Source organism: Cydia splendana, chromosome 4 (genome assembly GCF_910591565.1).
Source record: "Cydia splendana chromosome 4, ilCydSple1.2, whole genome shotgun sequence".
Classification (NCBI taxonomy): Eukaryota; Metazoa; Arthropoda; class Insecta; order Lepidoptera; family Tortricidae; genus Cydia; species Cydia splendana.
In genome coordinates, this window is record NC_085963.1 from 3,968,770 (window position 1) to 4,112,948 (window position 144,179).

At 38.6% G+C, this 144,179-nt stretch overlaps 2 protein-coding genes and 1 non-coding gene across 3 annotated transcripts; 1 reads left to right on the top strand and 2 right to left on the bottom strand.

Moving 5' to 3' along the window:
* The first annotated feature begins 20,128 nt into the window (after positions 1 to 20,128).
* Positions 20,129 to 62,076, top strand: LOC134789692 (armadillo repeat-containing protein 3-like). Its single transcript, XM_063760298.1, has 16 exons — positions 20,129 to 20,286; positions 20,554 to 20,778; positions 21,093 to 21,293; positions 21,702 to 21,861; positions 22,153 to 22,302; positions 22,977 to 23,104; positions 23,235 to 23,336; positions 24,182 to 24,303; positions 24,744 to 24,873; positions 27,327 to 27,489; positions 27,952 to 28,069; positions 33,898 to 33,948; positions 49,371 to 49,518; positions 59,604 to 59,681; positions 59,994 to 60,086; positions 60,773 to 62,076. Exons 1-16 carry the CDS (start codon positions 20,242 to 20,244, stop codon positions 60,968 to 60,970), a joined length of 2,112 nt encoding a protein of 703 aa, XP_063616368.1. The 5' UTR covers positions 20,129 to 20,241; the 3' UTR covers positions 60,971 to 62,076.
* Positions 62,077 to 65,615: 3,539 nt separating this feature from the next.
* On the bottom strand, positions 65,616 to 93,877 carry LOC134789730 (cholinesterase). The gene is made up of 15 exons (XM_063760363.1): positions 93,145 to 93,877; positions 92,067 to 92,216; positions 90,717 to 90,854; positions 90,007 to 90,153; positions 84,314 to 84,470; positions 83,844 to 83,933; positions 83,352 to 83,473; positions 82,736 to 82,906; positions 82,109 to 82,310; positions 76,698 to 76,885; positions 73,417 to 73,709; positions 72,728 to 72,923; positions 71,180 to 71,295; positions 70,110 to 70,263; positions 65,616 to 65,816 (listed from the first exon to the last, which is right to left on the bottom strand). The coding sequence occupies exons 1-15, from the start codon at positions 93,448 to 93,450 to the stop codon at positions 65,631 to 65,633; spliced, it is 2,616 nt and encodes an 871-aa protein (XP_063616433.1). The 5' UTR covers positions 93,451 to 93,877; the 3' UTR covers positions 65,616 to 65,630.
* Positions 71,343 to 71,414, bottom strand: Trnat-agu (transfer RNA threonine (anticodon AGU)). Its single transcript has one exon. It is a non-coding gene; the product is annotated as a tRNA-Thr (tRNA).
* Positions 93,878 to 144,179: the final 50,302 nt, after the last annotated feature.

The window sequence follows — 144,179 nt, forward strand, 5'->3', positions numbered from 1 at the left end:
AACACTGTATCTGCTCTGCTTTTATCAGTAGCAAATTACAAACTAGCCTGTTATAACACTAGGAAAGGTAAACGCAGGGGAGGCACTCTCATACTGTCATTAGATAATATAAATAATGAAGAATTAATAATTTGTAAAAAAAATTACAAAATGAACTATTTTGAAATAAGTGGTGTAAGGGACACTTCTACTAATATAAATATAATTTGTTAATACAGACACCCTGAGAGTGGAAAATTTACAAATTTCATGGAACAACTAGAATTGTTATTAGATCATTTTTTCAATAAGAAGTGCGTTATCTGCGGAGATTTCAACATAAATCTTAAGATAGCTGACATTAGGACCAACGCCTTACTGACATTGTTAAAATGTTATAACTTCAGGAGCATAGTTCACGAATGTACATTTAAAAGGAACGATAGCGAGTCCTGTATAGATAATTTTATCACTAATCTACCAGAGCACAATGTTCTCAGACATAGTGTAGATCACAATGGATTAGCAGACCGGCACGCGGGTCTGTTATGTGAATTGGCTATTAAAGGTAATTTGATTTGTAAGAATATGGTAGATACTGCGACTATAGAACAAAGATATTTTAATGACGAAAATAATGCATATTTCAGGGAAACATTTTCAAAAATAACTTGGAAAGGGCTCGGTATAAACTACTTCATTAACTTACTAGGAGATATATTTAAACGAAGTTTCAGGAAACGGAAAAGGAAAATTAAATTAGTAATCAATTTAAAGGCAACGTGGATAACAAAGGGCATTAAAGTATCGAGCAAAATGAAAAGATTCCTAAAAACAGGCCATTCGAATAATGACCACACTATCGCAAGTTACAGTGCACGATACATAAATATTTACAGGAAAGTAATCAGATGTGCTAAAAGGCTAGCAATACAGAATGAAATCTCGAAAGCTGGCGATTCAACAAAATCCATTTGGCAAGTAGTAAATATAGTAAATATATATAGAAACAAAAGCAGTAACAATGATAAAATCAATACAATTAAACTAAAAATAGACAATAAAATTGTTCATAACTCCTCTGAAATTGCCGATATCTTCTCAAATGTGTTTGACCACAGCAGAAAGATAACAACCGGTAATTTCAACAAGTCCATGGAGTTCCTAACGCAGAGTATCAAGTGGGTAAAACATGATATGAAATGGGATCCAATTACTTCTATGGAAATTGTTAAAATTGTTAAGTCAATGTCTAACAAAAAGTCATGTGGAGTTGATGAAATGCCTGTATCTTCCTTAAAGAGGAACATAGATTTATTAGCTTGCCCACTAGCATATCTGTTTAATAAGTGTCATGAAACAGGATTTTTTCCAGATCAATTCAAAATAGCCTCTATTGTGTACCAATTTATAAAAAAGGTGAAAAGACTGATCCCAATTACATAAATTACAGGCCAATTGCCTTACTGCCTGTTCTATCCAAATTACTGGAAAAAATAATGAAATCTAGACTAACCCCTCATTTAAACGCAAATAACTTACTGAACTCTCGACAATTTGGGTATAGACAAAATGTAGGGACAACTGACGCCATTGAAGCTCTGGTGGATGATGTGGGGACAGGTCTAAACAATAAAAAGAAAGTCGCCGGGTTGTTTTTGGACTGAGTTTGATACTGTTGATCACAATATTCTTGTAAATAAACTGTGTCATTACGGTATAAGAAATAAGGAATTGTCTCTCTTCAAAAGCTACCTACAAAACAGAAAACAAATCATAGAACTCAAAGTAATTGAAGACGGTGTCAAGCGATGGGTCAGTTCTAAAGAGGTAGATATTACAAGAGGGGTACCACAAGGCTCTGGGTCAATTTCACCAAACGAGCATTTTTATCTAATTCCCATGGAATTTTGAAATACCAACATTACCCAAAAAAAAATATGCTGATAATTTGATAAAAAATATAATAAACTTTAATTTTCTTATTGGGTAAAAATATTCATAAAACTATAAAAGTTATTTCAATTTAAAATTTTGGTCAGGGCACGGGAATTAGTGTGTCCATGGGAATTAGATTTTACTAGCACGGAAATTAGAACATGGCCCAGGAATTGTTTTCTTAACTTATTTTGGTAGTTAAAACTATTATTTATGTATATTGTAATCTACAATAAAATACTGCAACCATACTGAAGCGGCATCGAACATATTTACCTTCTTTAATTTTAGTTTCGGACGACAAATCTACGAAAGTATGATACACTAAAAACTACGTATTTGACTAATCGTTTCCTTTATTTTAATGGCAATTAATCTCTCTTTCTTAGTAAAATGTACATATTTCAAAACAATACTTTGAGTAGTTGCGTAAACTTGTCCGCCTTACATACAAAACTATTCATTAAAAAGTGTCATTATGTATCTGCATGTAGATAGGTACAAGGTGTATGATCTGGTATATGACCGTATAGGAAATGATACTAAGAAATAAATAGGGGCACAGTGAGAAGAAGTTATTGTGTAAGTTAATCTGAAGAAATCGAATATGCTGCCTTCATAAATTCATTACACAAAAAATTGTTTGACCACATTCATATGTGGTCAAACAATTTTTTGTGTAACCGCTGAACCAATATCATCTTGACCCCACCTTACCATGAGGTAAGGTGGGGTAAACTATCTCCATGCCAAATATCATCAAGATGATATTGGTTCAGCGGTTTAAGCGTGACAAGATAACAGACAGACAGACAGAGATACTTTCGCATTTATAATATAGTAAGAATAGGATATATTTAATTATTCTTGTATTAGGAAAGCTAATTTATAACAACTATGAGGAACTATGAGGGTTTTCTGGGGTGAAAAATCGATCTAGCTAGGTGTTATCTCTGGGAAAACGCGCATTTTTAGTTTTTAGGTAGGTATATGTTTTCCGAGCAAAGCTCGGTCTTCCAGATGTTCAAACTTTATACGGCATGCGCTGTCAGCTGTCTAATTTACAAAAAATAACATTGCAAATTTGATTCATTTTGTTTTATGTAACCTTAGGTACAGGTATTATAATATGTAATAATTCCAAAAATAGTTTTATGTTTATATAATATTTTAATTTTATAATATGATCAATGAATAAGGTAAGGTGGGACAAGACTAACAGTACGAGGATTCCATACAAGTGAGTCTTACCCCGGTGTCGTCTTACCCCACCTTACCTTACGTATTAAAATTGCCCGGGTTATTCGGGTCCACCCTGTATGTACTATAGTACTTATACTAAAAACCGTTCACAGATTTTTGTGCATTCTTTAAGATTTTCTTAAATGTAAAATACAAAGATATACGTCATTTTGTTATTACATATAATATATATTCAATGCCAATATACATATATATATAATAATAATATGACGTAAACATTGCCAATTAACTTACAGTGCCCCCAATAAAAGATTTGTTGACAATATATGTAATACTTCCTAATTCCCGTGCCACTTAATCAGCTGTTTTAGGTAAATATTCCATGGGAATTAGGGCACGGAAATTAGAATTCGTAATAAAAAAATTCGCCAAAAATTTAAATCGTGTTTGACCAAACTGTTATGTTATCGCTAACATAAATATACATAAAGGGCTCCTAAATATGACAATTGTTATTGAAAAGCTATGTGGGAAATAAAATTTATAAGGGGCATCGAAATTAGAAAAAAATTGTCGCCCACCCGGATTCCGAAATAATTACGCGATTTGCTCGAACACGCCGCGGCTTGACGTACATCCGCTTGCTTTGAGAGACAGCCGAATACTGCCAGTACAGGTGAGGCGGGACACGAGGCGGTTCAAATACAGACGTCGGCTGTCAGAGCCCTTTGAGTTTTGCCGACGAAATTGTACTCGCGCGCTCGGACAAAATTTAAACATCGATCACGAGCTATTTACCACAATGAAGTTAATAGTGTATGTGCTCAGTGATAGTAAATATCATCTAGTTTAAGTATTTGATACTAAATTAGTGATACTAATGTACAATTTTTCGTAGGATTTTTCAATATGCTCAAAAGTAGATTCCGGACAGGGCACGGGAGTAGTAATTTGAGCCTTTATGTATTTTTAAGTGTACTCTAAAAACCAATTAATCAGTGAATTCATATGGAACTCGGTGTGAAAGTGTGACTTCTTTATGTAAAAAAAAATGGTAAGTATTATCTGATGCTAACCCCCGATTTTCATCACGGACAGAAAAAAATTCGTGTTCAGAAATTGACCCCTCTATACTCGGGCCACTTCTCTTTGTAATATTTACAAATGACCTAATTAACTGGATACATAGTGTGACCTCCGACTGCAAAATTGTTATGTTTGCGGATGATACTAATGTGGTGTGTAACTTCAGATAACATAAATGAACTTAAATTAAAACTGGAAAACGCATTGGCTAACTTCCATGAATGGTTTCTTGCCAATAGTCTTATATTAAATGCTGAAAAAACTAGCATTATCATATTCAAAACCAAAAACAATAACGACCTATTACCTGAGATAGTATTCAATAACTCTGGAGTTAATACAACAGAAGTAGTAAAATTTCTTGGAGTTTACATAGATGCTTTGCTAAATTGGAAAATAGAATTAGACGCAATTGAAAGTGTAGTAGGCTCAGTACCAGTACCAGTAGTTATCATGTAGAGAGCACTTCATCCGATTGGGTATTCTAACCGTACCTAGCCTCTAAATTTTGGTTTTGCTTTCGGATCTTGTAAAAAATCTGTCAAAGTATGAAACTAAAGAAGGAAGGGAAATCCGTCTGTGTTCAAGGAAAAAGAACCTTAAAACAACCATTAGTCCTAATCTTAAAGTAGTCCAGCGGGCTTAGCAAGGTTATATCATATTGCGCGTGGAATCTACTGTCGTCTTTTAACGATAGTCGTGTTTTTATCGTTTTGCTGAACATGGTTACGGGCTACGATAAGAATACCACGTCGATATCGTATATAGTTATCCACTATCATTCGTAAGTGACCACGATTGTCGATGCCTAGAGTTTATGAAAAATCCATTTAATGCCTGGCTTTATTAAAATGTCGGACGAGTGTCGGACGATGTTTGAAAACGAATAGTTAGTTTTATTACTACACTTCCAAATTGAAAAATGTTTAAATGAGTGATAGCTTTATACAAATTGACTTACATTATAACATGCACGGATAATCGTGTTTTCTCAACTGACAATTCACTTGACATTGACAAGCATCGCGTACGCGCATGATTCAGTGAATTTAGTGAAAATACAAACCAAGTCGAAGAAAAATACTGATTTGCTGTGTAAACTAAAGGAAATGCCACCCAAAATGTAAGTTTCTCTAATTTATTTATAGAAAAAGTTATAGTTCGTTTGATCATTAACTGGTTTTGTCATGAATATGTTTAATTTCAGTCGATGCTTCGGCGCACAAGAAAATGCTAGCCAAATATATAACTCAGCATCCCCTGTTCGCCTACACCTACAGGGAGATTCATGAGCCTCTCGGAACCCAGAGATACAAAATGAAATGCTGCACAGTGCACACAAGTTCTAAGATCTAGAAGAAAGGATTGAAGATGTAAGTACACCTTTCTTAAACTAAAATCATGAAAAGTTTCTGGTGCCTTTTAATATTATTGACACTTAATATCTATTTCTTCTCATTCTATCTATTATGTTCTACTAAGTGACAAAAGTTTGTTAAAAACCTGTTCTATCACTACTATAATTGCAGGAAGTTGATTTGACAACAATGATGTGTAAAAGTTACACTACAACACTACCTATGCATACATTTATTCACACTGCATAAAAAGTGCATACTTAAGGGTTCTAACAAATATTAAAATCTTTGAAACCCGTAGACCTCACTTTAAAAACTTATATATTTTTTTACTCTGTTTGTATATTCTAGAAGCTGGTTTTGTAGCAAGAATAAAAGTTTATTGAAAAAGAAAAAGACACACTTTATGCCATAAATCTAAGACATAAAGATAAAATATTATTAATAAGTATTTAGTTTTTATGCCCGTTCCGGATGTCCCGCTCACTTAAACTTTAAGTCCTTCCTCTTCATAACCGTTTTATGTATGATTGTTTTGCCATTCAGGCAACCTATCATGGAATGCACTCCCTCTACCTGTAAGACAAGCCCCAAGAAAATTTGTTTTTTGAGTAGTCATGCTCGGTAGTTATCTGCTAAATGTCTCGTCCAGTGTCTATCATCCCATATACATATTAGTACATTTATTTTTATAACATATATGTATGTTTATGTTAGTATGTATATCTAAGATATACCTACTGCATTTGCTTTTTGATTGGTTTTTGCACCAACCTTTAGTGTTTATATGTGACGTCCCACGGGTAAAGGTACCTTATGGCGGTTGGCGCTTACGCTATTAACTATTAACGCCGCTCCAATATTATTGCGGCGCTATGCGACGTAAGCGCCAGCCGCCATAAGGTACCTTTTGCCGTGGAACGTCACATATTTGTTTCTATGGTTGACTAGTAGGTGACAGATAATGCCTTTTGGCATTAAGTTCGCCATTTTTACGTAATTCTATATTTTTGTGCAATAAAGTTTATAAATTAAATAAATAAAGTAGCCATACCCACAAGTAACTTACAAATTCCCTGCAAGAGTTAGGCCGGCACCCCACTGCTGCGCACGCTATGTACACGACCCACGTTCCTATACAAAATTTCGTGGGCTTGCCCACGGTTTGTATTAAAACGTGGGCCGTGGATGTAGCGTGCGAAGCAGTGGGGCGCCGGCCTTATTCAATACAAATAAATTGTATTAGTACCTATTCTACTAAGATTATAAAATAATATAATACCTACTCGTACAATATTCTTACTTATAACATGTAGGTAATATAGGAATACTAGGAACAGTTATGTTAGCACTAAAGCTGGCCATATACATTTGACAGCTAAGTTTGACCCACTTCCCGATTTCCGATTGAGCTGAAATTTTGCATACATAACAATATGTAAATCGGATGACAATTGCAATATTATGATGACATGGAGCTGATCTGATGATGGAGACATGAGGTGGCCATGGGAACACTGTGATAAAACAACGCAAACTAATTGTGCTTGGTGTTGTTAGAATGGACTCATGGAGTATTAGTTGCCTGTTGAAAGAAAAGTACAGTCAGCGATAAAAGCTTGTACCAAAAATTATATTTTTGCCAAAAACTTATTTATATTGTTAGGGCTTGGGAGTAGAAGCTGGTTTCTTTACTGCTGGCAGCTGGAATATTTTTTTTGTGTTTGGTAAAGTGGTCTATTGTACCTATACCTGACTATGGGAATGATTTTAGCAGCCTATGTATGTGTGTGGGTATGTTTGTGTCGTATATTACCCTAGCATAGAATATCTGACATACATTTTGATAAATAAGGTGTTCGTTGGTTTGTTTTTATGACGCAAGTGGTACAGAACTACACTTGATACATAATACAACTTTAATAACGGATAAATAATTACTAGAACAAAATTCAATTTATTTTCAATCGATAATTTGGACAACTGTAACAAAAAAATCCCCCTGGCTTAAAAACGAGAGCTTTCTAAAAGTAACATTAATTTCACATAATTTGCCAATGAACCGCTGTAAGTACTAGCCCGCGCCTGACCTCATCTAATATAATTTGTTTCTGTTTCAGTCATAACATATTGGAGGCTTGAAAGTGCACATACCCATAGATTGGACGTTAAGCTCAACGAGACCATGCGATGCATCTCAGGCACTATCCGATCTACAACCGCCACTGGCTGCCGGCATTGAGTCACATTGCCCCTCCTCACATCCGACGACTCAAGGCGTTGAAGAGGGAGGCTGAGAATATCACGAATAACCCCACAATGCCTGTCCACGAGGAATTCTGCCGCCCGACTGCCCGCCGACCCTGTGCTACAGCTGGGAGCCTGAGCAGCTTTAATATTTCGGATAGGTGGATAGCGGAATGGTCAGCTTCGGCAGCTCGGAGTTGCTGTATATCTGACCCAACTAAAAAACCAAAAGGGTTTGACCTTCCTCGGAAAATCTGGTGCCGCCTGAGAACCGGACATGGCCGCTGCAATTCAGCCACACAAATGGAGATAGACGGCTTTCCCACTTTGCGAATGCAGAATGCAGACCACTTAGCATATCTTCCAACGCTGCCCACTCCACTCCTCCTCCACTCCTGGGCCTGTTGAGGACCTGAAGACCGTGACACCTGACTTGGTTGCTTGGCTTGGCAACCTCAAGGCTACACTCTGAATGCCCTCATCAGTTTATGATATGAAATGAAATCACTTTATTGGAGCATTCCACGAGCTGTCCCGTACAAACGCATTTTATTTCCTGTGTTGCGACTTTTTTTTTCGCCATTTAAAACAAGTGATTAATTTTCCGTGCATGTTTGACCATTTGTCATAGAAAAGGAAACTCTTATACCTGCAAATCTCCAGAAAATCTGCATTTCTACGGGACAAACGGTAGACAATTGCATGGAATGCTCCATTGCCAAAACATGATAAGTTGATGGTAGAAAAAATATTAGGAATACAAACCATATACCTACATATAAATTCTATGTTAAGTATGTACTAAGTTATTCTAGGTTAAGTACTAACGTATTGTCTACTCTATACATAGGTAATTACATTTAGCAAGACATGTTGGCCGTGGGTACCTCTCCGCCTTGCCAAAGGCAGCAGGGAAACTTTTGTCAGTCGTATTTACCACCACTGTGAAGTGTGAAATGCGGATGGTAATCTGGCCCACAGCGCAAAAGAGAAAGACGATCTTTTAGGAACTCTTTTTGCATCGAACTCGACCTTGAAAGACGACGGTAGCGCCCTACCGCCCACCATCCCGTAGTGTGAATACTCTATGCCAGAAACTTCTATCAAGCAGAGGGATATTCGGCGGGAGTTGCTATGCTTTCGTTTTATAAGGCGAGCGGGCCAAGTGCTTCAGAGTTGTGTCCAGTGTTAGCGCGTCTTACGTTAGGGGTCTCCTGTCGAAGTTACCATCTTATGGACTGTCCAATAGACTACCTATTATGCAAGTGGATCGCTAGCCCTTTGTCCGGCAGGCGCATATGAGCCGTAGTTGACGGAACCTGCTTCAATAGCTGCTGCTGCATATCTGTGACATGTTGTCTATCGACGACATTCATCGATATGTGGACTACTGAGGCTTCCTATACACTATACAGGATGGCTAAAAAATAACTACATTCCCGTTGCCAGGGAGGTTTTGGGATTATACTGAGTAACTTTTGCTACGGGACCAACCTCGAAATCGCGAAAAAAATAGTTTACCCTCCCATAGAAATTGGACCAGCCAAAATGTATGAAACAGCCAAATTTTTTTTCGCGACTTAGGGGTTGGTCCCATTTCGTTTCGGAGAGGGGGGGGGGGAGGCGCAAATTTGGTGCCTGCCCCGGGCGCCATATGACGTTCCTGGTACAAAAGCTGTTCATACTTCATAGTAATCCAGCGATAAAGCTGCTGGCATGATGGGCACTTTCACACCGGGTACGGCAGCCAATGATTTGTTTGTACACCTACATTTAATGTGTAAATAAACTTTGTTGAATTTTTTGGCAATAGTTGTTTTATTTACCCATTTATAATATTCTCTCTAGCACAGAGCCGAAATTGTTAACTTATCTATAGAGTTTAGTAAACAAAAAAGACTTGACAACACCACAAGTGACGAGAATTGTCATTCTTGTATCTACCTAAATGGAATTTAACATAGTTTTTAATATTCAACATTAGTTATTGGCGTCAGACTTAATGTCTGACCGCAGTTCTAGTCACTAAAGTAGACTTATTAGCATAATAGAGCATTTAGGAATATTCTTATTTGACCTTTTCACCGCCAGACTCACTAGACGCGTCTTTTCATACAAACGTAGTCCACATTTTTCTCTCTGGATAATAACATTAAATATTTTGATACAATTTGTTGTATATCATATCAACATCAACTACAGCCATGCCCCTACGTTTGTTCTTTTTTTTTAATTTTTAATTATTATAATAGAAATAGAAATAGTTTATTCGTGGCATAAAAAATTGGTAACAGACAAACGAGAAAAAAAGAAGAACGAAAATTAAAATTTACACTTATCCCATTCATGGCCACGAACCGCTGAGCGTACACAATACGCCGGGCCACCATACAAACCGTTTTTAGCTAAAACGTATGACTCAGCTTATGGGTCTCGAGCCTGGCGCGCACGGTAAATAAATCGCCGCTTATGAAGCCGGCCAGTTGAACAGCATTATGCAACATTTTTACTAACCACCGTTTTTCTGTGCCTATCAAAAAAAACTAATTACTTATTGCAGTTTGGTTAGGCGGGTTCAAATTCCGGTAATCCATAGCCATGATCACAAAATACGAAATCACAACAGCACAGGAGGAGTATAAAGTCGCCCACGAATAAATCGTGACTAAATAATATTTATTTCCCATGTTACTCCAAAATACATCTCTAATAGGGGGGATGGGATGAATCACTTCTTGAACTCTTGTGACAAATACGTCAAATACCACATGAAAAATAATACCGCCGCCGCCACTCGGATGCATTCCTTGTTTATTGTCCAAGTGTGTCCGATAAGCTTACACCTGGTCGGTCATTTATCTTTGTTTTGGTAAACGCCATTATATTAGTAACAATAGAGAACTTAAAATGTATTATAGTACTTACTTTCTAATCTGCCGTAGAAACCACGACGTTTTAAAGAACTTGTAAATATTTGTCACAAACTATTTGTAATACAATACATATTAGTTAGTGATGACTGTTTCAACCGCCTTGTTTTATATTGAAACGAAAAAAAAATTAACCTTAACATCATTGTTAGTAGGTAATTGCCTAAGATACAATACAACGATCACCAAATATTATGACATAAAAGTACAGTGGGAGAAAATCCTAGTTGCCTTACCCCTTATACAAAACAAAATATTATTATACTACGGTTTGGTTCCTACAAAATGTGGCTTACCATCATCCAAACAGTAATCGGTTGTAAAATGGTACAATATCAAATAGCTTCAACATGAAATAAGCTTTAAAACAAGCCAATAAAGTTTATTTTAGCCTGCTACGGAAACATTAGTAGTTTTTACAAGTAGCGCCAGGCCACGGTCACCCATACCTTGAGCCATGTCAATAACTTCTGAAATATATATATTTTTTGTATTTTTTAAATATGGATTTTTCTGTTTGCTTGCATCGCATATGTATCTAGAATTTCAGTATATTTACTATATTGCACTGATAGTAAACCAAACTTGAATATTCTAGACCCTGTTTTCATTAAAAAATACGTGTTTATAATTTTTTAACCTAATATACCTTGTAGAAATGGTTGTTAGCGTATATGATACTTACGTTATTACATCAAATTACGTTTCGTTTAAGTTTAAATCAGAATTTATTCAAGACTCACATGTGAGTCACTGGCCCTGCGGAACTGTTTGAACATGACCCATACGCTGAGTCGCTGGCCCTGAATGGGTTAACATTACAACACATATCATTACATAACAGAACAAGTAAATAGCCACGAAATGATCCGAAATGGTGATAAGAGTTAGAAGCATTTAAAAATTTGTATGTAATCTGTCTTCCGCTCCAAATTTTTACAATAATCAAAAATTCGAACGTAGGGGCATAGCTATATGGTTAATATACATTAAATTATGTAAAAATATTTTCCATAATGTCAATATCCAGAGAGGAAAATGAGGACTACGTTTGTATGGAGAAGCGGAAGCGGCCATCTCCCTTTCCTCTTAAGTAAGAACGTGCCTAAAATGTTTTTATTACCTATGCTTTCATTGTACTATACTGCATATGAGTCGGATTTTACATTTAGAAGCTATAATATCACAAATTTTGTACGCATAAGGCTAAAATGAAAAATAAGAATAAGTGACACCTACATTGAAGCATGCCCGGGAATGGTGTTCTGTGTGAAGATTATCCGTCTTGAATGTTTACTAGTCTCTACTTGTATAGAAATATAGGTAAATTAGGTAGGTATTTGTGTGATAGTAAAACATAGTAATAGGCGAAATATGTATTTATTAAGCTTATTAAGAGCCGGTTTTGTGCATGCTTGCATGCTTAGGAAGTTTTTTAGGAGTGTCTTCTCTAATTTTTCCCTTGATCCACGAGAAGTTTTCTGGAAGAAAAAGAAGGAAATAAGTAAAAGTAGGTTCATGTGGCAGCGATGGAGTAAGTATTTTCACATGAGTGCAGTCTAGTGCACTCAAGATATATACTAAACAATCGCCAGGAATAATATCCATTAAACAAGGCAGCACATTAGAACTAGGTGCCTTAGTTAAACCTAATAAGTATTGCATTCCCAGATTATATATCCCAGAGATAACTACTTATCATACATAACTATCAAACAATGGGTAGGTACATATCTCAATGCATAATACAGCCGCACTCATACTTATTCAAAAAAGGAAAAGTTACTAAGACAGTCCTTGTGGAAAGTCACAGTTTTTTATGTCTAATACTTAATTCAGTGCTCAAAAGAACTTACCTTCTGTTTACAGCATCTACAAACTGCTCGAGGTTCAGGCTTACAGTAGTGTGGCCAATCCAGTCAGTAGTGCTCCAATGGACAAGCCATGATCTTGACTAGTCCCACGTTGGTAGTTAATTGCCATCAGCTAGCAGGTGTAACTGTTACACACCAGCAGCTGCTGCTGCTGCTGCTGGTGTAGGTGTGCTGCTGGTGTGGTGTATACTGTTAGAACCTAAAACAAATAAGTACCTAATTATACAGTACCGGCCAATAATATATCACCTCCATGCTTTTACGGTATAACTTTTTTTTATATTTGTGAGTGACTTCCACAGCTTTAGGTAGTTTAGTAGTATTCCTTGTCCAGCGATGAGAAAAATTGGTCTATGTAATGATTTTTTCATAGAGGTTTTTTGTTTTAATGTATGGTCAACTTCATTATTTTTAAAGAGCTTTTTTAGTAATATGCTGAGTCTCTTATTGTAGTTCACAGTATTTCAGTATTCATAATATCTTATACCTTTAAACGAGCAATTCTTGTATATTTATTTATTTATATGTATATATATTTCGGGGATATCGGAAACGGCTCCAACGATTTCGATGAAATTTGCTATATGGGGGTTTTCGGGGGCGAAAAATCAATCTAGCTAGGTCTCATCTCTGGAAAAACATGCATATTTATATAAAATGACTAGTAAAATATGAAATCTACAAACTAACCTACTACAAGTTCATACAAAAACACACAAAGGTGATATGTTATTGACCGGTACTGTAAATCTAATTTTGTCAAGTAGATTTTCCCCCTGGAGGTTAGGATATGAATGTTGAAGTAAATAGTAGCTTAAGTAACCTCTGTTAGTAGGTTAGTAGCATAAGTAAGAGATTGTACAACAGATATCTTAACATACTAACTTTTACATATAATAATGAGGCCGGTACCTAGTATTGAAGAGTTTAGTAGCATTGTCATTAAGACGTCTGTTTTACATAGAATCAATGATTTCAAATATAATAGGGTCTATGCATAGAATACATATTAACTTTATAAGAAACACTGCAATTTTATAGCTTTACCTTTGAGATGTTTTGGTAGGTAACCCATCACAGTTTTGAAGCTCGGCGTTAAATTCGGCACATAAGTAAATGCACTGCACACTCCTTACGCACTCTGTAAATATGCCGAAACTCTTCGTCCGTCATATCAAATGGGCTGCAAGTGTTTCTTAAAGCTGTTTACGATATTTTTCTTCAACAGCAGCCGCGAGTAGGAATAACAAAATTTGACTTCCCTGCGAAGAAAATATTGACAATATTATATACAGCGGAACATTGTAACTAATAACTCTCAATATAATCATAGAAAAACTGATATTTACCTGTAATTTATACCTTAAAATATGATTATTCACTACTTTTGCTTTCACGACAAGGCTTATCGTCATCTAAGAAGCACGTAGTTAAAATTAACTAAGTTGAACTGTCAAAATGGGACAATCTGTCAAATTATCCACATCTTATCCAACGACCATGTTATGCAAATTGTCTTCTATCATCTACCGCTGTCAAATGTGGATAACTCCATATATCGTCTGCAACCATAGTATGGATGATAAAACCGACGATAACGGCCGTTTTATCCACACCTATTGCGTGATAACTACCTTGTCGTACAACCTTGCTAAGCCCGCAGCACTCTACGCAATATCAGGCTATTAAGGCATATAACAAACTTCCAGTTCACCTAAAAATTATTAAAATTATTACATCACACGCGGAATTTAAAACTAAATTAAGAAGGTTGCTGTTAGAAGGCTGATTTATAGTATTAATGAGATATTTCAAGGACATAGTTCATAAACCTGTAATATTTATATACATTTATATTTTATTTTTATAATTTGATTTGCGATTATCTTTGGATTATAGATATTATGTAATTGACATCGTACATGCCATGATTTTTTTTAAATTGTTTTCCTAATTCATGTATTTCTTAAGATTCTGAGTCGTATAATTCTATATTTCTTGACATTGTATCTCACTTTTTGACATTTTTAGTGATGGCGGTAATTTTTTGTGTGTAGCTTTTTTGACAATTTAGTGACGTTTGTATTTTTTTTTAGTGTATGTTCCTAATATAATATATTATACTGTACTGTATGACTACGTAATGTAAGTTAGCATGTAAAAACATTTTTCAAACACAATACCTACTGTATTGTTCATGAAATAAAGAATTGAATTGAGTTACTAAATGCTCTACGATTCTATCTATTCAAGTATTTAATATCTGGGAGACCGAGCTTTGCTCAAAAATTTGCGTTTTCCCAGATATTAAATAAACAAGAATTGCTCGATCGTTTAAAGGTATTAGTTAGATACATATTTAATATAATTATATACTCGTAGGTATATCGTTGTATAAGTACGCCTTTTTGAGATTAGTGTGGGATTTAGTCAATTTGTCCTGTATAATATTTGTTTTATAATTATTTTAACATACACACACACAGACACACACACACACACACACACACACACACACACACACACACACACACACACACACACACACACACACACACACACACACACACACATATTATTTTATTATTTCATTGAGACGTTCATTTTATTCTAATTAATATTGTAACAAATTGTTGTTGTTTAATTCAATTACTGACTAAGGAAGAGCGGTGCCTCTTAATACAGGTATTGGATACTTAAAAAGAGGTAGGTACCAACTTTGTACAATGTAAACGAATGCTTAAAATGAATAAACATTTTTTTTATTATTATTATTTGCCTCAGGTTCGCGCTAAAAGCTTTAGCGCAGCTCTGTCAACTGCCGCGCGGCCCGGAACAAGTGCTGGTAGACCCGCAGAACTTGAAGAAGATCGCGCTCATGCTGGTGAAGGTAACTCACAACAAATAAGCCACATTCTCAGCATGATCCAAAAGAATTTCACGATATGCCTGATCTTACGATCGGCCGCCGACATTTACACTCGTACCGATATTTGTTTCGTTTCACGCAGACGCGCTTACCAACGAAGAAGAAACATATCTCGTCATCACGTCATGGTATATGTATATTCAAAAACGGAGGCGCTAAAGCTTTTATGGAGTTAAGCAGGCGCTTGAGGGAGAAGAGCAGTGATTCTCGCTCTGGGTTTTGACTGGTCCATTAAGTTTCCATTATTATTCAGCTTGGTAATGCCGCCCGTATATACGGATATAGGAACTTTGAATCGGGTGTGGGTGGGCTAGAGTAAAAATTACTTTAATGGTAGGCACTTGGTCATTTTGGTCAAAAGGTTGTTTTTGTTTAGGGAAAATAGGCTAGGTGACAAATTTTCATTTATGGTATCAATCAATCAGGTTTGTTTTTAGGATAAATGTCTATATGGGACCCATTGCATTAAAGCAATACAAAAGTCAGAAATGATAGTCAAAGTCCGACAGTCATACTTCACTCGCGAAACGCCCCGAACAAAACGATAAGTGACCGTGACGTCAAGGTCACTGAGAGTCCATCTTGAAGTATGAACTGTATGAATAAAACAAGAAAATTGCGTTTTTGTCGGTGAAATATTGCGTTTATGTATATAGTAACAGCACCAGTCATGAGACATTTAAGAGGAAATTTGGAGTATTTATGATATTTCCCTTGTACATGTAAATGGTCTTCCGCTTAGCGTGTTAAAAGATGAAAGTCCTATCCGCCTTTCATGTTTTAGGCGTGTTGTATCAAAGATACTGCAATGAGTTTCCACATAATTAACAAATTAAAACTATGCTTTTTTTCTCCAGTCATGGACACCAAAGCTCCAGTAATGGGCCCCCGGTAATGGACGTGGATCCAGTAATGGGCCCCCTATAATAGACATTGCTCTATCAGTATAAAATTTTGAAATGGGGAATAAGTTATGGCAAAAAAATCAATTTTTGGTATAAGCTTTTATCGCTGAATGTATTTTTCTTTCCACAGCCAATTATTATTGTATTAGATTCATCGAGACAATTCTAATATACCCAAACACAATTAGTTAGGGTTTATTGCGATAAAGTTCCCATGGCCACCTCCTGTCTCCATCATCAGATCAAGTCCATGTTATCATAATATTGCATTATCATCCGATTTGCATACTTAATTACGTACTTACACAAAATTTCAACTGAATCGGAAATCGAAAAGTGGGTCAAATTCAGCTACCAAGATTTGACCCACACTAACTAACAAGCCAAGTTAAATAAAAGTTTGGAAAAACGATATTAATTTATCCTAAATCCGAGAATACCTCCTGGTTGACATATTTCGTAACTACATTTTACTTCTGTATTGTTTAAAACATGAAATTATGGCATGGCAAGCATCATTATGTCAATTGTCCCATCATAGGAGGTATGCAGTTTTACAGCTCCTATAATGGGATTGGGCCAAATACCACTATTTTTTTACATCTGTGCAGTCACAACATAGTGTGTTGTATACCTTATCTCATGGTAAATGCAATTAACAAAACACATTCTAGTTTTCATCAAGTATTAATTAATTAAAATTTAATAAATTAACTCACCTCTCTTAGCGAAGTTGTTAAGAATTTTTAGTGATATTTTTTTTCAGTGGCACGACAACTTTTGGGTTGACGCACATTTCTTAAAAAATAACCGAATTTAATAAAAATTCAAACATAATCAGCTCTAGGACTCTTATTTATGATAAAAATATATCCAGTGTTTATAAACTACTTTTATATACTTATTTTAGAGGAATTGTGTTTTTTTGTCCCATTGCTGGTTCCGTGTCCATTATAGGGTATACTACTATATAGTTGACCTTCGGTGCCTGACTTCAGTGCCAAATTTTTTTTTTAACTTATTTGATATGCTACTTTATTACTATGAAGTATTTGAACAAATTAAATTATTTTTCAGAAAATATTTTAATTTGTTTTTATCAAGTAGAAACACTACTATATAAATTATAAACTGAAATAAATGTCATATACTAAGAAAAAGTGACCAAGGCCTCCAGTGCCCCAGGCTGGAATCGAACCAGCGTCCTCTGCTATCGCGGCAGGTGCCTGAGCCACTCGGCCACCGGGCCACAGCGACATTAGTCAAATTTTCCAAGTATAGTATTTGGAGGCCTTGGTCACTTTTTCTTAGTATATGACATTTATTTCAGTTTATGCTACTTTATTTCCTAAAATCTAGCCTTAAAATAAAAAATATTGGTAGTGGAGGCCTCCATTAGAACCTTATAGTTTTTAAGATATTTGAGATTTAAAAAAACACCGAAATCATGTGCAGGCACTGAAATCAATTGGCGTCACCGAATTCAATAATGCATACACAAAAATCACATTTCAATTTTATATCTCAATCATATTACATTTTAATCATATTTTTCATTCTTATTTGATTATAAGCGATGTAATAAGGCTAATGATCTCGAAAGCTTACATAAATTTAATAGATATAGACCCAAGATTTTAAAATAACCTAATTACGGCTTGTAAAACAACATCTCTAGAAGATATCCCACACTATTTGACTGTCCTCTCATATAATAGGGTGGTGGGCGATGTATGGTCCTGGAACGAGTTTCAGACATGTCGACCACAAATTCGCACATTAGTGCCATAAAGGAGAAGATGTTTGTTTCACACAATCCGACCGCACACGCATCAAAAAGAAACTTATGTTACCTACACTCGATAAACAAGAAACTTTTGAGTGGTGTTCAATGCTCAAAAAATATTTAATGCACTTAGCAATGTGATGCAATACAGAAAACAAGTATTTTTGAATAACAGAGTTTTAAAGCGTGAACTCCATCAATTTAAAACTATTTGAAGTGGTCGACTAATGCTTGAAGATCTAATAACCTGTTAATTATTTGAGGGTGCTGGAGATCTCCAGCATTCTGAAGCACTTGAGCTAATTTGTAACTCCTATATTTAGACATAAAGACGTAAGACATTGAGGATTGTTAAAACATTTGCTATGTTCAATTTGTGTCTATGACTATCCTTTAGAAATATCGATCAGTAAGGTACGCTCAGTGCCTTTGAAGCGAGCTCGACATTAGAAGGCCACTTTATTTTTAATTCCTTGTTCTGAACATCCCGTCCCTTGGGTGCATAATACTTACATACACAAGTTATTGTAAAAGAAGTGGGATCTGCATTCATTTAACATGGCTGACACGTTTAAAGTTATCGAGGTGTAGGGCCTCAGGTGATACAGAGGACAATTAACATAATTTACTTCATTGGTTTGAAGAGAACATCAAGACAGAGAAAGAAACATTGGGTCTACAAGTTTCAACACACGTCTGGTTTAAAAAACTACTCATAGTAAACTAGTGATTTTTTGTACCTATTATGACTTAATTTACTTACAAACATAATTTTACGTTTATACAACGTATCTTGCACTTTTTAGGTGTGATAAATTAGTACAACAAGCTAGTTTACAAAGCAGGATTTGAATTCAGTGATCACTTTTTTGATATCGGTGGTCAAAAAATCCACCGAATCCAAGGAAATCAACACCAGTGATGTCAAAATTAATCGCTTTTTAGCAATTACAGAAATAGCATGAGTGATACAGAGGAGATGTAATAATGATGGATTTACGTACTTTCGTGGATTTCTTAAGCACTTGCATAACGATAAATGCACTGAAACTTTCGGAGTAAATTGCACCACCGATCTCAAAAAAACATAGAACCAAACCCACCGAAGGACGGTGAAACCTTTAAAAAATCACTTTAATATACTGTGACTGTACCTCTACTCTATTCAACGGTTAAGGCACAACTAAAGCATACTATGTTTGAGACACTGAGTTCCTGGTTTACAACTTTGAAGGAGTACCGACATGTTTTGCAAATTACACCGAAATCAGGCACTAGCCCGGGACACATCGTAAATTTGGTTTTATTCAATGAGTTGAGCAAACACATTATTGTGATATAAAGAATATGATAAGTTAACTAATACCTTATGCGTGAATACCCATAATAACTGCGATCTAATACCCCATCTTGAGTAATAATTTTTTGTTTCATAAAATCTGGGTGCGGGACACTCCCACCGAACATCATTTTTGGCATTTGAATTTTTTTTTCTTGTATTATATAAATAATAAATAAATAATTTGATAGTGTCCCAGACAGAACATAGGCTGCAGATCATGTCTAAATTAATTCAGATTTATTGAACAGTAAATTCAATCATTTATTGCCCCGGACACGTAAAAATGGCCCTCCTGAGAAATGCAGCGATACAATCTTTTTTTGGATAAAATGTGAGGAATCGAATGGTATCCTTACTTATTTCGTTTTTGGAAGTTAAAAAAAAACTTAAATTTTGAAACATTTTTGTATTATTTCCATATATTTTTGTAATATCCACAATATGTGATAAATTGCTCATTTGCTATCTATTTTACTAGATTTTGTTATAAAATTCAACATGTGTCATCATCCCTATTGAGACCGCTTATTTTTAACTCAACTTACAGATTGAAGATGTATTCGTCCTAGAATTTGCATCACTAGTTCTATCAGAGCTTACCAGAGAACCGCTCGGTTGCGAACAACTGGTGTCTGCCAATATCCTAAACAGCCTTTTCTCGAGGATGAAGAACAGTCTTGACCCTGATGTGCAGAAGAATTGCCTGCAGGTACGTAAGCAGTGCTGTGTAATTAATATTATTAATATTAACTTTCGAATATTAAACAGCGATCTAGCGAACTGCTTAGTTTCCGTCAATTTTTCTAAGCTACATTGAAGGGATTTTTAACTTTTTATAACGCTTTTGCTATTTTGGATTGCTTGATTTTAGCTTGATTACTGTAGTCGCGTCTCCTTCGAGGTACTAATGCAGATTCAATCGTTATGATCATGTATGGTTTGTTGACTAATTAGTTAATTACTTACTTTTTCGTAGGCCCTCAGCAACCTACTAGACGACCCGCTCTGTGCTTCAGAAGTAACCACGAACAAGCAATTCAGTTGGCCCTCACTCCTAGCACTGATAAAAAGCAAATACCTGGCCATACAACATGCAGCATTTAGGACGGTGGATCAGCTGATATGTCGGTACAATGATGAGATAGTGCAGAAGACTTTTAGATCTTCCACGGGGGTGTTGGATCTTTGTGATATTTTAGAGGTCAGTAAACTGAAAATAAATTGAATATTTCCCTTGAACTTGTTAATAATTTGTTTCAACAGTTATTGTACGAATTTACGCCTACTACCTACAGATTGTGGCAAATTTCCTAAAAGGTGGAAATGTTCTCACAAATGTTTTTTAAGTAGTAAAATTTCATAGAAAATTTTATTTCGGAACGGAAAAGTTTCAATCTCCACATAAAAACATAAGAAGCTTCCGAAATTTACCTTTGTAGAAATTTCGCAACCTTAGAAACTTTCCAGTGGCACATTAAGAACTGTAACTAACCTTAAAAATTATAATTTGAATAGTCGTACGAGTTCCACGACGTTCACGCGGTGGTGTTAAACATTCTCAAAAACTACGTCGAAACCGAAGAGAACGCGTCTCATATATACGAGTCCGGGTGTATTCTGCGGCTGCATGCATACTTGGAGATGGCGCTGCCGTCGATGAAGCCCTACTGCTTGGCTGTGCTCACCAAGATATCCTTCTCTTCTAGCGGCAGAGACGTATGTAGCGTGCTTTATAAAATACGCGTATCTAAGGAAACTGATGAGATTATAACCTGAACCACAAAATTTTCATCTAAGCTAAGAACGAAACGTAGATATTATGAACCTATCAGTGTCATTTGAGGTTAATAATTCTTGTAGGTAGACCCCGAAGGCCTATACCTATGTATCATCAAATTCATGAAATCTTATTAATGTCAGCTGCTCCTGCCAACAGGAGTTGGTGAGGAACGGTGTTGGTCAAGTAAGTTTGAAACCCCTACATATTATACAATACTTTATCATCCGATTGTGGAACCAGTTTAGAATTAGGAGTTCTAGGCTAGATAAAAAAAGTGCGCGTACCTAAATCGTGGCTGGTCTAGTAGCGCGTCAACTTAATTGAGTGCTGCTGTATATCTCTAGGCTCTATACCAGACGGGAACAGACCTGGTCTTCTGCCACCAACTCCTCGGATCCAACGTGGGTCTGCTGGCTGATGCGGCGATGGGAGTCGCCAACATGACCAAGCTGTTGCCTTCAGCAGTGCGCATGTCGGACACAAACGTTATCGAGGCCCTTTGTGGTAAAACATGAATTTCCTAATATTCGAGTAACATCTTTGTTTGTCTTCTTAGGTATCTACTTTAAATATGATAAAAATCTAAGTTCCGACAAACTCATTGGAACGAGCCAGGATTTCAACCCTCGACCTCCGAACCGATAGTCGGACGTCAGATCCAGTCGGAAACCACCGCTTCCAATTTATTACTATCGAGTTTAATTATGAAATGTTCAATTTACTCGTAGAAGCTGGTATTGTGCGTAATAAATATAACAAGTTTCCAATGACCATATTGACTTTTGGCCTCAACAGCGATACTAAGCGACGTCTCAGCGGTGGCGTTCTACATCCGGATGAACACGCTGCGGGCTCTGGCCGCCCTCTGTCTGAAGATCCCGAAGGCGGCATACAGTCTCGTGGAGCCGAAGACGTTTGCAGCTCTGAGGAATATTAACAAAAAGTGTAAGTTCAAAGACTGCCCCAAACCCAATGCAATGCATGGGACATAGAGGTACAATAATATAGAGATGAAACGGGGGAGGGGCCAAACGACCGAACCAGATGCACTTATGGAACTTTCAGTAGGAGTAGCAGAGAAAGCGGTATTATTGCTTGTCCTTGTCACAGTCTCACTTTTTGTTTGTTCCCCACCTTTTTATTAGTATGGATTATGGTGAGCAACAAATGAATTCGACCAATCACAGTGCCGCATTTGCGTATGTTTTATCCCTCACGGAGGCACGCGTATACCACTTCTATACGATCCTACCTTCTATGGCATGGGACAATAGCAAGCGAGTGACGCGAATGAATACGTACTTTATTCCTTCGGGCAAATGGCTTAAAAGATTGGCGTCGGTTTTGGATAGACATACCTAGGTACTGCACATGATCCGGCAGACAGAGTCTAAAATTGCGAAAATATCCAAAAGAATATATTATATATATTAAGTCAAAACTTATTTTCACTTCACAAAAACAGAAATAATTAGGGGATATAGATAACTAGGTATTCAATTTTTGGAAATTTTTGCAACTTGCGCGTCTGTTCATAATACCTACATGGGATGAAAAAGGATTACCTACCTACAAAAATAATTGTATATAGCTCAAAACTCAATATTCTGGTATTTCAGTTAAAGACAACCCAATAGAAGCACAGCGTCTGGCGGTGCAGTGCTACATTAATCTCCAGACTTACCACGTGAGCACGAAGGCCATGCTCAATGTCGACTTCGTTCAAGAGATGATCAACATCTTGCAGGTACACCGTTGATTCCATGTCGAATCCTCACATCTGAGAGTCATGAGTATTGGTTAAGATTCCAGCCCTTTGTACCCGATCCGAGGAATGGGTTTTAATGAAGACCCGTTAAACCATTTTATCCTTTCAGCGCATTGACATCAATTTGAAGAAGATGGCTTGCAACGTGCTAACCGGTCTCATGGTCGAGCCAGTCGCAAAAGACTTGTTCACCCGCTGCAAGGGCGAGGAGGTACAGTAGACTGAGTAGACGCATTGACATTATAGGCAGCATACAATATTAGGGACGTTGCGCGTTGAAGAGCCATCACCTTGTGGTCTAAATCGAAAAATTTTACTTGATACCAAATCTTCATGTCAAATCAGGTGCTGCCTTCTGCAGCTCACAGGCGCTCCCTTGCGCGTTGGATAGTTTGCATAGTTAAACTTTACATTGATAATTCACCCCGATAAATAAGGACTTCTACAGTTTATTTATCACCCCGGCTCGTACCAATGAGTGTATCGGAAGTTAATGTACGAAATATCATTTGATGTTTACCAGTTGCTTTTCGGTGAAGGAAAACATCGTGAGGAAACCGGACTAATTCCAATAAGGCCTAATAGTTTCCCCTCTGGGTTGGAAGGTCAGATGGCAGTCGCTTCCGCAAAAACTAGTGCCTACGTCAATTCTTGGGATTAGTTGTGTTGTGCCGCAAAATGCCATGATAACGCGAGGAAGAAAAAGAAGACAGTTCTTATCTTATTTATTGAATGTGAAATTTCTTTACACAACCTTTACTTGTGCCCCCTCCACCCTCCAATAAATATAGCAACGGAAATACCTAAGTAGAACTCGCTAGTCTCACTACCTACCATTGAATCTTGGCGGACTCCGTACTATCAACATCTTCAGCTTTTCCTGTAGATTCATTGTTGAGATACGATGAATGTGTCAAAATGTATGCAATCATAAGTTTGTTATATTCATTTGCGTATTTTTTGGAGCATTGCAGGTAAAATTACGCACGTAACCTATGTACAGTCAGCAGCAGAGATAAATGCTGACTGTACGTATTCTAATACTCTTACATATAGGTGGTGTCAACGAATCTGCACATCAAACACGTCGGGTTTAACACGGCGTTGTGCACGCTCATCACGGCCAGCGTGACGGATGAAGGAGCAGATGTGTATCTACAACTCGGCACTGTGCATTTGTAAGTTGCCCAATAGAAACTTTTGTGATACAATTTAGTCGATTTGTATGGAACAGTTATTTTTATTGACTACGGGACTTGACTTGGATCCTAACTAAAAGTTGTTCTAAATACTTTCATCTGGCTGAAATTCTTTGACTAAACGTAGATAGCAAATCTGTACGAATAGATTTGTAGTCAAAATTAGAAATGTGTCAGTTTTAGTTTCTAATAAACTTTATGAAAATCGATCTTACACGACTGATCCTATAAAATAATGATTTTGTTATTGCTTTTACATGGAAAAAACCTCGAATATGGGGTTGACTTGTGAAACGGCCAAAGCGACTTTTGAACCTAATAAATGATATATCGACCTACAGTTACAAATTTCAACGCACTTCTCAATTATCAGGGTCGTTCCAGGATTACATGGAAAAGCATTTCTGTTTACTTTACAGTATGGTTGAAAACCGTTTAACAAGAAACGTGGTGAGCGCCTGGGAGCCCGCCTTAGAGGCGATCTTCCGGCACCATCCCTCAGCTAAGCTGGCCTATACTGGACGGCTGGATTTAAACGACTTTACTCGGGTCTGTATATATCACTGGTATTTCCATCATCATCATCATCATCATCATCAGCCTACTCTCGTCCACTGCTGGACATAGGCCTCTCCTATTGCACGCCATTGAGCACGATTTGCGGCAACTCTGATCCAGCTCTTGCCAGCCGCCTTGCGAAAGTCATCGCTCCATCTAGTCTGAGGGCGTCCTACGCTACGTTTGCCGATGCGCGGTCTCCACTCGAGAACTCGTCTACCCTAACGGTTATCGGTTCTACGGATGATATGACCGGCCCACTGCCACTTCAGCTTGCTAATCCGGTGGGCTATGTCGACGACTTTAGTTCTCTGACGGATGAATTCATTTCGAATACGATCCCTTAGAGAGACTCCGAGCATAGCCCTTTCCATAGCGCGCTGAGCGACTTTGAATTTATGGACCAGTCCTATCGTGAGTGTCCACGTTTCGGCTCCGTATGTCATCACGGGTAGGAGGCACTGATTGAAGACTTTTGTCTTCAGACTCTGTGGGATTGATGACGTGAAGACTCGACGCAGCTTCCCATATGCTGCCCAGCCCAGCTGTATGCAGTATTTGCCCGAGGTAGACGTATTTCCTGAACAACCTCGAGAACAGCCCCTTGTACTGCAATAGGTCCCGGAGCAACACGTTCGTTGAACATAACTTTCGTTTTGTCCAAATTCATCCGGAGACCTATGCGTTGAGAAGAATCAGCTAGCCCGGTCAGCATATGCTCTAAATCCTGCAACGTCTCAGCCATGATGACGATGTCGTCCGCAAATCGCAAGTGTGAGATGTATGCGCCATTAATGTTAATACCATGTTCCTTCCAGTCGAGCGTTTTAAACATATCCTCCAATGCATTTGTGAACAATTTGGGGGATATCACATCCCCTTGTCTCACACCACGATGCATGGGGATAGGCTTAGTCTGCTGGTTTTGGACTTGGACGGCCATGGTAGCTGCGTTGTACAGACATCTCAACACTTGGATATATCGCCAGTCGACTTGGCATCGCTGCAGGGAATCCAGAACAGCCCAAATTTCAATGGAGTCAAAGGCTTTCTCATAGTCCACAAATGCTAAGCACAGGGGCCGATTATACTCTTCAGTCTTCTGTATAATCTGCCGCACTGTGAAGATGTGGTCTATGGTGCCGTATCCTCCTCGAAATCCGGCCTGCTCCGGTGGCTGAAATTCGTCGAGTCTTCTTGCTAGGCGGTTCGTGATGACCCTCGCAAACAGCTTGTAGATGTGGCTTAGGAGCGAAATGGGTCGGTAGTTCGTCAATAGGGCCTTATTTCCCTTTTTGAAGAACAGCACGACAACACTCCTACTCCACACCTCTGGAGTTCTCCCATCGAAGAGAACGGCGTTAAAGATGTTCTGGAGCTCCTTCAGTGCAGGTTTGCCTCCCGCTTTCAGAAGCTCAGTTGTAACGCCGTCCTCGCCTGGGGCTCTTCCATTTTTAAGCTGTCTGAGGGCCATCTCGATTTCGTCAGTGCTGATTTCTGGCAAGTCTTCGGTAAAGTGGCGGATTAATGTGGCTCTCGAATCCTCATTTTCGGGATCTGGTTGAGATGCATGCGAAGCGTATAGCTGGCCATAGAAGGATTCGATTTCAGAGAGAATCCCCGACCGGGACGATACAACAGCCCCACCACTTGTGGTCAGCTTCGTCAGGTGGCTTCTTCCAAGGGACTGGACAAAAACTTTTGACCCCCGATTCTGCTCAATCGCTTGCTCAATGAAGCGTGTATTAGCGCACCGGAGGTCATGTCGTACTAGTTTGCCAATCCTCGTGTTTAGAGCCCGTCGCTGTGACGAAGTGACAGGTGGGTCTTCCCGTCGTACCTTCATGAGCCTGAGGGTTTCCTCCGAAAGCTTCGACCTCCCGGCTTTACGCTGTGCTTCGCAAAATCTTGTACCTTCATCCCTGACGATTCCAAACACATTTTTGAGGGTCTGGTTTATGTCAACGGCATTTGTACTTTCCACGGCAGCGAATCGGTTCTCCAGGTTTGACTGGAAAGCTTCAGATCCTACCATGGTTTGGAGCAGGCTAGGTCGGAGCCTGGACTTCATCAAACGGACACGTTCGAGCTTATAGTATATATTTCCATAGTACCATACAACTTCCTTGTTGCTTTGTATATAAGTAAGGGTTCGTTTTGTACCATTTTGGTACGGAACCCTGAAAATTGGGGTTTTTTCGATAAATCTCTTTGTTTTTGGAGAGTGGTAAAATATGTAGAATCGATTTTCATTCATTAAAATCGGCCGACTACTTTTGACAATACGATTGAACACAAGTCATCGGCAAGATGTTCAAAATGACCTGGAGACCGTATAATAGGTACTATATTTTGAACATAAACCCCTTAGGTATTTCTACTGCTGTACATATATAGACTAGCTAGCGATGATCACAAAAAACACCGTCCATATATAATTGCAGGACGGTTTCTACGTCCAAAAGCGACAGTCCACTCCGTTCCCCACCATCCAGCAGTTGATGGACAAACCCCCGCCTCACGAGGACCCCGTGTTCATATCCCTGTTCCAACCCCCAGTCTCCGAACCCGGGGTCGCTTCTGGCATCGATTTCGGACAACATCAGTGTAAGTGCAAACTTGAGTAAACGATGGAAAGATAAACATTTATTTATAAAGAACATAATGCAGACATAAAAACCTGGGCGCTAAAATATTTGGGATCTCCTCTCTGCATAATGCCGCGGCAATCCGTTCATAGTGAGTGATACCTACCATATTTATTTTTTTCCTTTTGAGGTACCGTCATGAGTAACTGGGGACACGAGGGACAACATTAGACAAACGAAATATTGCTCAATTATACAATTGTACTTTTTACAATCCTTGAATCAAGACTTACCAGTCTTAGGGTAAAATTTTCAACTAGCTTGATTAGTTCACAGTCAAAAATATCTAAAGTTAACCCTCTGTCCCCAGTTAGCCCACTTGACGGTATCTACTAGACATGGATCGACCTATGCCTTATAGTTATGACTGATAATTTTTTTTTTGTTGTTGATAAGTCGTATACTTACCCCGTTGTTTCAGTCCGCGGTAAATCGTCGTCGATTATGACGGCCTCCTCGATGAGGACGAGGCCGCCGCTCCCCGATGATATCAACTTACGAGGATATATTCTGCAGCAGCGGCTGTGGTTTGGCGACCCGTGAGTTAAAATTGAAATTATTGTCTCCGTCTCTATTAATCAAATACAGTAAGATAGAAATAGACGATCGTCGATGATGACTTCCTCGATGAGAATGTGGCAGCGGCTCCCCGATGACACCAACTTGCGCGGATACGTGCTGCAGCAGCGGGGCTCTGGTTTGGCGAACGGTGAATTCCGAAACCGAAATCAGTAATTGTATCAAAATATTTTCAATAATATTAATATCCAGACGAAAATGAGGATTACGTTTGTATGAGAAGGCGATTTCGCGCGGGTCCTCTACTTTCGTCTTAATTTTAAAATCTGCAATATCGCTAGCAGACGTCTCTACCTACTTAGAACAAAAATTCAAAATAAGTCTATACGTCTCTGGTAGTCCAATACAGTAAGATTAGGTACAGGTAGACGATCTTCGAACTAGGATTTTAGTTTCTCTATATAACGGCCTACAGCAAGGACTGTAATATTGCGATCTGTAAGTACCACGTAATTACAGTCGCCATCAGATATATCGGAGCGGCCAAGTTGCTCATATTATCTGAACACGCACTCTAACGCCTTGACAATAGAGGCGTAATTATATATCTAGGATCTATATTTTTCAGCTTAGGTAAAGCCTGACAACAGTTTATTTAACCCTGAGATAGTGTCGCTGCAAACAGCTTACGTATGGCAATAATGTGCGTACGTCATGTATAGTCGGGGTAGTGGGCATTGGCTTCATGTTGATACTCGTATGATGTCAAAACATTGCTTCCAGAGAATTCGGTTCTTTCAATTTACCTATTCGTCAAAATCTGATTCTAAATATTCAATATTTATATATTCTTCGTTTTCTGACTCTGACGAAGTCTCATTTTCATCAGATGTTGTGTCGCTTTCAGGACCACCAACCTCGATTATAAAACGTACAGTCTCCAATTCGATTATAGGATTTTTATCGTCGATCTACATAATAGTGTAGTAAATAAAGGTGGTGGACCCCGCAGTAATTCCTCAGCCAGAAAAAAATTTACAGTATGATAAAGTATCAATTAATAAAAAGTATTGTATAAATTTCCAAAGAATAATAATAATAGAAATAATAACGCAGGGCAGCTTGTGGCGAGCTGTTGGGGATTAGCGACCTCACGTACCCGAGTGCTCCTGGAGAGTTCTGTTACCCGCAAGGAGGGTGGGTGGGACAGGATTCTCTGCCTCTGGCTTGCCTTAGCCGGCCGGCCAGAGTGGAGTCGTTAGAGCTATAAGCTCCAGGGGTGGAAGTGAAATATGCATAAGACGCGAGTTGGCACAGTGGCTGTTAACAGCCACTGGGTAGAAAGCGGCGCACACCTCTCGACACCCCTGAGCCGCTCACACCGGTGTTGCCCTTGAGCCATCATAGATGTCGCTTTTTGTGGGGGCCCATCTTGTGAGGGCGAGTCACCGTCTGCCGGAAATAAAATTGCATACCGTTTTATTAGGCAGGCGTCCGGTTTTTTACCCCATAGCTCAGTTCTTAGTCCATCGCTTTCACCCAATAACCTAGTTCATTTTAGATTCCATCAACTCTCAATAGTCCTTACACCCTGGCGGGTGCTGCCTCTGCGTGCGTCCCATGACACGGGCAAGGGCAGCCTCCGCTCGGTGTACCCCTTACATTTCATTAAAGTGTCAAAAGGGCCTCTACGTGTTGGCTTCGGCTCCGCGCACGCCTCCCAAAGGTCCGGAACACCATTGTTCCGTAATGGGAAAGACATAGAAATAAAGTAAATACCTAAAGTCTTAAATCGTTAATATCTTTTTACGGAAAAATGCTCCGTTCAAACTTTCTTCACCAGACATATTCATGTAACGTATTGCAACAATATATGAAATATCAAAAAAATATCCCAGCAGAAATACCAGTATTAATAAAATAAAATTTTTTGGCGTGTCTTGGACCGGAAAATTGCTCAGTCTAATTTTTTCACTGGAATGCCATTTTATTGCTGTTTTATACCTACAAAATGAAAATCTAAAAATTTTCCACTCTCAGTTTTTAATAGTTCTATAATACATACATTTCGATACGCATTTTTTTTGGATTTTTTTACCCACTGCGCCAAATTATATTCTAAGATCATATAAGAAGAAAAAAATGACAGAGCAATTTTCCGATGAAAATGAGCGTCAAAAAAAGGAAGTATCATAAAAAAATATTCTCATGTTTGACAAAACTTTTAGATTTTTTTCTAGTATCACATACTGATACAAATAACTTATTTTGTAAAATAATTTTGGACTGAGGAATTACTCGGTTCAATATATAATCATATTTGTGTTTTTACCTAACTATGGAGTGTTTTTTTTTTTGGATATTTATAATGTTAGGTTCGGCTCATACTATACAATAACCAAGCTAAATTTCATCGACTGAGAAATTAATGCATGGGTCTCCATACAACAACTTGCTTCATTTACTACACTAATAAACCTTAAATGAAATATTAAAGTTTAAACCAAACAACTAACCAGTTCAATAAAACCGCACTATAAACTGTCAATACCGGTCATGTCAACAACCAACTTTAAAACATTGTTTATAATTGTCATGTTTTGTCTATGTAATCCTTCGTCTTTTTTAAGCTGTAAGTATTTGGTTGCATTCACTACAATTTTTTTCGCATCTTTGGGATTTTTTTTTGGCATTTTTGTAATAAAACCGTTTATATTTGAATATATTCGTAGATATTTTCCGTTTGTTTACATCGGTGACATTCGATGACATCCAACGTTCGTTGTCAAAGAGTATTTGTTGCCAGTAAAAGAAATTAGTACCATTGAAAATCCGCAAAATGGCGAGGGTCAAATAAACTGTTGTCAGGCTTTACATGCGCAATTAGGAGCCTAGCCAAGATGACAATTAATCGTACAACGCCAAACGAGAAGAAACATTGCATAGTCATGATGATGAGAGATACTACGAAAAGTAACGTGACTATTTCCATACATCATTTAAGTTTCCATTGACAGTTTCTATCAACGATTGTCATCACGCCATCAGATATATCGGAAGTATCGGAACGGCCAAGGTGCTCACAAATATCTGAACACGCGCTCTAACGCCTTGACAATAGAGGCGTGTTCAGATATTTGTGAGCACCTAATATTTAATATTTAATATTTCATTTAAGGTTTATGTAGATCGACGATAAAAATCCTATAATCGAATTGGAGACTGTACGTTTTATAATCGAGGTTGGTGGTCCTGAAAGCGACACAACATCTGATGAAAATGAGACTTCGTCAGAGTCAGAAAACGAAGAATATATAAATATTGAATATTTAGAATCAGATTTTGACGAATAGGTAAATTGAAAGAACCGAATTCTCTGTAAGCAATGTTTTGACATCATACGAGTATCAACATGAAGCCAATGCCCACTACCCCGACTATACATGACGTACGCACATTATTGCCATACGTAAGCTGTTTGCAGCGACACTATCTCAGGGTTAAATCCCAACAAAAACATAAATGTGAAATGAGAGCCAAGTTCAATATTAAGAATATGTGTTGTTGTTGACTCGCTGACAAAAGAATTGAGATCTATATGGGTGCCAAGTTCTGTGCTGTGTAGAAAATCCTGAAATTATAAAGGATTTGTCTTGGCTAGTTTTTACGTATAGGTTATTTATTATATTTGACTAGGTACGTTACTTTTCTAAAATTTGGTTTGTTGGTAAAAACTAGCCAAGACAAATCCTTTATAATTTCAGGATTTTCTACACAGCACAGAACTTGGCACCCATATAGATCTCAATTCTTTTGTCAGCGAGTCAACAACAACACATATTCTTAATATTGAACTTGGCTCTCATTTCACATTTATGTTTTTGTTGGGATATCATTACTTTTTGTACAGAAATTACTATAGTAAGTTTTCTATTCATCATGAAAGCAGTTTGCCTAAGCTGAAAAGGAGACCCTCGCTAACGCGCGGTCAGTTGTCAAAAAGTTTCAGTTTTCAGATTTTTTCTTTTGTATGCGCCTAATAATCTACCTTGATGCCAAATATCAAGTTTCTAAGTCATCTAGAAGTGGGTTAGGTTTTTGGTCTATAAGTATTAATTTTTTTTTCTATCGAAATATCAATAATTTCGAGTTTTCAGATTTTTCCCTTTATATACACCTAATAGTCTACCTTGATACCAAATATCAAGTTTCTAAGTCATCTAGAAGTGGGTTAGGTTTTTGGTCTATAAGTATTGATTATTTTTTTTCCATCGAAATATCAATAATTTCCAGTTTTCAGATTTTTTCCTTTATACACACCTAATAGTCTACCTTGATACCAAATATCAAGTTTCTAAGTCATCTAGAAGTGGGTTAGGTTTTTGGTCTATAAGTATTAATTATTATTTTTTCCATCGAAATATCAATAATTTCCAGTTTTCAGATTTTTCCCTTTACATACACCTAACAGTCTACCTTGATGCCAAATATCAAGTTTCTAAGTCATCTAGAAGTGGGTTAGGTTTTTGGTCTATAAGTATTAATTATTTTTTTTCCATCGAAATATCAATAATTTCCAGTTTTCAGATTTTTCCTTTATATACACCTAATAGTCTACCTTGATACCAAATATCAAATTTCTAAGTCATCTAGAAGTGGGTTAGGTTTTTGGTCTATAAGTATTAATTATAATTTTTTCCATCGAAATATCAATAATTTCCAGTTTTCAGATTTTTCCCTTTACATACACCTAACAGTCTACCTTGATGCCAAATATCAAGTTTCTAAGTCATCTAGAAGTGGGTTAGGTTTTTGGTCTATAAGTATTAATTATTTTTTTTCCATCGAAATATCAATAATTTCCTGTTTTCAGATTTTTCCCTTTATATACACCTAATAGTCTACCTTCATGCCAAATATCAAGTTTCTAAGTAATCTAGAAGTGGGTTAGGATTTTGGTCTATAAGTATTAATAATTTTTTTTCCATCGAAATATCAATAATTTCCAGTTTTCAGATTTTTCCCTCTATATACACCTAATAGTCTACCTTGATGGCAAATTTCAAGTTTCTAGGTCACCTGGAAGTGGGTTAGGTTTGTGATCTATATGTCAGTCAGTCACAAAAATGCCGGTTTTTACACGTTGATTTATCAATAACTGTATGAGCTATTTTTATGAAATTTTGTATTTTGGACAAGCTAAGGGGCTTGAATACATGTGCCAAATTTCATTTGTGTAGGTTAAGTAGGTTTCAAGTTGTGAAGGGGTCAAAAGTAGCTCGAAATGGTTCGTGTAATATTACACACGGTTGCTGCGTCGCCAGTTCCTTTTTCTTTGAACTTGGCTGGACACGCTACCGCGTGTCTAGATAAACTGTTGTCAGGCTTTACCTAAGCTGAATAATATAGATCCTAGATATATAATTAAATTATACACACCAACTTTGTCAGTAGAAAAAGGCGCGAATTTCAAATTGTCTATGAGAGGTCAACTATAGATACTACTGACAGAGTGGGTGGGCCAGAGTAGGTATAATAATAATAATATAATAAAGAGAATATTATAATAATATATATTTAACACCATTGTTCCGTGATGGGAAAGACTATACAATATATTTTTATTCAAGCAACATGGCTCAAGGCTGTGAAACATAAAAATTTAAAATTACAATTAAAATTAAAATACAATATTGCTTAATTTAAGATATTACCTACTAAAAGAGGGAAACATGTCAAAAAATAAAATAATAAAAATAATATCAATTAGAATATAATAGGTATATATCCGCCACATCTTTAAATAGCAGGTACATATAATGCGCATATTGTTTCCATTTAATTTCAGAACAAAATCTCTACGATATATCGAGATGGAAGACGCGCACTATGAAGTGAGGTATAAAGCTTGTTTTGCCGTTAGGGGTCATCCATTAATTACGTCACACGAATTTGTAGGTTTTTTGACCCCCCCCTTTGTCACATTTGGCAAACCCCTCCCCCCTAGTGTGACGTCACATTTTTTCTACGAAATCGCCAAATCGAATTAAGTAAGTACCTAAGTATTAAGTATTAATATTTTATCAAAATTGTTTTGACGATATAAATATTAGTAATTTTATAACCCAAAACTGCTTAGGAAAGAAAATTAAAAGAATAAAAACGATTATCGTTTTAAAAACTTGTTATTTAAATGTACAGCGAATAAAATAATAAAAAAAAAATTCGGTTACTGATGAAGTTAAAGTGACGTCACAAAGTTTGTGTCTCCCCTCCCCCATGTCACAATATGTCACATTTTCGTGACCCCCTCCCTCCCCCTAAACGTGTGACGTAATTAATGGATGACCCCTTAAATCAAGTAGGTACCTACCTAAATATAGCATTTTAATAGTGTAGCACTATTAGCACTATAGGTATGTATAAATTAACCTGTTGTCAAAGTGTCTCAATTAATGTACCTTTAGCAATCTTTTCCAGACAATTCAGGGTATGAACAACTGTAGATACTTAAATATTTAGAAAACACAAACAAGCACCAATAATGAATCTATTTACATACCTGTTGGATGAGTCTGGCGACGGCGGCTACCTTTACGCTAGATTTTTCTCGTACTTTAAGTGTGTGTGCATGTGTGTGGGCCCGGTCGAAGTAGTTAAATCTCGGATTATAGAAGTTTTCTCGGTGCATAAAACTAGAATCTATACATATAATAAAGCTGAAGAGGGTCGAAAGCCTGTACATGGAAGATATTCGAAAAAAAGTTGGCTGGGGATACTTAGAATCAATAATAGAACACGTTCCAACAGTTTTTAGAATTTTTGTCTGTTTGTCTGTTTATCTGTTTGTCTGTTTATTTGAACGCGCATCACGTGAAAACGGCTGAACGGATTTTGATGCAAACTGTACTAATCTGTCGAGAACATCCCCGGCCAGGCTATAACAATTCAACCCCATAAATGGGGGAGGGGGGTAGCCACAACACTCGATTGACTTAAGTTTGCCCCTGAATCTTATGGCGCTACTTAGGAAGGAGGGGCAAACTTTTTTCAAATATGTGCTACCACTATAGAGTACCCTGGTAAACTAACAGATGGCGCTGAATTTAATACGTGTTGACATGAATAAGCCACCGAGGAAGGATTTTGCCAAATTAACTCTAAGTTTAGAAGAGAGGGTACGGATATCAACAAATTTAATTGAATAATTATGTTGATTTAATAAAACAACAAAATTAAACGACAGCAAATTAATTGCCCCTCATTGCACAGTGTCATCTTTTGGGGACTGAGTAAACATTAAGTAATCAAGAAAACTAAAAATGAGTTTACATAGTTACGTAGTGGTAAAATAAACACACATATCAACACGCGTATAATTGCATAATTATTTAAAATTATTAATTTTCTCCGTCATGAATTATACCTAATCGTAATTATATCGCATCCATATCAAATCCATATTCATACGTATACAGCACTTAACATGGTATAATATTATTAGACCATGGCACTTAATAATGGCCACGAAGGTGGGTACTTTGAAAAAAAAAAACATTGACCTCGGTCATTTGCAGTGCCGGATTAACCCTTTTAAGCAAAATAAGCACTTGCTTAGGGCACCACGTCTAGGGGGCACCAAAACCGTAGGCAAAAAAACGCGCAGGCTGCATCAGCATTGAGTCGTGGAGTAGGTAGGTAGGTAGGTCTCGCTGAGATCCTTAAATATCGAGCCCTATGCGAAGCTAGGCTGATAAAAAACTGTCCCATCCCTTCTCTGTATGAAATCCTGGATTCGCGCCTGGTTGGTAGAATGTATTAAATGAAACACAATGGCGTTCATGCAAGACTGTTTTATTATAGATAGTGTGGGTGGGTAGATATAGTAATTTTTATACCTACCTACATAAGTACATACATCACATTCCTCCTCTCAGAAAAATATACGAAACAAAGCATGTAACAGTTTAACAAACCAAATAGAGACTTATGGTTATGCGCCGTAAGGTACATTTATAAATAATTGATTTCTGACTACGACAAGTGCTTGTTACTTGTTACTATCCAGTTACATACAAACATCAGTCGGCACCTTATGTGTTAAGTAATACAAGATTTACCAAACTATGATTAGTACATAACTCTTATCTACATATAACTATACACAGTAACACGTATTTCTCTTGACAGGTGTGAGGTAGAATAAACTACTTAATTAAACGTTAAAAAACTAGGTACTTACTAAAATAAACACAACTTTAGTTATAAGTTCTAAGTGAATAGGTTTGGGCATTGTGGTAAATTTCTATTAGGTATTTGCAGCCTTAATTAATTTTGTACGTGTTTACAGATTTATGAAATATAATATACATATATCTAATGTCTCTGTGTCTTACGAGTATTACTAATTAGACGTATTTATACATATTCTCATTAATTTATTTTGCTTCACTATTAATAATAAGTTTACATACGGACAGAGACAAAAGGCAGTTTTTTTTTGTATATACAACGTGTTTTTATTGAATTCCGTTAACTTCGGGGTATGGTTAAGTACGTTTAAGAGAACTAAATGGCATAGTTAATTTTCAAAAAAAATATTTTATTTTTTGCTTTTGTGAAAAAAAAGAATTAAGTTAAAAAAGTAATTAAATGTAGCATATAGCGTTGTTGTAACACGGGCATTAGATTTAACTCAACCAAACAATTGAAATCTGTGACATATTAATGTCATTTTGAACATCGATCGACCGAGATTGTACTTAAGTTTAGTAGCAAATGCATGAACTCATTCTAAACACTAATCAATATGTAAACCGGCCCTAAGGCAAGTGTACACGCTTGTAGAGGCCTTATAGGAAAAAAATAAATTATTGATTATCTCCGAAATGGAGTTAATTAGAATATCGGTGTCTTTGACAACGTTACTTGATTTAAGCTCAGGAATGCACCCCTGAAATTAACGGAAATCAAAAAAAACACGGTGTATATTTTTTTATGAATGCTGTTATCGTGCGTTTAATTACCTTACCTACTCGTGCTTACCTAAATTTTATAATTGATTTTAGCACGCGGGCGCAGCGCCCTCGCCTGCTCCGTGCTCGCTACCGGCTCGCGGGCCGGCGTGCCCGGCGGGGGCAGTAGAGCCCTATTCGACTCATCCTTTTCCAATGATGCTTCTGCATCTTTAAATTCTGGGGACTCTGGCCAGGCCCCAATTTCACCACGGTGACAGGTGCGACAATTGTAAAATCACTGTTGCTGACGTCACAGGCATCTATGGGCTACGGTTACTACTTACCATCGGGCGGGCCGTATTCCTGTTTGCCACCATAATTGTATTATTTAAAAAATCTTTATTATATCGGAAAAAAACAGATATTTCTTTTGCGAAGTTTCTGACAATTGTCAAGATTTAGAAGAATTGTAGGTAATTCTTGACAGGTAATGAGTTATATGTCGGAATTTCGTGACAATTGTAGTGTTTCTTGTGACAATTGTCATAAACTTAGCAAGAGAAATATCTGTTTTTTCCGATATAATAAAGTTTTTTTTAATAAAACAATGATGGTGGCAAACAGGAATACGGCCCGCCCGATGGTAAGCGGTAACCGTAGCCCATGGATGCCTGTGACGTCAGCAACAGTGATATTTTACAATTGTCGCACCTGTCACCGTGGTGAAATTGGAGCCTGGAGAGAATTTCATTTTGCTGGCTCTGTGAAGGCAGGGGAATATCGGGTTCAGAAGATAAATTATCACTGGGTAATGAGTAACGTACTACTTTTCTTTTCATAAGTTGGTCTATGTGTCTGCTCCCGTCTTGTCCGCCAACCTTCACATTATATGTTACAGCGCCAGTGCGCTCTGTTACTGAGCCCTCTGTCCACTTTGGACCATTTTTAGAATAATTTCTAACCAATACCTGGTCCCGTTGGCGTAGCTCGCGCGTGGTCCCGCCGGCGTGGCGCAGCTGTGCACTCTGCGCCGCCTGCACGCGGGCGGCGGGCGCGGCCCTGCCGGCGCGCAGCAAGTCAAGGCGCGTGCGCAGCCGCCGCCCATGCATCGCCACGGCGGGCTCGCGCGCCGTGCTGCTATGCGGGCTACTGCGATACTGCAGTAAAATTTTTAAAAGGGCGGTCTCTACGTTCTCACCTTCGGTTATGGCCTTTTTGAGTACCTTTTTAACAGTTTTGACTGCGTTTTCTGCGGCTCCATTACTTGACGGGTGGTATGGAGCTGTGACAACGTGGAAGACGCCATTTTTTTGTAAGAACATCTCGAAGTCGTGCGACGTAAATGGTGGGCCGCCGTCAGTGACGAGTTGTATGAGTGGTGGGAAAGTTTCTTCCACAAAGTGTAGATATGCCGCGTCGTCTTCGTCATTTTTCCTCGACCCTGCAGGGAGCGGTAGACGGGAAAGACCGTCCGCATTACCGTTTTTGTCCGTCGATACGAATTCTATAGTGAAGTCGTATGCTGCCAGTCGCACTGCGTACCTCTGTAAGCGGCTCGCGGCCGTCTGAGGTATGCCATGCTTCGGACCAAAAATGTATGTGAGCGCTTTGTGATCGCTTCGAAGGGTAAACTTACGGCCAATAGGTATTGGTGGTGCTTATTGACTCCGTATTGGCCAACGCCTCCTTGTCTATCTGGCTGTAGCGTCGCTCGGTCTCGCTAAGCGTGCGCGACGCGCAGCACACGAGGCGCTCGGTCCCGTCAGGATACCGCTGAGCCAGCACAGCGCCCAGTCCATAGGCACTGCTGTCCACCAGAGCACCAACGGCAGCGACGGCTCGTAATGTGCCAGCGCTGGACTGTTTAGCAACTCACCTTTGACTTGTTTGAAAGCCTGATCACACAAATGTGTCCACTGCCACCGGTTTCCCTTGGCAAGTAGAGCATACAGTGGGTGTAAAATAGTACTGATATTTGGTATAAATCGTGAATAATAGTTGACAAGACGCAATGCGGCTCTGAGCTGTGAGATATTTTGTGGCACAGGTAAATTTTCAATGGCGGCTATTTTATCTTTGTCCGTATGAAGGCCATTTTTATTTATCCTATAACCGAGGTAACAAACCTCGACTTTAAAGAACTCACATTTTTCGAATTTAATACGCAACCCTGCTTCCCTCAGTCGAGTTAAAACCGCTTTCAAATTTTTCATATGATGGTCTTTGTTTCTACCAGTAACACAAATGTCATCGATGAAGGCCACTACGCCCTCTAACCCGCTAAGCGTCTCTTCAATTAGTTTTTGAAATATTTCAGGCAAACACTTTATTCCGAATGGAGCCCGTCGGTACAAGAAAGTACCTACATGTGTTGTTATAGCGGTTAGAGGCTGTGAGTCATCATCGAGAACGAGTTGTAAATATGCGTTCTTTAAATCTAATTTAGTGAACTTTTCCCCTCCACTTAAAGCAGCAAATAGTTGTTCAATGCGGGGCAAGGGGTAGTGAAACTCTTTTAAACACTTATTTACAGTGACCTTGTAATCACCGCATATGCGAATCGAACCGTCGCGCTTGATTACGGGAACAATGGGCGTCCCGTATTCTGAGGTGTCGACTTTATAAATCACATTTTCTGATTGCAACCTCTCAAGCTCACGTTCGACTGGCATACGCAGCGCTAATGGCAACGGCCGGGCTTTACAGAATATCGGAGAACTATCTTTCAAATGCAAGTGTATTTTTGTTTTAAAAGTACCTAATCTGTCATCAAAGACCTCTGGGAACTATTTTTTTAGTCGGAACACCAGTGGATCATTGCTGTCAGATATACTGTTTATTTTAATCGAAGCCAGATTTAATTTTCGCAACCAAGATCGGCCTAACAAGGGCGCGCCTCCGTTCTCAATAACAAACAACGGTAAATCAGCTGACTCGCTCCCGCTCGTAACATGCACACTGATGTACCCCAGTGGGATTATGGGTACTCTCGTATATGAATGGAACCTATCGTCATTCGTTTGCAAATTTAAATATGAAAAATGTTTATCGTAGAATTGTTTTGATATCGCCGATATTCTACTGCCCGTGTCAATTTCAAATAAAATATTACAATTGTCAACCTTAAGCTCACAATGATAAGGTCCATCTTTTATCTTACTTTTTACTGATAGAATCTTGTACATACCATCGCTCATATCGTCGTCCAAACTATCACCATCAATGTAGTTCTGATACTTGGACCTGCCGGCACTTTCACTTTTCTTGCACACTTTAGACAAATGTCCTTTGTCCTTGCACAGGTTGCAAGTATATGTCTTGTAGCGACACTTGTTAGGCGCGTGTCCGTCCCGGCCACAGCGCCAGCAAGCGGGCCGCCGCTTGGCCGCCGCGGGCGCCTGGCCCACGCGGTGCAGGCCGGCCGCGCCCTGCCCGTGTCCTGCCGCCGGCGCCCCGCCGCCGCCGCCGCCGCCGGTCGCCGCTGTCTCGGCGTGCCGCTCGGCCGCTTCCAATGCGAGCGCCAACTCCACCGCCTTTTTGTAATCCAATGTGGGTTCCGCGAACAAGCGCGACCTCATCTCTTTACTTCTGAGGGCCGAAACGAATTGGTCGCATATATTTTCCTCCAGCTTAGTACCAAAGTTGCAATATGTCGCAAGATGTTTTAAATTTTGAAGGAAAACTCCAATCGCTTCGCCTTCCGCTTGCCGCCGCTGTAGAAAAATATGCCTCTCGGCTATTTCTGACCTTTTAGGATCCAAATGGTTTTTTACAAGCTCCACTAGGCTTTTGAAGTCAGGTCACTGTGGGCAAGTCCGTCTACAAGGCAAGTCCGTCAACACGTTATAACTTTTGAATTTGAAGGCGTATGCGACTTTGGAGTCCAGTCGAGTAACCAGTTTTTCACGCTAGTTCCGTCACTGTAAAACAGATGGCGCTGTGACAACCAACTTCAGAGCAATCCGCCTCAACAAGTCATTTCGTGTTTTGAACTCGAAGTCATAGTGCGACAACCGTTCGAATTTTTTTTTTTTAATAGTTTTTGAAAAGATTGTGCATCAGAAAGTAACTACGTAGGTAGCATAAGAACCAGTTGTCTTTATTCTATTTTTAAAATATCAGAAATTAGCTTAGTTTTGTAATTATACGTTCCACAATTTATCATATGAAAATTTGACTAAGTTGGAAAGTCCGTCTATTATGTTCAAGGCAAGTCCGTCATATGCCGGACTTTCGATAAATCAGAGATTACCAACTGTTTGTGCGACTTTAATATTATAACCATTTGATAAGGTATCAAAAAATCCTCCTGACTTTGCACATGATGTTACTTTATTAAATTTTGATCTCAGTAAATTAAAAGAAACGATTAAAATTCATTTTAAAATTACTATTGATCTTTTATTTCAGAAATCAAAAAAATAATTATGTTTAAATATTTTCCAAAAAAGGTTTACCACCCCATCTTGGTAGTATATGCCGGACTTGCCTTTGTTTTAGAAAAATGGTGTTTATTTCGAATCTGAACCGTATATTGACAAGTTTAAAATACACTTTTCATTGTCTTGATCCGTTCTTTTAGGAATTTGACTACGAACATATACACACCCATAGATTGGCTGATATCATAACTAGACGGACTTCCCTTAAACTCCACGGGAAGTCCGTCTACTCGCCGAATTTTTAAAAATGTCATTGTTTTTGCTTAATTTGTGCTTGAAATGATCTGTCACTAAGGCTAAACTATTAATTATTAAATTCTTCATCGTATGCGATTACAAGCAGTAACATAGGTGAATAATTAACGGAACTAGATCACTCCAAAGTCAAAAAAAAATAAAGTATGCCGGACTTCGCCACAGTGACCTTCCTTCGTTTCTGGATGATCAGGTGCACACAGATCACACATCAATTCGTAGGTCGCAGAGCCGACGTGCGTTACTAACGTGGCCACGCGGAACTCGTCTTTTATTTCATTCAATAAAATATACTGTTCCACAAGCCGTACGTACGCGTCCCAATTCCCTCGACCATGTAGATCGAATTCGTGTACCTTTCCGTAAGGCATGATCACTTATTTCGACTAAAATTCACCGATTCGTCGCCAGTTAGAATGTATTAAATGAAACACAATGGCGTTCATGCAAGACTGTTTTATCCTTATATATATTACGCGAAGCCGATTTTTGTACATCCCATCAGATCTACAGTTATGATCCGATTTTGATAAATGATATGTCATTAGATTCGTCTCATGCTGGAGAGTTGCATAAAACTTTTACTTTTTTAATTTTTGGACGAAAAAGTGCTAAAAAATGAATTTTAAACAACTACTGTGCACTATCCGACCAAACCAAATCAACGTGACCTGTGAATCGTGTTTTGACTCAAGGTGTCAAAATAAAAAAACCATGAATAGAACCCAAACCTGTAGAAAGTTTTTAAGCATGATTAAATATTACGTTTTGAGTCGGCAACATATAATTCGCAACACTTTAACATGTACGAAAATACAAAAATAATTCTGCTTTTTGTTTACCTATAATGATTGACAATCATAATATTATTGTGTCAACGTGACAACTTCTAATTTCTTTTTTATTCGTGACTATCATATCAGTAGTATTTTGTTAGGTTATATTCTATTAAGTATCTTATAAAAATATTGATATGAAAACTTTTTCGTGCATATTAAATTTTGCGGAAAAAAAGGCGATGAAGTGCGATTTGGATTTGTACAAGGAAGGTTCCGTGCCACTACAACGTCATATGCATATTGACAAAATTGCATAAAAATAAAAATAAATTAACCACAATGTCTTTTTAGGGTTCCGTAACCAAAATGGCAAAAACGGAGCGGAACTGTAGTTTCGTTATGTCCGTCCGTCCGTCCGTACCTATGTCACAGTCGATTTACTCGGAAACTATAAGCACTACAATAATAAAACTTGGTAGAGAGGTGTAATCTATAGTACCCTATACTGAGCATGGTCTGACATGCTCTTGGCCGGTTTTTATTAGACTAGAAGATGCCGAACTTCTTGCGGGCAAAATAGTCATAACCATAATAGTAAAAACCGGACAAGTGCGAGTCGGACTCGCCCACCGAGGGTTCCGTACTTTTTAGTTCCGTACGTTATAGCGGCAACAGAAATACATCATCTGTGAAAATTTCAACTGTCTAGCTATCACGGTTCGTGAGTACAACCTGGCTCCAATTTCACCACGGTGACAGGTGCGACAATTGTAAAATATCACTGTTGCTGACGTCACAGGCATCCATGGGCTACGGTTACCGCTTACCATCGGGCGGGCCGTATTCCTGTTTGCCACCATCATTGTTTTATTAAAAAAAACTTTATTATATCGGAAAAAAACAGATATTTCTCTTGCTAAGTTTATGACAATTGTCACAAGAAACACTACAATTGTCACGAAATTCCGACATATAACTCATTACCTGTCAAGAATTACCTACAATTCTTCTAAATCTTGACAATTGTCAGAAACTTCGCAAAAGAAATATCTGTTTTTTTCCGATATAATAAAGTTTTTTTTAAATAATACAATGATGGTGGCAAACAGGAATACGGCCCGCCCGATGGTAAGTGGTAACCGTAGCCCATAGATGCCTGTGACGTCAGCAACAGTGATTTTACAATTGTCGCACCTGTCACCGTGGTGAAATTGGGGCCTGGTGACAAACGGACGGACGGACAGCGGAGTCTTAGTAATAGGGTCCCGTTTTACCCTTTGGGTACGGAACCCTAAAAAGTATTTGTGGGTTCCCATGCTACCCTATTATTGGAATCTGTCCAGCCGTTTTGGCATCACAGACACGCATACACATAAATACCTACAGGTGACCTACAGTGACGTTTAAATCACCCATTTCAGATACTTTTAAGGGTTTTGGATTTGGACTTCTTCTTTTATTTTAAGACTTTGTTGCTTCTTTGCATAACTTTATGATTCTATGTCAACGGGAAATAGGTACCTTCCGTGTAGATTTTTTAAGTAAGTATTAAAATGTAAGTAGGCTTTTTTCGTGACCTAACAACAATTTGACAGTGTCGAATTCCAAGATTTTTTGATCAACTGGAATGACCTGGAACTTTAATATTTTAATACCTTACCCGCATTGTAACATCAAGTTGATCTCCCAATCCGTTCCTGAGAAAAAGCTTTATGCTCATCTCTGACGATAAATCGATCTTATATTAAGCTTCCGTTATTACCTCCTGAGATAAGGAACCCCAAAATTAGGTTCAAATAGCAAAGAACTGGATACATGGATTGCTTCTCTCTCATTCTGTTGTCCAACACCATTTGAATGACAGGGAACCCACAAAAGTTTGAATTTTGAGTTCGGGTATAGACTTTCGGTTCCAAATTCAAATTATGAATCTTCAGTTATTTTACGCTTCTTCAATTATTTTTAACCGACTTCCAAATCTAAAAGGAGGAGGTTATCAATTCGGTTGTATGTCCTTTTTTTTTATTTTATGTTTGTTACTCCATATCTCCGTCATTACTGGACCGATTTTGAAAATTCTTTTTCTGATTGTACCTATATGCATACATATTAGTCCCGTTTTTGTCAAAACCCAGTTCTGATGATGGAATCCATGAGGAATTGAGGGAACTCCTCAAATCTTAAAGGAATACATATAGTGATTTTTGTATTTTTATCAACAAATCAAGCATATACATTAAAAAAGTGACATTTGATGAAGTAGAACTGCTGATGATGATCAGAACGGAACTCTTCAACGACGCATAGTTCACGTTTGGCGATTTGTCCTCTTCGTTATGTTTGTTAAGCAAGTTAAGTTTTTAAGCCACATTTTTATCGAGCTCGAGTTCTGATGATGGGATCCATGAAGAATCGAGGGAACTCCTCAAATCTTAAAGGCATGCGCATAGAGATTTTTGTATTTTCATCAGAAAATCAAGCATTTATATTAAAAATCGTCGCATTTGATGAAATGGAACTGCTGATGATGATCAGAACAGAACTCTTCAACGACGCATAGTACACGTTTGGCGATTTCGACTTGGACTGGGACTGGGGCTGGGACCCGGACTCGGACTTGCACCCGGACCTGGACTCGGACCCGAAGCTGGCCTTGGATCAGACCTGGACCTGGAACAGGACCTAGACCTTACCTGGTCCTGGACTCGGAACTGGACCCGAACCCGGACTCGGACTCAGATCCGGGAAAACCACTATGATACCTAAACTAAATAAACCACTATAATTACCTACCATAAAATGTAGGTATAAAGTATAATGATGCCAAACTCACTAGCCCCTCCCGCTCAAACCCCCGTACACCGCACCGTATGCGCCGTTAAGTGGGTTAGGTTAGGTTTGAACTGCGATCCTCACAGAACCGAACAAAAGTGGGTTAGGTTAGAACTGCGAGCCTTACAGAAACGAAATGCTACTAGAAAAGTGGGTGGTTTTACCTCCTTTTCTACATAGTGCACCATCTATTTACATAGGAGTCCTCTAATAGTCAGCAATGGATAGTTAAAGTTCGGTATTCTTACTGACCGCTGAATACGCTACATACCAATAGCTATTATCGATAAAGTGGCTTCATTTTCAACCGACTTCAAAAAAGGAGGAGGTTCTCAATTCGGCTGTCTTTTTTTTAATATTTGCTCGCGCAGAACCCCTTTGTTAACCGACTTCAATTTCATAGAAGGAGGAGGTTCTGTATTCGCTTGTGGCTATTTTTTTTATGAATCGATTTAAAAAAAAATCAAATCGGTTCAGTAATTTTTAAGAAAATTAACAAACAAGTGGTTTTTACCGAGTCTTGCGTTTCAATCTGTATTGAAGTCGGTTTTTATTTTTTCAAAAGTTTTCTAAGTACTCATTTCACTATTGGAATTCCTGTATTCTAGCGGCGTTTCGACGCCGCAACGCAACGGGTCTCTAGTTATAGATAGTGTGGGTGGGTAGATATAGTAATTTTTATACCTACCTACATAAGTACATACATCACAGTTGGGACTAAAAGTAAAAATGTGTACAACTGTCTATCAAATTGCGTTTTTTATACTTATCGAAAAATTTCCGCGCTCGCTTCGCTCGCGTTTTCAATAACTTTCTAAGATATGATAAAGGTGACATTCGGGTGGCGACCACAGCAGCATTATTCTGTTGCAACGTTACTGCTGCAGCACTGTCAATTTTCGTGATAAAATGATGTGACTGATTTCAATACTAAAAATAAAAATGTACAACTGTCTATCAAATTGCGTTTTTTATATCGAAAAATTTATAGTAAAAGTAAAAATGTAAGTACAACTGTCTATCAAATTGCGTTTTTTATATCAAAAAATTTTCGCGCTCGCTTCACTCGCGTTTTCATTTACTTTCTAAGATATGACAAAGGTGACATTCGGGTGGCGACTGCAGCAGCATTACTCTGTTGCTACGTTACTGCTGCAGCACTGTCAATTTACGTGATAAAATTATGTGACTGATTTCCATACTAAAAGTAAACATGTACCTACAACTGTCTATCAAATTGCGTTTTTATATCGAAAAATTTTCGCGCTCGCTTCGCTCGCGTTTTCAATCACTTTCTAAGATATGATAAAGGTAACATTCAGGTGGCGACTGCAGCAGCATATTATTACTCTGTTGCAACGTTCTGCTGCAGCATTGTCAATTTTCGTGATAAAATGATGTAACTGATTTCCTTACTAAATGTAAAAATGTACAACTGTCTTTGAAATTGCGTTTTTTATATCGATAAATTTTCACGCTCGCTTCTAGGGATTGCAGAACCGGTACTATTTAAAAGAACCAGGATTTTCGGTACCAGGCAAAAATGGAACCGGGATTTCCCGGTATTTTCGGTACTTTCGGGACTGCCTTCAAAAATCAGTTTTTACCTAATTTTTCGGTAAAAAAAACATAATACGATCATGAATCTTTCTCTAAACATTAGTACAGTATAAAAAGTACCATAGTGAAGGTACACACTTTTATTTTTTACGATAATGTGTCCTCAAGCCACACAATCATTGCCTACATTAACTGAGATATGGACTGCCTCTGCTTACTATACTACTAAATAATATAATTTGGTTTAATCCTAAATTACATTTGATATTTTTACAATCTTTGTTGAAAAACATCGGCAAAAACTGACTTGTAGCTCAGGTAATATCATCATTTATTTTAAATGTGTAAGCCGTATCGTGAAATTTATTTAACAATTTTCGCCACTGTTCTGTGGCATTGATATTCTACCTACTAATAATAGAACTATCAATACGAAGAATCAAGAAGTTTTTGCAGCCAGAATTAAGAATTTACCAAGGAGAGGGCATGTCACTGTAATATTTTAATACATTCTAAAATGTCATTATCAATGAGAGTTTCTTATACCGCGCATTCGAACTAAAATGAAAATTTTATTAATTACACAATTATCTCTAGGTTTTGCTCGTATTTAGTATACAAATAACTAATTATTCGTATAAAATGATTTATCGTAGAATCACTTATGCTCGTATAGTTTCAAAATACGCAATTTTATATTGTGGGCATTGTCAAACCCATTGACTATTTTGGTTTTGATTTTAATATGTGGTCAGCCGTAAAAGTATTAGCGTCAGCCTTAGATTGATACTATATAATTCTTTAATAAACATGATTTTTCATGCTAAGTAACAGAAAACAGTCAAATATTGTACCGGAAATATTAGTCCCGAAAATCCCGAAAGTACCGGGAATTTAATTTTGAAATCCCGGTTCTTTGCTTGGCTCTAAATCCCGGGAATTCCCGGTACTTTCGGTTCCGGTATTTCCCGGGAGCAAACCCTACTCGCTTCGCTTGCGTTGTCAATTACTTTCTAAGATGTGACAAAGGTGACATTCGGGTGGCGACTGCAGCAGCATTACTCTGTTGCTACGTTACTGCTGCAACACTGTCAATTTTCGTGATAAAATTATGTGACTGATTTCCATACTAAAAGTAAAAATGTACAACTGTCTATCAAATTGCGTTTTTATATCGAAAAATTTTCGCGCTCGCTTCGCTCGCGTGTTCAATAACATTCTAAGATATGGCGACTGCAGCAGCATTAGGTACTCTGTTGCAACGTTACTGCTGCGGCACTGTCAATTTTCGTGATAAAATGATGTGACTGATTTACATTCTCAGCTGTAATGCGGCAATGAACGTCACTCAATTTACTTACCAAAAAAAATCAATGTAATCTTGATGACCCTAGGGAGAGGGGGCACCATGGTCTAGAAATGCTTAGGGCATCAAAATATCTTAATCCGGCACTGGTCGTTTGCGGAGTCAAACGATTTGGGACTCGCATTTTATACGCATTTCCATGTCTTCCCCAAAAAAATAGAATCATTCGCGAAAGTCTCGCAACGCATTGAGGTTACAAACGGCACGCGGTCTTCCTCAGGAGTCTGAAGAAGACCACGGTGAGTGGCGCCCTAGCCAGGCAGGCCGCTTCGCTTTCGCTCGGGCGCGTATACCTTACTTTGACCTTCCTGTATCGTCCGATATACACCTACTACTCTGTCGTTAAAATCACGTGTAAAATTTTAATAAGGGCGAAAACCACTATTGATTTTGGAGTGTAGTTTTATTTAGTGGTACCTAACTGTAAAATATTTTATCTGGACTGGACTACAGTACTCTAGCATATTCATCTGTCAACTTTACTTCAAGTTTCGCCTCCAGGGGAGAGGGAGAGAAATTAGGATTAGAAATTAGCCGCTTACTGACACAGACCGAATTCCACGCGGGCGGAGCCGCGGGCACAGCTAGTTTATAGTAAAATAGTGTGAGAAGTGGACTCATTTTAACATAAAAACTTTAAGTAAATGACTTATGTTACAAATCTTTTGTAGTTTTATTCACCGAGAAAACTTCTATAATCCGACATTTTTACAAATGAAAACAGACTGACGTGATTGGTCGATTTGAAAGCTTGCTCTTTGCGCGACTGCAGTGCAAATTTTGGTGTTGCCATGCTATGACACAGGCATTGGAAATGGAATTCAAAATTGAGAGAATGAATCATGCTTGCACATTTGGAGTACCTAATTATAGAAAAAGGCGCGAAATTCAAATTTTCTATCGGACGATATCTTTTTTTAATTTGTCGCCTTTTTCTACTGACAAGATTTGCTTGACCAACTATACCTACTTTTTTATGGAAATGCAATAATGCTAACATGAAGCTGATCTGATGAGGATGTTGCAGTCGAAAGTTCTTTAGAATAAAGGTCTCGAGAGGTACTTGATAGCAATAAAAGTGTAGGTATGTCACAAAAATTCTTTGACGGTACCTATCTCGTTATATACAGATATCGAGACAAATGCGACGAAGTTTCCACGTCCCTAAAGGAAAGAGCGCAGTTGCTAGCCGAATTTGTGGTGGAGCAGATGAGTGGAACAAGCCAGGAGAAGGATTGTACCATGCCCTCTGTGGCCCTGCACCTGTCGGACTTAATGGTAGGTTGCAAAGACAATATTTGTAGTGTAGTACATGCGTGGAACAAGGAAGAAACCAGAAGGACTGTTACATGCCCTCCGTGGCCCTACACCTGTCGGACTTAATGGTAGGTGGCAAAGACGATATTTGTAGTGTAGTACATGCGTGGAACAAAAGAACAAGCCAGAAGGACTGTTCCATGCCCTCCGTGGCCCTACACCTGTCGGACATAATGGTAGGTTGCAAAGACGATATTTGTAGTGGAGTACATGCGTGGAATAAGGAACAAGCCAGAAGGACTGTTCCATGCCCTCCGTAGCCCTACACCTGTCGGACTTAATGGTAGGTGGCAAAGACGATATTTGTAGTGTAGTACATGCGTGGAACAAAAGAACAAGCCAGAAGGACTGTTCCATGCCCTCCGTGGCCCTACACCTGTCGGACTTAATGGTAGGTTGCAAAGACGATATTTGTAGTGGAGTACATGCGTGGAACAAGGAACAAGCCAGAAGGACTGTACCATGCCCTCCGTGGGCCTGCACCTGTCAAACTTAATGGTAGGTGCCAAAGACGATATTTGCAGTGGAACATGTGCGTGGAATAAGGAACAAGCCAGAAGGACTGTCATAGGGCCTGTTTATACATTGATTAGTGTCATGTGCGAGTTCATACATTTTTTTACTTGCCTTTAGTAGCAAATGCGTATTGCACCGTGGCCTTGAACCTGTTGGATGTATATCTGAATCCCTAAAGTATTTCCTCCTATCTTTGCAGTCCCTAATATTGTTTGTCATAATGATCAATTGTCCTAACACTCGTATACCCTAATTTTGGTTTCCCTACTATCGAATGGCCGATTTTTTTTGTCCTAATATGTTTTTCCCTAATGGCACTTTCCATATTGAGTATTTATCCTAATGTTATGTAGCATAATTATTTTTTTGCCTAATTATTGTTAGGCCTAAAAATTATATATCCTAACCATCATGTTACCTAAAGTTACTTAGCCTATTATCGTTGCTTGACCTAACACTCGTATGCCCTAATTTTGATTTCCCTATTTCGTTTCGTTTTTACAATGGTCGCAGTTCTAACCTAACCTAACCCACTTTTGTGGCAACAGTTCGTTTTTGCGAGGATCATAGTTCTAACCTAACCCACTTTTGTGGCAACAGTTCGTTTTTGCAAAGGTCGCAGTTCTAACCTAACCTAACCCACTTTTGTGGCAGCAGTTCATTTTTGCGAGGATCACATATGAACGACCAACTACTAGGCACCGGAACAAAGGAAAACTCCAAACGGTTAGATAAGGAATGTTTATTTCAACGACTTGATTACATTCACTTGTTTAATACTCTAGACGCTTAAACTCAACATCCATTCACTTTATTACTCTAGACACTTAAACTCAACATTCGTTTACACATCAATTAATTAACTTAGCTAGCTAGCAAGCCTAGGCAACCTAGGTTACCCACAGCCGTGAGCACGTCACTCCGAATAAGCTACCTATTTCCACGAACGCTCCAAACAGAATGCACGAGTTTGATCAACTCCCGACCAAGAACCGTTGCCAATATGGCGGGAAAATAGAGCCTCGCGATTGGTGGACGACATCGCGTGATATCGATGACGTCAACCAATCGTTGAACGATATTATTCGCCCGCCACGACATCAACCAATCACGTTATAGCGATGTTGCCAGAAATAAACCACCAGGTGGTAACCCAAGCAACCTAACAATCTGCTATCTTGACTATTTAAAACAAACTTATTCAACAAATTAGTCTAAATTATGCTTAACATTTTAATTATTCATTTATAACTTTTACATTACAATGCAAATGCAGACATTGATCTATCAAGTAATATTTAACATACAACATGTAAAATAATAATAGTTATTTTGTCAGTAAATTTTAACACTAGTCTAGTGATTATAGTTAACCCAAATTATATTTAATCATAAACTGCAAAATTACGAAGCTATCATGTACCAAAATAAACTATAAGCTACATACATAATCCAAGTAATCAATCAATCAATCAGTCAAATTTATTTCAGGCAAAAAAAAAAATACCCATACAAAATATTAAAATTAAAATTATTAAGATTAAAATATTATCATATAAAAATTAAAATTAACAATAAACTTAAAAACATGTCAACAAAAATTACAATAAACAAAAATTACATTAAAATTAGATTAAAATCTACATATATATTTACATTATATTATACACTATGCCTCTGGATCCCATATGTAGGTCATTCCAGTGCCTCCAGAGTGTACCAGCAGGATCTCCAGGAATGAGCTAAAGCAGACTGTTGGAACTGTCACGTACTCGGCGCATGAGGGAGGCAGTGCGTTTACGGATTATCGGAATAAGTATAAGATTTTAATTTAAATAACAAATTCTATGAACAATCGATTGAATATCGAATCTAGTGAACCCAAACGATCGATTGATTGGGCCATGGGAACATCAAAATGAAGTCACAATCGATCGATTATGTCGTGAAATACATTATTTACATCAAACGAGTATTCTGAACGATCGATTATTCAGAATACCTATATCCCCTGAACGATCGATTAATCAGGGTTCCCTAACCTCCTGAACGATCGATTCTTTCAGGATGCCTATCGACGCCCGTCCGAGCCGATCGATTAATGCTCGTAATGGCAGTCGAAGGACTTTATTCGACACTTATTGCACCAAGCCGCGAACCGATCGATTCTCGCGTACTTGATCTGTAACAACGAAAAAAACATTCTGTAGCAAATCAATCTGGATAAAATATCCTAACAAATATGATATCCATAATAATATCCATGTTCTAACTCGAATCGTTTCCATCATCACTCTCAAGATCATCATTAGGCTCTTTTTCATTAACTTCTAGAGCGGTCACGTGTATCCACGGCTTCATGCGGTCAGCAGCTACGGTCGTTGACCGCCTATTTTCTGTATCGACTAATCCAGGTATTGGAGCTACAAGTCAACATAGCGGTCATTGCCTAAGACCTTACTCACACGGTATGGCCCTATAAAAGAAGGCATTAATTTCTTGCTCTGTCCGTTATTATTGAAACAAGTTTTTGTTATTTTAACGATATCTCCCTCTTTATATATACGTGAAGGTGTCCTTCCCAAATCATACCTCTCTTTTTGTTTAGCCTGCTCCTGATCTATCCTAGCCTTAACACTGTCACGTATTTCACACAAATCATCATTTTCACGGCTATCTAAAACGACATCATTGAGCATGGGGTTAATTTCGCTATTCATAAGAGTTCCGAGCATCACTTCCGACGGCTTCCTACCTATAGTTTTCTGAATGGTGTTATTCAGACCCCACTGAATGCGTCCCAAATGCGTATCCCAACTTTTCTCGCCATGTTTAACGCTTCGTGCCTTGAGAGAGTCTAAAACTGTGCGGTTATACCGCTCAACTTGGCCATTAGACCTGGGGCTAGCGACCGCATTTAAAACATGTTTTATTCCTTTATCTAAGCAAAACCGTTTGAACGCGTGCGAGGTAAAACAACTACCTCTGTCACTAACGAGCCGGTCAGGGTTTCTAGTTCTAGTTTTAGAGCAATGATTTATTATGACTTTAAAAGTGGATTAACACAACAACAATGTGGAGACCGATTGACTATTGCTTTTAGTAGTGAAGCACCTTCGAAGACGACAATATACAGGTGGTATTCGGAATTTCAACGTGGCCGTGTGTCTCTTGCGGATGACGTACGTGAGGGTCGACCGAAAACTGCCGTTACCGATCAAAACATCGATGTTGTTCGCCAACTGATAAAAGAAGATAGGCATGTTACATATCGGGAAATTCAGGAGACTTTAGGCATTGGAATGAGTCAGGTACAAGTTATTTTACAGCAAGAGTTGGGCGTGCGGAAGTTGTTTTCCCGGTGGATTCCTCACTTGTTATCTGACGACCAGAAAACGGTCCGTGTCAATTGGTGCCACAAAACCCTAAAAAGATTTAATGGAGGAAGCTCAACTGCCGTTTTTAGTATTGTGTCAGGTGACGAGTCATGGATTTACGCATATGAGCCTGAATCCAAAAACCAATCTCGAGTATGGGTTTACGAAGACGAGCCGAAGCCAACAAAAGTTGTTCGTTCTCGCAGCACGATCAAAAAAATGGTAGCCACGTTTGTCTCCAAATCGGGTCACGTGGCGACTATTGCTCTTGAAGATCGAAGAACTGTCAATGCCGATTGGTATATAGGCGTTTGTTTACCGATTGTTTTTGCTGAACTGCGAAAAAATAACCCTAACCGCCGTATTATACTACACCATGATAATGCCAGCCCTCATACTGCTCAGAAAACAAACGACTATCTGAAGGGCGAAAAAGTCGAATTACTGGACCATCCTCCGTACAGCCCCGACCTAAGTCCCAACGATTTTTTTACTTTCCCGAAAATAAAGAATCGGTTGCGTGGTCAGCGTTTTCAGACCGCGGAAGAAGCAGTCCACGCTTATAAAATGGCCATTTCGTCAACCCCCAGTTCAGAGTTCAATAACTGTTTTGAAAACTGGTTTCAGAGAATGAAAAAGTGCATTAAACACAAAGGAGAATACTTTGAAAAACAATAAAAGTACTTTTATTTCATTTAAACGCGTATTTTTTCCAATTCCCGAAACTTTCAGGGCAACCTACGTACCACCGGAAACTGATCCTCGAGACATTCTGACGGCTCAACCGGATTTCGAGATAACGCGTCAACGTGACTCATTTTTACTCCAGCCCTATACTCGACAGTACAATCAAATTCCTGAAGGGTTAGCCACCAGCGTGCTATCCTTGGTATCAGATCACGCTTTGAAAATGTGAAGCGCAATGCACTGCAGTTGGTTATAATATTAAGTTCCTTCCCAAGTAAATAGACTCTAAACTTACGAAGGGAACACACTACCGCTAGTGTTTCCAACTCGTAAGAGTGGAAGTTTTTCTCCTCGGGAGAAGTTTGCCGACTAAAATGCCACTGGGTGAAAGTTCTCATTACCTTGCGTTCGTTACAGAAAGATCGTAAATAGCAAGAACCAGCCTATTAACCAAAATCGACTTTAGACTAAAATGCTCGTTCCTGTTCGTCACTCCACTGCCAGACTGCATCCTTTTTCAATAGCTTGCTAAGAGGAGACGAAATTTGAGCAAAATTCTCTATAAATTTGCGAAAGTAACTGTCTAGGCCTAGGAACAGTCTCACATTATGAACATTCTGGGGACGAGGGAAATTGACTACGGTCAAAATCTTCTTTTCACCAGGCCGGATACCACTAGCGCTAATTTCGTAGCCAAGATAATCAACCTTGTCACACAAAAACTCGTATTTCGACAGATTCAATGTCAGATTCGCCTGTTCAAACATTTGCAGCACCTCTTCAAGGCGTTCTAGACACTGAGCAAAGTCCTTTCCAAAAATAAGTACATCATCAATGTACGCGGTCGCCTTACTAAATCGCGCCGGACCAAGTATCGTGTTTATCATCCGTTGAAAAACTGCCGGAGCATTCGCTAGGCCGAACGGCACACGATTGAATTCGTATTGGCCGTCCGGCGTAACTAATGACGTCAGATGTTTGCTCTGCTCAGAGATCGGCACCTGGTAATAGCCAGACGCGAGATCAAGAATTATGAAACAAGATTGACCAGCGAGACGCGCTATTTCATCCTCAATAATGGGCATTGGGTACCGCTCTTTAATGGTTACTGAATTAAGCATACGGTAGTCAACGCACATCCTTGAGGAACCATCCTTTTTACGCACAAGTAGAATAGGACTCGCGTAATCTGAAGTCGATTCTCGAATCACACAGGCGTCTAACATATCTCCAACCATCGACCGCACCTCCCGTTCGTGGTGTGACCACCTGTATGGACGATAAACTACTGGACGCTGACTATTAAGTTCTATACTCATTTCAGTGATGCCTGTACAGCCTGGGTCTCTCAAGGAAGTAGCAAAACAATGCTGATATTTCGCCAACAGCTCCATCAGGTTCCGTCTTACGTCAGCTGGTACACCTCTGCCCACGTTCACCTGACTTTCATCTAGCGCCTGCCGAATACGAGTCTCACCCTGCGGAACATCCACTACCCGCTTCACAACGTTGACAATTTCTGCACGACAGAAGATAAGCTTAGCCGGGATGCGACAAGATTCTGAACATGGCACGACAAGTACATTAATGTATCCATTTATCGCTCGATGAAACCCGCCGCTAATGAAATACTGCTCGTTCGGCTTTCCTGCTACACAATTTTTCAAAAGAACCTCGTCGTTGAAAGCCGGCTTAGCTTGTACCATGACAGAAGCAGCTCCATAAATTTCAATTGTCCTAGCTGGGTAAAACATCAACAATGCATCGCTATTATCAACAAGCTCTGAAGTAGGCAGCTCCTTCCCTACATCAAAGAATTGCAATTTATTACTTTATTTTTGCAATTAATTTATTTATTTTATTTATTTATTTATTTAATGATCACTCACAACCTTGAAAGGTACTTTAGCTTCTACCCCATCGACGTTCATATCGAGACTTAGATTCCCTAGCGATTGGACTAAACCATTACCAAATCCCTTCAAGATCTGAGGAATATTATGTAACAGACCTAATCTACTAGCAGTTGTTTCCCTTATGAGCGTAGCGTCGCTTTCGAAATCTATGAACGCCCTCAACTCAGCACTGTCGACTTTGATATCTGTATAATATTTAGAGCCTGGAGAGTCCACCATGTCTATGCTGTCCTTAATTCGCATAGTTTTCTGCACTGTACCGCTAGTATTTGCTTGCACTTTCTCATCTGACTTAGAGAAACATTTCTCCACAGTGTGGCCGATTTTATTACATCGCGATTTAAGCAGCGGCTTAGGGCAGTGCAGGAAACTATGACCCCTTTCTTTGCAGTTGTAACACCCTGTACCGTTGGTTGATCTATTGCTATCTATCAGATTTAGGATTTGCTGTGTTTTGACTAACTGATGTAACATCCTATATATACCCTATCTTTCGCAAATAAATAACTTATGACTTAGTCATATTCCTAACATTCGATCGATCAGATTGGTTGGTTTGATTATAATCCCTATTACTGATCAAATACTGTAAGAGCTGGTCGGGATGGGTACAACGTAGTGCCAAAGCCCCGGACTTAAAAGTGTCTTGTCCGTAATACCATGTATTATGCACTCAGCTGCGCGGGCATCTACTATCTCGCATCGATTCACCAGACTCAACTTCTCATAATAGTACACCTCTATGGACTCATTGTACCTACTCTTCCTCCTAATCATATCCTCCATCCTATCCTATCTTGCCACTCGGCCCATGGAAACAAAATACTATTCAGACTCTCATACCATGTTTTGGCCAAACCTTGAAGTTTCTGCATAGCAAAATGCGTAGTTGTTCTTTCATCCCACCCGTACACCGAGGCGCACTCGTTCACCTTCTTCAACCATGAGTCCACCATCCTCTCCATCCATCCTCTGATTTTTTGATGAAGGATCAAAACTTGGCAATATATTGTTATGATCGATTTTCTGTAATGGTTGGGGTGCGCCTTGGTTCACGGGCAACGATGCTAGACCGTCTCGCAGATTTTTAAATATATCGAGTAAATCATTCTTTGAAAAGGAAGGGCTACGTGACCTGTTAATCCGTTCTTCGGTGTCAGGCTGTCGTGATCCGCGCTCAGCTCGACGCTCCTCATCCTGGCCCCTCGCTGACACGGGGATGCTTCGATGACGGCTGGCCGCTTGAGGTGAGCTGGCGCGCCGCGATGATTCTCGTAGGTCTTCGGCAGCACGTACGCGATTGCGCTCACGCCGTACTTCTTCCTCCAGCATCCGTAGTCGCTCGCGTCCCAGATCCACGTCCCGATCCGGCCGGTGTCGACTGTTGCTTCGGCTTCGCAGGCAACTACGGCTCCGGGTCGCGTTCGAGTGTGCATCTCTTCGTCTCGGAGCCACGAGCCTTCGTCGGTCTGGCGGCTCTGACATAGTCTGAAATCTCACGTCAGAGGATTTTAGAATCTTATAGACATAAAGAAGCAAACTACTAAGTTTAAGGTAAAATATCCCATTAATTAAGGAAACGAATGATCAAAGCAATAACGGTTCATATAAATAAATCACAACACTACTTACTTGAAATATCATTACGTTACACAAGTTCTTTGCTCCAACAATGCTATTAAATATAGAAAGGCGTTAACGTTCACTGGATTACAATTTAATCTGTTCCATTGTTGTCCGGGATTCGAACCCGATTGATGTATTAACTACTGTAACTTCAGCTATATAAATAAGGTATAGTATCACTAGGCTTAATTTCAATCGATAAAATAAGTAATCGAACGAAAATACTACCCACTTTCTATCGTAAAATGATATGAACACTAAATAGCATTAACAAAGAAATTGTTTGTTAAATTTAAACTGTTAACAGTATATTATAGCAATAACCACTGTTGAGATTTTAAAATAACATCACTAGGTAATACTTAAACTTTATCGTTAACTTTTAAATAAATAACGTTCACTTGAAATCACTTCGCACAAAAATAGCTTACTATTGGGGCGTGTACTTACGTTTTAACTGTTCTTGTCACTTCTGAAATATGAACGACCAACTACTAGGCACCGGAACAAAGGAAAACTCCAAACGGTTAGATTAGCAATGTTTATTTCAACTACTTGATTACATTCACTTGTTTAATACTCTAGACGCTTAAACTCAACATCCATTTAATTTATTACTCTAGACACTTAAACTCAACATTCGTTTACACATCAATTAATTAACTTAGCTAGCTAGCAAGCCTAGGCAACCTAGGTTACCCACAGCCGTGAGCACGTCACTCCTAATAAGCTACCTATTTCCACGAACGCTCCAAACAGAATGCACGAGTTTGATCAACTCCCGACCAAGAACCGTTGCCAATATGGCGGGAAAATAGAGCCTCGCGATTGGTGGACGACATCGCGTGATATCGATGACGTCAACCAATCGTTGAACGATATTATTCGCCCGCCAAGACATCAACCAATCACGTTATAGCGATGTTGCCAGAAATAAACCATAAATGTTACTAGTGTAAACCATAAATAATTAACTAAATAAGACTATTGAAAATAAATAATTGGTAAAATTGATAAATATAAACGTTAAAAATAACGTAACCTAACACACAGTTCTAACCTAACCTAACCCACTTTTGTGACAGCAGTTCGTTTTTGCGAGGATCATAATTCTAACCTAACCTAACCCACATTTGTGGCAACAGTTCTTTTTTGCAAGGATCGCAGTTCTAACCTAACCTAACCCACTTTTGTGGCAGCAGTTCGTTTTTGCGAGGGTCACAGTTCTAACCTAACCTAACCCACTTTTGCGGCAACAGTTCGTTTATGTACGTTTATTCATTATGGAAAGTAATTGTTATGATAATTGATCAATAGGAAAAGATCAACTGCTATAACAATTGAGCATTAGGGCAATAGCCATTAGGTCAAAACAGAGCATGTTATTTTATGCCAAACATTGTTAGGGATTTCGAAGAATATGGTAAAAAACATTAAGGATCTTGATAGTTATGGTACAAATGCTTAGAACAAATGAGTCTTAGGCTAAACATTACATTATGGAAAATAATCATTATGACAATTGATCGTTAGGGCATGTGCCCATTAGGACAAACCAGTTAGGGCAAGTGACTTTAGGACAAACGTTGTTAGGGATTCAGAAGGACACCCGTAGGTATTGTAGTGTTGTGATCTAGCTGTTCTCAGAGCTCCAAACCCGCATCTGAATAAAAACTATTTATTTGTTTTTTTCAGGGTATTTCAAATATATTATATTATAAAATAATAATAAAATTATCCGGTTAAATCGACTTTTAAGTATTTTATTTAACCTTTTTGCATGCGCGCTCGGTCACCATTCAAATATTTCAAATCGTTCTTACCGTTCCTATCGCACCTCTTGCCGTCCTTCTCTCTCGCGTACGTTCCGTTCACTCATAAATAAAATCTATTGACTTTGTTCTAAGGCCGTTTTATGTTTCAGAATGACCTGGATTCTTGTGTGATAGGCCTGGGATGGGTCCGCTGCGGTGGCGCGTTGGAGAGAGCAGTTTTATACAAGGTAGGTGCATCCACACTGCCCTGCTAAGCTAAAAAGCAGTATTTTAAAATTAAAATTCAATGGAAATAATTATGTCCCTACTTCAAAATCTTAAAATGAAAGTACCATTTTCAAGTTCATTTGTTTCTGAGTTACCGAATTACCCGAAAATGGCCTACGGTTTGACGGGTGCAATTTGGTTTGATGGTCAAAAGGTGAGAGGACAAGTAATTTTCAATTTAAGTGCCATAAAACCAGGATATACAGAGTGACACAGGCAACCGTAACCATGACACCGAGTGACAAAAGTTGTAAACCCAAGTGCTATTTCAGGTGTTGGCTGACCGTATCGGCTTGCCGTGTGCGCTACACAGGCGAAGCAGCGCGCATGCGTGGTGCGAAGTCGCCGTTCCTGAGCTGGATCCGGTAATATGAACAGAAAAGAAAATCGTAGTATTACTTTAATTAAAAAAAAACACACACACACACACACATTATGGCTGCGATGCCGGGTAACCGTAGAACCGTACCTTTTAGCCAAACAAAAAACTCCTAAGCGAAGGTGTGTAGACGTTCAGTCGGAATGCTCAGCACAAAAGGGTTAAGCCTTCATAAGGCAGAGAGAATATATTTCCCATCTGATTTTGAACTTTATTTCAAAGTAATAGGGTTTAATTTTGCATAATTTCTGAAACCCTTATGCCTCATAAAGGGTTAAAATACCACGAATCCAGACTTGACTTCGTACCGTCCACGTGGAATGATGATTTACGTCTAAATTCATATCAATAAATAAATAAATGTATTATATAAATATAATATTAATTGTCCGAATAACGCAAGAATTATTCATATAACAAATGAACATGTGAGTCTGCATTGTCTGCATGCACATATTATACGGGAATACCGCAAGGAGGTATATCAGGTCCTCTGGAGTTCCTTCAATACATTAACTACCCGATGCTGCGAACTGCAACTACAGTTAAATGTACAGTTAGCTGCAGAGATAACTCACACACCATGCATAGAAATATGTTTGCAGGGGGGGTCAACTAAGCTATCTGCAGCTGACTGTACAATTACCCAGAGCTAACAAGTAAATGTTTCAGGACAACAATATGAAACAAGAGAACTACCCTGCAGGCTTACTGCGCGCCAACTACGTGGTGGACCTGATGGTGAAACAGGGGCGGCTATTGCCGCGAGGGGGGGTGGACGCGAGACGTGTGTGCGGGTGTGATCCTTCGCAGCCCCTTTATACGTCGCACGCGGCTATGCCATGCTTCTGCAAGCCGGAGACTCGATAGATAATCTTATAAATGAGAATGTTACCCAAAAACATCTCGAAATGTTGACCCTTCGCAACCCAGTTTTAATTTATAAAGCGCGCGCGGTAACGGGATGCTTACCTACTCTGTCAGCCGGAGAGTCGCTAAATAATCTTCGAAACGAAAATGTTAACGGAAAACGACTGTCATTTTATTGTAAAAACGAAATTAGAGTTAGATCAAGAAAAGTCTGCATAGATTTTGATAGCCCACGCAGTCCAAGTGTTATTTGAAACGTCAAACTTTTATAAAATTATAACGTATAAATAACACTTGCACTGCGTGGGCTATCAAAATCGCTGCAGACTTCTCTTGGTCTAACTATAATGAATGTCCCGGAAGGACGATTCCCTACAACCGATAACATCCTCATACAGATTAATTGGGATGACACAAATGTTGAATTTTATAACAAAATCTAGTTAGTAAATGAGCAATTTATCACAATAAATTGTGCGCTAAAAATATAATACGGAAATGATAATATACCTATTCTAAAAACCAACCGGATCGACTGATATCATTGATCAAAGTATTAGGTCTTATCGAATTTATTCGAAATTTTGTATTAATCATATTTGATTAATTTCTTAATTTTCATTCTTTTATTTTTGACGTCTCCTTTAAATTGATTAATATCTTAGTACTTAATACAATATCAATTTTAAGTTTCTATTTTAATTTTTGTATGTTTCAAAGCTTTTATAAGCCGATGCTCGATTTAAATAAATACAATTAAAAAAATTATTCATTTTATACTTCTTTCGTTTATATTTATATTTAAGTTTCGTTTTTAATTAGTTTTATGTTGTTTGTTTTATTTTAATTATGAAATAAATTTGTATTCCCTATTACAAAATTACAATTGATAAAAACTTGTCATCTAGCTCATTATTGCATGTTTCATTGTTGCTCGTTATCAAGAAGAAAAATGTGGTCAAATAAAAAAAGTGGAAAGTATATTATTTGACAGTATAGTAAAACATCCTCTAAGAACAAATTAAATAACTTTCCTATGAAAATATTTTACATTGTGTTTTTTTTTACAACTAGTCACAACTATTTAAACTATAAACCATCCTTCCTTCCCTGGGTTTTTTTTGTATATAACATTCATTTCGTTTATAGTTTATTTCGTTTAAATAATAAAACATAACACATATCATCATTCTTTTAATTTCGTGTAAAGTACTTACCTAACTGGATGGTGTTTAGCAAAAATGAGTCATCCCACATCCATTTTGCAATAAAATGTCAACTTTAAGCGTCAATTTTTTGAGTTGACATCTTATTGAAAAATTAATGTGGGTTGACACATTATTGCTTATCAGCATCCAACTATACAAGATAGATTGATAATAAATAACTAAATACCTACCTACCTTTCAAGGCACATTACAAATAACACACGATTGCACAAAATGGACGGACAGACGATCACAAACATTAAACCTTAATTATATTATAAAAAAATGTCTTTTCATATTTAAATAACACAGGAAAAGTCGCTAAAAGGTTGTGACATAGCAAGCCGATTTCGCACGCACACATACACACTTTTTAGGATTGAGTCATTCTTCTCGATTTAAGAATGTGTGCGTGTCGTGTGTGTAGTGATTTTTTTGGCTTAACCGCATAATCTGTTACACAAAAATAATTGTTTCTTTTATGCAGCGGTTACTACTAATACTGACTCCGTCATAAATCATAATGTGGCCGACCGACCGTTCTACGTCACCCAAACGTGTTATCTCCGAATGAGCTGTTACATAAATGTAAACCTTAATACTATCACGATACGAGTACAGTTGCTTTTTAAACGACATTGTTGCTTTCCGCACGTGCCGAAGACGGGAACTGACTGCTATGCATAAAAGAAACAAAAAGTTTTGTTAACAAATTAAGGTTTAAGCATAAAAATCACCTCAGAAAATTTCGACTATAAACACTACAAAATAAGCTCGTAATGAAATCAGTGTACTAATTGTATACTCTGTATCTTTAGGTATTTTAATAAAAGTAATCAGTCTACCCTCAAATGGCTCCTTAAGATGAAACATTACACGATCAAATAATGTAGGTTCTGTGTAGGTTAAGTGAGGTCGTTGAGTAAATTATCTAGGCGGTTTTGTAATTGGTCGGTTAACCAATAAATGTTATAACTACCCGAAAATGTGCAAATTGTTTGTTTACTTTTATTTAAATACCTAAACATACAGACTATATTCTTAGCGACGCTACCTCTGCCTATTGTTCTGTGTGGCTAATACTATTATTACTATTTAATACGTGAAAAATAAGTAGTAAGCTGCATATTGCAAATGTAAGTTTATCATAATAAAGTTCTTATGGCTAACTTTACCTTTAAGGTAACATGTTAAATACTTAGTAAAATTTAACTTATAATTATAAACATATTTCTTTACGCATAGTATATAGTCCAACTAATCCAAGGCACTAAATTAGATTATGTTATTTCTCATCATTTTAAAAGAGACGTTACGTTATGGAGTATTTTGTGATATGGTGTTTACGCTAATTGCTCTGTAATTTAGTATAAAATGTAACGAAACTCACAAGTAAGTTTATATTTATTTTGAATTTTGAGTAAGTAAGGCAATTTTACTGTATACATAGTGTCCCTACCAGTGATAAAATTGGACTGACAGAGCATTTTAAGCTATCAAAATAGTTATTTACGATACAAGTGCGGAAAAGAGGAATTACCTATTGGCACGTGTATCGTACATTTTACAGTACATATGGCCTTTAAACTTTTGACATACGCACGAAAAGTGCTATTTTACGCACTAGTGCGGGAAAATAGGACCATATGTACTGAAAAAGCAATTTCGACAACTATCTTATGTAACTCGTATTTTGAATTTCGTATGCATTATTATGTTATAAGTTTTATCAGTCATCGTTTTACGTAAAACAGTCATATTGATTATCAAATCCAATATAATAACTCAGCATGCTTAAATAGTACATTTAAATTTTCGACATAGTTACGTAATGTGCTAATTATCGCACTAGTGCGGTAAATTAGTACCATATGTACTGTAAAATAATAACTGTGAATTGCGATATGGAATGCTGGTTAATACTGTCATAAATATTGTTAAGGTACAAACTGGCTCATAATGATGCTTAAACTATTAACGGTGGTATTACAAAAACAAAACAAGCAAGAAAAACAAATAATAGAAATAGTGTAGTAAATAAAGGTAGTGGACCCCGCAGTAATTCCTCAGCCAGAAAAAACTTTACAGTATGATAAAGTATCAATAAATAAAAAGTATTGTATAAATTTCTAAAGAATAATAATAATAGAATTAAAGTAAATACCTAAAGTCTTAAATCGTTAATATCTTTTTACGGAAAAATGCTCCGTTGAAACTTTCTTCACCAGACATATTCATGTTACGTATTGCAACAATATATGAAATATCAAAAAAAATATCCCAGCAGAAATACCAGTATTAATAAAATATAATTTTTTGGCGTGTCCTGGACCGGAAAAGTGCTCAGCCTAATTTTTACACTGGAATGCCATTTAATTGCCGTTTTATACCTACAAAATGAAAATCTAAAAAATTCCACTCTCAGTTTTTAATAGTTCTATAATACATACATTTGGGTACGCATTTTTTTTTTGATTTCTTTACCCACTGCGCTAAATTATATTCTAAGATCATATAAGAAGAAAAAAATGACAGAGCAATTTTCCGATGAAAATGAGCGTCAAAAAAGGGAATTCTCATAAAAAAATATTCTCATGTTTGACAAAAGTTTTAGATTTTTTTCTAGTATCACATACTGATACAAATAACTTATTTTGTAAAATTATTTTGGACTGAGGAATTACTCGGTTCAATATATAATCAGATTTGTGTTTTTACCTAACTTAGGAGTGTTTTTTTTTTGGATATTTATATGTTAGTCTCGTCTCATACTATACAATAACCAAGCTAAATTTCATCGACTGAGAAATTAATGCATGGGTCTCCATACAACAACTTGCTTCATTTACTACACTAAAAAGCAAGAAAATTATAACTTATCGTAAAATATTAATGAGTACAGGAAATATTAAGAGTTTGAGATAAATACAATCATGGCTTGAAGATAAAACTTGAAAATATAAAAAAAACTCTTCTATCTAACAAAATTTAACTAAAAGGAAATAATTGCTTTAATTTCAAACAATTGGTTTTTCGGTGCAATTTTGACACATTCACACAACGAGGGCAGAGCGGTGTGTGGCTCATAGCCGATGTAATTTGTGTGTGCACGAAATATAGACAGTGCGTGTTGGAGGGGCTGCCATCTCGTGACTTGAATCGAAAGCGAAAACAATTCACGCTTCTAAGCTTTCCTCTACGCCCATCTAGTGTCTAGGTCTGCCATCTAGTGGCTTGAATCTAAAAATGCAAATTCGACATAATGCTTCGCGCCAATGAATAGGGGGCTTCCGTGCTGCCGTCTACAGTTCATGCACGCTCCCTACCGGCTCGTTACGAAGTCAGTCCGTTATATTATATCAAACAACTTTGTCATCAGAAAAAGGCGCGAAATTCTAATTTTCTATGGACGATAACCTTTTGCGCCTGAATTTTTTTAATTTTCCGCTGGTTTAAACGGTGGTTTGCGGCACTCCCTTCACGATCTGCGTCCTGGAGCGCGCTCGGGGCAGCGGCGGCGCGGGCGCGGGCGCGGGCGAGCTGGAGACGAGGCCCTCCTTCAGGGACAGGGCGGAGCCTGTGGACGCGGCTGACGGCGGCCTAGTCGATAACGTGGCCAGCGTCGCCGGCTGGGACGTCTGTGGATAAAAAAAAAGTGTTAAAGACTCAGTTTTATTGGTCGATACGATACAGCGGTACGACTGGGGAAATTCGTAATAGCATGCCTTATAAAAATAACCCGTACCCCGCATGCGGGCCCCGTTGACCAATAAACATGGTTCCCCGAATGCGAACCATATAACTTACGTTATGGAAATCTCTCGTACCCCGCATGCGGGCCTGTCGACCGATTAAACTGAGCCAACGAAATCGCAATTTTCTGAAATAATGGAAAGTTTCGCCTCGGTGAATTCAACGCTCTGAAACACCGGACAGTCATTTCTTGTTATATATTTGTTACTGATATAATCTGTACGCTTCTCCGCAGTGACTTATATGGGTGGAGAAATGAGGTAGCAAAATGTTTTAAGCATTTAGGCGAGCCGTATGCTTGCCACCGACAAGGTGAGAGTCAGGATCGCGGGTGTACCTAAATAAAAATAAACAAAAAGCATACCATATTTTAGTACCTAATTTGTACTATTTGGTACCTCCTTTACAAAAATTAGTACCTCACGGTATTAAAAGTTATTACCAAAAAACATTACACCCGCCATTCTGACAGTCAGAATGGCGGGTGTATTTTATTACGCAATGATCCCGCGATTATTGATAAATTCTATAAAAGCCAAATTTTAGTACCTTTTTAGTACTTTCATATTCAATTATAAATTGAGCCATTTTATTTGTGGTTTCCGAGTTTTACTCATTTTACACTTTACATTGCTATTACAATTTTGCAGGCGCTGTAATTTTCCACCGTATCGATTTCGTTTTTAAGAAAAAACGCTACGCTACAACTATTGTTATTACGCCAGGATTTAGTACCTTTTACGTTTAATTTGTTACCTTTTCACGATTAATCTGTTAAGTTCAATTAACTATGAAAATTACGTCTTATACAAATGGCCAGGCGCCATATCATAGAATTCTTCATATGAAAAAATTCTGCTCTTCATTGTGCTTGTAATTGTGTACCTAATACCTAGTAAAAGTAGGTACTTTTAAGTATATGGTGATTAATGAAATAAAACCCGCAAATTATGTCTGTTTGTCGGTATATGACTTCTCGTCCCGTTGATGTCCTTTTTAGGGTTCCGTACCAAAAAAGTACAAAAGGAACCCTCATGGTGCGACTCTGTCCGTCTGTCCGTCCGTATGTCACATCGCTAAATATATCGAGAACTACGGAAGCTATCGATTTAAAATTTGGAATGATTATTTGTTTATGAATTTTTAATAATTATGGAAAATGCCCAATATAAAGAGAGGGCAAAATTTACAAGTCTATAGTTACTAGGTCGAGTAGGATATCATTTGAAAGCGCTCGAATTGAACATTACAAAACATTTCTTTTTCACACTGAAAAATAAATTTATATTTGAAGGAAAAATGTGAAAAACAAAACTATTAAGGTCAATGTGGCCAAATCCGTCAGAGGAGTAAATCCGTCCAACAACATTTGCGACTATTCTAACAACAGTATACACTTGCTGACTCGATCGCTAAAGCAGAGAGCATATTTAATACCAGTAGTCAAAAACAGATCACAACAGTAGTCAGAAACAGCGCTCAGTCGCCAGTAAATGAAAAAAAAAAATAACGCTATTAAAGTTCAGGTGCGCTCCGAACTTGACATCGAGCTAAGTGTGCTGCTCTGTTTTGTGAAGTTGGGATGAGACGATGTAAGTTAGGCCTTAATAATGGCTTATTTAGAATTTTAGACGATGCGAGAACTCGCATGCGAGTTTCATTACACTGCGGTTTTTGATCGGTCGGTTGAATTGGACGTAACCAACAGTCCGCAATGTAACTAAAATGCATGCGAGTTCGCGCGCAGCCTAAATCAGCCCTTAGTATGTTTATTATTGTTCGATATGCATGTTTATCGGTCTTTTTATCCATTTTACATTATAATCTCTTGGTGAGAAACCATGGGTGGTTAAAATTTGTGTTTACAAAACTATCGAGCTGACAAATCCGTCAATTACGAAACGGGAAAAATCGTCATGTGCCGGAATTTCCCTATTTCATATATTGCCAACCTTTTTTGATTTGACTCACTTAGGTAAGTATAACTCATATCATACTCATGCAGTGATGCGAGATTTTTACTGAATTGTCAAATTCCTCATATAAATTCGTGGTAGCTTTCGTATATCAATCTAAGATATCTGTGCTGTATTATTTAAAATTAAAAAGTAGATTTTATTTTTAAACTTTTTTTAAAGGTTTAATTTAAAAATAGGACGGATTTGCCCCAAGAATATATTTGGGAATAAAATCTAAATTTAACCTTAAATTGAGTTCACTTAGGTTTAGTTTCGATTAAGGGTATAGTGGTATTTATGTTCACTTGACGTAAGTACCTACATGACATGTTTGTAATACGTCACGATACAAGAAAAATCGTTGGTTGACAGAAATGCCCCAAACCCTAGGGAAAATCCGTCAACTGACATGTCTTTAAAAAAAAACATATTTAAATAACCAGCAGTACTAGGAGTTTAATATGAGTACCTTTATATAAATAAATAAAATATATAAATAATTAATATTGGGGACATCTTACACAGATCAACCTAGCTCCAAACTAAGCAAAGCTTGTACTATGGGTGCTAGGCGACGATATACATACTTATATAGATAAATACATACTTATATACATAGAAAACACCCATGACTCAGGAACAAATATTAGTGTTCATCACACAAATAAATGCCCTTACTGGGATTCGAACCCAGGACCATCGGCTTCGCAGGCAGGGTCACTACCCACTAGGCCAGACTGGTCGTCTATATCTCTTAGGTTAAATAAATGCTTAATCTATTACAGTGATAAGGTTTATTAAAAAGTTAATATCATCATAGTTATGACCGGCCAAAGTGAACTTAAACTATGACGGAAATGCCCTCATTGACCTTAAATCCCCCCCCCCCCACACCCCCTAAGTATCCCCGAAAAACCAACATACATACAGTGAGTATTTTAGTTACTAAACGTGTCTGAACACCAAAAATTTAGTCGAGAAGACTAGTAAGAGTGGTGGAGTGAGGCCACGGGGAGGCTCACTCGCCAGAAAAAATAGAACAAAATGGATCCATTCGACTAATTTACTGACTAATCTACTCGACTAAATTGTTGGTGTTCAGACACGTAATACTCGCAACTCGCCACTCGACTATGTAGTCCGAACTAGGCTAGACATTGATACTCAAGGCGGTTTGTGTACAAGTGGCTTAACCGCGAAACGCAAAAATCGAAACTTCGTTATCTGCCTCTCTATCGATCGAATATGCAAGAGTGATAGAGAGGCAGAAACCGAACTTTTGATTTTCGTGTTTCGCGGTAGGCCCTGTGTTGGTGCTAGTGACGCCCTCTACGCAGAGTTTTGCGTAATATTCCCTGTGGGGTCGCTTTCCGTGCCATATTCATACTCAGACACAGCGACCTTGTCAGAAGAAAAACTGTACCAAGACGATAGAAAAACATCATGTAATAGTTAAATGAAATAATTGCTTGTATTTCTAAAAGGTATGTATTTCAATCGTATGTCTTCTTAGCAAAATCAACGGGATCCCACAAAGAAGTATATTCATCACACTAATATACCGACAAACAGACATAATTTGCGGGTTTTATTTGATTAATCAGTAATCACGATATACTTAAGAGTAGGTATAGGTACACGGTACGCGGAATTTTTTCATAGGAAGAATTCTTTGACATCGCGCCTGGCCATTTGTAAGAGGTAATTTTCATAGTTAATTGAACTTAACAGATTAAACGTGAAAAGGTAACAAATTAAACGTAAAAGGTACTAAATCCTGGCGTAATAACAATAGTTGTAGCGTAGCGTTTTTTCTTAAAAACGAAATCGATACGGTGAAAAATCGAAGCGCCTGTAAAATTGTAATAGCAATGTAAAGTGTAAAATGAGTAAAACTCGGAAACCACAAATAATGTGGCTCAATTTATAAATGAATATGAAAGTACTAAAAAGGTACTAAAATTTGTCTTTTATAGAATTTATCAATAATCGCGGGATCATTGCGTAATAAAATACACCCGCCATTCTGACTGTCACAATGGCGGGTGTAACGTTTTTTGGTGATAACTTTTAATACCGTGAGGTACTAATTTTTTTAAAGGAGGTACCAAATAGTACAAATTAGGTACTAAAATATGGTATGCTTTTTGTTTATTTTTATCTAGGTACACCCGCCATCCTGACTCTCACCCGACAAGATATAAGTAAATAAAAACTCACAGCGCGGCTGAGGGTGGGCGGAGTGTGAGGTTTCTTGACGGGCACGTCGCGGTACTCGTAGATATTGTCGCGCGACCGCGTCGCGTTGTCGATGCCACTTTCGTCTAATTCGGGAACCATGAAAATGTCGCCGTCGTAGAAGCGGTCAGATTCTCTGTAATAACAGAATTTTGTTAACATAGAAACTATTTCAATTGATTGACCTAAACACTGTAGTAAAAGAAATAGTCTACGAAAAATCGTGTTGCTAATTATGGCGCTTTATACAGTAAATCTGCACATATTGCGCCATCTACTTCACGTGTCTATATCGCAGCACAATTTTTGTAGGTACTGGTTTCTTGACATTAAAAGCATGGGTATAAAAAATGCTCACTCATTACAAAATGGCAAAAAATATAAAAATAAACCAAATTAAGTGTTCAAATTCATCAAATTTACATGCACAAACCAAATTGCAAACATAAAGGGGCCCACTGATTAACAGTCCGCCGGACGGTATCGGCCTGTCAGTTGTTCGTAATTGTTAAAATTTTGTTCTAATTGACAGGCCGATACCGTCCGGTGGACTGTTAATCAGTGGGCCCCTTTACACGAGCAAACTTGACAGATTGAAATGATACAAATAGAAACTTTATAAAAAGCTCGTAAAAAACGAGTGAAACACATCATTTTGTAATACTTTACACCTACATTGCCGGTAGTAATTTCCATTTTGGAGGTAAAGCCCTGTGTGAAATATAAAATGTATTAGAAATTTGTATACAGATTACAAGTTGCATCTATGCATTGTGCGTGGTGCAACCCGCACCTAATGTTGTTTCCTTGGAGGCCCTAATATTTTTAACAGACTATATACCTATTCAAAAGTACCTCTTAGCACTTTTTTATTATTTGTCCTAACATTTCGAACGTGATAATACGTTCTTGGTCGCAGGCAGACTGGCAAGAAATTTTATCAACATTTCTAGCTACAAATCCTGTCCCCTGTCTCCTGTTTTAATTTAAGTAATAACAATTATGATTTTAATAATAATGAAAGGAGATAGTGTTCATTTAAATCAATTTACCTTTTAGCATTCCGCCACAACATACAGCATACGACAACCAACACGATGAGCAGGAGACACGCTACCGACACAGTCCAAAAGGCAATTTGGAGCGGTTGCTTCGGCTCCCACCAATACTGAAAACAAAACAAAGCTTAGAAATAAATGAAAAGCGGAACAATTCAGTCTCGGGCGAGAGTCGAACTCGCGACTCTGGATCACTAGCCCATCGCGCTGCCAACTGAGCTACCGAGACTTCACTAGATGACAGCGGATATTTCCACCATATCACTCATGCGCCTTAGGGTGGTATTCTATCTGTCCAATATTTTGGTCCAATATCATTGCGTCTCACTCTCTAATTAAGCAAAATGTGAGATAAAATACACATTGGCCAGGTGGAATACCCTAGGGAGGCGTCACTAGCGACATCTACCGTAAGTGCATTGAGCATTACACTTCTTAAACGGCTACCGTAGTTCCGTCATATTGGAAATTCACCGGTAACGATGCGTTTCTGATGCAGACGTTTTTGCTAAATACCTACAGTATTAATTTAGTGTTGTGTTACGCGTTGAATTTTATTTCTCGATACACATATTAGAATAAAGAATTAGGTAATAGCAATAGGTATGGCTGTTTCATTATTCTAACGTAACGTATAATTTAAACTTGGAGAACGTTTATTTTTATTTTACTACAACAATACGATAATGGGTAGTAAATTGGCCAATCGAAATGTCACTGCCAACACAGCTGTACTGTTCTCTGATAGATACTGACCTCAGTAATAGGAGGGTAGATCGGCACGAACCGGCCCACTACCGTTGGTAAATACATCGTCCAGAATGCCAGTTCGGTCTGTCGGTAGTCGAGCCGTATGGTGGAGTTGTATGGTGTATTTGCTTGTCTACGGATTGTTACCTCAGTGATCGGGGGGTAGGTTGGCACAAACCGGCCTACTACCGTTGGTAGATACATTGTCCAGAAGGCCAGTTCAGTCTGTCGGTAGTTGAGCTGGATGGTTGAGTTGTATGTGGTGTTGAGTTGAGGTAAAGGTGTGTTTACTTGTCTACGGATAGTTACCTCAGTGATCGGAGGGTAGGTTGGCACAAACCGGCCTACTACCGTTGGTAGATACATTGTCCAGAAGGCCAGTTCGGTCTGTCGGTAGTTGAGCTGGATGGTAGAGTTGTATGTGGTGTTGAGGTTGAGGTAACGGTATTTGCTTGTCTACGGATAGTTACCTCAGTGATCGGAGGGTAGGTTGGCACAAACCGGCCTACTACCGTTGGTAAATACATTGTCCAGAAGGCCAGTTCGGTCTGTCGGTAGTTGAGCTGGATGGTTGAGTTGTATGTGGTGTTGAGGTTGAGGTAACGGTATTTGCTTGTCTACGGATAGTTACCTCAGTGATCGGAGGGTAGGTTGGCACGAACCGGACCACTACCGTTGGTAGATACATCGTCCAGAAGGCCAGTTCGGTCTGTCGGTAGTTGAGCTGGATGGTTGAGTTGTATGTGGTGCTGAGGTTGAGGTAACGGTATTTGCTTGTCTACGGATAGTTACCTCAGTGATCGGAGGGTAGGTTGGCACGAACCGGCCCACTACCATTGGTAGATACATCGTCCAGAAGGCCAGTTCGGTCTGTCGGTAGTTGAGCTGGATGGTCGAGTTGTACGTGGTGTTGAGGTTGAGGTAGCGGAGTTGACCTTCTGTCGCTTGTTCGAAGTGCACGCCGAGAATTCTTGTGCGGGTTGGGTTGCTGAAAGATTATAATTATTAACTTATTTTGACTGATCACCGGTGGACCTTGTAAAATGATAATTAAATTTGTGTGCATTTTAGTCTGTAAGGGTGGTATTCCAACTGTCAAATTTTTAGGGTTCCGTACCCAAAGGGTAAAAACGGGACCCTATTACTATGACTCCGCTGTCCGTCCGTCCGTCCGTCCGTTACCAGGCTGTATCTCATGAACCGTGATAGCTAGGCAGTTGAAATTTTCACAGATCATGTATTTCTGTTGCCGCTATAACAACAAATACTAAAAAGTACGGAGCCCTCGGTCTCGCACTTGTCCGGTTTTTTTGTCCAATGTGTATTTTGTCTCACATTTTGCTTAATGGGAGAGTGAGACGAAAGGACATTGGACCAAGATATTGGACAGATGGAATACCACCATAAGATGGGTCTTAGTTGTCTGATAGTAAATGATATTTGTTTGAAAACCGTCTCAAATTAAATCGCAATCAACTCACCCAAATCTCGCGAAATCCGAGAACGCCTTCATAAAGAAATGGCTCATATTCCGATCATTCGGCGTCCACATCTGCCTCTCGATCCTCTGCTTCCTCGGGAAGAACTCTAGGTCCATGAACGGAGCCCCAGTTAGGAAGTAATGTTCGATGTCATGTGAGTACTGTCTCCATTGGGGCCAGTTGTAGGATTCTACTGTTGTGTTCAGGACGTACATGTAGACAGGGACTTTTTGTTCGAGGAGGAGTTTCACCATCTTGTCGGTAGGTGCGCGGTATAGAAAGTCCGAAAGGAGCTGTGAATATAGACAGACAGAAGATAGAACAGTCCTTATTTTAGATGATACAATTTCAGAAACACAATTGATTATAGAGGCAGACAGCAGGCGGTCTTATCGCTAAAGAGCGATCTTCTGATTCGGCAGGTTGCCCCGGACTCGCCGAAACACGGCACTCTTCGGCCAGAAGTCCGTGAGTCGGCCAGACGTTGTGAGGACTTATATCGCTTTACTGGTACACACTTAAATGACATACTAATGTTACTTTTTAAAGGAGACATTCCTTTATTTTTATAAAAACTTTTTACAAAAAAAAGCAAACCGACTTCAAAAAGGATGAAATAAAATATTATCCTTTTTGAAGTCTATGCGTTACCAACTGATATGTTTGAAGTCGGTGCCAAGCCAAATTTTGAAGCATACCATGATTTTGGTGCGATTCGATAAGGATGTACCTACGTTGGATTGCCTTACACGACGACAATGAACGTACTTTCTGTAGGTACAGTCGACGTTAAAAATATGTTTACACTTTTCGCCTTATTACAAAGGAGTAAGGTGCAAAAGTGTAAATATATCTTTGACGTCGATTGTATCTAAAGCCCCCTCCAGACTATGCGCGTGAATCGCGGGCGAAGCCGCGAACGCGAGTGTGGAGTCGATTTCGCAGGTCTGCGTTCAGGACTCCACACTCGCGTTCGCGGCTTTGCGCCGCGATTCGCGCACGAGTGTGGAGGAGGCTTAAGAACACACCTCAGAACACACGATCAAACCTTCTTGGCGCAGTCTGTACCATGTTTGTCGGCACATTAGTGGAAATCCAATGCATTTTTTTTCGTCGTATTTTTTAAAGAGCATTTCTTACTAATGCTCGAACAGTATAGCACGCAAGTGTGAGATTGGGACTGAGTAATTTCCCGTCCCTTATCCAGAGGACTACATTTCAAAATATAAAACAATTTAAGAAATTTACCTTCTTGCCAAATTTGACCTAAACCGGTTCAGTTGTTTAGCCTTGAAAAGGCGACAAAGAGGCAGACAAAATTACTTACATATTTGTAATAGTTATTAGTGCAGTTCTAATGGGATTTATAGCCATAAAGCTGATTATTTTGACTGGTATTGTTACTACTTGGCTTGGCACCGACTTCAAACATATCAGTTGGTAACGCATAGACTTCAAAAAGGATAATATTTTATTTCATCCTTTTTGAAGTCGGTTTGCTTTTTTTTGTAAAAAGTTTTTATTTTTCCATTTTTAGTTTTAACGCATTGTTAAGAGCGCGACGCATGAATGAATAACAAGATCATGTTTAACACTAAATTCGTGTACCTATTACTTTAATAAATATGTATGTAATCAGGAATTTTCTCGAGTCCGTCTGGGAAATTATAATTCCTGTCACTACTACACTAAATCCATCCTCCGCCCCGCCACTGGCCCAATCCCTCAACGCCCCGATCACTCAACCTCACAGCGCATCAACCCCTGATCCAGGAACCCCTCGACCCTGAACCAGGAATTTTCTCGAGTCCGTCTGGGAAATTACAATTCCTGTCAACTAAATCCATCCGCCCGCCCCGCCACTGACCCAATCCCTCAGCCCCCCGATCACTCAACCTCACAGCACATCAACCCCTGATCCAGGAACCCCTCGATCCTGAACCAGCAACCCTTCAACCGCCATTCCCCGACCCGTTAATCTCTGACCCCTTAACTCCTAACCCTAACCCCCGATCAGTAGCCTTATCAGCTTACCACGAGTTTGACATTGATATATTCGCTAGCATGTGTGTAACTTACTTCCTATGCATCTCGCTCGTACTAACCTTAGTGTGAGCGAGATGCATAAAAAGTTACATGTAGATGCATAAGACGTTAGCGAATATGTCAATGTCAAACTTGTGGTAAGGCTACAGTTGCAGTACATCAAATTGGTGGTTTTCGGAAGCAAATGCCCGAGTTACTTTAGAAAACCCCGAAATCACTTAACACGTGCCTTTAAAAATTGAGGAGTTCCCTCAATTCCTCATGGATTCCATCATCAGACCAGAACCAAAAATAATACGGAAACACCTTGGAGGTAACTTCTTCCAAACAAAAAAAGAATTACTCAAATCGGATCACAGGTGCCGGAGTAATCGGTGAACATACTTACATTTAAAGAAATCATCATCATTATCATCAAAATAATCATCATCATCAGGTCTACTTCATCAAATTAGTGGTTTTCGGGAGAAAATGCTCGAGTTGCTTAAGAAAACGCCCAAAACACCATGCATGTGCCTTTAAAAATTGAGGAGTTCCCTCAATTCCTCATGGATCCCATCATCAGAACAGAACCAAATTAAAATGGGACCAACTCGGAGGTAGCTCCTTTCAAACAAAAAAAGAATTACTCAAATCGGACTACGGATGTCGGAGTAATCGGTGAACGTACATAGAAAAAAAAAAAAAAAAATAGCCACAACCGAATACAGAACCTCCTCCTTCTATGAAATTGAAGTCGGTTAAAAAAGAAACAAAACTGCATTCAAAGATTTTCTAAAACTCGCTTGCTTCGCCCGGGACTCGAACCGACTAAAAAAAACGACCAAAATATAAACACTCGCAATTTTATTCTACTAGTCGATACAGTTAACGTTAATGATAACTTTTTTCAAGAAACATTAGGTCTTACACTCGTCTGTCGTATAAAATATCCATAAAATCTAATATTTAGTACTCAAGATTTTTTTAGACAAGCCAAATTGAAGAAAAAAAGAAAAATCTTTAAATGCAGTTTTGTTTCTTTTTAAAAACAAAGGAATGTCTCCTTTAAGTAAAATGAGCCAACTTAAGGATTTAAGGTAGTTTCCCTCCAGGGCCCGACTTATCTTTCCACACTGTATACCCTATATATATATATATATACAATGGCCTTGTTTAATAAATTAGGCTTTTGGCTATATTATTTAAAATAAGTTTTATAAGTGTCTCTAGTGTTTAGGTATAAGGACACTTACGTGCACATATTGGTCCCTGATGGCGCTGACGTTGTGCGGCTCAGGGTGGTACGTGTACATGTATCGGATCGCTTCGTACACTCCCCGCGGGTTCAGCGTGTAGTTGTACCGCTTTACCAGCTCTTGCACTTTCTGGTTGAACCACGTCTCTGATATCTCGAAGTTGGGGGCTAGAGATTGGTTGTTATCTGTGGACAAAGAAAGTTATTTTATGTAAATTTACTGTTCTTTCATGAGCCGTATAGCGCATACGGTCCCTTGACGGTTAGATGGTGATGAGTGCAAAATTTGTTTTAATCTTTTAAACGAACCGTGACAAAAGTTGAGATAACTTTAGGAAAAAGAAATTCATTTTTCTGTAGTCTTTGGGTAGGTGCCAGGTGGATAACCACAAATAAGTTTGGGTAGGATATAAAACATTACCCCTGATGTGTTCAGTGACAGTGACCTTTAATATCTAATTTCTTCAGATGAGTTTTGAATCCGTAAAAATATTTGATCACCTTATTTTGGCCTTATTAATAAAGGCGCTACAAGTCTCAATTAGCTATTAATCGTTTGTCTTAATCTGTAATTTTGATTTAAACATAAATTAACTAATTTAGGCTTTTATTGTTTTATGAATGAAGGGGTTTATCATGGTACGTTGGCCTTGTTTTACATGTACTCACACAGCACGTAGGCCGCCTCCTGCGTGGTGACGCCGGTCATGTATCGCAGCGCGGGGTGGAACTGCCTCCTGCGGATGAGGTCTTCAGGCATGGCGTCCAGGAATGCCAGTCGCGTCTCCAACCCTCGTGGTATCCTACAACCTGTCTACATGTACTCACACAGCACGTAGGCTGCCTTCTGCGTGGTGACGCTGGTCATGTATCGCAGCGCGGGGTTGAACTGCCTCCTGCGGATGAGGTCTTCAGGCATGGCGTCCAGGAATGCTAGTCGCGTCTCCTTCCCTCGTGGTATCCTACAACCTGTCTACATGTACTCACACAGCACGTAGGCTGCCTCCTGCGTGGTGACGCCGGTCATGTATCGCAGCGCGGGGTTGAACTGCCTCCTGCGGATGAGGCACAGAACACCGCCTCTAGAAACCTAATATTGGCCATTTTGTTCCCGACGCAAATCACCAAACTGTGTGGTGCGGGAGGGGTGCTCACGGCATTGCGATTGGTCGTTTTAAACATGGCGCGCTGACACGTGTAAATGTAGGGATGGGACATGTTCATTACAGGTAGTGGGTACTGCTACCAGTGACATCGAAATTTATTGTGGTAAAATTGTTACCAATTTAGTATACTTAGAGTAAACTTACTTAATAATTATACTTATTGATTAATTTAATATTTCATTAAGTAATTTAACAATATACCTGAATTTTTTACTTAACATATTAGGGCACTTAACATATGTTTAAAGTACCCAGAACTTGAATTTTAAAGTTTAGAATTTTTATATTATTTCCACTCAGAATCGCAATCTCTTTCGATACGAGAAAAAAGTGTCGCCAAAATCTCATACAATTATTTTCTTTTGTCCGATTTATTAAGGTCATAGAAGGTTGTATTGAAAACATATTCAAATGGACCAATAACATATGCTTATTACAAATCAACTCCGAGTTCTCTCGCACTTCTTTGAAGTTCATCATCAGGTCCATCTCGTGACATGAGACCTAACTGCTCACCTAGAGGATTCTAAATAACCCATACAACATATGTCTATCACAAACCAACACCGAGTTCCCTCGAACTTCTTTGAAGTTCATCATCAGGTCCATCTCGTGACATGAGACCTAACTGCTCACCTAGAGGATTCTAAAAAACCCATACAACATATGTCTATCACAAACCAACACCGAGTTCCCTCGCACTTCTTTGGAGTTCATCATCAGGTCCATCTCGTGACATGAGACCTAACTGCTCACCTAGAGGATTCTAAATAACCCATACAACATATGTCTATCACAAACCAACACCGAGTTCCCTCGCACTTCTTTGAAGTTCATCATCAGGTCCATCTCGTGACATGAGACCTAACTGCTCACCTAGAGGATTCTAAATAACCCATACAACATATGTCTATCACAAACCAACACCGAGTTCTCTCGCACTTCTTTGAAGTTGATCATCAGGTCCATCTCGTGACATGAGACCTAACTGCTCACCTAGAGGATTCTAAAAAACCCATACAACATATGTCTATCACAAACGAACACCGAGTTCCCTCGAACTTCTTTGAAGTTCATCATCAGGTCCATCTCGTGACATGAGACCTAACTGCTCACCTAGAGGATTCTAAAAAAACCCATACAACATATGTCTATCACAAACCAACACCGAGTTCCCTCGAACTTCTTTGAAGTTCATCATCAGGTCCATCTCGTGACATGAGACCTAACTGCTCACCTAGAGGATTCTAAAAAACCCATAAACATATGTCTATCACAAACCAACACCGAGTTCCCTCGCACTTCTTTGGAGTTCATCATCAGGTCCATCTCGTGACATGAGACCTAACTGCTCACCTAGAGGATTCTAAATAACCCATACAACATATGTCTATCACAAACCAACACCGAGTTCCCTCGCACTTCTTTGAAGTTCATCATCAGGTCCATCTCGTGACATGAGACCTAACTGCTCACCTAGAGGATTCTAAATAACCCATACAACATATGTCTATCACAAACCAACACCGAGTTCCCTCGCACTTCTTTGAAGTTGATCATCAGGTCCATCTCGTGACATGAGACCTAACTGCTCACCTAGAGGATTCTAAAAAACCCATACAACATATGTCTATCACAAATAGGGCTTGCAAATATTCGAAACTTTCAGGTATTCGAATATTCGACTTTTTCTCACGACATATTCGAATATTCGAATAATAAGAAATAAAAAATAAGAAAAAGACCGAGAAATCGGTTTATTATCGTTTTATTTAAAAGCTTATTTCACATATTGCTAAAACTAATGATATTTTCCAGAAATCCACTTAATTGACTAGATTTTATCATCATACTATGAGATGCTCACATTTATAAAAACAAGTAAAACGCCAAAATAAGACGTATTCAATATTTCTAGATAAAACTTTTATAAATGCGCCGTTGAGTGAAATAATATAACTTTAATCATCTAAACCAAACCTAGGTATGTAAGAAATTTTTTTTAGTAGGTAATTATTTTCTGATTTAAATTAACTTGTAGTCACTCAGAGGCCTTAATTAATGGTCGGCTTGATTATATAATATTGGAATATTTAAGGGAAAAAGTTAGTTGACTACTGGATTATTTGTCAGCTAAAGGTGCATAGTTAGATTACCTAGTTGGGCACTTGGGCAGGTTTGGTATGATCAAATTTGAGAATTGCGATAAGTGCGGGCAAGGTTTAGTCTTAATAAACAGAATGACCCTTTAACTTAAAACTTATGCACCGTAAAATAACATACTTTTTGATTTCGTTTTCTTTCAAATTGAGTTAGGTTTCACTGTATTCACGAAGTCTATCGAGAGGAATACAGTAAAAATATTATTTCCTTCGTATTTGGGTACCTACCATTACTCATTCACTGTAAATACCCGGAAAACACACAGAAACTGTAACTGCAGCGGATTAAATAGATTTTTTATAGTAATAAAAAATATTCGAATATTCGAAACCTGAGCGGCCGAATATTCGAATATCAAAACAGGCCGAATATTCGACAAATTCGAATATTCGAATATTCGAATTGCAAGCCCTAATCAATCACAAACCAACACCGAGTTCCCTCGAACTTCTTTGAAGTTCATCATCAGGTCCATCTCGTGACATGAGACCTAACTGCTCACCTAGAGGATTCTAAAAAACCCATACAACATATTTCTATCACAAACCAACACCGAGTTCCCTCGCACTTCTTTGAAGTTCATCATCAGGTCCATCTCGTGACATGCGGCCTAACTGCTCCGCTGGCCTAGAGGATTCTAAAAAAAACTTACACAACATGTTACCTATATATTATGTCTAAAATGGTACAATACGGTATGACGAAGCACGATGTTTCCGCAACTGAAAAACCATCATCGTCACATCACTAGTCGAAAGGGAAAGGGATAGCGCATTGCATTTTCAAGTTGACAAAAAGGGACGGACATACTTCGCTTCTGCTTACTGACCAGTATAAAATGAACCCCGCGGACAAGAAACATTATTCAATGAAATAATGAATTTCGCTTTCCTGTGGGATGTTATTCCATCTGTTTTGTAAGTAGAAGTCTTAGATGACTTGCCACACCATTTTACGCTGCAATATCCCATGATTTCCCAATGAATTCAATAGTTTACGATTTATTTTCTTAGACTCGTGCACACTGCTAACAGGTCGTAACCTTGGGCGCAACTGATCGGAGCGGCGCGCGAACAATCTTATATTTGACCTATACACCATACGGGCGGTGACCGCGAGTCGTCCTATAAGCTCGGTCTATAGGGGTTGGTCTGTGGGATGAGGTCTTCAGGCATGGCGTCCAGGAATGCCAGTCGCGTCTCCAACCCTCGTGGTATCCTGTAGTATATAACCTGTCTACATGTACTCACACAGCACGTAGGCCGCCTCCTGCGTGGTGACACCGGTCATGTATCGCAGCGCGGGATTAAACTGCCTCCTGCGGATGAGGTCTTCAGGCATAGCGTCCAGGAATGCCAGTCGCGTCTCCAACCCTCGTGGTATCCTGTAGTATATAACCTGTCTACATGTACTCACACAGCTCGTAGGCCGCCTCTTGCGTAGTGACACCGGTCATGTATCGCAGCGCGGGGTTGAACTGCCCCCTGCGGATGAGGTCTTCAGGCATGGCGTCCAGGAATGCCAGTCGCGTCTCCAACCCTCGTGGTATCCTGTAGTATATAACCTGTCTACATGTACTCACACAGCACGTAGGCCGCCTCCTGCGTAGTGACACCGGTCATGTATCGCAGCGCGGGGTTGAATTGCCTCCTGCGGATGAGGTCTTCAGGCATGGCGTCCAGGAATGCCAGTCGCGTCTCCAACCCTCGTGGTATCCTGTAGTATATAACCTACCTACATGTACTCACACAGCACGTAGGCTGCCTCCTGCGTGGTGACGCCGGTCATGTATCGCAGCGCGGGGTTGAACTGCCTCCTGCGGATGAGGTCTTCAGGCATGGCGTCCAGGAATGCCAGTCGCGTCTCCAACCCTCGTGGTATCCTGTAGTATATAACCTGTCTACATGTACTCACACAGCACGTAGGCCGCCTCCTGCGTAGTGACACCGGTCATGTATCGCAGTGCGGGGTTGAACTGACTCCTGCGGATGAGGTCTTCAGGCATGGCGTCCAGGAATGCCAGTCGCGTCTCCAACCCTCGTGGTATCCTGTAGTATATAACCTGTCTACATGTACTCACACAGCACGTAGGCCGCCTCCTGCGTAGTGACACCGGTCATGTATCGCAGCGCGGGGTTGAACTGCCTCCTGCGGATGAGGTCTTCGGGCATGGCGTCCAGGAAGTGCCAGTCTCGTTCCCTCCAGCCCTCGTACCAGCCGTCTGCAGGGTATGTGAAGTTGTTCTCGTAGACTGGACCCCAGGGGATGAAGCCGACGTGAGGCTAAAAGATGAAAAAAATAAATATTATAAACACAGTGCAAGGTTTCTCAAAGTGGGGTACAAAAACCCTCAGAGGTGACCGTAGAGAGTGCACGAAAAGACAGCATTTGACAGGTGAAGTACAAATTCAGCGATACCCTTCTCGTAGAAGCTGCGACTTTGACGGAGACCGTTGACCGGTTTCCACGAAGAGTCGATAGGGCAGCCGAGTAGACGGCCGAACACGAGCGCGGTCTTCCAATCAACTCATATAAGGACAGGCTGGTAAAATATCTCAAATTCAGCGTTCCTCAACTCGTAAAAGCTGCGATCTTGACGCAGACAGTTGACCAGCTTCCACGAAGAGTCGAAAGGGCAGCCGAGTAGACGGACAAACACGAGCGAGGTCTTCCAATTAACTCATATAAATAGAGGCTAGTAAAATACCTCAAATTCAGCGTTCCCCAGCTCGTAGAAGCTGCGACCTTGACGCAGACAGTTGACCAATTTCCATGAAGAGTCAATGGGACAGCCCAGTAGACGGCCGAACACGAGCGAGGTGTTTTGCACGCGAAACTTGTCTTCTATCATCGCCCAGTCTGCGAGCGCTGAGCCGCTCTGTAATAGATAGTTAAATCCTGCTATTCTGGTTTATAAATAAATGGGTTTTAGAACGCGTTGATATACAATCGAAAAACATTAGATATTCTTTACTTATATTCTGCATCGTTTTTCTATGTTAATATTTTCGCATATGCGCGTCACTTGCGGCTTTGGGATGAGTACAGTCAGCAAAACTATTACCTTAGCACCACTGCATACATATTAGCTGACTGTGCATTAGTTATTTGACAATTGAGACATCAAATAGTTATGAAAATTAGTGCATACGATAGTGCACATTTTCGCCACATCGAGACCAATCTCGACCAGTACCTAATATTTAAAGTATGGCGGTTAAATGCGTACGACCACGCACGTTTGCATAAGAAATAAATCGAAGTCGAACCGTGAGGGCTCCTACGCGGCAACTTAGTTATTATTCGTTTTTTTAAACGTTTACCTGAGCTATGATGCCGGTGACTATATCCCTTGTGGTCGGCGCTAAGGCCAACAAACCAGCAGAGGCGGCGCCTGCGCCTGGCCCGAAAAGGGTGATGGAATTGCGGTCCCCATTGAACGGATCTACAACATGGAATGCGATTATACTAAAAAGGACTACGGTTGTTCCCAAATGAGGGATTCGAGTGGTAAGTAATTACTGTCGTTAGGGCATATATCAAACAAGCTCTTATCCATTTTTGATAATCGTTTAATTTATTGTAATTATTATATTTACTGTTACATTTACACAAGGAATAGTTATGGCCCTATAGTATCACCCTGAGGTATACCTGTGAAATATATCCAAGATAATAAACTGCAAGTTTTCTTTAAAGACGTATTTTTGTAGGAATTATTCGCGCATTACAAATGTCTGTATTCTCTCAGCCATGGAACTATAAATAGTCAAATGAACAAGATATTAAAGGTTCAAACCAGTCAAAAGCCTTACCTATGTTGTCTCGGATCCATCGTAAGGCCATCGCCTGGTCGAGTATGCCGTAGTTGCCAGGGGAGTTGTCGTCGGCGGTGGAGAGAAAGCCTGTAAAACAAATACGTATACTTTGGGGAATAATTTTATCACGCCAGACTTTTGGAATTAGATATGACAAAAACCTTCAAATGATTTAGTTCACAGTCTTCAAATGTTACAGGAATCACACCATGAGAATACGCAGCAACAGCAACACTGTTACAACAGGCAAGAAATTGTCAGCGTCATATTATATTTAAAATTGTATTTCACTGTTTATCATTCATACGTAATGTTATAGTGGTATCTCATTCTCTTCTTATTTTTACGAGACATATTTAACACACTACAAGCGTAGGTAATCGTTTAATTTTAATGACAACTCAAATAAGCTCAGTATACATATACATACACTGAAATAAGATTGTTGATCACTACTACCTACTTACCAAGAGCGCCAAGCCTGTAGTTGATGGAAACCACAACGACCTTGTAAAAGGCCGCGAGCATATGCGCGGGGAACAGGTTCGAAGCTCCCGAGGAGAACTGCCCGCCGTGGATGTATACCATTACTGGGTATTTCTGGGCTGTGGTGCCTGCTTCCGTCTGAAATAGAGTTTTAAAATTAAAATAGCTATTTAAATTTTGTCTATGCCTATTGCAGCATTCCAACCATTCATTCATTCATTCATTTTGTCTACCGTTTATCCCGTACAAAGGCGAATTATCTGATGATTTGACGACCAGTCTGGCCTAGTGGGTAGTGACCCTCCCTACGAAGCCGATGGTCCCGGGTTCGAATCTCGGTAAGGGCATTTATTTGTATGATGATACAGATATTTGTTCCTGAGTCATGGTTGTTTTCTATGTATTTAAGTATTTATATATTATATATATCGTTGTCTGAGTACCCACAACACAAGCCTTCTTGAGCTTACCGTGGGGCTTAGTCGATTTGTGTAAAAAATGTCCTATAATATTTATTTATTTTATTTATTTATTTGCAGGTATAAGAGTTTCCTTTTTATGACATATGGTCAAAAATATCCATAGAAAAATAATCGCCTGGTTTAAATGACGAAAAAAAAATCGCAACACAGGAAATGAAATGCGTTTGTACGGGGCAGCCCGTGGAATGCTCCATTGAGACATATCATGAGACCGATAGTGACATGAGAAGTTTGGTAAATGAACGAATTTAAAGGTGCTCCTAGTACAATAAAATAAGCTTAGCGAAACTTAAAGTATCTTAATAACTTAAAGTCAGAAAGCAACTTAAACTTGACTCATTCTTATTACCCCATGATAAGTCCCAGATACCAAATTAAACAAAGCTACCGACAGTTTACTATTACGAATCAAGTCAATCAACCCCATCTATCACGCATATGATGCAACATTAATCCGTCCATTCATTGCCAAACTGACTGTAATGCTTACGCCATAGAGTTCAAATTAGATTGACGTGTCAGCGGCAAAAACGGCATAGGCTATTAGTTATGAACTATCAGTCTTATATCCATGCGGTAAAGTTCAAATTAGGCTGACACGATAAGACCATTGTATAATTCGATAAATATGACTACGTATGATAAAGGTATAGAGTTCAAATTCGAATTACTAGGCAGCAGCGTCACGTTGATTAAATACTATGGTCTTATTGCGAAGACATAGATCACCTACAACTAGATCCAACATGCGCTGTCATATTTACAAATAAACGAAACAAATACCCTATGAGTTCCACCCTCTGTAGCATCTTACAAAACTTATATTATACCGTACCACAGCAGACTAGGTATGTTTATACCCGGAAAACAGGTGTTTTTGTTACCTACTCTCGTACACGTAGGTACAGTACAGGCAATAAATGTGGACGCAACCTAACTGAATCTATAATTGATAAGGTATATCCCGCACCGGTCTGGCCTACTGGGTAGTGACCCTGCCTGTGAAGCCGAGGGTCCTGGGTTCGAATCCCAGTAAGGGCATTTATTTGTGTGATGACACAGATATTGTTCCTGAGTCATGGTTGTTTTCTATGTATTTAAGTATTTATATTATATTATACATATACAGGGTGTCCCATAAGTGACACGTCACAGTGACACTGGAGGTAGATCAAGCCAAGAGGACCCAAACCAACTTAACATGACCCCAGTAAAAGTGGCACGGTTTTCGAGTTATTGCCAAATTAAGGTTTTCCATGAATTTTGACCGTTTTTAACATTGTTAGTGCCAGTGTGCACTCGGAAAGGTCTCGAAGTTAGTTTTTTCAATGTGTACGGCATCATGAATAGTTAATTAAGATAACAGAATAGGTATTTTATCGATAAACAATGTAAAATGCAAAAAAGTACTGGTTTAATCTTGAATTAAATTCACAGCGAAACATTAATTTCTACTTTGACCACCTGTCGTAAAAAAAAATTACTAGAAAAGTAATGAGCAAATAACGTCAAAATATTGAGCATGTTATGCAGATTCAAAAATGGTATAACACATGTACCTTCCTGCAATAAAATAAGAATTATTATCATCTTTCGAAAGCCTCATAAAAAATAAGTTAAACCTTGGAAATCTGCAATCCGTAGCTACTTAGTAAAAATAACGATTTATGTTAAGATATTTCATTCTGGATACAGAAATAAAAAAACGCCTATTCAGTATTTGCCGAATGCCTAAAAGAAAGAGATGGAAAATGCTTATCTCCCTTTTTAAGGATATCATTGAGTTGATAAAGGTTCAAAGAACAACAAGAATAATACCGGTTGAAGTTTGAAAGGGTAGGTTGAAATATTTTTACAATAGATGCTCGAATTGCTTTTCTCCGGCTCGTATGCATGCTTGACACCGTCTTGTAAACCTTCAAATTAATTTTCTTAAATTAATTTCGGATATGTTTTGTGCTGCCTCGAACATGCTGTCGTAGTTCCTCTTGGGACCTTATTGGGTTGGAGTAAAATTTATCTGTTAAGTATCCCCAATAAAAAAATCTAATGGATTTAGGTCCGGGGAACGTAGGCCATGCCACTGGTACCAGTTGGCCGATCCATCTTCTGGAGCTGGAACCACAGCAAGATGGCTGCCCAGAACACTACGTTCGCGATGTCCGCGACCACCTCACACAGAAATTCCCAGATGGATCAGCCGATTGGGACTAGTGGCATGGTCGCCGCATTCCCCGGATCTAAACCAATTAGATTTTTTTCATTGGGGATGCTTAAAATGCTTAAACGATAAAGGTTACTCCGTGCCAATAAGGCCCCAAGAGAAACGACGGCGGCGCATGTTCGAGGCAGCACGAAACATATCCGAAATGAATTTAAGGAAATTAACTTGAAGTTTTACAAGACGGTGCCAAGCGTGCATACGAGCCGGGGATAATCAATTCGAGCACCTATTCTAAAATAAAATTGATTAAACTTTTATTTATTTTATTTTGTTTGAACCTTTATCAACTCAATGATATCCTTAAAAAGGGACATAACCATTTTCTATCTCTTTCTTTTAAGCATTCGGCAAATACTGAATAGGCGTTTTTTTTATTTCTGAATCCAGAATTAGATATCTCAACATAAATCGTTATTTTTACTAAAAGAAGAACGAATTGCAGAGTTCCTAGTTTTCACTTATTTTTTATGAGGCTTTCGAAAGATGATAACAATTCTTATTTTATTGCAGGAAGGTACATGTGTTATACCATTTTTGAATCTGCATAGCATGGTCAATATTTTGACGTTATTTTCTCATTACTTTTCTAGTAATTTTTTTTCACGACAGGTGGTCAAAGTCGAAATGAATGTTTCGCTGTGAATTTAATTCAAGATTAAACCAGTACTTTTTTTGCATTTTACATTGTTTATCGATAAAATACCTATACTGTTATCTTAATTAACTATTCATGATGCCGTACACATAAAAGAAACTAACTTCGAGACCTTTCCGAGTGCACACTGGCACTAACAATGTTAAAAACGGTCAAAATTCATGAAAAACCTTAATTTGGCAATAACTCAAAAACCGTGCCACTTTTACTGGGGTCATGTTAAGTTGCTTTGGTTCCTCTTGGCTTGGTCTACCTCCAGTGTCACTGTGACGTGTCACTTATGGGACACCCTGTATATAGTTGTCTGAGTACCCACAATACAAGCCTTCTTGAGCTTACTGTGGGACTTAGTCAATCTGTGTAAGAAGGTCCTATAATATATACTTACTTATTTATTTATTTATTTATTTCATGAACAAACTTGAACATACCTAGTATGAGAAGTGACTGCAAATTACATTAAATGCTCCATTTAGTGATGACTAATCTGTGTGCGAAGATAGTAAAGGTCATATCGGCATATTTGCCATCGTCCACACTGTTAGGTGACCAATTGTAACCCTTATTCCATTGACATAAAGTATATCATTAGTCATTTAAAAACTACTAGCTGCCACGCGCTTTACCGGATGAATTGGAGTAATTAAACTGATGCAAGCTTAATGAGATTACGGGTCAATGAACTTTTGACCCATGCATCGTGAAATCACTATGCTAATTTCAGTTGAAAGAGTAATTATTTGGCGTCTATTTCCCTAATGAGATTACCGCGTTATGCTATGGATTCTATAAATTTTGGTACTTAAAGTGACTTAAAAACCGGAAAAGTGCGAGTCGGACTCGCCCGCCGACTGTTCCGTACTTTTTAGTATTTGTTGTTATAGCGGCAACAGAAATACATCATCTGTGAAAATTGCAACTGTCTAGCTATCAAGGTTCATGGTTCTGGTGACAGACAGATAGACGGACAGTAGTCTTAGCAATAAGGTCCCGTTTTTACCCTTTGGGTACGGAACTACGGAACCATAAATATGAAATTTTCTAAAGGCTATGTTTAGATTTGAGTATTATAATTAAATAGAAACCCTGAAAATTTAATATTTAGTACAGTCAGCATTAGAAGTAGCGGATTAGACTTTTTCGAATAGCTTAAGAAAAAGATACATCTCTCAATATGTAGAATAAATTACAGAATATAAAATAATTTAGAAACAAGAAATATAGCGATTTATCTATATTTGGAAGTGAAATGAGTGAATGAAGTTCTGGCACGTTGTTACATCCGCTAACTTTACATGAATTGGCTGATTTGCAGTCTTTGCCGCCCTGGGTCCCAGGCCCTGTAGCCGCCCCTTTCTCAGCAGCCATCGTATTGACTACATTTTGAGTTATTTCTTGTTATCATTAGCGAACATTACTTGCCTATCCATAACATGTATAGGCAACAAATACTAATAACCTTTCGCACCTTATGTAGGTTGTACAACTATTACTTATTATGAAATCATATCAAACGAACTGCATCTCTGGGGACGAGACCCATATACCTAATTATCATTATTATCAACATACTACTAATACAAATCCGTTCCATATGTCATAGTAAAAACGACTGTATGTCATTTACATAAGTTGCAATTTATGTGGCACTGGTTATGTGACAAAAGAATTATTAATGTAATACGCTTCGGCACGCAGACCTAGATTATGAAGGACATAACACAATAGGCGGCCTTAAAAATGGCTAATGGCTTGAAATACGTATGTATTTTTTAGGGTTCCATACCCAAAGGGTAAAAGCGGGACCCGATTACCAAGACACCGCTGTCCGTCTGTCTGTATGTCTGTCACCAGGCTGTATCTCATGAACCGTGATAACTAGGAAGTTGAAATTTTCACAGATGATGTATTTCTGTTGCCGATATAACAACAAATACTAAAAGCAGAATATATTAAATATTTAAGTGGGGCTCCCATACAACAAACGTGATTATTTCCCCGTTTTTTGCGTAATGGTACGGAACCCTTCGTGCGCGAGTCCACTCACACTTGGCCGGTTTTTATTTTGAAAAGTTATTTAATAGATTTTTTAAATTATTGTTTTTTCTTAAATATACTGATGTCAATCGATTCACCAAAGGTGTAAGTCCTCGCTACCCAGCAAAGCAAAATAGGTCAAGAAATACAATCATACTATTATATACTTAAATCTTCAAGGTTGTTTATTCTCTAACAAATTTAGTTCTCTGGACATTGAGGGGTTAAATCCGATGTCACCTGTCACTTATACATGCATAAAAAACTGGTACTTACATTAGGCGAGAATATGTTGAGGTACAGGCAATCTTCGTCCATGTCGCGGATGCCTTTGGTTGCCCCGGTGAACCTAACTGGTTGGGGGCAAGCGGGGCCCCAGTCTACGGCCTGGAGGAGCTGCCAACCTGGGTGCTGCCGAGGGGGCTATGGAAGGAAGATAAAGTACATAAACCTTGTTTAATAAGTACCATATTAAAACAAGTAAATTGTCCCAATTTTTTCAAATAATTTGTCATTTTAATACAAAATTGATATAAAAATAGGATGAGAGGATTAATTGGCCAGACTATCATTTTAGTAGCGTAGAGAGCCGTGGTCACTTACAACAATTTATATAAATAAGATTGGTCACAGATCATTCAAACAAACACTGACATTATCAGAATGACATCTGAATGGTGTCATTTAGTTATCCTAGGTCTCGCTTGACCGACATTGGCAAATCCACCCTGTGCAAAATTCCAGGGAGTAAGCCAGAAAAAAAAAAAAAAAAATAATAAAAAAAAAAATAAAAAAAAAAGGTCTCGCTTGCGCTAATACATACTTATGTACAGACAAGTGCGAGCGAAATGCATCATGCAAGATGAAATAACATCATTCTGATGTCAGTGTGCGTTCGAATTGGCTTGTCAGTCACTGAGAGACGCATGGTCAGAAAGATTTTTGAGAGGTGATCGCAAACTAGAGAATGCAATGTAGCAACTTACCTTGAATCTTCCATCTAAAACAGGAGGTCTAGCATAAGGAATCCCCAGGAAAACTGAGGCCTCTCCCTGTATCCTTTCTACTGGGGTCAACCAGGGTCTGTATCCTGAGTCTGGATCTGGATTGTCATATAAGTGGACCTGAAAAAAAGGTGTTTTCAAAAAAGAATATTGACAGCAAACAATTCTTTTTTTTTAGCACTTACTTTTACTTATCAATGTGGTTTGACATTTTGGCATGTATAACCTCTAGCCGACAAATCAAAACTTGCCAAGATAAATGCAAGTAGTAAAGTTAAAAAAATATATTAAAGACGATTCATGTTTTTCTTTCTGTTTAATCAAAATAAAGATTCAAAATACAATGGAATGTAAGACCTTATAAGTGTCTGTGTGGTTAAAGGATAGTGTATTATCCTGACCAGAAATTTAACTTTTGGGCACTGAAGACATTTAAAGGTTTACAAAGATAAAATATTGTTGTCAATACTGCATTATTGGTGTTTTAGCAACCTTATTACCATCATTTATTTCCTGTCAGTTTGATGTGCGTTTAAAAGCAGCTGCTTGATCTTGCTAATGACTAATTGAGCCAATTTAACCAATATGTGATTTCATGAATCATTGTTTTTTTTTTGTAATACATTATGTCTAGCAACAGAATTGTTTAATGGAAAACACTCTGACAATTCATCAATTATAAACACTAAAATATAATTGGATAGATTATTTTAATATACATATATAAGGTGCTACCTTATTAGTTGCAGATATTTATACAGCTGATAGTACTCGGTTCCTGGAGTATATTTAAGTATGAAACATTATAACTTTTACAATGTTTTTTTGGAGAAAACTGAAAAACTAATTTGCTACGTAAAAACACCCTCTTAATGGGATTATTAAATGTGAACTTATTGAACAGATTCTAGTACCTTTTTTACCTACCACCTAACTGTCTGGCGACTTCACCCGAATAACCTTTTGCAGTTTTCCTTATAATTAATTTTTTGTTCAGTAAATAAAAACCAAAAAAAATTCTTAATTTCTATTTAAAGTTAATTGTTTTAAAGTAAAGTATCATCTGTTTAAATATCTCCAACTAATAAGGTAGCACCTTATATAACTTTCAGTGACTGCTGTGAGGATGACGAATAATTTGTTAGTGTTTTGGAAAAAATAAGACAGAAAAGATTGGATTGTTTTTGATAACATTTGACACATTCACTGCCAAGAACACATTGTGTGTTCATTTTGTACTGGAAATGGGGCGCCCGGCACTGAAAGTGTTAAGTTTACGGTACATTTATATAATGTATTATCATATAGTTCAAACACATTACTTTTAATTACCTTAAAACCCTGCACTTGTCCATAGTTAGTGTTAACAAAGATGTCTCGCTTGAGCATCCGTGAGTCCCGCCGCTCCCTGCCTTGGAGGTCCTCTCTCCAGCCCCCGAGCACTCCCGGGAACAGGGCATCTGGGTTGTTTGGGTCTTGGGGCTGCAATCACAGAGTATGATATAGATTGACAAGACAGCTGTTCAGATGTTACAGATAATAAATTACAATTCAGGTCCAAAAACATGTAGACAAAGAACTTTTAGGAATATTTTCATATTTACACATGTTTTACAGTAAGTCATTAAAAATTAAAACTACAGTCATTTAACTAAACCAAAACATATAATCTTTAATACACAAATGCAAATGTTTGTTCAAATTATCAACAATATGCGCTAGTAAAAAAAAAATATTTGTGGGCCACTCTGTACAACACGGCAGCGATTTTGATAGCCCAGAATGTGCAATTGTTATTTTAGATGTCAAACTTCTATGAAATTATTATGTTTAAGTAACACTTGCACAGTATCGGCTATCAAAATCGCTGCCAACTTAGCTTGGTCTAACTCTAGGTATTTTTTTAAGTAGAATAGGTCCTATTCCTACTAAAGAAACTTACAAACTGAAAAACAGATGGCCAATGTTAAAGGGTTGAATTTAGGGACAAGATTATTCCAATTAGATTGAATTGTAAGTTATTTTAGACAATTTATAAGATTCACCTAAGTTTTGTTATTTTTTCAAATAAAAATCTTTTTTCTTGTATAATTTATGCCAGAGTTTGATACCCTTTTATAATAAAACATGCTAAAAAACACAGTAATGTTCTGCAATAAACTTTTGAAATGTACCCAATTATTTTTAATATTATTAAGATAACAGGAACACCCAATAAAAAGCAAGGGACCACAAGACATGTTAGTGCACAAGGAAGGAACCCACAATATTCCTATTAGAATTTTGTTTTCTTTGACACTGTCTTATTCATAAGTACTTTTAAACTGTTAGGTTAGATGGCTGATAAAGTAAACAAACAGTCATGTAAACAAGCAATTCAGTAGAACAAGTTAAGAATTCAAAAACTTACTGTGTTAAACTTGTATGAGTCATCCAAAGGGTTTGTATTTAGGGGATTGTATGGAAAACCTCCCGGCTGGTTTATACTAGGGTTGAAAGGATTGTACCGGGTTGGATCAGTCCCATATCTCCTACTGTTGTACACATAAGTCCTGTAATCACTGTCTCCAGGATTAGGCAGTCTTGTCTCTTGAGAACTGTCCAATCTTTGCGTTTTATAAAATTCGTTGTTATACTGTCCATTGTATAAGTCTTTGTTCGATTGGCATTGCACGTTAGCAGTCAGAAAAAGGGCTAATAATGTTTTCTGGAACATTTTTCTCGCATCACAAGCACTTTACACACAGTAATTAGAGAAATGTTTTGATGAATCACATAGTCAATGTAAGTTGTAGTTTGAGTCACTTTTATTCGAACTTAAGCACTTTCATGAATTATACTTATTTTATAATCACTTTATAAATAAAGCAAGACCAAGAAAACGTTATTAATCTTACAATTTATATGAAAATCTGGTTACTCAAGTTACTGAAGAACAAAACATTACACTGTGCCCTAAATGTGATGTATTTGCATTCTTTTTATCAGAGTAGCCCTATATTTTTATCTAGTACAATGTCGCTACAGCATTAGGGCCTTATCTTTTATAATCAATGAATTTATCAGATAAAAGGCGCTAGTGACTACGCCCACTACAATCACTGCACAATTTTTGTTTATATCTTGTTGAAGTTGAACGGACTCATTCACTAGTTGTAATAAAATAAACTATTTATGTCTATGGTGTGGTATATTTACCACAGAGTAGAAACAAGCGGACGTTTATTTTAGCAGGTTTAAGTAGACAAAGTTTGACATTTCTTTTCCGCATCGCGGCGACATTGGTTATCACAGAATATTTATATAATTATAGTTTGGCAAGCCATTTCCGTCAGTAGAGAAATAACAAAACTTCTACTTGCTCTATTTTGTTTGTAGGTTTGGTAGGTTCTGCAAAAAAAAAATACTTACAGATTACCTACATTATGTACCAAAATTTTCATATCATTAAGTTTCATGGAATATCATGTCGTTCGTCTGACTCTTAGATTCTTAATAGACAAGAAAGCCTAAATTCTTTGCCTCAGTATCACTAGAAAAATTTAAACGCCTGCAGTTTTTAAGTAGCAATTTCAATGTGATCCATAAATGAAGAAAACCACAGAAAATAATAATAATTTGGATTAAATTTAACACAAGCAGGTATATTAAGTTTAGCAGAAGGGAAAATAAAATAGTACATACCCCAATTTACTTTTCTAACAGGAGAGAGGCTAGGCAAAACGACTTTTTCGTGATGTAACAAATACTCAGTATTTGTGCCGCCAACATTTCAACAGTCTACAAAAAGTAAACAAAAAAATACGCAAAAATTCTAAAGACGTGGAAAATAGGTATTTTTATCAGAAATTATCTCGAGGCCCGCATTCCGCGAACCGTCGTCTTTTCTGGCAAACGCAAAGGGAATGAAAGACGGAGTGAATATATTTTGGATGTATTATCAACGACGGTAAACGTATGGACATGTTAAGCTTTTATTCAAGTTTACCTATTAGAGCCTGAATTATTTTATTTTATGTTCTCAGAATGTTTCAGTATGTTCAATCAATCAACCACTGTCGAACTTGGGATCTATCGGAACATTAGTCCTATATAGCACTTATCCAAATGTGCTAGATAGGTACCGAAGCTAACCAGAAGCGGGCGAATCTTTCCAATTCTTCTTTTACACACTTTTGTTTACACACCTTAGGGACCTTGTCGCTATGCGCCTCCCTGAACCCTCCCTATCCCTCAGCAGTGGCAAAAAGTCGGGACAACGAGAGAAGATGATGAAGGGACCCAAAATTACCTAACAAATAAACAAATAGGCAGGTACCTAATTGATCTCACGGACAAGCAGGTGAACATTATAACCGCGTGAAGGAACATCATATATAGGTGTTTCAACTAACTTAAAAAATTACATGTTCATATATTTTGGCTGTCTCTACATATTATGTAGAGTTTTGCAAAATGGTAGCGCTCTCACGACTTCATCATCGCTGTGCAGGTCGGTTTAGTAAAAGAAACCAATTAAGGTGCCTTTTGTTTCATACGGAGCTGTACAGAAGATTCTCGGAAAGAAAAGTAGTTCGCATTTAAGGTAATAGTTATAGAAAAATTACTAAAAGTCAGTTCGAACGTACATTTTGTTATCATTGCGCCAATACATGTACGAACTAAATGACATCATTTAGATATCCAAATAAACGTTTGAACTGACTTCTTGGTCAAACATACAGAATACAAGTTTAATTTACACCTTTGCGCCCTAATATCACAAGTGTGATACTAACTCAATTTGGATCGTGTGTTACTACAGATCAATATCGATCAAATTTCTTTGCATCAATTTGTTGTATGGTGGGCGTTCGAAGGGTTAACAGTACAGAGAAAAAAGTTTGACATTGTACCTACCAAAGAATACAATACTCAGTACCTACCTACCAACATTTATTCGTTCGTAATTTTTAAAGGGGATGTATTTTAAATTCATTAAGTATATGCGATATAATCCGTTTCCATAGTTTTATTTCATGAGTAACTATCGCGGTAAAGATTGGTTTTCCTAGGATAGCGGTGCCGTCATATAGCGGCCGTCTCCATACTAAATAATACGGCTAAATACGAGTAGGTATGGATGTCGTAGTATTTACAGTATGGAGACGGCGGCTATATTATGACGGCACCGCTATCCTAGGAAACTATATAGAGCATTCATAACCGAATTTGACATATTGTGACAGATACTTTTGAAGGAGAACTGTATCAACTGTAGAGTTTATTTGGAAAAGTATTTCAGGGTGGCAGTAAGTACAGTCGCCATCAGATATATCGGAGCGGCCAAGGTGCTCACAAATATCGGAACACGCCTCTATTGTCAGGGCGTTAGAGCGCGTGTTCAGATATTGTGAACACCTTGGCCGCTCCGATATATCTGATGGCGACTGTACTTTAGGAGCGTTGTTTTAATCCTCTCCTTTCGATACTAACTCAATAGTATAGACAATGGACTGAATCAATAGTATAGCTATAGACAATGGACATTGGGCCCGATTCGGATTTTGAAATAGACATCTATTAGATATCTTTTAGACATCACCAACATACGATAACGATATGTTTAAGATCTAACCTGTCAAATTTGACATTTGCGCGATTCTGGAGATACTCTTGAACGATTTCCACAGGATATGACTTAGAGATCCAATTCACATCTAATAGATATCTTACTCTATCTAACGTAAAAGTGACATTGGTTGCCTGAATTGCGCTGCAAAAGAGAACTAGTTGATATCTAAATTATAACGTATCTAGAATGGATCTAGTACGTGTCGTCTCTTGTGAATATCTTGAAGTTCGAATACGGCAGATTATCTATTCCATTGTCTATTTATACTATTGATTCTTGATTTAATTAACTACAACCAGCTAAAACGTGGTTGTCTAGATTTCAGACCCCTACACAGCCAGACAGATAGGTAATGCAGGTACATTATCTAGCTAGACTACCACAAAGCACTTAAATCCTAAAGTCAATTTCCATGCAACGATACGAATTCCATTACACGTTACTAGGTATTCGGCACTCAAAACCTAGGCATTCAGCCGCTGCCAATCCAATGTAATTTTTAATTTTATTTTATCTTAACCAATGCCTCATGCTAGTAGGAGGAAGGGATTATTTTATAGACTAGTGGCTCTGTGAAAATAGTGTGTGAAAATTTCCAAAAACAATCTAAAAATGTTCCATAATTATACCTAATTATCGAACCTCCTTACAAAATCTCACAGATACGATTGATAAGATAAAATAAGATTAGTTGCAAAGCGGACCCCAGGCTCCCATGAGCCGTGGCAAAAGCCGGGACAAGATGATGAATATTACGAAAGCATTTTTGCCCAAGCTGAACCAGATAAAGTTCGCAGTCGATCGGTTAATACTGATAATTAATGGTTATTCCCTCAATGTGTCAGACAGGGGTGCATTTAGACACACTCTCTCTGTCTGCTTTTTAGCGTAGAGGTACCTTCCCCGATTTCAGTACATAGAAAGTCTAAGTGGAATCCCCTACGCTGAATACGCGCGCACCAATACGACTGCAATATAATTTCAATATCTCAGTCAACACAATCGGAAATAGACCCCTCAAGTCACGTGCGCTCTTTCAATCTCGATGTACTATAACCACATATCCAAAACGACTAAACGGTATACATATGTCTAGATGGTTAGGCTGTTTTGGATCGGGTGACACGGATGATTGGATGACGATCTCTGCAGGAGCTTAATTCCATATCGTAAACAAATCGTGGATCGGCTGGGGGCCGTGCGGGCACATTATTCATCGGTACCTGGAGCTAGGGTAAAGTATAAATTGCCGGTTGAAGGTGGTACTTTCATAATAGCATCCAAATACTTGGTCACTAAGTCAAATTATCATTGAAAAGGATGTCTTCAACAGTTTAAGGTCAGCTTAAATTCCTGACGAGCAGCGTCCTACATCACCTACATGTACATACTAGTACCTAGATGAAAAATGAAGTTTAAATTTTACAAACAGGCCAATTTGAACGTGAACCTAACATCAAAACGATGTCTAAATGATGTGAGTTAGTTATTTCATCGTCATTTTACTCTGGCTTGTCTGCATGTAGGTAATACAGATTGTACGTGCCCTCCTCATGGCCTAACCACACATATTGACCAGATTGATCTGCTCTAGACAATGCGGATCCCGATCTGTCGCGGCGGGTTTCTGTAAACAGTTAACGATCGATATTTTTACACCCTGGTGCCTGACGCCCGATACAGCATGGTGACAGACGCAGACAGATGGACTGACAGACGCACAGATGAGTCTTAGTAATAGGGTCCCGTTTTACTCTTCGGGCACGGAACCCTAAAAACGGTTAATTGATACAGTAACAATAACTGTAAAAATGTCGATCGTTAGCTGTTTACAGAATCATGCCGCGACGGGTCAATGGGCGGGCGGGTAATGTTACGCATAAAACTCATTTCGCATACCTAATTGTTACTGTGCAGAAACTAATAACATTTCTGAAAAAATATAAAACAAACCTAACCTAACCTACCCTATTCTACACAACCTATGCAAAATATTTTCGAAAATACTCTTTGTTTCAGCTGGAGAAAAATTATACGAAAATAATTTTATGCGTAACATTACATTAGAACAATCAATTACTATGCGACGAGATCGGCACCCGGCTGTATCAGATGAACCGTGATAGCTAGACTAGTTAAAATTTTCACAGATGATGTATTTCTGTTGCCGCTATAACAACAAATACCTACTAAAATTAAAATACAATAAATATTTAACTGGGGCTCACATACAACGTGATTTTTTGCCGTTTTTTGAGTAATGGTACGGAACCCTTCGTACGCGAGTCCAACTCTCACTTGTCCAGTTTTTTTAATTTTAATTTTCGTGTCCTTGCCTACTCCCTGAAATTCTAGCTCCATGTATTGACTAGATGGATCTGCCCTAGACAATGCGGATCCCAATCTGCCGCGGCATGCCACTGCAAACAGCTCGCGGTCTGCATTCCTGCTGCACCGCAATCTTGCAAGCCTAATTCGAGGTTATGTCGTTTGGTGCGGCACTATTTGCTTTTCGATTTTCATGTTTAGACTTGATAGGCTTTGAAAGCTCCGGCGCAGTCTGATATACTCGTACAGTCGAAAGTTTTAATTTATTACCCACAAGGTATTGTCACAGTGACAATATTATGAGGTATCTAGCGACTTTCATATTGGTTGTCACTGTTCATTGATTATACCAATTAAACCAGTGGTTTGCCCCGAACTGAGAACTCGCGGTTTGCCAATAATTATACAGAGCGATTGACTTTGTTGCACCTACTAACTCGTATAGTTCGACATAAAATAGTAGAAAATATTTTTCAAGAAAAAAACCGACTTCTACGGGGGCCGGTGAAAGATTATTGTACATAGATGGTGCACTATGTAGAAAAGGATGTAAAACCACCCACTTTTCTAGTAGGTAGCATTTCGTTTCTGTAAGGGTCGCAGTTTTAGCCTCACGAACCCACTTCTCTGATAGTAGTTCGTTTCTGTGAGGATTGCAGTTCGAACCTAACCGAAACCACTTTTCTAGTAGCATTTCGTTTCTGTAAGGCTCGCAGTTCTAACCTAACCTAACCCACTTTTTTCGGTTCTGTGAGGATCGCAGTTCAAACCTAACCTAACCCACTTAACGGCGCGTGCGGTGCGGTGTACGGGGATTTGAGCGGGAGGGGCTAGTAAGTTTGGCATCATTATACTTAACTACTACATTTTATGGTAGGTAATCATAGTGGTTTATTTAGCTTAGGTATCAGTGGTTTTCCGGGTCAAGGTCCGAGTCCGGGTCCGAGTCCGGGTCCGGGTCCAGTTCCGGGTCCAGGACCAGGTCCAGGTCGAGGTCCAGGTCTAGGTCTTGGTCCAGGTCCAAGTCCAGGTCCAAGTCCGGGTCATGGTCCGGGTTCCGGTCCAGATAAGAGCCCGGATCCGGGTCAGGTCTGGCTCCAGGGCCAGGCCGCGTAGCCAAAATGCCAATCGCTTACGCTCCGTAGCGATCGAAACGCAACTGTCACTGTCGCACTAATATGGAAGAGTGATAGAGAGACACAAAGCGTTTCGTTGTCGAAGCGATAGCGATTGTAACCTTGGCTAGGCCGGCAGCTCCGTCAAAATCGAAATTCGAAGTCTCCAAACGTGTAGTCATTGAAGAATTCTGTTCTGATCATCATCAGCAGTTCCACTTCATCAAATGCGACAGTTTTTAATTAAAATGCTTGATTTTCTGATGAAAATACAAAAATCTCTCTACGCATGCCTTTAAGATTTGAGGAGTTCCCTCGATTCCTCATAGATCCCATCATCAGAACTGGGTTTTGTCAAAAACGGGACCAATCTGTATGCATATACATACAAACAAAAAAATAATTTTCAAAATCGGTCCAGTAATGACGGCGATATGGAGTAACAAGCATTACAAAAAACACAATCGAATTCCTATTGAAAAGTCGGTTATTAAATGAGGGCGATACTTTCTACGTAGCTGTCACATTTTTGACGTAAAATGCTTACACATAGCAACAATTTATAGTCTGTCAAGCCATTTCCGTCAGTAGAAAAAAGCGGCTAAAAAATGTCAAATAGAAAATTTGAATACCGCGCCTTTTTCTACTGACAAACTTGTTTGACCGGCTATAGTATGGAAATTTTAGAGTTCCATTTTATTTAATTTCTACTATTTTATGTCACACTATAGGCGGCGATGGATCAAAAATTGCTTAGATATATTACAAGGTCTCTGGAGCCCTTAACTGATACTGTATCTGTGGTAAGCCGAAATATTTCCTGTCAAATGTCAATTACCTATATTATGTTTATTTTTATTTTGCTAATTATTTCAAAATGGTAAATTTAAAAACGATATTATAAAAGTGCAAGCCGGGCACTTTCAATTGATACCAAACTCGACCATACTTTCTTGCAAAAAGATGACCAGAATAGCAAGACCCCTCACAAACAGCTTTTTGGCCTTCTAAGCTCTTTTAGCTCAATAACCCCTTGATCGAGTCTGCTCATAATTTAATGACTAAAATATAATGCCCTCAACTACACGTTTACCCAATTTCATTTAAATTAGAACAAATTTACTTAAGTTCTTGAGTATCAAACTATCCTCTAATAGTTCAGCTTAAAAACATCGAAATGCCGGGACGTGCCCCTAGCCAGCCGCGTGTCTCAAGTCGAATGTAAGAACTTCGTTCGCTTCGCTCGCTCGTTCGATAATTTCGTATTAGGCTGTCTCTAATATACTTACTATAGGTATCAACGAGTAAAGTGGGTTGTTGTCTCAACGTCCGAGACACGTGATGTTTCATTAATTTTCATTTAAGATTGGAATTAAATTCACCATAAATCCAGTATGGACAAGTGCCCTTATAGGGGCACCTAAGCTCACCATATTTAGGTACGTAGGGTGAAAGATGGGCCCTTGCTTCTTGACCGTACTTTTTCCAGTAAGTATCTAGCTTACTGGAAAAAGTACGGTCAAGAAGCAAGGGCCCATCTTTCACCCTTTACGGTTGTTTCCTGGGTTAGCGACTAGACGCAGTTATACATTATCGTCGCACTTGCCTTATTTTTACGTTATTTGTGTGTCACCATACACAAGCTTACAAACTTAAAATTTTACGTACTTTTTTTCTACGGCAGTCGTTTACAAACTATATAGTTATGTCAAAAACGTTCAAAAGGACTTCCATAACCATTCTATAGAGTTACACAAGAATTCTACTCGTTTAAAATCAGTTCCCAAGCCCTTTGTAACCTCTTACATGTAGAGGGTCTCGAAAGTCGGAGGGCCCTCGGCTAATCTTTCAAGTTACTGTTTGAGCAAGTTATCGGCTCAGGGAACGGGCGAGATGAGTTGGGATTTGTTTCTTGAGGGCATTAAGATTCCGGGGCAAGGGTTTTGCAAATGATTTGCTAAATAGGTAAAGTTAAAGGAAATAAAAACGGCCAAGTTTAATTTGAAAGAAACCAAAGAAATGAAAAGAAGTGAGAATATTGAAGTTCGCACAACCAATGTACCGAGAAATTTAAAGCGTTATCGGCTCAAGCTTGGATAAAATGTATTGTATGGAGTGGTGGGGATTTGTCCTCGCCTGAGGGCCTACCGCGAACCACGTTCGACGTGTTGCCTGTCAGTCGCACTTGTACGTTCGTACGTAAGTGTGACAGGGAGACAACTCGTCGAACGTGGTTTGCAGTAGGCCCTCTGATCCGAGTATGTTCTTTATGATATTATACCTATAATATGTTCATATAACCTAACCTAACCTAACACTTGTAGCGATCCACAGCACGAACTCACTGTCACTGACGCACCGTCAGTGCTTGAGAAAGGAGACCTAGGCTCTCCGAAACATGTCGCGCGAGTGACTAAAAACAAGTGAGTCTAAACCGTAAAATTATTCAATGTTAGTATGTCTCACAACAGTTTAAATTCGATAAATTAGGAGAATTATATTAGCAAAGTAGCTTTTTTCGGCACACCAAAGAGACACATTTAATATGCAATTTCTTGTTAATTTTCGTTGAAATTGTAACCTCCCACACGTTTTCATACAGCTGAGAAGTTGAGAATTACCCCCAAAGGGCAGACGACGTCGTGGGATGAGAAATCGCAGTAAATGCTAAAACTGCTAATCATTGTTGTTTTCTGAAATATTTTTCTCACTGCACCCACGTTCGAGAATTTCTGTTTTGCTCTGTTTTGACTGGTAGAGATGTATCTATATTTTTAATACAAACTTACGGCATAATTTATTTATGCTATTAGTAATGTTTCATAATCCGTAAGTACCCGGTGGACCAATTTTGACGAACTTTCATACAAACTTCTGGGCCATATTTAACCCGCCAAGTTAAATTTTCTTAGCGCTCCCTTAAGTAACAAAACTTTGGTTTTAAATCACCGCCTTCTGGGAATTTTTTTTTTGCCATTGTTACTTAAATCACTAGGGATATACTCGTAATATTTATCGTAGATTACTGTGTCATTCCTCATTCTTGCAAATACAAGTAGGAATATAGGTATCGGATATAAGTATATACGGTCAGATAGCCTGGACATTAAAACAGGACCTTCTATTAACATATTTATTGATTTAGAATAGAATAGAATAGAATGTATTCAGGACGTTTAAGAACAAAACACCAAAAACTTGACTAACACATGTGACAAAAACACCTTAAGTATAACGTCACTGAAAAGATTCCTACTCAGCTTGGTACCTTGACGCTGGTCTTCCGTAGAAAATTTCTTCCTCTTCCTTCCAGAAAACGTGACATATGTAGCTATAAAACAAGATATTTTATATTTAGACAATATTGTAGCGGATACCTCCTGGTGGATACCATAAAGTCCATGATACCAATTCTGTCGTAAATATTCTTGAACAAGCATTCAGCAAATAGATTCAATCTGCGAATCTCCGGAGCACCGGCTAATCTCTATTCGGCGCAGCAAGTTGATGTTTTGACAAGATTCGGCATTCAGCAATGTCGCTCTGTATTCTGAGCCACAGCTTATAGGAAATTGGTGGTTTTAGATTTTGAATGTATTCGACATAGCAAGATGTTCGTGCCGGTTTAAATGAATCAAATATGTTACATTCTTTCACGTAAATATGTATTTTTTTTGCTGAATAGCATATGCGGGGGTATGGCCACGGAAAGTAACCATAGATACCTGGAAAGGTGGGTCAATATAGTTACTGAGTGGGAGCAACGGAACGCCATAAATAGTGCAGGCCGAAGCGCGAGCACACCGAGAAGTAGACGGCGGGACAACTTGGACGCATTCTACCCGGGATGGTGGGAAAATGCAAACGACAGGGTCTATTGGAAAACTAGGGAAGGCCTAGGCCCAGCAGTGGGACACTAAACTATCAATAATAATGTAATCGCAAAAAACTGTCAACGTAGTTTAGGGCCAGCCTGTAAAATGAGGGAAGACAACTACATTGACCAGAAATTAATTTACCCTTTAAGATACTTCTTACCGTTATACGTTAAAGGATGACTCACGCTAGACCGGGCCGTGGTCGGGCCGGAGCTTCCGGAGCTTCGTTTTCTATGGAGAGCATATATACAAGTCTTATTTATGTATAAAGCTGATTTGCCGATTAATTTCCAAAATCTTCAAACTGCAAGATCTGCGTATATATTAGCTACCTCCTCGCAGAACGGAGAGATTAGGGGTTGACTGAAATTCGCAAGGTTTACCGTCAAATGTAAGCCTTCGAAAAAATGCCAGCGGAATGTTTAAGTAGTAATAAATAATAATTCAGTTTCTACACGATGTTTTTCTACGTCGAAAGTTAGTGATGAAAAGTGGCTGAATATACCATGAAGCTCATTCTGATTGTAATATGTTTTGAATTTGATATGGATAGCTTTATCCATCTTTATCCACGTAAACACGTAAACACAAAGTGACGGACACCGTTTTATCACGCTCTGTCACGTAGATAAGAACGTCCATGATATCCGTAGGTACTGGACTTGTTTTTGATATGATAAGTTCTTCTGCAAACGGAAAAAAAAAAACTAGATCAAAATCATAACCAGTTATTACAATCAGAATAATCCTCTATTTCTACGTACGTGAAATTTCACGTATTTCTCTGAAGTCTGAACCTATTTTTCTCGAGCAAGGTGTACAATATAGGGGGGTTTTTATAGCAAGTTTCAAAGGAACTCAAAAGTGCAAACACCGTCTACCGATATCAACATTGCGGGATTGTTGTCCTCAGGGCGTCTGGTCAGAGTAAATATATAAAAGAGTAGTATATGACTAAACAAATACCTACAGTATACATAGATGTGCACTTGTGCAGGCGTCAGTCATAAGACCTGTGAAAGTTATAAGGACCGTGACCGGTCAAGGATTAAGTATGACTCACGCTAGACCGGGCCGTGTCCGGGCCGGAGCTTCCGGCGCTTACTTTTCTATGACATGACAGGCGATCACGTGATGCTTTCCATAGAAAACGATGCGCCGGAAGCTCCGGCCCGGACACGGCCCGGTCTGACGTGAGTCATCCTTTATGATGAGTCCAGCGGCAAGTTTGTTTGTAAGTCACAGGGGCAGATTTGTGATACTCAATGATATCATTTCATTAAATTCTAAAATGAGCCACGACTATGCCACTTGTTGGTAGTTTTGAACTTATGACTTTTTACATTTATTATATTCTTAGATTTCACGGGCCTATAAATCCCGGTCTTTTGATAGGCTTGCGTGGGGATATAGATCCAACACGTAGAGGCCCTTTGGAGAGCTTAAATGTCATGTAGAACGCCTGCTGGAACCCGTTCACAGGCGCAAGAATAGACTTTTTATATATATATTTATTTTTAACAGGGTGTTAATAATATATTTATTATTAACACAACGACAGGACTTAATCGCGTAAAATTAAGTTTTAACAACCATACTAGAACCATAGATGTAAGTAAATTGAGGTAGATATGGTACCAGGCGCACGATCGTGAGCCATTAAATATAGATTCCGGAACCTATATTTAGTTAGTCGTATGGGTGACGCCAACCTGTCAAGTTGTCAAAATCGTTGGATCAAATTTTAGTTTTGTCAACTATGAACGTCACACGTCTACATAAATAAAAGGTCATTGACTAGAACGGCTAGATTATCAGAGGAGTATTGGAAACATTATTTTAAAAAGAAACGCTGGCCACTACTAGCAATGTACAAATTGCAGAACATTCAAAAAGCGGAAACGTTCTCGAGAATGTGAAAGACGGGTGTGGCGATACAAGTTAGCAGACTGGGATGAGATGCGGCATTTCTTTGCATCATATCCTTGGCGCCCTGCCTGCTTCTCTTCGGATGATTCGTCGGCCTGCGCTACCGAAGTAACCAATGTCATTCGTCAGGGTATGGAGTATTTTATTCCCTACTCTGTTGTTTCGACCGGCCACAAAGCTCGCCCGTGGTACAATGCTGACTGTGATCGTGCTGAGGCGCTTAAGCGGTCGGCTTACCGGGAATGGGCTGATGCTCGTACACGCAGGGCTCCGAACACACGTGACCTGAAGAAGAGGTTCAATAAAGCCGCCAAGTCCTGCAAGAAGCAGTTTCGCAAGGCCAGGTTTGATCATGTCCGTCGTACTGGGACCAAGCTAGCCTCGTATCCTCCGGGAAGTAAAGCGTTCTGGTCCCTAGCGAAAGCGGTCGAAGGAAACTTCTGCCGCCCGTCACTGCCCCCTCTGGTCAAACCTGACGGAACGCTGGCACATACAGCCAAAGAGAAGGCTGACCTGTTCGCTTCTCTTTTCGCTGAAAATTCACGTTTAGACTCAACCGGTAAACTTCCACCCGTGCTTCCTCAAGTGAATAGCTCCATGAGAGATGTTCGTATACATCAAAAGGAAGTCCTTAAAATACTGCGAACGTTAGACGTGCATAAAGCCAGCGGTCCCGACGGAATCCCTGTAATTGTCTTGCGGAACTGTGCAGCCGAGTTGTCTCCAATCTTAACACGCTTGTACCGTCTGTCGCTTGAAACTGGAGTAGTGCCCTCGTGTTGGAAGCTTGCAAACGTGCAACCTGTGCCCAAAAAAGGTAGTCGTTCAGACCCAGCCAACTACCGTCCAATCTCAGTCACCTCCATACTCTGCAAGATTATGGAGCGTATACTGAACAAGCGGCTCCTATCATACCTAGAGGATAACGATTTACTCAGCGACTCTCAGTATGGCTTCCGCGGGGGTCGTTCGACTGGAGATCTTCTGGTGCATGCTACTCACCTTTGGAGCGAGGCAATTGAGAGGCACGGTGAAGCCCTTGCGGTATCTCTCGATGTCTCTAAGGCATTCGACCGGGTCTGGCGCGCAAGTTTGGTGAGCAAGCTCCCAGCATATGGGTTACCAGTTGGTCTGTGTAACTGGATTGAGAATTTCCTGAGCGAACGTTCCATTCGGGTGGTGTTAGATGGCTACACATCTGACCAATGGACTATTAATGCCGGCGTTCCTCAGGGCTCTGTTCTGTCCGCGACTTTATTTCTGCTACATATCAACGATATGCTAGTCCCAGATACTTTTGGCTATGCCGACGATAGCACTGTCGTGGACAGATATCTCTCCAATGCTCGGGCCAAAAAAGAGGAGGTACAGTCTTGTCGACGAGCTATGGTAGACCGTCTGAATTTGGCACTTAAGGCAGTGTCCGATTGGGGTGACGCAAACCTGGTCAAATTCAACGCTACCAAAACGCAGGCGTGTCTGTTCTCTACCAAACGGAGTCCATTCGGCCTGACTCCGACTTTCCGGGATGTATCCGTACCGATATCCAACCATCTTCAGCTACTTGGCACGAGTATCTCGTCTAACCTGAACTTTGGGGCGTATATTGAATCTCTGGCCAAATCTGCAGCTAGACGATTAGGCGTCCTCGCTAAGGTCAAGCGGTTCTTCACACCAGGGCAGCTCCTTCATCTTTACGTAGCTCAAGTCCGGTCGTGTATGGAGTACTGCAGCCACCTTTGGGATGGATCCGCCAAGTATCAGCTAGCCGCCTTAGATTCCATAGACAAACGCGCTAGGAAGCTTATTGGAGATGCGGGATTGGTAGAGGCTAGACTGCAGAGCCTTGAACACCGTAGAAAGGTAGCTTGTTTATCGGTATTCTACAGGATACATTTCGGGGAGTGTGCGATGGGATTACATAATCTAATCCCCCCATCTCCGTTCTGCCACCGTGGGACTAGACGCGGACTTGCGTTTCACCCTTACGTCGTTACTCTGCCACTGATTAGAACTAAGCGCTATGCATCCAGCTTTATCATGCGAACGGCTAAGGAGTGGAATTCACTTCCTGCAAATCTATTCCCAGTCCACTATAACTTGGATCTCTTTAAATCGAGAGTGAATAGACATCTTTTAGGTAAGCATGTTCCATCCTAGACTGCATCGGCACTTACCATCAGGTGAGATTGTGGTCAAATGTTTACCTTTTTCCAATAAAAAAAAAAAAAAAAAAATGTTCTCAGAACATTCCTGCAACATCGAAATTATTGTTTAAACAATTGTTCAAAATCGTTGTAGTTACTCGGGAGGATTGGGTAAATATTGTCCAAACCATATGCTTTACGTGATAAATAAATTCTCGTTCTCGAGAACATTCTCAGAAGTTACCGAGAAATTCTCATGTGGAAAGTTTCGCAACTTTGGAAAGTTCTCGTGAGTGCATTGGCTGGCTGGTACGGCTCTGTATTGAATTCGATTAGATAAATACAAATAAATAAATAATTTTGAAAAAGATTTCACAGTTTGTTATGGTTTATATTATATCTCATTTTGATACGTCCTTGAATATTGCTCACGCTGATTAGTGCATGCGAAATGAAGTGAAAGTCGTGTGTAAGATGCGCGCCAATTACTAAGACGATCACCAAGGTCATATCAAGAGCATAACAAATCATTGAATTGGAATCGACCTCTTACGGCTCGGCCACGACATCGAGCGACTTGCGACGGCGGGAGCGATAACCATAAGTTGGAGCATGACACAGCGATCGGACCTTTCGCTCCAACCTATGGTTATCGCTCCCGCCGTCGCAAGTCGCTCGATGTCGTGGCCGAGCCGTTAGGCTTCTCAAAATTAGCATGCCTATGTTTCAATTTCGCGATAATCTGTATTAGTATTAGTAAGAACGAGTAGTGGAGATTTAAATTAAATATCGTATTCCTATTCTGAGATGGGTTACTGTCACTGTCCTCACACTGTGCCCTGATGCAGGGCAAAATACCCGTTGTGGTCTAATCTGTTCTTTATATGAAACAGCTTATCTTTTTTATGAAATAACCTGCAGTTTTGACCATCTGTATACGGAGACTGGAGATATAACTAGAATGAAATGCTGTTGCAAGGTGTTGAAAATGTTGAAGATTAAGAGATCATTATTATAAATCTCAGACCACCTCAATTACTAGACGGAGCACATTAAGTCAATCGAGCGAGGTCACCACACATATGCTCTCCCGTACAAATTTAGTATGGTAGGGCGACCGCCTATTTTAGTTGCGTCCACAATTAGGACCACTAATCGAGTTTAAAAAAAAATTATAATGGTTATTATAGAATAAAATAGCGTACTCTATTATGCTGCTGGATTCGTAGCATTGTACAAGTAAATTGTACACATGTGTGGTGCTCTTTGTACCTCGTGCTGCTCTTTATAAACGCTTCGTAAGCGGTGTATATAAATACACTAATCTGTATTATAAATACACTATTTACCCGACTTCGGCCTATCAGCCCATTGTGGTCTAATCTGTTCTTTTAATGAAACAGCTTATCTTTTTATGAAATTACCTGCAATTTTGACCATCTGTATACGGAGAAAAATTGTGTTACAAAGAAACTAGAGTAGAAGATTTGCAACTTGCAAGTAGGTTAATTATGACTATACTATAGGTTTCAGGTTAGGTTTCTAAAAGTCCGAAATCAATTGTTTGAAACAGCTTGAACATTTAATTTAAAGAGTCGTAAGGCCAAGTGCTACGACATTTGCTACGAATTTACGAGGGTCAGTGCTACGGCGTAGTGGCTCTACGGGGAATCGAGTCTCAGGCCAATTCGAACGTGCATTTGATATCAAATTGTAGGTACATTAGGATACAAGTGCGAAAAGTAGGAACGTGTATTGTACAACGTTTTACAGTACATATATGGCCCTTTAAATTTTCGACATAGGCACGTATTGTCCTTAATCCCGCCCTAGGGCAGTATAGTAGCACCAAGTAGCACCAAAGAGAATAGATAGTATAGAGGGGTTCTGTCATAGTCATTTTTGTAGTCACAGTAAATTGACTGCTATCTATTGACACACGACTAAAACTCAAAATGAAAACGTATAAAAGTATCAAAAAAAAAAATATATATGGATAAATGATTTTATTATTTTTATATCATTTTGACCCATGCTCATTCACTGATATCAATGTGTTAAAATTGTTAAATATGAAACGGTGTCGTCACGCCATCTAGCTGAGCATAGGCCAAAGGTGTGTGCGCTATCTATCCGAGAATGACTTTTTCTTGATTACCGAGGCACGTTTTTTCCTTAGACTTTATTCATCTTATACGAAGTTACATATGTCTTTGGTAGCACCATATGTACTGTATACGATTTTTGAATCATATTGATCAGTTAGCTATCATTCGCGCGGGCGTCTGGCTCGCACTAATATTTGTAACTTGTAAGGACAAGTCTGTGCGAAAAGAACGATGATCTGATTATAATGAATAATGATTCAAATATCGTTTTGGTTTCAGGTGCACTTTCGAATTGGCCTGTCTATAGCGGCCATAAAGGTGAATTTATAGTTGGCCAAGCAGATCTTGTCAGTAGAAAAAGGCGGCAAATTTGTAAAATGTAGGCGCGAAGGGATATCGCCTCATAGAAAATTTGAATTTCGCGCCTTTTTCTACTGACAAGATTTGCTTGACCATCTATAGCTTTGACTGTGTGTTGGACTTAGAGTTTCGTTATTTAACAGAGGAAAAACAAAGTTTCTTTTCGAAGCAAAACCATAAATTTATACAGAGTGACTTTGTTATGTCTGACCATGACCAAAAAAAATAGTTATTTGTACAGCAAGAGATCAAAGTTCGATATTTCTTCGAGTGCTTATTTTGAGTCCCGTGCAAGCGAAAGATTCTATAATAGATTCACGAGCGTAGCGAGTGAATCTAATTTAGAATCTTGAGCGTAGTAAGGGATTCAAAAGCGCACGAGTTGTAAATAACTTTGACCTCGTGTAGTACACAAAATTTTTCACCCTAAGCAGTGAGAACATACCTAGAGGGACAGAGATAATAGAACCCAAGTATATCGAACTTGTATTAGACCCCGCATGTTGAAATGACATTTGACTATAAAGGTCACTTGAATGTCATTTTGTCTCACTCAGTGAGCAAAATCGCATTTAGCTCACTAAGTGTGTCTCACTCAGTGAGCAAAATGCGATTTTGCTCACTGAGTGAGACAAAATGACTCAGTGAGCAAAATTGCATTTTGCTCACTGTTTTTAAGAAGCAAAGTACCCTTGTTCGAGCTGCTGAGGTGAAAAACTAATTTTAAATTCTCGTTATAAATGACATGTTTTTGCGTGACTTCGACCCTGGTACTTAAATTTCTCTTATTATTATAAAGTAGGTATAATTAAAAGCTACTTACTCTTGCAGGGACATTTTTCAAGAAAATTGTCTCGTTCCTCTCCTGAATGGACTCTTGAAGGAAATTAGGGGGATGCATAAATTATAAGTTTTTGCCGTTTCTTGATAAATGGGGGGATGTGCTTGAGTTAGCTTAAATATTTATAGTCTTAACTTATATTTTGGGTACGTTGTAAAGAAAGTTAGGAGATTTGTTTTGTTTAGAAGTAATAGGACAAAATGGGAGTTTCAAAAATAATGACAAATATTTTTGTGAAATACTGTGATACCTACTCGTAAATATTTGAAGGTCATATAAATAATTGCCGCTTTAATGATTTGCTATTAGATTTCCGAGTGTAATAAGGCCCAATAATAAAAGCCCTCATGTCCGTACAATAATATAAATAAATCGAATAACTCTATACAGAAATTATCTCCTTGTAAAAAATAAAACTAGGAAATACGCTAAAATGGGTCTTCGGCAAGGAGGTAAAACGCGATAAATAATGTAAAAAAATACGACTTACTACGATTACTTTTGCCATTCACCAAGTTAAAGAGAGGAAACGGTGAACACGAAAAGTAACACAGCTTTTTACCCGAATTCAGCAATCTTTATGGAGACGTCTGAAGCCAAACCACACATATTTCTCTTTGGCAAATCTTAACCCTTTGAATGCCACGCCTATCGTGCGCGGCGCGCCACCGTGAACCTCGTCGCAATGCACGAAGACCGATATTAGGCTGCAGCCGCGCTTCTGCTGACGTCATATCATTTCATATCATATTTATTTATTGCAACCATGGTATTTCTATAGATATTACAATGTCTGGGTAGTTCCACATAGAACCTGTGAGGGCATAGCAATATTACATGCTTAGTAATATTGCTATATGATCTAATCTTAAATCTATGTGTATAATGTGAAAGTAAGTCAATTTAGTTTTTTGTTTTTAGATGAAAGTCGAATTGAATCAGTTAATTGTCAGTATGTGTATTCAATACAAATAGGCGACGAATTAATTATTCAGTAATATCAAGTTAATGAGTATAAAAATAGTGAGAATGTAGATTTAATATAGTATTAAAAGTGGATTAATATTTTGATGCAATATGTCAACAAATTGATTCAATTTAACCTTACTTACAGATAATGTCCGAATTTAAAATCGTAACGTTTAACGTCTCTGGCGGTCAAAGTGTTAAAGGAGCTCATAAGAATTTAAAGATGCAAGAGAGTTTCCATTTGCAGCTGAACGTTTTAAACATGGGTTTGAAGAGGCAACGAATGTTTGAAGTGATATTGCCTCGAGCACTATTTTGCAAATGTTACTTCAGACTTTTGATTTTGTGTAAAGGTTTGATGCTTTCGTTTTTTTGCTCCTTTTTTCAACGATGACTGATTTAGTCCAGAAGTGGGGCGTATATATATGGGCTTATTATAATAATTATTATCACCTTTAAGGTTGACTCACGCTAGACCAGGCCGTGGCCGGGCCGGAGCTTCCGGCGCTTCGTTTTCTATGGAAAGCACCACGTGATCGCCGATCAGCCGTCATAGCAAATGACATGTCGGACGCCTCGGCCCGGGCACGGCCCGGTCTAGCGTGAGTCATCCTTTAACCTCTAGTGGCTAGGCAGTAACTAACTTCACTTATTTTGATAATATGGAAACATATACATATAGCGGCAACAAAAACGATGCCGCAATAGTAGTAGGTACCTAATACAGAATATACAGATGCAGTTATTAAACACTTTTGCGTAGATATATATCTCTCTCTCTCTCTCTCTCTCTCTAGTCGTTTTCTTCATTCCTGAAGGTCGTGTCCGTCTTGAAATTTTCTGATGACCTCTGTCACCAATCGCTTCCATCCCACCCTACTCTCGGCCTTCTTCATGGCGGTTGCTATTGTGGCTGTGTTCGATGTCTAGACGTTGTTTTGTCACCAGTAACATTCTGTCCAAGCTGCGCCTGATGAGTCACTGCAGCAGGGCCAGTAGCACATTTCACACCAGGCGACCAGGACTCGCCAAGGCGCCGGGTGGAAACCGGATCGCACTCCGTCGTTCTTACATTCTTGTGGGCTTTCATGACGGATTTCCAGGGAAAATAGTGCAGTGGTTTCCCCTTGCCTTCTGCACCAGACCTTTTTGGGGAAATTTTGGCCCCATGGCCGCTGAAGCCACATCCAACAAAGTTGGGTTAGTGGTTATACCGCCACTTACTCGGTCGCCAGAGCGTCTAGCACGGAGCACCACGGCAACCGATTGGTCGCCGCCGCGTAATTAGATATAGATGTAGTGAATTGTAGTGCACAATTATTTTCCATCGCATTTTTACGGAAACGTACGAACGTGTCTTGCTATTTCAGTCAGTCGCGGTAAAAAGAGTACTGAAGTTGACTGAAGTAGCATGACAAATACGAACGTTTCCGAGAAATACGATGGAAAACAATTATTCACTACATCTGTAGTACTTTTTGGCTAAGCCCTAAGCCATCGTCTGTGCCTAGACTAACCATAGATGACACTCCTAATTTTTTAATTTCCTTTCAGCCAGTTTCCATCTAAGGGGTGTGACGCGAAAAGTGTGCAATTTGGTTATTCTATCGAGTTCACCGGGAGTAATTGGTGCGGACGACCGGCGGAAGAGCCCAAGATCTAAAGATTGTGGAATATGCAAAATAAAACCATTTGGGAATCAAAAATATACACACCAACGTGATCATACGTTGCATTAAGGATGACTCACGCTAGATCGGGCCATGCCCGGTGATTCGGTCAAATTGTGTTTTTTGAAAAACTAATTATAGCCAGCCTTTTATGAATGTAGTATGATACCTTTGGGTATGGTGCTTTACGCACGCTAGATTCCGTACCCAAAGCTATCATACTACATTCATAAAAGGCTGGCTATAGTTTGTTTGTCTTCCCCATACATTAGAACACAACTTAACCAAATCACTGGCCGAGTCGTCCGACACGTCATTTTCTATGACGGCTGATCGGTGATCACGTGGTGCTTTCGATAGAAAACGAAGGGCCGGGAGCCCTTTTTGATTGTAGTATATACATTCATATTAAATCTTAATTCTACTATAACTAGTATTATGGGCGTTAAAATGATTAGGTGAAGCTAGGGACGAATATCTAAGTTTAACTAACATAATACGTAACGTATCGCTTTTTATCTATTTATTTTTATACTTGCTCTCTTACTTACTATATAATACATGTAGGTACCTACCTACAGTCAGCTGCAGAGATAGTTGATCCCCCTGTAAACAAAGTTCTATGCATGGGGGGTCAGCTACCTACATGTAGACATGTATGCAGCTGACTGTACATGTACGATTTATTATGAGCGAAATACATACACGCGTGTGAGATAGCAAAATGACATCATATTTATATCCGAATGCACGTTCGAATCAGCATCATATTTGGAGCATATCCAGCTTGCCCGGATCCTTGTCGACACATCCCTAATGGAGCTGCAATGGCCGACGACAACTTCCGGTTCGATTATTGACGTTTCAGCCGACGTCACTTGCGACCACTCAGAGCCGACAATGTCTAGGTAACACGGTTTAAAGTTCAGCGGTTGAAGCAAAATATATATGTTATATCCGAAAATTAAATATTGCAAAAGTATATATATTAATTAATTATTTTTTTCTTTATTTAAAACCATATACATAATTAATATCAAACTTATTACAATAAAAGATAACCTAAAATTAAAACTACCTACAAAACTAAAACTAATACCTGAATAATAAATAAAACATAGCATGGGTGACCTAGCCCAATATGTATATATTAATTAATTAATTATGATATCACGATTTCTCTAGAAGTGGTAATACATTTATTTTCAAGAATACAGGTCAAAAAAGTTACAAAAAGGGTAAATACGAAGTTCCAAATACATTCCGCCACATAATGGCATGCAAAATTATTCTAGGTGCAGTTAAATATTAAACATTAATTCAGTCTAGGTGTGCGACAATTTTTAAACTTAAACAAATGTCTAATTAAAGAAGTACAAAAAATACATTCAACAACATGCAATGTTATCATATTAAAAATCAAATCATAGAGAGTAACAAGTAGCGTCTACAGGTAGCGTTCAAAAGTAGGTATTCGTCATAATGTAACGGTTCTTAACCTAGAGAGTGTAAATTTAGTCACCTGCAATAATTTACGGGGTGAATATGTAGGTCATACTGAACTGAACAACTTTTACTATGGAACCAACCACGAAATCGCAAAAAAAATTTGACTCTTTCATACAAATTATCATCATCAGCCAGCCAAAATCTATGGGAGACAAAATTGTTTTTCGCGAGTTCGTAGTTGGTTACCATAACTACCTATGCTGTATGTGTATAGAGTCATCATCTTTTTGTAAAACTGTTAGAAACTGTTGAAAGACAAAAATCATCTTAAACGTACCTACATTATTTAATTATCTGAAAAAAATTCTTCATCAATCCTCAGTCCGGAACAAAAAAGATCTTTTAAAGTTTAAAGCACGACTACATTGAATCATCTCCGGGGTATTTCATTTCTCAAATCTTCAACATAATAGGCTCTAAAGACAAAAGGAATCCTTTAATTAACCGAAACTTGCGAAAGGATAGAATTACGATGGAAAACGGAAATCAGGGGAAAACGTAGACTTAAACCGGGTTCTGTGGCTTAAGCTTTTAATTATTTTCTTGTAAAAGTAAGGTAATGATAAAAGTTAAAGTCGGGCCACGGTATCTCTGAGAGTTGAGTTGGTTTAAGAGCCCATCAACGTGCACACTAGCGCCACTGCTAATTAATCGTGATTATTTAAATTTTACGACAGGTATTTAAAAAGGGGACCGCTACGTACTGTATTGTGTATCTCAGTACCTTTTGAATACTTCAAACTAGTTTTTATGTTGCTGGATTCGTCAATCTATGCGTCCGTGTTTGTTTTGAGGTCCTCATTCGACGAATCCAGTAACATAAAAACTAGTTTGATGTATTAAAAAGGTACTTAAATACACAATACAGTACGTAGCGGCCCTCTTTTTTAAATATCTGTCGTTATATTTAAATAATCACGATTATTTAGCAGTGGCGCTAGTGTGCACATGATGGGCTCTTAAAATCTTTTTCGCATTATTCTACACCTTATTTTGTAACATAATGATATATCTTCATATATTATATTATAAATACACGTATAAAAACAATATCTTGTTTATTCCATTAACTTGAAGCCCAAAATTGTGTAAATATTTATGCCTTCTTACCTGTCCTTTGTATACTTAACAATGAAAAGTAGCCCAGTAAGAGCCCTAAAGGGATTGTTAGTCCGATTGTTTAAGAATGAACAATTGAAAGTAATCTAAACATTAATTTAAGCTTTGTAATACAGTGGAATAAAAAATTGCTAATCCGTTGAAGTTAAGTCGCTATTGTGATATCTTAAGACTTGACTGTTGTTGAAGTTAAGGGATAATGAATAGGCTTTCATGAAGTTAATGTACTAAATTAATTTTGTACTAAGCAGAATCGTCTGCTAGTGAGGCTACAATGTTTGAAATAAATATACGACTAGCGACTCTGGGATTCCAGCCCTCCGTTTTGCTAATTGTGCTACCGAGATTTAGGTACATAGGTACTTTCAACTTTTACAGTAATTTACGTCTCTATGCACCCTATTGCATATGAATGGTTTGATGGAAATATTCGGCGCCGAGCGAAAAGCAGGTAGGTATTCTTGAGTCACGAGTTCAAGTTTAGCTCGAGGCAGTCAATTTTTTTTTCTTTTTCTTTATTTCAAACATTTTTATGTATATAAATTTTGTTAAGGTTTCTAACTCCTAGATGGCCTCCTAGCCTATGGCCCGATTCGAACTTTAGGATACATAATATATTCCGGCTAGATACGATATGGATTGGATATGTCAGTGTCAAATGTGATGTTTCTTCAAACAAAAACGTCACTTTTGACACTGACATATATATCTAATCCATATCGTATATCTAGTCGTACCTAATATTTGACGTATCTTAAAGTTCGAATCGGGCCGTAGTCAATTGTGACCCAAGTACTGGTAATACAAAACTACGTACCTATTTAAATCAACTGTTTAGAGAAAAGTGGACGACCATTTGTCATCTTCTTCTCCGGGGTTACCTCTGGGATGGAAAACAGATGAGAAACAATTTTTTGGAAGGTACTTTACGACAAAAGCGAGTACTAAGCCAGTGTAAACCTATCATGTATACAGAATGGCCCAAAAATACGTTGACAAAGATTTACTGGAATAGTTTTCCTACACGATACACAAATGCAAATTTTCCCCAGTTTTTTAGTAAAGATAGAACAGTAAAGTTAATGTTTTGCTTTCCTATTACGGCAAACAGTACATTCCGTACTGCATTTGTTAGCAAGCATGCATCTGATTACTCTTTGGGACTATTTGGTTTAGCAAATGTTTACCATGTTTAAACTGCATGTTAATACGGAGAATATTCTTGTGGAATATTCCATTTGCAATGTTAGGATTCTGGTTTAGTGTTAACACAGTTGTAGACAGTTTGAGAATTTTATTATTAGTGTTGGAGGTTCTTTTTTCCTCGTAAAGGCATTATGTGTGAAAAGTTAACTACAAAATGAAGACAAATAACTAATAGGCATTTGTATTATTATTTAGTTATCATAAAAGGTCCTACTTTTCTCCTATAGTTACTCCTAAGAAAGTTAGTTATTAATATTTTTTTTTCATAACATAAATGTATATTTATTTTTGTTACAGTTAATATAAATTTGTATAAATTAAACTTAGGTTAGACCATTTTAAATACTTGGAGCATAATTATCCATAAGAGAAAATGTATGGTAGGTATAATATATTTTTATATGATATAATAAAAATTGGATAGTGATTTTAACTTGACTTTGTGTACAGAAGATATTCATTGTATAATTAATTACATAAGATACGATTAAATAGGTACGGTAAAATTTAAAATTTGATAATAATGGACTCAATTGACACGTCGATTTCATACCTGAATGGTGAATCAATGAAATATACTTATCAACTCGTATCAAATTCCTGAAAATTATCGATACTATCATAAATAATAAATAAACTCTTATATATCTTTTGATCCCAATAATATATAGAGATAATGAGTTTGAACAAGCTTATCTAGTATTAATCCATGCAGTTAAAGGATAAGGTAATGTTTAATTTATTTCTTTAATTGGGGTTATCTTAATTCGTGCATTATAAGGAAATGATAACAATTGCCTAGTAGGTACAGTCCACGTCAAAGATATGTTTACATTTTTCGCCTTATTACAAAGGAGTAAGGTGCAAAAGTGTAAACATATCTTTGACGTCGACTGTACCATGTAACTTCCGGCGCAAATAATATTTAAAAGTGCAAGATTTTTCACAGATTCTGTCACAGATGTCCAGTAAATATTTTCGATGTAACAGCAAACTAGACGTAGGTTTTAGTGCTAAGTACAAAACGATTCTGAAAGATTTTTTTGATAAAGTCCATTTTTTTATGTAAGTGTGTTCAATAGGGCCTAAACTAACTACCCTCAGAATTAGAAGTCGTATCAAAAAGAAGTACATAATTGAAAAATGTTACTTAATTGAATGACATTCTAAAAATACTTAGCATAATTAAAAAAAAGATCTTCCCTTCTGTCTCATCTAATATAGAATGGAGTATAAAAGCATATATGCTAATTATGATACTTATATTATTAGTTTATTCTATAAAGTAATATAGTAAAAAAAAAAAGAATAGGTAACACACGTGTACAAGTACGCAACACAGGTGAATCTCGGGTCACTTTTCACGACAATCCCTGGAAGCCTGCCTGAAAACACCGAGCAAACAAAGATTCAATCCTATACTGTTTAATTTGTTCCTTATATGTCCGATCCACTTTTCCGCAGTTCTTTGCCACAGTTTTTATCTCGTACAAACTAAAACAAACTTAATGTGAAAGGAATAAAGTTTATATTGCAGCGGCTAGTGATTTAACTATCATTGGATTGGAAACTTTATCAGTTGCTGTTAATTCTGTGTTAGGAGTGTGAAATAAATGGTTGAGATACGAGTACCATCGCCTATAATGTTAACTGTACATCAGTGGATCTTATGCCTTTTTTAATAAGGTCCAACAACCAAAACCAAGTTAATGCGCACCCTGGTCTTCTCTATATTCCTGTATGGTTCGGAAACCTGGACCCTGAAAGCCAGTACTCTGAGTAGAATTGACGCATTTGAGATGTGGTGTTGGCGCAAGATGTTGGGTATTCCTTGGACGGCGCGCCGCACTAATGCGTCAATCCTGACGGAATTGAAAATGCAGTGCCGTTTATCAGTCATTTGCCTCCAGCGGATCCTTAATTACTTTGGACACGTGGCCAGACGGGAGCCGGACAACTTTGAAAAGCGTATTATGGTTGGCATGGTGGATGGAAGACGGGGTAGTGGACATCCACCAACCCGCTGGGTGGACACTGTAAAAAAGGCCTGCCAGGGATCTACACAGGCGCCTATTATTAGGAAGGCGGAAAATGGTGCTGAATGGAGAGCCTTGGTGCACAAAATAACGACCTCATGTGGTCGCGACCCTCAGTCATGAGGAATCGAGGAAGAAGAAGAATAAGGTCCACCGATGTACAGTTAGGAGTGTTGCTGTTTGTACGTAGGTGGAGGAAGAAACCGTAATAATGGTTTAATTTATCTGCAGTGTCTATTTGAAAAAAAAAACCAACTGCCCTGGAAAACTAAAGGTGGCATTCCGGTATGTCTGCAGCTGCGGCAGTTGCACTGTTGCGATATTAGTACCGCGGCAATATTTCCTTCACAAAATGGGTGACGTTCGCCGCCGCATTGCTACCGTGATTATGATATTCAATCTGTCATTCATCAAGGAATCGACAAATATACCACGCGCAGGTTACGAGTATAGCAGTAATGTAGTGTCAGCTTAGAGCATTTAGTAACTGGAGACGCCTTGGCTGTCATTTTCAGTACAAAACAGTCTTTTTGCGGGGGAGGGGACGTTAAATGTATTGCTATTTCTACATGATTTGCTATTTCGGCAGAGGGGTAAGTTCTTAAAGGCGACTTCGGTTATTAAATGCTCTAAGGGTATCAGTAATGCAGCTGCAGTTGCCATCCGAATGTCACCTTAAATACCTACTAAGTATTAAATCTTAATTTACAGTAACAACAGTGGCTAGATTGTAGAAGTAGGTACTAAGAAGTTTGCATACAAGCATGATAAGCATATCATCTGTTAAAATATTCAATTTATCATTGACCTTTAACATCTTGAGTAGGTATCCCAGGGTAAACCTTGTACACATATATAGTCATATATGTAATTGTTTAGGATATGTACTTTATTTCTTACTTATTAATCACGCTAATATTTGAAATCGGTTGTGAGATACACTTTGTTAAACATTAGTGTAAAAATATGCATGTTTCAACCCTAGCTAGTAGATACTTAACTTTTTTGTAGACCACTTGGGTAACCTACTGTTATGTCATTTTCTTACATAATATAATACTTATGTAATTAGTTAACAATAGTATTTAAGATTACCTTAAGTTATAGGTTATTTTATTTTTAGCGCTGAACCCTGTATGAAAGAGCGAATACCTCCTAACACAAGTTTTTAACTTAAAAGGAGGATTCGGCACCTATGTCTTTAAACGTGTGTTAAAAATAAATAATTTTGTTTTTTTTTTTGATTTTTTGAATATAGGAAATTCTATAAAATTATCGAGGGCGCCACTTTCTACGTTACTGTCACATTTTTGATGTAAAATGCTTAAACATGGCAACAATTTAGTATGGAATATTTTTAGTTCCATTTTATTGAATTTCCACTATTTTATGTCGCACTATATATACCTGTATATCGGCTAGCACACCAGTCAAAATGCACACCAGTCAAGCCAAACCCAATTAAAATGCACCGACTTTACCGGCTTCAATATAACTTCGACCATAATAGTTTTACGCTCACCGGAACTAAAATCCTTCGCACCAAGTTGATCCCGATTTCCATGCCAGTCATATTTCCGCCGGCTAAAATCTGACAAGCGATACCTGGAGGCTCGTTCAAATGCCGGATTAAGAATTTCTGAAACTGTTTTTGCTATGCGCTTGTGATTTTTTAATAGGAACGGTGAAATCTAATTGTAGATGGCTCTCACGGTGATAGACATAGAAAAGTAATAGAAAATAATTATTACATGTCTTTCTCATTGTTCGGTTTTTGGGGGCAAAACCGACGCTGCAGTATTCAGCCGTGCAAAGCAGATTTTTTAAAGATCGTTTTTTTGTCGAAAAAATATTTTGTCGAAAATTAGGCTCGCAACATCATAGGAGTTGCACGTGCGCTGCCGGCCTTTAAGATGGGAGTACACTCTTTTCTCGAAGGCATACTAATCGCATTAAGAGATCTATACCAGGTATTTTTCTCCCAATCCGCAATAGCACAATTGGCAGATTTTATGCAACATTTAAGAGTTAATTATCCCCTTTCTACTCCCAGCGATTTTGGTAAAGTTTCATCTTACGCACACGGTACCTTATTGCCAGGTAATAAGCATCAATTTCGAACGTAACCTGAGATTTTAGTTAAGCATCGAGGAAATTAGATGATTACGGTTTTCCTTCAGCCTTTAATTAAGGGGGCGTTATTTTCTTAACGTAGATCAATGAGGTGGAAAAGTAAGCGAAGCAAACGAAAGGTAACAGTAACGACCTTTTTTCGTATAAATGGTTCAAAGTGTATTAAATCGTTCAATATATTATCATTCGCTTGCCCTTATCCCATTCACTTGGGATTGTCTTTTTCTTCCATACCTCTCTCTCGCCCATCATCTCATCATTCAGTCGCGTTCGTTTCATAATTATCATTTCTCACACTGTCCATTCACCTTTTCCTCTCCCGTTACTTTCATCCCTCCGCATCACAATCATAAATCATAATCATAAATAAAATTAATCGTTCATTAATTGTTCTATAAGTTTGTGAGAGTTTCTGCGTAGGTGTTGTTAACTTGCCTCCTCCTTAACTCGTAGCAAAGACTTGTAGGTAAAAACGCTGTAAGAGATGATTCCTTTTCCTACCCTTCGTTAATGTTACGTAAATGCTCATACTAAGTTTAATGAAATTTAAGCATGTCGTTTTTAGATGAGAGCGTAACTTGTAGTAGTAGTAGTAGTAGTAGTAATCACTTTATTGTACACAACACAGGTTTACAAAAATAAATTACAGTAATGGAAGTACAAAGGCGAACTTATCCCTATAAGGGATCTCTTCCAGCTAACCTTCGATTAGATGAGAGGAAAACTCCAGTCAGGTCAGATAGACAAACTTACGGGATGTACAGTAATATTTAGAAAAAGTAAACTAACGTATTGTCAACTCATAAAATACATAAATAATATTATAGAATAAAAATACATAAAATACATACTAGCATACATACATACAATACAATATATATATATATATATACAAGTTTAAAGTATAAATAAAGGTTTAGTACTTAACCAGATCACGCTGATTGGAAAGCCAAAGCTTCTTCAGATTAGCCTTGAGTGACGCCACAGACTGGGACCGCCTGAGCGACAGGGGCAACTCGTTCCACAACTTCACAGCGCGCACCGTAAAAGAATTTGCATATGTTCGCGTCTTATTAGGCGGAATAGTAAGCGTGAGATTACAGCTAGATCGTAAACGGTGATCACTTCCTTCAGCCAGATAGTTAAATCTTTCCGTTAGGTAAGATGGGGAACGGGGGTTGAAGAGTATATTGAACAGCAACGACACGACATGCACATCTCTGCGTCGGCGGATCGGTAACCACTCGAGCTGGGAGCGAAAGTTGGAGACGTGATCATATTTACGGAGGCCAAATATATACTTGATGCAAACATTTTGTAAACGCTCAAGTTTATCCAGCAATTCCTCATTAAGGTCCAGATACGCAATGTCACCATAGTCCAGAAGAGGGAGCAAGAGAGAGAGACTTGTATTGTATGGGAGCAACTTTTGGTCTGTGTGGCTCTTAAACCCATCTAACGAACCATCTTCCTAAATCTTTTAAATACACAAATTGCTACTAAATTGGCCAATGCCTACTAAATACAATAAATAACTATCTCCTACCATCCATACTATCTTCGTTCGGGTCAAAATAGGAAGAAATAGTAAGGATCCGGGATGTTACGGATGTAGATTTTTTGACATTCGCGGATGCGGATGTCTACATTAGGTACTTAAAAAACGTCAAATATTATATTTTTCAAAGATCACAACACCTACCTGCGCAATATGTGTCAGGAAATTGAGGCACATGCAGACATATATGAATCAAAAGACCTATATCACAAGATCCGTCTCATTACGAAAACGTTGCCGTCCAAAACCTGGGCCGTCGAAGATCAAAATGGCCGAGTAGTCACTGAACTGGACAAAATTTCGGAAGTTTGGAGGAATTATTGCCAGTCCTTGTTTCAAGACCCTCAGTCGCGAAACTTCGCACCCACGGAACCTGCGAGTGACATGCTTGAACCGGATATTCTTGAGTCAGAAGTAAGAGCCGCTCTTCAACATCTTAAGAATGGGAAGGCCACAGGGAAAGATGAGATCCCAATTGAAACTATAAGAGCATTGGGAGAGCGTGGCGTTCATATCTTCCACATCATCTGCAACAAGATCTGGCTCACAGGCAAATGGCCCACTGAGTGGGCTCACACGGTCTTCATGCCTCTCCATAAAAAGGGTTCCACGAAAAAGTGTAGCAACTTTCGACTCATTGCTCTGATAACACACGCTAGCAAAATAATGTTGCACATCATAAACGAGCGACTGAAAGCATATTTGTCCAGAGAAATTGCGCCAGAACAAGCCGGATTTGTGAAAGGAAAAGGAACCCGCGAACAGATTCTCATCAAATAATCAAATTAAAATATTTTTCTGAAATAATTTAATTTGTTCAAATACTTTAGATTCCCATCGTTCGTCAGATCATCGAGAAGGCTCAGGAGTTCAACAAGCCGACATATATATGCTTTGTTGATTTCTCCAAAGCATTCGACTCTGTGAAATGGCCAACGTTGTGGAAAACATTACTGGACATGGGTGCACCTCAACACCTCGTACACCTGCTCAGGGAACTCTACGAAGGGGGAACAGCTTCAGTGCGGACAGATGACCTCCTCTCAGATAGTTTCCATCCAAGTGCGGGCGTGCGACAAGGATGTATAATCTCGCCTTTACTTTTTAACGCCTACACCGAGCTTGTAATGCGAATCACTCTCGAAGACTGGACTGATGTGTTGCGATTGGTGGATACAAAATTGCAAACTTGAGATACGCGAATGATACCACGTTATTTGCCAGTAACGCTGACCTTATGGAGGAATTACTTCTCAAAATGGAGCGCGTAAGCCTTACGTTTGGGCTAAAAATAAACCGATTAAAGACCAAGATTATGATCGTGGATCGCATCAACGACAATTCGCCCGAAGTGACACAGATTGTGAACTGTAACGTGGTTCAGACCTACGTTTACCTCGGGGCTTTAATCTCAAACAACGGCGGCTGCGTAGATGAAGTGAAACGGCGCATGACTATTACCAGAACTGCGATGGAGAAGTTAAAGAAAGTTTGGAGGAATCGCAACATTACCAAAACCACTAAGGTCAGGCTCGTGCGAACACTCGTATTTCCCATTTTTCTTTACGCCGCAGAGACGTGGACAGTGCGCGAGTTGGAAAAGGGGAAGATAGATGCCCTGGAGATGTGGTGCTGGAGGAAAATGCTTGGGATATCGTGGACGGATTTCCGCACCAACGTGTCCATACTCCAGGAGCTCGGCATCACACAACGTTTATCGACCGTAGTACAGTCGCGCATACTGCAGTACTTTAGCCATGTATCTAGGCGAGATAACGACTCCATAGAGCGACTGGTCGTACAAGGAAGAGTGGAGGGTACCAGATCGCGCGGCAGATCACCTATGCGCTGGACTGACCAAATAAAATCCGCAGTGGGAAACCGCGTATCTGACTGTGCCAGACAGTCTGCCAACAAGGAGAGATGGCGGGAGATCGTGCGAAGAGCTGTGTCCGCCTCTACTACCGATGCGGACGCCTCAACGTGACCACGACCGCTCTGTCAAGAGCGATACGACAGAGAAGAAGAAGATTACATTTTAGTAATTTTTATTAAAAAAAAAAACAAATCGTTTAGTATTTCAGGAAGAATATAGACCGGTGCGTTATATTTAATAAACAGTGATTTGGCTGACTTTTCTGGATCTAGATGATTTCGTTATAAGTAATGACGAAATTACCTAGCACTTCCGCCGCTGCTAACACGTTCCTCTACCGACCTGTTCCACATCCGCATAAGCATCAAGCTCCGCATCGATTTAATGCGGATGCGGATGTTGAAAATAATGCGGAAGTTCCCCGGTTGCGGATGCGAATATTCGCATCATCCCTGGTAAGGATTATTTGTAAGGCCATCGGCACCGTTAGCCATGATTCAATACCGTTTAGAGCGGCGGTGCTGCCCATATATCTTTATTATTGCCAAGCTGTGCCGTAGAGGAACACAATAAAGTCATGTGCTAAGCAGTAAGTTAACTCAACTAAATTTGTAGGTAGGTACATAATCATTTTATAAGCTGTGGTTACCTATAATTGCACAAACATCTACCCTTAATGTTATTACAGATTATTTGTTCATCATGTATTGTCTGTTGGTGATCCTAAAAATAAAATAAAAACTTGTCACTGAATACGACTAAAACGGATTGCAACGAAGGCGTCAAGAGTCAGACATAGGTAAACACATAATTATTTACAAAACATTATAAAACACAAATACTTACACACCTATAAATAACGTCACTAATGTCACTATTATTTTAAATGTAAACTAAGAGAAGAATTAAAAAGTATTCTCATTTTTAGTATTCAGTAGATCCTTCAGCTAACGAACCTACAGTTGAGGAATCAAAGACAAATCGCTGGCTCAATATAACAGGGTTCTATGTTTAACTTTTATCGAACTGACATTTGAACATTGTCACAGTGACATTGTCGAATTTCAACTATCTTGAAAATGTAACATAGAAGCCTGTAATATTGGGCCAGCGAAGTATATTACACATTTCTGGGACACCCGTTTATCACTCTACCAACATAACTAAAACAATCAAATGAAGGACGGCCCGATTTGAACTTAAAGATACGTCAAAAATTTGCTAAAGATACGATATGGACCGGGTATGTCAGTGTCAAAAGAGACGTAATTTGTTTGAAGAAACGTCACTTTTGACACTGACATATATTATCCAATCCATATCCTCGTATTCTTATCCTTAGCATATTCTTGACGTATCATAAAGTCCAAATAAGGCTCGGAAATATTGCAGCCTGAGAATTATTTTCTTTATTACAAATAATTTTATAAATTTGTTCGGTTACTGCTTTAATATATCTACTGTAGGCAAGCCTCCTGATTTTACGACGGCATACGCGTGACTGAATGATTACATTGATTACTATGCAGCACAGCAGATCTATTATGGATGGCTTTATCCACATGACATAATATCCGTCACTTTTTAACAGAGCGCGAATGAAAGTGACGGATGCCGTTTTATCACGCTGTCACGTAGACAAGAACGAACATCATATCCGTACAGGTACCATAAACATACCATAAAGAGGTATTTCAGCGTAAACTCATTTCTTTCTATTTAGTTGGAATAGTCGCAAATAGCGGAAGATCACGATTCATTAACCCTTAGTGTAGAGTCAGACCAAGAATAGTCTGCAGCGGATTTGATAGCCCACGCAGTGCAAGTGTCATTTATACGTCATAATTTCATAGAAGTTTGACGTTTAAAATAACACTTTCACTGCATGGGCTATCAAATCCGCTGCAGACTATTCTTGGTCTGACTCTAAGTAAATTTCATTCGATAGCGTGACGAGTCTCATTTTGTATGGGATTTTGAACAGCGCGCCAAGCGGGACGTTTTGGAAACTCAAAATCCCATACAAAATGAGGCTTAACGCAAACCGTACGTCCCGTTACGGTATCGAATGAAATTTACACTAAACGGTTAATGAATCGTGATCTTCCGCTATTTGTGACTATTCCAACTAAATAGAAAGAAATGAGTTTTCGCTGAAATAGGTACCTCTTTTTTTTTCTCAATCTTTAGACTGTGCCTCACAGTCCAATTTGAATGTACACTGACATCACAATGATATCTTGCGCCAGTACATGTACGGACAAGTACCTAAAGCCGACCACTGACTAACTATTGATAGGTGAAAACCGCATGAAAATCAGTTCAGTAGTTTTCGAGTTTATCGCGAACATACAAACAGACAGACGCGGCGGGGAACTTTGTTTTATAAGGTGTAGTAATGTATTAAAATAATAAATATATATAGGTAGTATTGATACGGTTTTATAACGAGTGTAATTCCATGAAGTTATTTTATTGCTTGGCTCGTTGAACGCAGTTGGTGCGAAATAAATCCGTTTAATATACTTAATTGAAGTGAGGTTATTCTCGCTTTTATTTTATTTTATATTTTTATATTTATTATCAATAATAAAACGATAAACCAGATTCTGGGATGAGAAATTACTTGGATAGAAAACTTCATTTATTAGAGACCAGGGTGCCTAGCCAAAATGCCAGTTGTTTGCGCCGTGGCAAACGAAACGCTTATGTTACTCTGTCACACTAAAATATAGAACAGTGATAGAAAGAATTACCGTTTCGTTCACTACAGCGCAAACGATTGGCATATTGGCTATGCCCTATGTATCACTGTAAAGCGTATTCGTACTTTAAAAACGATAATCTGATTTATTATTTATTTAACTTCATACACAAATTTAAACTGAAATTAAATACATGTCATATATTAAAGAAACAGTGCCCAAGCCCTCTAAAGGTGGAGGCTGGATTCGAACCGGCGTAATTAATGTATAGTACATATCTAGAAATTCATAAGTATATAGAAGTGCGACTACTTAAAAATACACAAATTTAAATAATTAATAAAATTATTTGATTTGTTCTCTAATTGCTGTTGATGCCCCAAATAAAAAAATAAAAAAATATATTACTCACAGTACCTACATCCCTTGCGCACAAGAAAGTTGCTTGGCGAGAAATGTCGAGTGGAAATCGAATCAAGATGCGATTGTCTTCCTAAACCTAAGAGTGCGAACGTATTTGTATGCAAAAACTAGGCATTTGTTTCGGGATTGGATCGTCTTAAAGTCGGACCCTTGCTGATGTATAGAGCTTCGAACTGAAGGTTCATTATTCACAAAGGTCTTGCATGTAATAAGTCTTAGCTTCTGAAATACTATTGTAGTATTTTCCAACCAACCACCAACTAACCAACGTTTACCAATCAACCCCAACCAACCAACCACCAACCACCTGACGTTATACGGTTTGCTGCATTTAAAACTCATCGTCCTATTATTTACTTCTGGGTGTCAAATTGGGCTAGAAACTACCTTACTAGCGAATACAAAACTTTTGGTGAATAGATATTCAGGTCTGATGAAGGTGCTCTTGAAGGATTTAAGTCCTACGTAGAAAAATAGGCGCTTGTGGAAATGTTTCTGGAACCTTTATTTTCTATTTCGGTTTCGGACAACGCTCTTAGATAGATAGCTCATCAAACGAAAGCCAAAAATAAGCGATTTTATGTAGATTATGTATTTATTGCTACGGGCCACAGTTTACGAGTTATTTACGAATAAATAACTATAAAAAGGGTCCTTTAAACCCCCTCCTACCCGTTAACTTCACTCCCACTTGACCCCCACCCATCGGTACGTATTATTTCCCCTATTTTTTCTTCGTTTTGATCAAAGACTATAACCTTATAGTCCTTGCCTAATATGGAAATATGAACATTTTATAAAAACAGCGTTGTATACGTTGTATTGTTTAACCGGTTCGTTGCGTCTTCCATTTTCGAAAACTTTTGGCTGTGGCGGCATGACACGACAGGCATGCCTTACGCCATAGAATATGATGGCACGCCTGTCGTGTCACACGCCACACGTTAAAAACATTGATGACACGCCAGTCGTGCTATCCGCACCGAAACGGTTAAACAACTACCTACTTATTTTAAATACTGAAAGTTAAATTAACTATACGGGTCATACACATTTGTTTGACCCATACAGCTCATCCATAATATATAGGTACATTAATATCTCGAAAGTGATATTACATCATCTTACTTTAAATGAGAAAATAATGCAATAACGTAAACATTCCGTATTACACGTCTGTAACAAAATTCTAGACGTACAAAATACTTATACCCTACTTTTTATACAAAAATGCCGCCGTTCAATCTCCTTTAAGGCCTTAGCTAACGAACTCAAGTTTCCCGCTTAAGAGACAAAATAAAAATGTCATTTAGACGGTATGAATTCATAAAACGCTCGCAGGCTATTTCATAGCCGGCAGCTTATTTTTCTTGCGGTGAAATCATACGGATGTTTGTTTGGTTAACAGTGTTGAAAATTTCTTGAAGCGCTTTGTTTTCTATGGAAAGCACCACGCCACGTGATCACCGATAACCCGTCATAGAAAATGACATGTCGGACGCCGGCCCTAGCCGGTCTAGCGTGAGTCATCCTTATTACTGAGATGACCGTTCTAATTCTTATACGCGTCAGAGATGCAGATTTTTGTGCTTTGACAGGGCCCGGCTTCACGGAAATGGAATTTTACTAATTAATTAATTACAGGCTATAATTTCCAAAATTATTTATAATAAGTAAAAAGAACGCGCAACTGATGTTGGCCAAATAATTTGGTGGCTTGTTGTTTTTGGAGATTGTAGGTATAGAACTGTAGGATGAGGGCAACGCATGGCTGGCTATTGTGGTCTTTAGATAGGCCTATATACCCAGCAGTGAAAATTTTTCGGCTGATATGATGGTCACGATTGAGAACTAAGTCACAACGCAGCGCGTTCGCCCAAACCCCGTCCCGTACATTTCTACTTCTATTTCACTTTGAGCACTGTAGCGTTTAACAACTGTCAAAAGTTGAAACGTGTTTCTGTTTGTTATAAGTAAGCAAATTGAATTTCGTTGCGCGGCACGTTCCGGGCAGGTAACAGTACCTACGGGTAGCTAAAAGTGGGTTGTACGATTTGTCAAAATACAGGTTAACTTAGATCATTGAACTATTATTACTACGTATACAACCGGCACAGAGAACCAGTATTTTGCGCTATGAGTAGTTGTAACTCCAGAGTCCTATAAAGCTTCCATAACCGGAGCGTGAATCTCGCGACCTAAGCGTAAGCACCGTGAATTTCACGGCGCTTACGACGTTTTGGTAGCGTAGTACAGATTGCGATTACGACAATTTCATTGTTTGGTATTTGGTATGGCTTCTCTATAAGTAATAATTCAATGACTTAGATTGGAGTTTATAAGCACGAGATGCACTACTATGTATATTTGAGATTGAACTTCAAAATGGCGAAGGCGTATCCAGAATATGATTTTTGGTCGTTAATGTTTATTAAAGTGTAATATTGGTAGTTTTTTTATTAGCCTACTTTGGTGTCCCACTGCTGGGCAAAGGCCTTTCCTCGTTCTCTCCACTCGACCCTGTCATCGGCATTTTCCCACCATTTGGGGTAGAATGCGTCTAAGTCGGAGTGTGTAGCTAATGATTAATTAATTAATCTAAAAACTCGTTTAACCATTCTAGTCATTTAACTAGTCAACACCAGTTCAATTCAATTCAATTTAATACTGATAGATATCCGGTTATCAATAGGAATTCAATCATTTTATTCATTTAAATGGAAATGACGTCACTAAATGCGCGAAACAGCGGAAAAGCATTAAATTTCATGATTTCCTGGTTCTTTAGACTTTAGAGGAAGTAATTCCGTATTCAATTGCTGTTTTTATTTGCGGTCCTTTAAAAATACGTAATAGGAAAATGGTAAATTCTCATTAAGTACAGTTTATACAAAGTTGGTTTAAATAATGGTATCTGCAAAGTAGGTTTTAAAATTGTTGCCCTACGTTCTAACGGCCCAATGGGATTGGCAACTGTCAAAGGTTTGCATAGATGGCGCCATCATAGCTTGCCCCTTTTTCTATGAGATTTGGCTTAAAGTGCTGGCATCCAGGGTATTAAAAAAACAAAAATTTGACACAATTCTAGGGATTGACAGGGCAAGCTATGATGGCGCCATCTGCTAAAAACTTCGACCGGCCAACCCCATTCAAACAGTCTGTGTCAAAAGTGACATTTCTTCAACCATAATACGTCACTTTTGACACTGACAGATCGGTGACTGACTGACAGATGACTTCTTATAAACATTGTTCGAATCAGGCCGATTGTGTAGGTAAGCTAATGGATTTAACCTTAAATCCAACGAATTTAGAAATTGCAGTTTTTTAAATGTAATATTTATTAGGCAGGGATTTTGGTCTAATATGAATTAATTGACTTACCAATGACATGGATATTTTGATTAATTAAAGATTAATACTTTGTGACCGCTTGAAGAGCAATGGGTACCAAGTACATGCGATTGTAATGCAAAAAGGTTTGATGTATATAGTTTTATTTTAGCCAATCAAAACTCAAATCAATAGGTACTTTTGTTAACCAATCATAACTTTTTTTTAACAGCAGGAAATGGTCCGTTGGATAATATTCAAAGCGCAGGCGGGGTATTATGTGTATGCAGAACGAATAACTTTTAGTTACCTACTTACTTATAATCTTCGAGCAACACGGAAGGGAGGCGGCATTCGCACTATTTCCCCTCTGCCGAGGTACAAGATTAGCGCATCAATCTAATCTAGCGCGGGTAATAAAACTAGTTGCACTTGGATTTTTCACTAGACCGAGTCCAGACGCGCGCGTGAACACTGCTGCACAAAAATGCCTGTTTGCTCGGTTTTTGTTATAAAAAGGGACATCAAATTTACAAAAAGAAAGTGTTACATTTCACATGTAATATTTTTTTTACATATCATACGTTTAATTACATTCAAACACAATTATTATATTTTAGTCTCATGTAATTGTTGGATTTATCGATTTTGCTCGCTCAGTACAAATTGCGGATCGGTCGAGCGACAAATCCGACTTCTCATCTCTCAGAATACAATAACATACTTCAACGAAAATGTGTTAGTGTGCGTGTTGTGACACTTGTCACTTGTCCTGAGTTCCTGACTCGTCCGTACACAAAAAGAGATCGAGGTTTGCAAGATTTGTCTTTGACGTGTGTCATTTTCTATGTATTTGTGTCGTCATCACAGATTGGATTTTGATGGGATTTTGTATGTAAGTGTGTGAGAAGTGCGACTGTGTGCACCTTTCCCCCCGCGAAAAATGGCAGAAAGATTTCTACGGTGAGATATCGCTTGGGCCCCTCCCTTCCGATGTGTCGGAAGCCGGTGTTGCTCGAAGCTTATGGGTCAATTTCTGAACACGAATTTTTTTCTGTCCGTGATGAAAATCGGGGGTTAGCATCAGATAATACTTACCATTTTTTTTTTACATAAAGAAGTCACACTTTCACACCGAGTTCCATACGAATTCACTGATTAATTGGTTTTTAGTACACTTAAAAATACATAAAGGCTCAAATTACTACTCCCGTGCCCTGTCCGGAATCTACTTTTGAGCATAATAAAAAATCCTACGAAAAATTGTACATTAGTATCACTAATTTAGTATCAAATACTTAAACTAGATGATATTTACTATCACTGAGCACATACACTATTAACTTCATTGTGGTAAATAGCTCGTGATCGATGTTTAAATTTTGTCCGAGCGCGCGAGTACAATTTCGTCGGCAAAACTCAAAGGGCTCTGACAGCCGACGTCTGTATTTGAACCGCCTCGTGTCCCGCCTCACCTGTACTGGCAGTATTCGGCTGTCTCTCAAAGCAAGCGGATGTACGTCAAGCCGCGGCGTGTTCGAGCAAATCGCGTAATTATTTCGGAATCCGGGTGGGCGACAATTTTTTTCTAATTTCGATGCCCCTTATAAATTTTATTTCCCACATAGCTTTTCAATAACAATTGTCATATTTAGGAGCCCTTTATGTATCTTTATGTTAGCGATAACATAACAGTTTGGTCAAACACGATTTAAATTTTTGGCGAATTTTTTTATTACGAATTCTAATTTCCGTGCCCTAATTCCCATGGAATATTTACCTAAAACAGCTGATTAAGTGGCACGGGAATTAGGAAGTATTACATATATTGTCAACAAATCTTTTATTGGGGGCACTGTTATTGGCAATGTTTACGTCATATTATTATTATATATATATGTATATTGGCATTGAATATATATTATATGTAATAACAATATGACGTATATCTTTGTATTTTACATTTAAGAAAATCTTAAAGAATGCACAAAAATCTGTGAACGGTTTTTAGTATAAGTACTATAGTACATACAGGGTGGACCCGAATAACGCGGGTAATTTTAATACGTAAGGTAAGGTGGGGTAAGACGACACCGGGGTAAGACTCACTTGTATGGAATCCTCGTACTGTTAGTCTTGTCCCACCTTACCTTATTCATTGATCATATTATAAAATTAAAATATTATATAAACATAAAACTATTTTTGGAATTATTACATATTATAATACCTGTACCTAAGGTTACATAAAACAAAATGAATCAAATTTGCAATGTTCTTTTTTGTAAATTAGACAGCTGACAGCGTATGCCGTATAAAGTTTGAACATCTGGGAGACCGAGCTTTGCTCGGAAAACATATACCTACCTAAAAACTAAATATGCGCGTTTTCCCAGAGATAACACCTAGCTAGATCGATTTTTCACCCCAGAAAACCCTCATAGTTCCTCATAGTTGTTATAAATTAGCTTTTCTAATACAAGAATAATTAAATATATCCTATTCTTACTATATTATAAATGCGAAAGTATCTCTGTCTGTCTGTCTGTTATCTTGTCACGCTTAAACCGCTGAACCAATATCATCTTGATGATATTTGGCATGGAGATAGTTTACCCCACCTTACCTCATATGTGGTCAAACAATTTTTTGTGTTATGAATTTATGAAGGCAGCATATTCGATTTCTTCAGATTAACTTACACAATAAGTTCTTCTCACTGTGCCCCTATGTATTTCTTAGTATCATTTCCTATACGGTCATATACCAGATCATACACCTTGTACCTATCTACATGCAGATACATAATGACACTTTTTAATGAATAGTTTTGTATGTAAGGCGGACAAGTTTACGCAACTACTCAAAGTATTGTTTTGAAATATGTACATTTTACTAAGAAAGAGGGATTAGTTGCCATTAAAATAAAGGAAACGATTAGTCAAATACGTAGTTTTTAGTGTATCATACTTTCGTAGATTTGTCGTCCGAAACTAAACTTAAAGAAGGTAAATATGTTCGATTCCGCTTCAGTATGGTTGCAGTATTGTAGATTAAAATATACATAAATAATAGTTTTAACTACCAAAATAAGTTAAGAAAACAATTCCTGGGCCATGTTCTAATTTCCGTGCTAGTAAAATCTAATTCCCATGGACACACTAATTCCCGTGCCCTGACCAAAATTTTAAATTGAAATAACTTTTATAGTTTTATGAATATTTTTACCCAATAAGAAAATTAAAGTTTATTATATTTTTTATCAAATTATCAGCATAATTTTTTTTGGGTAATGTTGGTATTTCAAAATTCCATGGGAATTAGACAAAAATGCTCGTTTGGTGAAATTGACCCATATAATATAATGTTTCAAATAACTGTCAGTCGAATGGTCCGTTTTACGAAGTCAAAAATCTTTGTCTATACAGGTAATAGGTCGCTGATTTGATGGTAATCAGTGATTGCTTGCTCGAGGAGCTACGTGAACAATGTTTGAGATTAATTAATATACCTACTCATATTACCTACTCATTATACATAGGTACTAGAAAGCAAGATTAATTTCAAGCAAAATGTATTTGCAAACTGAATATCAGTAACTTGAGTAGGTAGATAGGCATACGTGGCTCCATGATTGATTTCTGAAAGCAATTACCTTTGAATATGTTATAACATTATGCTATTAAAATTTAGTTATATTAAATTTCCGTCTCGAAAGCTGAAAGCCAATTCTGATGTAAGAATTTGTTGCGCACCAATGATGCGAACAGGCCAATGACAGGACCGTGAACAGGGGCCTTACCAGGACATCATGGTAAGGCCCCATATTGCGATTCTGTTTGGGACCTAAACTGAATTGCTAAAGGACGGAGCTATATAAGTCGCATAACTCCGTCCCTTAGCAAGGTCGTATCATAAGCAGATCAAAACCTTAATTAATTGCTAATCAGAATCAGCCTCCCACTGCCAATTCTATCACGTTTTTCGTTAACAGAGTTAATTCTATGAACTCCCTTTTTAAATAAAGGGAGTAACACGAATATGGAGTTCGGTATATAAAATGGGAAAATATTGAAATATGCAATGCATTAGGATTGTATGTTTTTAAAAAGAGCAGGACTTGTTACGTTAACATCGATATAGAGACATCCAGCCACAAATATGCACGGTCACTGTATGATAAGTCTATCCATAATTAGGGTTGCCATATCCATAATTAGGGTTGTCTTATTTTATGTTTTCTTTTATATAATGTAATGTATTGTACCGATTGTTTGTGCTTACGAATAAATTAATTCTATTCTATTCTATTCCATATGGAAGAATTAAATATCCTCATAAAAATCCTGACATCACCCTAAAAACCTGACATTACTTGTAACAGAGATTTGGCGTACCTAGCTTGAACGACGCCCCGGCGCCGGCGGCGCGCTGCGCGCTGCGGTGTACTGTATCGTGGATCTACCTTTCACTTTCCCTCCGCCCGACCCCGTAGCCCCCTCCCCACGCTTTTTTTATGAGGTAATTCCTAAATATCCTGACATTTGCCAAGTTCGGCCGCAATCCGGACAAAGGGTCAAAAATCCTGACATGTCCGAACAAATTCTGACGTATGGCAACCCTATCCATAATGTGCCCCTGAATTTTTGCAACTCGCTGTGTATGTATACCACTCAACTCTTAATGAACAGCATAAGATTAACTTGAGGCAGTATTTCCCGCAGCCCAAGGGAAATCAGGGAAGGAAATAATGTCAACAGGGCGGCAAGAAACTTGTTTTATAAATCATTCTTACCAATAAAACAGTTTTCGGTCAATATATTATTAGCTCCCTTGTTGGTTAAGGATAACTTTGGTGCGTAATATTTGTTGTAACTGCCGTATTCGAACTTCAAGATATTCACAAGAGACGACACGTACTAGATCCATTCTAGATACGTTATAGTTTAAATATCAACTAGTTCTCTTTTGCAGCGCAATTCGGGCAACCAATGTCACTTTTACGTAAGATAGAGTAAGATATCTATTAGATGTGAATGGGATCTCTAAGTCATATCCTATGGAAACAACAATATCTCCAGAATCGCGCAAATGTCAAATTTGACAGGTTAGATCTTAAACATATCGTTATCGTAACTTGGTGATGTCTAAAAGATGTCTAATAGATGTCTATTTCAAACTTCGAATCGGGCCCTAAGTTTCGCCTAATAAAAGTTATAGTCGAGCCGAGATAAGTCTGCAACGATATCAAATCACGCAGTGCAAGTATTATTTCTTACGACTTCTATGTAATATTGACGTGACCTCGGTCTAACTTTTGCTTGATTTGATAGGTTGAATCTAATGGTTATTATAACATTAAATATGTTTTAGCCTTATCAGTACATACTTCAAGTATTTTCCATGGTCATTGTTGGTGAATTTATACGTAGGTACATAATTTATTTGAGGCACGTTTAACATCGAAATATTCTCCAGTAAAACTTTTGTTTGAAAATAGACTACGCTCTAAATTTGCTCTGGCTAGTGCATATAACTAAAATAAAGTACTAGAAGAAAACCTGTAAATTTTAAATCCTGATTGGATTCGGTCCAGATAAATCCAAGGAACGTATCAACCCGGCAATTTGAAACAAGTTCAACGGAATAATTGAGATCCAGTTCGCTGCGAATTATTGAACACTTGTACGTTTGCACTGCTAACGGGGAGGATAGTTTTGTTAAGGGGAAGTTGCTTCTATGTTTTAATACGTCTATATTTGTTATCTATCGTGGCATCACCGATTGAACCCTATGGAAGACTAACTGATCTGTATTGACTGTTGACGCTGTGTTATCTGCATGCATTGGTTTCAAAGTGTCCATCACGAAATGGACTCAACTCAGGATAATGCTAGTATCCTGAGTTGAGTCCATTTCGTGATGGACACTTTCCTAATGTACCTAATGTTTTTTTTCTGCTTTTTAAGCGATCTGTTTATGTTCGTACATGATTTGTGATCACACAAATAAATGTCTTATCTTTATCTTATCTATCAAATAATTTATTTAGCCTCTCATAATATTATAACGCGTCTTTGACTTGAACTACGACGCAGTCGGATAGATATTTGGAGGGGTTATCACATGAAATGAATACCTAACATACAAAAAACTGGAGGAATGGAAGAAAACCAAAGCTGTGGATGCGAATGAGTATTCATTAGTTGTATTTACTGTGCTAAGCCGCTCCGATACAATCGGAGTTACGCTCACATTTTAAAGTGACATGCTTAAATTACATAAATTTATATTATTATTGGTATTAGTTTTCATTGCTAAATTTTTTTGTTCTTAATACAATGAAATTGTAGGGTATAGAAGTGTTGTAAGTACTTATTTAAAACTCTACTAGCTACTCTTATCATAGAAACCTAGCCAAATAGAGAAAGAATAAGTATATGCATTTGGGAAGCGCACCAATTTAAAAGTGATATGAGGCAATATGACGTAATATCCTCTCGTAAATTGCCCGCAGATTTAATTTTGATTACAAAAGGCGTGGATCGCTTGGTGGGCGTAAATTATGACTGTTTATTTTGTCCTCTTTCGTGAAACCGACGAGAATGTGTAAAATGAGGTATTCACAAAAAGATTACGTTTTTTATGTTAAATATACCCGTGGGAAAGAAATGTATCTTTATTATATCTTCATGGTAATAATTAAGGACTATGTTTTAGGGGCATGGCACACTGCATCTGATTCGCACGTCGCTCCAAAGTTTGAGCGAAGACAACGCTATGCGCGTATTGAAGCGACAGCGACATCCCTATGCGAATCGGACGCACGCAGTGTGCTATGCCCCATACCGAACTTAATATACCTGGAGACATACTGATTATAAAAATCTCAACTAAAGTTAATACTAACATGGCGTTAGTCCCAGTGCAACTCGGTGACATCAATAAACGCAAATAAGCGAGAGGCATTGCTAGTAATATCAATTCAAGTTGAGAATTTTAAACGCCAAAATGAAGCATTTATACGAACATTAATATCATGTTTAAGAATTACAATTTAATATATTAATTTAATTTCAATTGTAATAATTTTTATTGTATACGTTAAAAAAGAAGAACTACCGGAAAATTAAATGCTGTTCTATCACTAAAGAGCGATCGTCCCCAGACAAACTTTAAATTTTTAATCTAAGACACATTTGTCTTAAATTGACAAATCTTAACCATCCCAGAAACACATTCGTTTCAGCTGTTCGAGAATTTGTTTCAAAGAAAAGTCCATTCCCATTGTTCAGAATAGTACGAAAATATGTTAACCAGCTGCGCCAAACGATAAATCTTCGCAAAGATAAATCGGCTTCCCCTTAACAAAATGGCCGCCAATTGATTTCTAAATTCAAATATTAGCTCTCACAATGTGAGGGGAAGTTGTCCGTGTAATAGACTATGTATATAAATCAGGTGGAAGAAACTTTGGCGGCGCGAGTTTCTATAACGTGTAGACTAGGCTGAATAGCCAAAGAAAACTAGACCTTTTAGTTTTGAAGGAATTGAGAATGTGATGCATGAAACGGAATGTAAGGTGCGAGACATAAAATAACAAATAAATATGTATGTTAGGAGCAGTAAAAGGCAAATCGAAACATGAATGAATTAATAATTCTTTCCTAACATAAAAAAGTGTGTGTGTGTGTAAGCTCCGACTGACTCCGACGCACGACTTGAGTCTACTTGCTTACGAACGATTATACGCAAATTGACAGTTATTATTATTTGTTGAGATTAAATAAATAAAGTATTTCCATGCAGCGGTTGCTAAGGGATGCGCAAGATAAGTTGCGCACGAAGCATAACGTAGCCTAACTTTCATCTCATTAAAGTGTCAAAACACGTAGAGGCCACGTGTTGACTTCGGCTCCGCGCACACCTCTCAAATGTATGGAAAACCATTGTTCTCTGATGGGTAAAGAATTAGCTACCTGAATTGCAATCATTCATCAGATATAAACTTTCGACATGAAAAAATTTACATATTTAGGTACTTACATAATTATATTCCAGATCCTGGAAAGGTAGTTTTGTCACTTTAATACATCTCACCTCATTCAACCAGCCAACCAACGCCATTCAGCCAGCCAACGTTAAAACAACGTTATAAAACGTGCACCGACTTTCGAGCTAGAACAGGCAGTAAAAGCGATAGTTGTAAAACAAGAAACAAGTTTTAAAGTAAAAGCGACAATGTGGCGATTCGCACATGTGGCTCGGCAATATTGCCGGCAACTACTAAGTGGTAAGCGCACAAGTTTTCCAACTAGCATGGTCCGTGTAGTGTGAGAGCTCGCTGCGAAATATAAGATTGTATACAAGGTGTTACACCAGCCACTGAAAGTGGGATGGGCACACGTTGTATAGGTCATACTGAGCAACTTTTACTATGGGAGCAACCCCAAAATTGAGAAAAAAAATTGACTCTCCCGTACATTTTGGCTGGCTGATGTTGATATCTTGTATGGAAGTGTCAATTTTCTTATCGCAATTTCGGGGTTGGTCCCATAGTAAAAGTTGCTCAGTATGACCTATACAACGAGTACCCACCCCACTTTCAATGGCTGATGTAACACGTTGTATATACAGTGTGGAAAGATAAGTCGGGCCCTGGAGGGAAACTATCTTAAATCCTTAAGCTGGCTCATTTTACTTAAAGGAGACATTCCTTTATTTTTTAAAAGAAACAAAATTGCATCGCACCTGCATAAAGGTAGTTTCCCTCCAGGGCCCGACTTATCTTTCCACCCTGTATACAGATGTCAAACACAATGAAAAAATTTACGATGATCAATTCTGACAACGTGGGAGTCGAACCCACATCTTTGGATGGCCGGTCCAACGCGTTACCAATTCCACTAGCTGACCATCATGGCATATACATATAAAGGTGACGTTCGGATGTCAACTGCAGCTGTATTATCACGGAGTCGTTGTTGCTTCCGATGTATCTGTAAATTTCCGTAATAAAATGAGTGACGTTTCCCGCCGCATTAAATTAAATTAAATTTATTAGCCCGATAATTAGCCATCCGCTATCGCATCTCTTTAACATCTGTATTAATAATGGCACTTTCCCAGAATTACTTTAAAAAGTAAAAATAACACCTTTGTATAAAGGAAAAGGCCAAAAAAGCGCTAGTAAGTCGTATCGTCCAATCTCTTTAGTACCCGCCCTCAGCAAAATTATCGAAGTCGGTCTCAACCAGCGTATGTTGTCGTTCTGGCTGTCCCAAAACGCAATGTCGGACCGGCAATACGCGTACCAAAGAGGACGCAATTCAACGGACCTGGTCCGTGAGGTGGTGTGGGCGGTGCTGAGGGCGCGCGAGGCTGGGCGGCAGGCGGCCGTGCTGTGCTGCGACCTCTCGCGCGCCTTCGACACCGCGGACCACAGTCTCGTCGAGGCCAAGCTCGACCACTACGGCTTCCGTGGACCTGCGCTCGGTATACTAGTGTCCTTCATGAGGAACAGAACCCAAACCGTGGTAGGAGACCGAGGAAGAGTACAGTCTGCAGAACGGAGTAGCGTAATGGGAGTTCCCCAGGGCTCCTGTTTATCTAATACACTGTTTATAGTACTGCTCAACGATCTACCGGGGGCTCTCGATGAGGCCGAGGTATTTATGTACGCTGACGATGTGACCGTAGTGATCACAGCGCCGAACGATCAATTACTGGAAGTGGCTCTAAATGACACCGTTAATCGATTACATATTTGGTTTGTGCAAAACGGTCTAGCACTTAACACGGAAAAAACCTGCTTTCTGCGCGTCAGTCTAAACGGTCACCCTAGTGCTGAAATGCAGATCAACGCAGGGAGCACAAAAATAGAACAAGTTACGACCACTAAACTCCTCGGCTTTGTGCTCGATAGCTCCTTTTCTTGGCGGGAACATATCGATGGTGTATGTGCACGACTAGGCCGAGCATGCTACGCATTGCGGCGCCTTGCATCTACAGCTAGCAGGGCTACAGTTAGATCTTGCTATTTTGCCACCGTCCATTCGATTCTATCGTACGGCACTGAGCTGTGGGGCCGAGCATCGGATTTCGACCGTGCCTTTCGAATGCAGAAGCGCGCAGTGCGAGGCGTCGTGGGTATCCGCAGTGATAAATCTGTTCGCGATCACTTCAAAAACCTACGCATTTTAACCCTACCAAGCCTAGTTATTCTCCAAATAGCGACCTTTACCCACTCAAATATAAATAAATTTAAACGTAAAGGCATAGTGACGTCACATAATCTACGAAGTAATTCACATCGAGACCGCCTAGTTGCACCGCTTCACAAACTCACAAGGTCAGAACAGTCGGTTTACGTCACAGGCCCTGCGATATACAACCGCCTCCCAGATAGCATAAGAGATGCCCCGTCCCACAAATCCTTTAAAAAGAGTTTAGAATCGTGGCTGCTCTCAAAAAGCTTTTATACTTTTAATGAAATGATGGAATTACCAATGACAATGTAATATAATAGAATTGTATATCTTGATTTAATCCATGATTTCTCCTACTATATGAATCAATGACATTACTATACTATGTTGTGTATATTTTCTGTCTAAATACTCTGTAATGTATATTTTTGTATTTTTTATGTTGTACAAAATTGTATCCGACGTGTACCTGTATTGTACCAATAAAGATTATCTTATCTTATCTTATCTTATCTTACTGCCAGTGCCACCACTATGATATTAATTCCGTCATTCATTTACCAAGGAAAATTTACAGATACAGCGGCGGCAACAACGACGTCGCAACAGTAATGCTGCTGCAGGTGACATTCGAACGTCACTTTGAGGGTGACTATTAACTTTCTATTAACTATCTCTAATAACTGGCTTCATGACACCAAAAACAAATGGGATAGTCAGGCAGAAGATGATGCTGCGTAAATGGATCACGATGCTTATACATAGCGATGTGAGGAAGAGGAAAGTGCAATCAAACAAAAAAAACAAGTCCGCTCTCGGCCTAAACGAGCCCAAGAATGGTGGCTAATTTTGCCGGGCCGTTCTCGACCCGGCCAGAAATCTCGTAATCCGCGCTCTGCAATACGACAGCAAAACTCGAGAAAACGGCGAATCCCGGGAGGTTTAACGTGGTTGTGGGCGACAGTCGCGCCTCTCAGGTTAAGTGGAAATAGGGTTTTAGAATTTAGTTAGCAGCGGTTAGGTACTGGAGTAGTTTATTGAATTCTGTAGTTTGTGTAGTCAACGGAGATTGTAGTTGGCTCTCAAAATATTTGATACATTTGGTCGTGCCGCTAAGGGATAGTTTCACTAAATCGTTTCGACTGTAGTGTGTTGAAATTTTCCTTGTATAGAAAGTTTTACAACTCTCCAAATATAATGGCTGTTAGTTTGAAAAATTTGGATGTTGATATCACAGATTACACACACAGATATTGTGAAGTGTTTACAAGAACACGAAGTCACCACATTTAGGTGCAATTTTACGTGTAAAATGCTACCATTCGAGCAGCATATTTTAGTTGTATTCTACACCATTTTATACTATGTATAAGAACCCAGGCCCATGAAGATTTATATTTATAAATATATGTAATTTATAAGGGTACTGGTCGTAAATGTGGGCGACTGAAATAAGCGGTCATGCTCCCATGTGTTCAAGTCCAGGCTGTCTGGTGTTTGGGGACCTCGAGGAACCGCCGCCATCTTGGAAAATGTGTCTAATCCTATAGAAATTGGGCCTTTAACTCTGATTCTACTTAAAACTTATTAAATTCTATACAAAGATTTCCTCCTCGCGTCGTAATCCCTTAGTAATGAGGGTCGTGACCTCCCTTCTGAATCACCTTCTCTCTCACAATCTCTCTCCATCTGGTTCTGTCCTTGGCGGTGTGGAGAGCCATGTGTACCTACTGTGGAGTCAAGAGCGGTGCGGATCTGGTCGGACCAACGTATTGGACTGCGTCCACGTCCAGGCCTTTTCCCATCCACTTTGCCGGTTACAAAAAGCTTTTCGAGGCTGGAACCGTTTTTCCTTGCTATATGTCCGAAGTATTCAAGGACTCTGCGTAGACATTCGGATGATAGCCGCGACGAGATCTTGAGTTCTCGCAGTATAGACAGCAGTAATGCTGTCCAGGGGATACGGAGCATCTTTCTCCAGCACCACATCTCGAAGGCGTCAATGCGTTTGCGGTCAGCAGCTTTCAACGTCCACGTCTCAGCGCCATACGTAAAGATTGAGAGTCCGTACCAGTTTGGTTTTAGTTTTTACGGAAATGCTGCGATTATTCCAGATATTTCCAAGCTGGGACATGGCGAATACAAAGATTTAGGTACATACCATTGTGGTAAAAATATTTTGACATTGGAAATGTCTTTTCGTTCGCTCCAGTATAGGGTCCGATTTCACGAAAAAGTGCTATCCCCTTATATCTCGGAAAGTTGTGAAGAAATGATATTAAAAAAAAAAATAACCGCCGAAAAAAAACTAAAAGGAAATAAAAAACCGGCACTAACACGAAACGAGTCGACCAAACAATAGCACACTGAAAAGAAAAAA

Coding starts and splice junctions, on each gene's coding strand:
- LOC134789730 (XM_063760363.1), bottom strand. CDS start 93,450: ATGTTCCAGAAAACATTATTAGCCCTTTTTCTGACTGCTAACGTGCAA. Junction 90,855..92,066: donor GACAAGTGCAGGGTTTTAAG/GTAATTAAAAGT, acceptor CCTTTTTTTCAG/GTCCACTTATATGACAATCC. Junction 90,154..90,716: donor TTTTAGATGGAAGATTCAAG/GTAAGTTGCTAC, acceptor TTCCTTCCATAG/CCCCCTCGGCAGCACCCAGG.
- LOC134789692 (XM_063760298.1), top strand. CDS start 20,242: ATGAAGAACAGTCTTGACCCTGATGTGCAGAAGAATTGCCTGCAG. Junction 24,304..24,743: donor CAACTCGGCACTGTGCATTT/GTAAGTTGCCCA, acceptor TTTACTTTACAG/TATGGTTGAAAACCGTTTAA. Junction 24,874..27,326: donor ATTTAAACGACTTTACTCGG/GTCTGTATATAT, acceptor ATATAATTGCAG/GACGGTTTCTACGTCCAAAA.